General features: G+C 36.9%; 3 protein-coding genes and 1 long non-coding RNA gene across 7 annotated transcripts; 2 read left to right on the top strand and 2 right to left on the bottom strand.

Annotated features, from left to right (window-relative positions):
* The first annotated feature begins 4,220 nt into the window (after window positions 1-4,220).
* Window positions 4,221-65,929, top strand: BOLL (boule RNA binding protein). 3 transcript variants are annotated; one of them, XR_015255413.1, is made up of 13 exons: window positions 4,221-4,366; window positions 7,955-8,098; window positions 10,619-10,710; window positions 12,593-12,647; window positions 14,613-14,688; window positions 17,927-18,054; window positions 24,868-24,939; window positions 27,108-27,155; window positions 28,177-28,305; window positions 30,004-30,102; window positions 45,838-45,973; window positions 62,538-62,621; window positions 65,590-65,929. XR_015255413.1 is itself a non-coding variant. In XM_086719219.1 (11 exons), the coding sequence occupies exons 1-11, from the start codon at window positions 4,346-4,348 to the stop codon at window positions 45,859-45,861; spliced, it is 888 nt and encodes a 295-aa protein (XP_086575345.1). In that variant the 5' UTR covers window positions 4,221-4,345; the 3' UTR covers window positions 45,862-46,166. The 3 variants fall into 3 exon arrangements, 2 of the variants coding, with proteins under 2 accessions (XP_086575345.1, XP_025791119.1); XM_086719219.1 differs by lacking the exons at window positions 62,538-62,621; window positions 65,590-65,929 and having other exon boundaries at window positions 45,838-46,166; XM_025935334.2 differs by lacking the exons at window positions 45,838-45,973; window positions 62,538-62,621; window positions 65,590-65,929 and having other exon boundaries at window positions 30,004-30,120.
* A 110-nt stretch (window positions 65,930-66,039) lies between these two features.
* Window positions 66,040-68,739, bottom strand: MARS2 (methionyl-tRNA synthetase 2, mitochondrial). Its single transcript, XM_025912609.2, has one exon. It carries the CDS (start codon window positions 68,667-68,669, stop codon window positions 66,888-66,890), a length of 1,782 nt encoding a protein of 593 aa, XP_025768394.1. The 5' UTR covers window positions 68,670-68,739; the 3' UTR covers window positions 66,040-66,887.
* Window positions 68,740-77,150: 8,411 nt separating this feature from the next.
* RFTN2 (raftlin family member 2) lies at window positions 77,151-142,972 on the top strand. Of its 2 annotated transcripts, XM_086719217.1 has the most exons (9): window positions 77,159-77,897; window positions 97,526-97,709; window positions 99,190-99,304; window positions 102,914-103,193; window positions 106,062-106,265; window positions 113,913-114,034; window positions 115,291-115,394; window positions 129,789-129,867; window positions 141,423-142,972. In XM_086719217.1, the coding sequence occupies exons 1-9, from the start codon at window positions 77,759-77,761 to the stop codon at window positions 141,693-141,695; spliced, it is 1,500 nt and encodes a 499-aa protein (XP_086575343.1). In that variant the 5' UTR covers window positions 77,159-77,758; the 3' UTR covers window positions 141,696-142,972. The 2 variants fall into 2 exon arrangements, with proteins under 2 accessions (XP_086575344.1, XP_086575343.1); XM_086719218.1 differs by lacking the exon at window positions 129,789-129,867 and having other exon boundaries at window positions 77,151-77,897.
* Window positions 136,657-141,664, bottom strand: LOC147578610 (uncharacterized). Its single transcript, XR_015255414.1, has 3 exons — window positions 141,529-141,664; window positions 141,249-141,308; window positions 136,657-137,291 (listed from the first exon to the last, which is right to left on the bottom strand). It is a non-coding gene; the product is annotated as an uncharacterized LOC147578610 (long non-coding RNA).
* Window positions 142,973-144,179: the final 1,207 nt, after the last annotated feature.

The raw sequence follows: 144,179 nt of genomic DNA, 5'->3' as shown, positions 1-144,179 counted from the left end.
CTTATCTTGAACAGTCAATTCTATATTGTATACTCTTGTATCTAAATAGTTGCTCAAAGTAAACAGCATAACCAAATAAAAGAATTTTATAAAGAATTTTTCAATAAATCAGTTACTGTTTCAGTCTAGACTAGCTCTGTAACACCCTCTCTAAATGTAAGTATTACACTCTGTAAAGGAAAAGAAGATCTGCACTGGACTCTTTGCTTCCTTAAGGCAGATTTTTAAAAATTCTATCTCTAAAAAATAATAATAGTAAAATAAAGTAAAAAATAAATAAATAAATAAACATCCTATCCCTCACCTCTCCCATTTCAAATATCCAATCATCACAGAGAAAAAGAAAACATCTGATCATCCTCCAAAACACAACAACAGGTTAATAGACTTGGGAACTAGAAAGAAATAAAATGGAAGTAGAGACATCTTCTAAACATGACTTTTCATGTTTTTCTACCAAGTCACTCCTGGTCTGGGCTATCTCTGCTCTTGGCAACTCTTCTACTGCTACATTGAATGTATGAACTTTCTATTTACTTAGCTCCTTCTGGCACTAGACCACAGGCTGTTGGAGAGCAAGAACCACATCTTCATCGTAGCCATAGACCCTGCCTTAGGGTAAAGCCTGGTCCACAGGAGGCCCACAAATGGTTATCTAGGCCTATAAGCTAGAGCACACATCCAAAGGGTTATTGAGAAAAGGACTGCCTAAAATAGATATTAGGAGTTAGAATGTGTGGCTAGAAGACTCAAGAGGCAGTAATGGGAAAACTGCCAGTAATGGAAGGCAAGCAAGAGGGAAGGCAGCTTTGGGTAAATCTCTGAAACAGGAACTATACTTTTAGCAGACTGTGTGAAAGAAAAAGATGAGAGATGTTGGGATGCTGGCCGGAAATATAAGCAAATGGGATATTAGGTTTGCAATTTGTTATGTGTTGCACTTTTATATTTATCTTTGTCAATGACATCTCCAGGATTTGAAACTTGAAACTTCTGAACCATCCTCACCAACCCCTCCCCATCATCACCACGTCCAAGTTTCAGTTCTTCTCTGGTTTCTCCTTAACCCTTTGCCAGTATTTTATTCTCAGAGCTGCTACTTTTGTTTAGGTCCCCATTATTTTTCACTAGAGTAGTATGCACCTGACTCAATTCTGTTTCCAGTCTTTTAAAAACTGTTCCTCTAATCTGAGAATATAAATTTTGGCTCTGATTTTGTAACTTCCTGATTCAACAACCTTCAATGGCCCTTTATTTGCAAAGTCTCCAGAATAAAATTCTAAGTCATTACCACGGTATAAATAACATGGCAGAGTACACTATGCATGGGCAAATGGAGTCAAATAGAACCAAGTTTTGAAAACTGTATCTACCAGTTACTAACAATGTAACTACCTGAGTCACTTTTACCTTTCCAAGGCTTAGATTTCCAAAGAGAAAGAGAGAAAGCAAGCAAGAATGGTAACTAAAAAGACTAAAAAAGAATGTGCCTAGCCTACCCTAATGCTGAATAGATGACAGGGATTCAGTATCTTTCCTTTCACCTTCCCACCCAGACCAGAATATCAGTTCTGATGGAGCTTTTACCCAGCCCTGGACATTGTGCTCCACTATATGGTCCTCTATGCTCCCATAGATCTTTGATCACAGTTCATATATCACTTATCCTGTTCTGCTTATGTCTTATTAATTATAAGCACATTTAGGTGTCATTACTATTTTTGAGCAACGTCTTTTCTCCCCTTCTAGATTGAAAAACACACAAGATGAGGATTTGATCTTGTTCATCCTCCTATCTCCCATAACATACAGCCTAATATTAGGTCCTACACACAATAGGAACTCTATAATGTCTACTAGTTGAATTGTATACTTTTACATGATTTATCCAAATTTTAAAACCAAAAATTCCTTTTGCTTTAACAATGAAAAGAGAAGCAGAATAATTATCTACTGTAAATACAGTATATCCCCCTAGTACCTAACAGGGGCCTTGAAATACAGTTAATATCCCCTAAATTGTGTTGATTAATTTGTGTATTACACACTGAACACCTTTTACGGTGAAGACAGTCTTCAAAAGGAAGGGTTTTCAGCCAATTAAAGACTTGGGCAAAAGAGGGGATAGTAATAACTACTCACACCCATCATTACTATTGAAAAAAAAAAAAAAAACCCAAAATCAGTTCTGTTATTGAACAGCAAAACTATTTTGCTCTAGAATATGAGTATTAATTTGAATAGGTTTGTCTTTTCTGTTTCCACAGAAACTAAAACCTAAAATGAGTTTAAATTGCATGCAAAACTAATGACTGAATAACTGTATTCAGTGAAAAAATTATGCTTCCCATTTTATTTTTGGTAAATAATATGAAGAGCTAATCTCTGTACAGATTACAAATTAAGTCATACTGCATATTTTTGAACGTTTATCTTTAAAGTAAAATAACACAAACTTTTATAACAGAGAGTACAAAAGTTATTATTAATGTCATTTTTAATAGTTGTTATGGCTAACTTTGTAAAAACACATGTCAAAATGGTTAAGCTCATGGGGCACCTGGGTGGCTCAGTCAGTCGACCATCGGACTCTGGCTCAGGTCAAGATCTCACTGCTCGTGAGCTGAAGCCCGGAGTTGGGTTCTGTGCTGACAGCTCAGAGCGTTGGAGCCTGCTTCAGATTCTGGGTCTCCCTCCTCTGCTCGCTCTCTCTCTCCTTCAAGAATAAATAAATATTTTTTTAAAAAAAAATTTTAGGGGCGCCTGGGTGGCTCAGTCGGTTGAGCATCCGACTTCGGTTCAGGTCACGATCTTATGGTTCGTGAGTTCGAGCCCCGCGTCGGGCTCTGTGCTGACAGCTCAGAGCCTGGAGCCCGCTTCGGATTCTGTGTCTCCCTCCCTCTCTGATCCTCCCCCTTTCATGCTCTGTCTCTCTCTGTCTCAAAAATAAATAAAACATTAAAAAAATTTTTTTTCATTGTTTTAATGGTTAAGCTCATGAATCGTCAGAGAGATCCCAGTTAAATCTCTTATAGCTTTAGCTCTTAAGAGCTTTAGCTCTTTAGCTCTTATAGTTAAATCTCTTATAGCTTTAGCTCTGTATCTATAGATACAGTAGTATCTATTTGAAGGGTTTCTGTGAGAACAATGAAATGATATTGATTATAAAGCACTGTGACTGGCACAAAATGAATTCTTGATAAATGGTAGGTGCAATAATCATCAGCATTATTACATGTTTACTTAGTTGTAATTATTTACAACTTGATTATATATTATATACCGCTTATATATTATATATTTATATACCATATATGTGTGTATAATATTACATTATGTATTATAGCGGCGATATACAGAACTCTCAGCTACCTTTCACAGATATTTTTTACAAAGTACTCTTTCAAAGGCTATCCCAAGGCCGCCGGAGCCGCTCCAGTCAAGCCGCACAGTGCTCACCCCCTCTGGCGAGCGGGTGGCCTCGTGGCAGACCGGCTCTCAAGGCTGTTGCTGCGGCCGGCCGGGCGGTGCTCAGCCGCGAGGGGCCCGCGGGAGCTGCTCCGGGCGCCAGCCTGTGACGGGCGCCGAGGCCCAGACTGGGCTGCGCGGCGGGTCCCGGCCAAGCCGCCCGCGCCGCCCCGCCCGCTAGCGGGGATGAGTGACGGCGACAACAGGTGCAGCGCGGAGTCCCAGGCTTCTCGGGAGTCCCCGAGTTTGGCGCGTCAGGCCCGGGGGGGTCAGAGTTTGACTCTGGAAACCGTCCTCCTGGCCCTGCACCAGCCTTCCGAAGTCACCCCTCAACCGGCCTCTTGCTGCTTAGTAAAGCCTGAGGTCACGTCAACCTCTCGAAACCCACCAGTCCCAGACGCCGACTTTCCTCCAAAGGGGAGAAGAGAGGAAAGTGTGCGGTGCATGGTGCTTTGCATAACCGTTCGCTCTCTCCTCCCCAGCCGTCCGAAAGCAGGCGACAGTGGCCCCAGAGCCGAGCCCTCGTCTGCACACCACACGTCCGCCCCGACTTGCTGCACGCTCTTCCCTCCCCAGACGGCCCAGCTCCGCGACTACGGGCCACAGCCGAAACCGCCCGCCCGCGCCGCTCGCCGGCTTGCTGCGCCCTCCCGCCCCGCCGCCCGAGGCGACGTCGCCTGCTCCTCCCCACCCCCCCCTACCGGGTGGCAGGTTCAGGTCCCGGGTCCGAGCCTGCGCCCCTGCAGCTGCCACTGCCGCCGTCGCCGCCAGGGGGAGTGTCCGTCGGGAAACGTGGTGTTGCTTCCTTGGTGTGAAGGTGCTTTCAAACTTCAGGTTTCTGATCCTTTCCCCTGGGTTCTGAAGAGCGTAGAGGAAGATGGAGACCGAGTCCGGGGCGGTGAGTACGGCAGTCAGGGCCTCCGGCCCCGGGATAGCAAGGGGAAGGAGCAACGTGGACTCCGTTCCTGAGGGGCTGGAATTGTGAAGTCTAGGGCCCAAATGCCCTCTATTTTTTCGGAAAGAAACGTGGACAGGATGCCCCATCGACCACCGTGAAGAGCGGCCTCCCTCCAGGCCCCGTCGGGTCGGGTCGTGGGGTCGGGAAGGTGGGACCACCAGGCCAGGACCGGGTGTAGGCTGGCTGGGGGACTTCGGAAATGGCCGGAAGGTTTCAGGAGGCGGCGGGTGGCCGGGTCCTGTACAACAGGCGGGGCTGGGCTAGAAAAACAGCTTTCCCGCCGAAACCGGGCTCGGCACCGTCTTTGACGCCTGCTCAGGCCGGACTCCGCCCAGACGCCCACCGCAAGGGATTGCCAGGGCGGCTGACACCGCCTTTCCCTGGCTAGTCAGTGGGGACCGGAAGGCCGGAGAGACCTGGAGGGAGGGGTGGGGCACCGTGGCCCTGGACGGACCCGGACACTTTAATACCCGGTGTGCGCCCGAGACGCTGAGGGCCGGGTGGGGGAAGGGCAGGAGACGAAGCAGGCCTGAGGAGCTGAGGCGCTGAGGTTGAGGTGCCACTGTGCCCCGCCCCCGCCCCTCTGGCAGCCAATCAGCGCGCGCCACGTGAGTGCCGAGTTGTTGCCGACGCTCGAGGCCCCCGTCGCGTCGGTGCAGTTGAGGGTTCCAGCCACTGCTTCTGGCGGGTTTGCGGGTCAAAATTTCTCGCTGGCTAGCCTTCTTTTCCCTCCCGCACTTTGGTGGGGAGGGGGTGGATCCTCGTGTCAGTGCCCAAGTTCACGATGACCCGAGAGAACCCGAGGAAATTGTCGCAGCGGCCATATCCTCCAGCGCCTCAGCTTGCTGGCCTCGGAGGGGAAGGAGCTTCGAGGCCTTGACTGCGACGGTTAGCCTGCCCTCTTCCCGTTGTCTTCGCTGGCAAAGTGGATTATAGATTTCGAGGTTAATTCTCAAGGGATGGAGGCAGTGAGGGCACATTACTCTGAAGGAAATTTTTAATAAACTCTTTAGTGCTAGAAGTTTTGCTAAACTAAGAACCCTTACTTCTAATCTAACAACACCTGCCTAAGTGCTTTTCATACATTTGCAAAATTATTACCGGTGGAATCTGAGGCTTTATTAGCTCAGTGCATCGCCAACCTTCTCTGAGGAATTGAGATATTTCTGCTTAAGCCTTGTCACTACTAACATTAAGATATTTTCTAGGTTCTTTTCATATTGTATTCTTAAACCCTCTGCCTAATGGTTGGGATATCATGAGCAGGGAGAAGTGATTCATTCGTTTGTTCAACAAATTATTTATTGAACACCTGCTATGTACCATCTCCACTTTAAATGATCAGTGAACAAAATAGGCAAAATCCCTTCCCATATGAACATTGCACTACATTGGAAAGTGGTAAGCAATAAACATATGTAAACTATATAGTATGTTGGAAAGTGATAAGTGGTAAGAAGAAAAATAAGGCAGTAGGAACCCACAGTACAGCAGGAGCCTTAGAAATGAGAATGAAATGAACAGGATATAAAAAGTTGATGTTTTTCCTTTCTCGGTATCATCTAACTAGTTTCTCAAGATTGGAAATAAAGCACCTGTTCACTTTTGTTCATGTCCTTTCTCTGTGAAAAATAATGGAATGACTTTTATTTAAACAAATTGGAGAACAAATGAATTCATCTGTCGAACTTGTTTTTCAGAAGAAAATTTCATGAAGACTGATTTTTAAAATTTTACAATCTGTAAACAGACAAGATTGTATCTACTAGAGCTATGCTATTATCTCTAGAAATGCAAATCCACAGTTGAAAAATAAAACTAAGCATCCCAAAATCATCATTCTCTGCACTACATCCTAGAAGTAAAGTGACTGAAGTTACAAATAACCTCCAAATGCCCGGAGAGAATGCTGTTAAGATTGGTTCCCCAATTTCTTTAATTGGAAACTACAACATAGCAGTTATTAAATGTGATGATTTTTCTGTGGGTTAATAGGTGTTTTTATGAACTCCCTTTTTAGGAATTTGTGTTGTTTCTCCTTAACACTAGATGCAGAATGGAACGCAATGAGGTCCAGCCTGTAGCCCTGTAGTCACTACTGGCCTAGTCATTTCTCTGTATATCTTGAAGGATTGACTTAGGGATCATGGTTTTATTGGCCAATTAAGTGAGACAGGAGAGCAACTATGAAAAAGAACAACTCCATTATCTATGTTGGAAATTCATTTTCATGTATTTGTTTCTCAGAGAATTGAAATTCTGAAACCAAGATTTTTGAAGCATACTCATTTAGTACATTAGACTGTCTGAGAAGCCTGTTTAATGTTCCCAGAACGAAAATAATTAGCAAGTGCTTAAATTGGTTTCTCTTCAAAATTCTATTCTCAAGTCTTGTTTTTTTCAGATGCAGGTTAAGAGCTTACCATCTTGCCATTATGCAAAGGCATATATGTTAATATATGTTTATTAGAATCTAAATTAGGCCCCTAACTTAGAATTATGAACATGTATGTACTGAGTTCAATCTTTGGTATAAAAATTTATGCCTATGAGATATAGGTATGTAAATTTCTTTTTTCTTTACAAAATCAGTTCAATCTTCAAATTGACAAGTGCATTTAAAACTTTGACTTTAGAGTTAAAAAACAGTGAACTTGAATGTCAGAATTTATGTCAGTGCCCTTTAGCCAAAGACTACCAGGAACATACTGTAGTTCACTAAAGTTGGGTGTATTGAATTGTTGCCACAAGGAAGAGCATGCACCATGGAGCCTTTTGGTAAGAGGGTGCTAGAAAAGAACTTACTATGGGATTTAGACTTGTGTTAAGCTCTTTTTAGATAGGGTTTAAGGAAGAACGGCTTTACTGTGAGATGCATGTTGTCAGAAAGTGGGAGTAATTCTGCTAATTCTTATCTAGAAGGCAAGAAAAATAGATTGAAGCCAAAGCTGTGATTGATAAAGATGGAGCAGTTATACATATCAGCCAGAATAGAGGGCTGTTTGGTCATTCTTATGGTTTGGACAATGCTTTTGTTTTTGTCAGAGTTCAGACATGGTTATGGAATGGTCTTATTTTTGTTGTGATCCATCACAATCACAGAGTAACTTTGCCTAATGCCTGTTAACAAGAGAACAACCATAGCCTAGCTGTGAGTTCGAGGCCAACTCCTAACAACACCAGAACAAAGCCAGTTCCCAGCTGTCAGGGCTGCTTTTCTCTTTCTGTTTTTTGAGTTTAATATTCCTCAATATTTATAAGATTTAAATTGTATATTTAATAATAATTCACAGAAACATTTTAAGTAATTAAGATTTTCTCTGTAGTGGAGTAGATTCTACATTTCCCATATTTTTATTGCTCCAAAAAAAGTATTAGTTCTAATTATAATCTTCATAATATTAAACTAAAATTAAAGTCTAAAATATTACATTTGTCTAAATGACTCATCTTTTTGAAAGATATTGTTTTCAGCCTGCATCAAACTTCTACCCAATGCTAAAAGTTTAATAGAATTTTATTTTACAGCAAACATCAAATCAGACGCAAACAGATTCATTATCTCCATCCCCTAATCCTGTGTCACCTGTGCCTTTGAATAACCCAACAAGTGCCCCAAGATATGGAACAGTGATCCCTAATCGCATCTTTGTAGGAGGAATTGACTTTAAGGTACCTATTTATGCATGTAACATAGTGTATTTTTTGCATTAGAAGTTATTTTATTTCTCAGAAAATTTTTGTACAACTGCAAAAATAACAATTGCTATTTCCATAATGATTAGTAGGTTTCACATTATCTTACTATAAAGAATCTTTTCAATACCAGTGTTGGTTAAAAAGAATATGTGTAATTTCCCATACAAGGAAATTGAGGCTCACTGATATATCTGTAGGCTCCTAGCTGCTTCGTGACAGAGTGAAGACTAGAATCCCACTATTTTGACTCATAGTTCCATATTCCTTATTTCACCATACCACACTAATTATACTTTATTATGTCATACTCCAAAAAAAAAAGTAATGCATGGTAATAATTTCGAAAAAAACGCAATTTTTTAAAAAAACACAAAATTTAGTCCTATGAATTTGTTTCTTTATCCCAACTTTATTCTCAAGTTCCTATTGAATAACCTCCTAAACTTGCATCAAAATTGCTTTCCACCATCTAATTTAGAATCTGATCACAAAAAAAAAATGTCAGAATAAAACATCTTAACATTAATACACTTTAATAATGTAATCAGTCATTCTACTCTTTCAGAGAAGCTTAGTTTGTGAGATGTTTTAGCACCCCCATTTGGGAGGTAGTAGTAAACACCTATAGGAAAGGTCTGCATGCTATTTTAAGTGGAATATCCTTACTTCTAAGTGGATATGTAGAAAGATTTCCAAGTTTCCATATTATATATTGAAAATTACAGGGATAGTTGTCTTTCTTAATTAAAAAAAATCTTTGTGCCAAAGATGTGTCAAATAAATTTGACATTTATTACTCACTATTTCCCTATAATCAGTCTTTTGCAATTTGGATGAAAATACTTTTTTTCTTCTCAAGAGAAATGATACACATACTGTATTTGTGTATTTGTCAAAATAATGATTTTTAAGCAAGTATGTCATTGGTTCACTAAACATGAATAAAAATGATTTATAATGAAATGCTAATTTTTAAAAAGATTTTCTGTTTCTATGAAAAATATTAACGGCTGACCATAAATATTCGAGTTGAGTATTTTTGTTCAGAATTAATTTATATCATAAACACTTAGTATATTTTTAAATAAATTATCAATAAATGGAAATATTCATATGGTTAGGCTATTCTAGGTTATTGAATTTTATCAGCTACGTTATGAACTTAAGAGGCCATTGTTAGAACACAGTTGTACCTTTAAGGTAATGGCTAGGGTTCCCTCCCTGATACTTATACCGTTTCCAAAACCATAGACAAATGAAAACAAGGAAATGAACATCCAGAGATGGGTTCCTGGATGGGTTTCTGTAGTAGCAAACAGTGTCAAACTTTTTAAAACTCTTCTTTTTGGAAGCTTATAGCCCATCCCTCTTGATACTTAATCATCTTGACTTTGTCTCCTTATTTTTCAACTAGGAAGTAGAGCTGCAAAATTGAACTAGTGATTCTTCTATCAGAGAATAGTTTGAATTGTTTTCAAATCTCTAACAGAAATTCTTCTGGCATTGGTTCCATTTGAGTTTATTGAAATAAGAGGCATTTAGTTATTCTTAAGATTATCTCAGTATTTGTCATCATCCAATTTACCAGGCTGTAGGCTACCAACTAAAACCTGATAATGTATATAAGAGGCATAGCACTGCTGTTGGGCATGCCTTTTTCTGTGTATATAAAGAAATTCTTTTCTAAAGATATTTAAAGTTTTCATGGGGTAGTTATACCTGAACCAGAAAATGAAATTACAATGAATTTAGTGTGAATATTGTAGGAAAAGATAAAATGACTGTATTATGAGACTACTGCAGTTAAAACCATCTTTGTAGATATCTTGTGTATTATAGTCCAATGATGATTCAGATTTTTATTTTGAATATTATGATGTCATTATTTAGCTGAAATGTATGTTGAGTACAGATAAACTATCTAAAAACTCTAAATCTTGTAGCTACTTCATTGACATCACAAATTGAGTTCAAGTACTTTTAGAAATGTATTCCTTTCCTAAGACCTTACTGTTCCTGGAGACTGCTGATTAAAATAGAGGGACTGGTATACACCAACAACTTAGTTCCACTGCCATAACCATGGGCCTCTCTGAGCCACAAAAAAACAATAGTAATATGCCCTTACTATAGTTATAGCCGTGCCTAATTCGTTATTTTTTTAACTAGCCAACAAGAATTCCTTTAAATATGAGTGAACTTTCTTTTTGTTTTTAAAGCAATTCAGCTTAAATTTTTTTCATTGATTATAATAGTTTAACATCATAGTTACTGCATAAAGCAATGTATTTACATTGGTTTTAATAATTTAGTGGTTTTATATACTGTTTTTATGCTGAGAGGCATTCTTACGTTTATATTACTATTTGTTTACAATCTTTTCTGTCTCCAAAACAAGCATAAGACTTGTTTCATTTTTTAGCAATTAGAGGATATTTTAAAAGCCATTAAAAGCTATTAAAAGCAATTTTTTGTGTTTTCATTTTCCTTTAGACAAATGAAAATGATTTAAGAAAATTTTTTTCCCAGTATGGGTCTGTGAAAGAAGTTAAGATTGTAAATGACAGAGCTGGAGTGTCCAAAGGGTTAGTATTGCTATAGATAGTACATAGAATTAATAATTGTATTTTTATTGGTTTACTAGATTTGGTATGCTAACTTATTTTGATTCCATTTTTTAAAAAGAGAATTTCATGCTCTCTTCTTTCTTCTTGCCTTTAATCTGCATTGTGTGTGTGTGTGTGTGTGTGTGTGTGTGTGTGTATGTGTGTGTGTGTATTTTGGCATGGGGGAGGACACTATAATATTCCTTAATTTGTTAGGAAGCTATTCTTGCATTGGCTGAGGAACTATTCAATGTTATGTAGCAAGCATTTAATGTTGGGTAACTAATGTCCAGTAGCTAAGGAACCAGAAGCTAAAGGAATCAGATGCTCTTGGAATTGTGTGCCTGCTTTAGACACAGAGATAAGGAACTAACCTGAGAAATATAACTCTAAAGAGAATGATTTTTAATTGCCAAATCAAAGAGAATAAAAATTGGGAAGAAATCAGGAGGATTTGTCTAGAAATGGCTAATGACCTTAGAGCTATTGCAGTGGACTGGTTTATACAAAAGCCAAATCTCAGAGAAGACGTAGTTTACATAGTGTACTTACTTAAGAAGTTTGATAGCAAAGTTAAAATGGGTAAGACAGAACTTGGTTGTAAATTTTTAAAAATAAAAAATAAAATTTAAAAAAATAAAATAAAATATCCATGGGAAAAAAATGGGTAAGACAGTGGAGATCAGTGAAGGATTATGTCCATTTTCTTGAAAGAGAGGCAGGACATACATAAGAGAAAGGGCTAACAACGTAGATAGAAAATTCTACTAGAGGGAAGCAACTTGTAAGAATGTCAAGTGAGCACTTTGGAAGAGATGGGTTCCTGGAGAGATGTTATTTTTAAACAAATGAGATACTTCTCAGACTGACAAATAGTATTAGGAAGAAGTGAGATTGTAGCTCTTGTATTTGGTTAATAGAATTTGCAATATTTTGGTAATATCCACTTTTTACCACTAAAAACATAGATATGTAAACTGTATTTTATGCCTTTTCCACTGGGTGGTGTATGTGTTCTATCAAAAATTTAGTGTAAAAGTATTTCCTTAATCCTTGTTTAATGTTTGGGCAAATAGAAAAAGAGAAATTCTTTGTTAGAGGAAGAAACTTTTTATATAATACAGTAACTATGAATTGAAGAAAATAGTCAAGATATTTAACACTACTCTAGTTTCCTTAAGTTACCTAAGTAGAAATTATGCTTGGCAGGGGGATATACTGTTTTATCTCTTTCATATCATTTTGTCTATCTGTTTTGGCTTTTTGGACATTGCATTCAAAATATATTTGTATCTTGAATATTATATGAATTGTACTCTGGAGGTAACAATTATCCATGCAAACAGCAGGTAGAAAGTCTGGGATGTACATATTTTTTATTTGTCTTTGGGAAATACTAGTAATTGCATTATCAGTTTAGATATGCTAATAATAATACATCCATATAAATAAACATTTACCAATTTAAAAAAATTTTGTGTTGAAATTTTTTTCCCTACTCTGATTCCTATTTAAGCCAAACATCTATTATTTTAAAAGGTGATTATGTCTCTGTACCAAAATTTATTGCATCCTAATTTGTAAGCCAGAACTTGAATCTTTCATGCTTTCCTGATTTATATACAAGTCAGATATGAAACTGTTTGAAGATCCTGGTTTGTTGTTTTTTTTTTTTTTTTTTTAGTGTCCTGACTCTAAGAGGAGGTGACAGTGTTAAGCTGTGAATGATTCTCTTAAATTTTGCATGCTGGGCACCTTAGAAAACTGCTCACTACTACAGTGACCCATGCTTAAAAGAAAAAAAATTAATCTTAGTATAACTCTAATGTTCTAAAGAAAATAATTAATGCATTTTTTTTAGGTATGGTTTCATCACTTTTGAAACACAAGAAGATGCACAAAAAATTTTACAAGAGGTAAGATCTCTTACTGTATTCAACTTCCTTTTTTGAAACTAATCCTTTAGGATATTTGTTTTAGTATTAGCATTCCAGTACAATGATCAATTGCTAGAAAAAATTTTTAACTTATTTGCATCTTAAGACTAACATTGGTCTCCAAAAAAATTGAATTAAAAAAAGATTAAGGGCACCTAGGTGGCTCAGTCAGTTGAGTGGTCAACTCTCGATTTTGGCTCAGGTCATAATCCCAGGGTCATGGGATCAAGCCCTGTGTCAGGCTCCACACTGAGCGTGAAGCCTGCTTGCCATTCTCTCTCTCTCCTTCTGGCCACTACCCTGCTCACACACTCTTGCTCTCTCTCTCTCTCTCTCTCTCTCTCTCTCTCTCTCTAAAATTAAAAAAAAAAAAGTTGTTGGCTTTTTTTTAAGATTAAACAGGGGTGCCTGGCTGGCTGAATCAGTGGAGCATGTATTTCTTGATCTCAGGTCTATAGGTCTGAGCCCCAGGTTGGGTGTAGAGATTACTTTTAAAAACATATTTTTAAAAATCTTTTTAAAAAAGATTAAGCATAGATTTTTATCAATAGAAAAATTCTAAATCATTGCATGCGTTTGTTTGTCAAGCTGTAATATAATTTTTTACTTTATTTGCTTAAACTAAGAACTTGGGGATATATCTTTTCTCAAGTGTTAGTTGATAGCACTTTGAATTCCTACAAACACTACAACACTAGAGTGAAATTATCTGAGATTACTTCCCTCTTGTGAAAAACGTTATATAAACTAAGAACATTCATAGAAAAAGTCTATAGCCTGCAGTTCAGTGTAATAACTAAATTTGGTAAATGTTAGTTAATTTTTAAGGAAAAAAATAGTTTGAATTATATATTAAATCACATGCAGCTGATCCCCACTATTCATACTAGTTATGTTCTTTAAAGTCACCATGAACACTGAATTGGCAAATATTGGACTGCTGTTCCTAGAAGAAATACAAGACTAGGTTCCCACAAGTTTCTGGTTACATTATTTTCTTCTTTGTTTTTTTTTTTTTTAATGTTTATTTATTTCTGAGAGAGCACAAGCAGGGGAAGGGCAGAAAGAGAGGGAGACAGTGAATCTAAAGCAGGCTCTGAACTGTCAGTGCGGGGCTTAAACTCACGAACTTGTGAGATCTGACCTGAGCTGAAGTTGGACACCTCACCAACTGAGTCACCCAGATGCCCGTACGTTATTTGCATTAACCAATTAATACATAACTTTGTTTTATGTGTGTTTCTGTTTAAAGACTTCATGTTAAATATATATTGTTGATTCATTAACATGGAACTCCTGTTCAACAGCATTATGTAACACGTGCCTGAATTAGATTCATGTAACACATATTTTCTCCATAAGGCAAATGACATTCTTCTTGTGCTTGGGAATACTAGCCTGTACCTCAGCACCACACTTGAGGGCTATTTTAAATAGCAAAATAAAAAAGATAGCAAAATCACCAACATAAAACACAAAGCAAAAAACATGGCACTAACCAGAACATGAAACAGACTCTTGTTTTCACCCTAAGAGCTGAAACAAGAATGGACAGAGTATTCCCTTGTTTGACCTTAGCTGGGACCATATATGTCAGGCAATTAAAAATTTTCACCTCTCTGCTTATGTCCACTAGTAATCACTAAATTGCTACAAGTATTGATTTGGGGGTTACAAATAATTTTAACGAATAGGTGAATTCCCAAATATGGGATCTATGAGTAGAGGCTTGACTGTATTCCCATTAAAGAACTAGGGTCAAAGCATTGGAACCAAGATTCAAACCCATATCTTTAATATTCAAAGACTTTGTCCTTTCCAGTATTCCTTGCTGCTTTCAAAACTATTATAGTCTGAATTTTAAAAATGTTTCTCACTAGTTTTTCACTATTGATTTTATAAAACAGTAGTGCCAAAATAATAAAAAAAATTTTTTTATTCTAGGCTGAAAAACTTAATTATAAAGATAAGAAACTGAACATTGGTCCAGCAATAAGAAAACAACAAGTAGGAATTCCTCGTATGTATTGAGAACTAATGCATTTTCCAGTATTTTTACATGGTTCTTTTTTGAAATATTAGACTTTTTCTAGAATTTAATTAGAAGGTCAGACTTCTTTAATTTAATAAAGTTATTTCAACAAAGTTGGTGATCAAATGAATATTTCTTACAAATTAATGTATGTTAGATTTTCAGGGGGTAGGGAAAATTTTACATAAATAATGGTGCTTACATATATTACATATAATTACATCTTTAAAGGAAAACTCTTCTAAAATAAAAATATAATTTAAAATTACAAAGGTAATTAGAAGTAATTTGGCATTATGAATTGGAAATTTTTATAATTAGAAAAGTAATTTAAAATTAGAAATTTAAATTTAAAATACTGAAAATAAAAATAAAGAACCAACATCAGAAACTTTAGTTGCATGGTAGGTACTATAACCCAACTAGATGTGTCATAATTATCAGAGGGAACAATTCCTAAAGCTTTAATAATTGGCTATATTATGTGCCTTTCTCAAATTTCTGCAAGGTTTTCAACTCTACTCTTCTTTTTTTCTCAATCTTCCTATTTATTGTATTAGGCATCTTTACAGTTTGCTTTTTACCTAAATATTTATTAAACTCTATAACAGTCTTTGGCTAGAAAATTCACAACTGAATTTTCTTATTCTTCCTTAGCTGTGTCCTATGGGATGTGTAAAACATTAGGTGTTTATTGTACATCTGTTAACAAATTAATAGTTGTACTCATTTGGGTGGTCTATTTTAATTTAGAAGTTAATCAGGTTTAATTTTGACTTAGTTATTTGTTAATTTAGAAGATAACTGAAGTGTCCTCAGTAGATTAATACTTCTTTCTTGTTCCAAGAATTAAGCTGTTGACACGTAGTAACCATTTTTTATCACCAGCAGTAGGTATAAGTAGTAATGTTCACATTATGACCCACAAGTTGCTAAAAAAAAAAAAAACAAAAAAAAACATGAATCACTATGCTGAATACTTTCAATCAGGTGGTGAATTTGAAAAGTATAGGGTTAAGTAACTATATAACCAAATAGTGGCATTAACCTTCAAATCCAGGACAGGTTGACTCCAAAGCTCATTATACTTTTCTGCAAATAAATATTAAGTATAAAAGTAGATTCTCAAGATACAGGGGATTCTTATCTCAATTTTTTCTCGGATCTGTTGCTTTTTTTTCCATCTCCATTACCAACATTCTAGTCTGAGCTACCCACTTTCCTTGCCTTGATTACTGGAAAAGCCTCCTAACTGGTCTTTCTGAATCCAGTCTTGGTACCTTCCAACCTATCATACACAAGGAAGCCGGAGTAATCTTTCAAAAGTGCACATCTTAAGTTATTTCCTGCTTATTTTTGAACTGTCCTTTATTTTTCTTCCCATGCTTTAGCCATCTAGCCTCATCTCAGTTCCAGAACATACCGTACTCCTAATATACACTATTTACCTAGAATGCTCTTTGCCATTCCATTAAAATCCCATTCATTCTTTTTTTTTTTTTTTAATTTTTTTTTTCAACGTTTTTATTTATTTTGGGGACAGAGAGAGACAGAGCATGAACGGGGGAGGGGCAGAGAGAGAGGGAGACACAGAATCGGAAACAGGCTCCAGGCTCCGAGCCACCAGCCCAGAGCCCGACGCGGGGCTCAAACTCACGGACCGCGAGATCGTGACCTGGCTGAAGTCGGACGCTTAACCGACTGCGCCACCCAGGCGCCCCAAAATCCCATTCATTCTTTAAAGCTCAGCCCAAACATCATTTCCTCACAAATTAAATACAATTGGAACATTCATACTACCTAGTATAATAGACTATACTACGTCTTAATGTATTTATCAAAATTGTCTTAATTGATTAATTGTCTAGTTACCTAATAACTATCTTTCCCACAAGAGCCTAACTTCAATACGGTATGTCCAATTTTTTTCTTTTTTCTTGTTGGCTGTATCACCAGCCAAGTTCAATGCCCTGTAACTGTACTGACTTAAAATTCATTCATTCATTCATTCATTCATTCATTCATTTAGCAGATAAACCTGTGGTTCCTTGATTATCTTTGGAGGCAAATCCATGAACTTCATGAATTGTGTGCAAAATTTTGTTTCTATATATATCTCTGAGAAAAGACTCCATGACTTTAATCAGATTCTCAAAAGGATGGGATTAAGAATCACTAAAGTAAGCAGTAACAACTCTAGATGAAATACAGTGAAAATATAAAGGCTGAGAAGCAGTAGTGCTGCTTAAAATGGTAGGCCAGTGCTACTCACAGTGTGGTTTGTAGCCAGTAACAGTTCACTTGGAATCTGTCAAAATGCAAATCCTCAGGCCCTATCCCAGACTTACTGAATCTAAATCTCTGCAAATGTGGCCCTGGATAATAAGCTATCTAGGTGATTCTAATGTATGTTAAGTTTTGAGAATCACTGATATACTGGAAGAAGGATTGCCAGTTCCAATAACTTACATAAATTTGCTGGTCAAGTACTTAATCTAACTTGGCTTATATAAATTTTCCAAGTGTTCTCCTGACAAAAACATACATATTTTTTAATTTGGGGGGAGGAGTGTAATAACTTGATCTGAGAAAAGAGATGGGGACCCAGAACTAGCCACATGGAAGATTTGTGGTTATGTTTGCAACAGCAGCAGTTACAGCAAAGGGAAGCTAGAGAATAAGAGTTACAGTGTCAATGAATTCTTGTGAGAGTAGATCCAAAGAATTTGTGGGGTAGAACCAAAATCCCTTCAGGAAAGTATGGAATCTTTTCCAACCTCACTGATTTCATCATCTTTGGCCTTTTACAAATAAAAGGTCTTACTAAGGTCTTAGGAAATTTATTATAGTGTCTATAGTCTTCAGTTAACTTTATAATTTATATTTATAAAAATAATGGCCTTTCTGATAATAATTTAAATTGTTAAGCTTTGTTTCGTTACATTGGTACTAAAATCTAAGTTAATTAATTTTTAGTATTCTTTTTTGAACTTGTTTCTTTTTCTCTTATTCACCTTAAAGTAATAAAAGCTCTAAGATAGTAAGTTGGAAAACATATATTTCAAAGATACTTTAACGTATGGAATTTTTTTTTAATTTGCAACATTCAATTTTTACCATAACTATATAGGTGTGTTAAGATAAACATTTTCAAATGTTCAGAAATTACCATTTTAAAAGAAAATTGAACATTTTAGTTATTGTTATTATTTAATCTTTGCTTTAGGTTCCAGTATAATGCCTGCAGCTGGAACAATGTATCTAACAACTTCAACTGGATATCCTTACACTTATCATAATGGTGTTGCTTATTTTCATACTCCAGAGGTAACTTCTGTTCCACCACCTTGGCCTGTAAGTAATTTTCATCTTAGAAGGTTTTCCATCTATTCTATTGATTTTGTAAAATATTTATTTCTGAGATATTTCAACCACAGAGAAGCACAAATAATAATATAATCGCCATGTAGCTACCACTTAAATTTAACAGATGTTAACATTTTGCCATATTTACTTAAGTTCATTTAATAGGGGGAAATAAAATATGAGAAATTCAGGTAAAGTCTCCTTGCCCCCACATTCTTACTCTCTTTTTCTCCTCAGATATATCCAGAATATATAACCAGAATGTCTTTCCTATCATTTTATGGTTTTTCTACACATGTAGGTGTCCTTAAACAATAGGTAGTATTACTTTGGGTGGTTTTTAAACACTATGTAAATAATCTAGTTTTTCTATTCAACATTATTTTTTAGAGATTAAACCATGCTGATGCTAGTATATCTAATTCACTTTTAATATTTTATAATATTCCATTATATCAGTGTATATTCCCCTATTGATGGACATTTTAAGTTTTTTTCTGTAATCAAGAGTGCAGTGAACATCTAGCTCTTGTATGTATTGTGTGAGAGTTTGTCTAGGAAAGTGGTCTTCAAAGTTTTTTCTTCTACAGCCTCTAAAAATTTTCTGAAAAATTATAAATAGTCTCACTCATTTTTAAGTTGACACCTTAAATTTGTCATAATTTTATTTTTTTAATTTTTTAATGTTTGCTTATTCTTGACAGAAAGAGAGACAGAGTGTGAGTAAGGGATGGGCAGACAGAGAGGGAGACACAGAATCTGAAGCAGGCTGTAGGCTCTGAGTTGTCAGCACAGAGCCTGACACAGGACTCAAACTCACAAACTGTGGGATCATGACCTGAGCCAAAGTCAGACACTTAACCAACTGAACCACCCAGGAGCCCCTGAAATTTTAAATAATGTAGGAATATTATATATTGTGGAGTATTGTAGATTTGTTTTAGATACATTTTTATAAAACTTTGTAGCTGTATATTTCGTTTAAGAAGAAGTGTTGTGGGGTGCTTGGGTGACTCAGTCGAGGGGCTGACTCTTGATTTTGGCTCAGGTCATGATCCCAGGGTCATGGGATCAAGCCTTACTTCTCTCTCTCTCTCTCTCTCTCTCTCTCTCTCTCTCTCTCTCTCGCTCTGCCCCAGGGAGCCCCAGACTGCTCACAGTCTGTGAGTTTGAGCCCCACGTGAGTCTCTGTGCTGACAGCTCAGAGCCTGGCGCCTCCTTCAGATTCTGTGTCTCCCTCTCCCTCTGCCACCCACCCCCACTCACGCTCTGTCTCTCTCTCTCTCTCTCTCTCACGCTCCATCTCTCTCTCTCTCTCTCTCTCAAAAATAAATAAACTTAAAAAAATCTTTTTTAAAAAAAGGATGGAAAATGTCTGCTCTAGAACTCAGTTAACAAAATTAGTCAGCCAAATAAAACTTTGTTTCTATTAGAAAATTCTGACCTTTAGTATTTTTATAATGTTTAAGTTCAAATGAATGAGTTAGTATGTATTCCTGTGACGATCATGTAACTTATTTTGTTCCCTCTATGAAATAAGGGACCATCTCCCCTTTAATATTTCTTTTTTTTTTTTTTTAAGTTTATTTATTTTGAGAGAGACAACAGGGGAGGAGCAGAGAGACAGGAGAGCAAGAATCCCAAGCAGGCTCCGAGCTGTCAGCACAGAGCCTGCCATAGGGCTCAGTCCCACAATCTTGAGATTATGACCCAAGTGAAAATCAAGAGCTGGTTACTTAACCGACCGAGCCACCCAGGCACTCCTCCTCTTTAATATTTCTTATATAAACTCTTTTTGCTTTGCTATCTCCTATTTTTTAAGGGCATTGCCTTCTTGAATTGTTTCATGCCCTGTTGGTATTTATATTCCCGAACAAAGCACTATAACAGATCCAGGATGATTGAGAAGTGTGTCTTTCATTGTGAAGGAGAAGGGTAATTGTGAAAGGAGAGTTATGAAAAGAAGACAGACACATAGTACGCAGACACATTCACAAATCAAATCAGGAAGGAGTACATGTGTTAGAATCTAAAAATTAATACTCTTGGAGCACCTGGATGGCTCAGTTGGTTAAGCATCTGACTCTTGATTTGAGGTCAGATCATAATCTCACAGTTTGTAAGTACAAGCCCCACGTAGGGCTCTGTGTTGACAGCGCGAAGCCTGCTTGGGATTTCTCTCTCACCCTCTCTCTCTCTCCTCCCCTGCTCACGCACTCACATTCTCTCTCCCTCTCTCTCCAAATAAATAAATAAACTTATAAGAAAAAAAATTAATACTCTTAAACTTATTCATGCCTATGTACCACTGGAAAAATTTTGTATTCTCCTGCTGTAGCAGGATTCTCACTCAGAGAGTCATGGCACCGAGGCTTTTTAATTTCCAGAAAGCAATTTTATTCATGCCGGCACCACTCAGTTGGGTTCATACCCAAAAACTGAGCACCAAACATGTAGCATAAGTTTTTTATGCATTTTCTATTTCTTTGTCTCCCATATATGGTAACATACACACACATGTGGTCTGATTAAGTGTTCTCAGTTTACAACGTCATGAGGGATGTTGTCACATAGGCACATAGCCAGGTTACCTTGTTTTTTGTGGGTTTTTTTTTTTTTCCTTTTCTCTCTCTCTCTCTTTTTTTTTTCTCTCCTTAGGGAGGGGTCCCTACCACACTAACTTGGTCTAGGCTACAATATATGCATAGAAGTAAAATTTCACATTATAAAGTATAGACATCTTTGACTAAATGTTGCCAAATGGCTTTCCAAATATACACTTTAGCTACAGTTTATGAAAGCTGCAATTTCTCCATAATCTGCCAACCCTTTAATTTTACATTTTTGCCAATGTTATTATGAAATAGTATGTTGTTTTTTTATTTAATCATTGGTAAGATTTAACATTTCATGTATTTATTTGCCATTCTACTTTCTTCTCTGAGGTGCCTCTTCATATCCTTTGTCCAGTGGGGTTACTTATTTTTTTCCATTGGGGATTATTGTCTTTTTCTTGAGTTCATGTATGAATTTTGTGAGTTCTAGTTTGTGGCTTGTCCATTAACTTTATAAGTTTTGTCTTTGTCACATGCTAGTTCTTTTAATGTTAAAAAATATAGGGGCGCCTGGGTGGCGCAGTCGGTTAAGCGTCCGACTTCAGCTCAGGTCACGATCTCGCGGTCCGTGAGTTCAAGCCCCGCATCGGGCTCTGGGCTGATGGCTCAGAGCCTGGAGCCTGTTTCCGATTCTGTGTCTCCCTCTCTCTCTGCCCCTCCTCCGTTCATGCTCTGTCTCTCTCTGTCCCAAAAATAAATAAAAAACGTTGGAAAAAAAAATTAATAATAAAAAAAATATATTAATGTTTTCCTTTATGGCTTCATCTTTTAGTATCTAGTTTAAAAAAAAAAAAAACACTTCCTGGGGCACCTGGATAGCTCAGTCGGTTGGGCATCTGACTTCAGCTCAGGTCATGATCTCATGGTCTGTGAGTTCGAGCCCCATGTCAGGCTCTGTGCTGACAGCTTCAGATCCTGGAGCCTGCTTGGATTCTGTGTCTTCCCCTCTCTCTGCCCCTCCTCTGCTCATTCTCTTCTCTCTCTCTCTCTGTTTTTCTCTCTCTCTCTTAAAAATAAACATTAACAAAAATTTTTTAATTAAAAAAAAACACTTCCTTATTACTCAAATATAGATATTTTATATTTTATTTGTAAAATACTATAGTGTTGCTGTTTTTCACATCTAGATCTTAAATCTGGAGTTCATATATTGACTAATTCATCATCTTCCACTGTTTTGAAATGAATCCTCTGTGAAATGCCACACTTCTGGGGTGTGGGTGGAGTGGGGTCTTCTTCTGGGTTCTCAGTTCTATTCCACTGGTGTATTTGTTTGCCCTGCCCAATTCTCTTTTAGGTCCTGTTGCTTTAGAACTAGTTAAAATCTGGTAGGGCAACTCTATCACTTTTTTCTTCAGGAGTCTCTCATCTATCCTTAAGTCTTTATTTTTATAAATATAAATGTTATAATCCAGCTTGTTCAATTCTGTGAAAAGCCTTTGTTGGGTGTTTTTTATAATTGCATTAAATATGTAGATTAATTTGTGTATAATACTGAATTTATTTTTTTTTAATTTTTTTAATGTTTATTTATTTTTGAGACAGAGAGAGACAGAGCATGAACAGGGGAGGGTCAGAAAGAGAGAGGGACACAGAATCTGAAACAGGCTCCAGGCTCTGAGCGGTCAGCACAGAGCCCGATGCGAGGCTCGAACTCACAGACTGCGAGATCATGACCTGAGCCAAAGTCGGCCGCTCAACCGACTGAGCCACCCAGGCGCCCCTATAATACTGAATTTTAACGTCCACAAACATTTCGTTAGGTTTTTTATTTCCATCTATCCATAAAATTTTCTTTCTCCAGGAAATAGTTTAGTACATCTTTTGTTGGATTTATTCTTAAGTACTTTATGGTTTTTGTTAATTTTAAGAATGACATTTTTTAAATCACATTTCCTAATAGGTTGAGACTCATAGGTAGTAATGCTTTTGATTTTTAAGTGTTCATATTCTATCAGTAATCCTTCAAAACTCTTATATAGACAATCATTTATTATTCAGTATAGTTATTTTTTTCTGCTCTTTTCTCATTTTTTTTCCCATTGAGTTATTGCACTGGCATTGTCTCTGCTACAGTATTTATATAACAACATGCCCTTGTCCTTGAAAAAGGAAACAAGTTTAGTGATTCACCATTAAGTTTTGTATACATATACTTTAGATTTTGGAAGATAATCTTAGATTTAACGAAGGTTTCTCAACCTCAGCACCAGACATTTGGGGCCAGATGATTCTCTGTTGTTGGAGGCTCTCATGTACATTGGATGTTTAGCGGTGTCCTAGCCTCCTCACATCTATAAAAACCAAAAGTATTGTCAAATGTTCCCTAGAGGGGCAAAGTCACCCTGATCAATTAAGAAAGGTGTTTTACATTCTGTTTGCTAAGAAAGAAAGAGTATTAAATTTATCATGAAAAAGTATTGAATATTTTTCCTTAAACATATCTATTTTTTTTTTATTTTTTTAATGTTTATGTATTTTTGACAGAGAGAGAGAGAGGGAGAGAGAGAGCATGAGTGGGGGAGGGGCAGAGAGCGAGGGAGACACAGAATGCCAAGCAGGCTCCAGGCTCCAAGCTGTCAGCACAGAGCCCGACGAGGGGCTTGAACTCACACACTGCAAGATCATGACCTGAGCTGAAGTCGGACGCTCAACCGACTGAGCCACCCAGGCACCCCAGACATATTTATTTTTTAATTAATTATTTATTTTTTAATTTATATCCAAGTTAGTTAGCATATAGTGCAATAATGATTTCAAGAGTAGGTTTCTTAATGCCTCTGACCCATTTAGCCCATCCCCCCTCCCACCACCCCTCCAGCAACCCTCTGTTTGTTCTCTATATTTAAGAGTCTCTTATGTTGTATCCTCCTTCCTGTTTTTATATTCTTTATGCTTTCCTTACGTTGATCTGTTTTGTATCTTAAATTCCCCATATGAGTGAAGTCATATGTTATTTGTCTTTCTCTGACTAATTTCGCTTAGCATAAGGGGTATTGAATTTTAACAAATGCTTTTTCTATGTCTGCTGAGATTTTTCCCCCTTTGTTATTAGAAATTAAATAAATTAATATAGTAAATTACATTATTATTTTCTAATGTTAATCTCTTTACAATTTTATTAACATATGATAGTCTGAAAATTGTACAATGATACTTTTTCATTTTGTGGGTGGGGTGGTACGGTGAGAATTAAAATAAAACAACATAAGTTAGATCCCATATTGGAAACTGAATTTTAACTGCTATTGTTAAAGCTTATTTTAACTATCTTGTAATACAATTTGCCTGTTTTATTAGTCTGATTTTAAATAACCTAATTTGGGGTTTACTCTATTACTTTGAATAATTAAGTGTTATGTGTACTTTTTCAAACATAGAGAAATCACTTGAAGTTTATTGGATGATTAACTCATTTATTTTTTTTAATGTTTATTAATTGAGAGAGAGAGAGAAAGAGAGCACATGTGCACGTGAAAGCAAGCAGGGAAGGGGCAGAGAGAGAGGGAGAGAGAGAATCCCAAGCAGGCTCCACACTGTCAGCATACAGCTGGACATGGGGCTTGATCCCACGAACTAGGAAATTATAACCTGAGCCAAAATCAAGAGTCGGCCGCTTAACCAACTGAGCTACCTAGGCACCCCGGATGATTAACTCATTTAAGTGTCAAATTAATAAAACAGAATTTGATAAATGCTTCAATAAGAAATGTATTTGCCTTAATTAAATGTATAACAAAGGAATAGGATTTAATTATTTGTAAGTAGTGGGAAATCAGTGGCAAAATTAGATGTGATTATTCATTCAGTTCTGTATGTTAACATTATCTATTGCTGGTCTCATGATGGAAATAGGCATCATCACCTTAAGTCCAGCTGCCATTTTCTTTTAAAAAATTCTCTTAGAACTATATTTTCATAGTCTGGACTAAACAACTTTTCTGGTGGTGGTTTTAGCATTACCATGGAAATGAAACCAAATAAAAGTGGAACTACTGTGATGATTTTAGTAGACTTAAGTGGGGTTGGTAATTCTATCAATAACAGGTGGAAAAATGACATTTCCAATCATAGACCACAGGTTGACTGGGTTTAGGTAACAATTCAAGATAAATTTTGTAAAAACTATTTTAAAGAATTTTGCTTAGGCCTAAAATAATTTTTCACTTTTTTTTTCCTCTTATAGTCACGTTCTGTATCTAGTTCCCCTGTGATGGTAGCTCAGCCAGTTTATCAGCAACCTGCGTATCACTATCAGGTAAACATGAAATTACAATTAAAATTCTCTTTAATACCTTCAGTCCTTTTTGGGTAAATTTCATTGTATTCTTTCTCATGCAATAACTGTAGTAATTAAAATGAGATACTTAAGCCTTGATAACAGTGGGTTTTTTTTTTCTTATGGGGAACTAAACAATATCATACAAGAAGGTAGAATGTTTGCTTCATTTAACCAAATGTAATGAGGTCAGTTTTGCTCCATTTGGCTAACATTTAATCTAAAAAGTCTTTAGAAATTCCCAAAGCAACATATAGATAACACATTCAGGGTCACAGGCTAATTTTTTAATGTTATTGTTAACATTATATTACTTCCTTGCTATTATATTTAACATAATCTATATTAAAATAAGCCTCTTTTAGTTAACCAGCACTCTTCTGTTAATTCTGTGGGAGATTGGTGATAAGTGATCCATAATGCCAGACTATTTTGGTGTTTTGCAAATAAAGATTTGTTAACATATCTTGTATTTGTATTACATATCTTGTATTTGTTTACATACTGTCTCTGGCTGCTTTTGTACTACAATGACAGAGTTTAGTAGTTCTAACAGAGATACTATGGACTGCAAAGCTTAAAATATTTACTCTCTGGCCCTTTACTTGCCAACCTCTGATCTATAGCACTCACAAATAAAATCACATTCTTTCTTACTTCTGGAATATTGGAAGAGAATTTGTTTCTTTTTTTTTTTTTTTAACTTTTAAAATACACCCACATCAAGTGTTAAGTTTACTGGAATTCTTTTTAGTATTAGACTCAGTTTTGGGAGGGAGGGTTATTTTAGATAGAATTTAAAATTCAAATTTATTTAAATTGGTTATATTATCATATGTTAATGTATATTATATTTTTTTTAATGTTTATTTTTGAGACAGAGACAGAGACAGAGTGCAAGCAGGGGAGGGGCAGAAAGAGAGGGAGACCCAGAATCCAAAGCAGGCTCCAGGCTTTGAGCTGTCAGCACAGACCCTGATGTGAGGCTCGAACCCACAAACTGTGAGGTCATGACTTGAGCTGAAGTCTGGCACTTAACCAGTTGAGCCACCCAGGCACTCTAGTGTATATTATATTATTATGCTATATTGCTTATTTTTAAATAAAGTTATCAATTCTATTAGCATGCTAAATATAAAAACTCTAAAGTATTTCCTTCATTTACTAAAGATGAAAATAACTTAATGGCATATATTTAAAATACATATGTGGTATCACTTTTTCTAAGCTGCCTCAAAAGTTTAGCAGAAGCCTCAAAGACAAAACATTAGGTACCGCAGCTTTTAACACGACCAGCCAAATATTGTGAAACCAGTTTGAGGACCCTTAGCTTATTGTCCACCTTGAACACAATGAGGGGAAGCTGAGATTGCTGAGGGAGATTGGTAGCAAGGTTTTCTTGAATAAAAGAATTGTTAGAATGCTATGGCATTTCCCCTTCTTCTCAACCAAGTAAAGAGGACATCAGAGAATGACTAAGAAAGCTTAATGCACCTGACTTTGGACTAAAAAAGTCCAAAGAAGCAGCTGAACTAGTCTCTGGAGGCAGAGCCTGGAGAGAAGGCTACAGTGGGAATGTGTTGAACTTTTACTCACAACAAGAAAGGTTTATATGTCCCAAGAGCAAGATGTGAACCTCACAGAAGAGACCCTTTTCAAAAAACTTTAAGATGACCCCAATAAAGAAAGAATATGTGTGAAGTAGACTTCTAGAATCAAGGGCTAGAAATATAGTTAGAAGTTCTCATCAGGGAGATCACCAAAGAATCCAGTAAACTACCTAACTAGAGAGTCCGCATTTGGAATCTGCCACACCCCAAGAAGTGCTCTGTCCAAATTTTTATCTAGGGTCAAGGAAGAAAAGCTCAACCCAGTGCTTTTAAAGTGTCAGGGGGTGAGAAAGAATGCTACATGTCATATATATTTTTTTTAATTGCCTAATTCGAACCCACAAAGATTTACACATATTTTCTTCTAAGAGTTTTATAGTTTTAGCTCTTACATTTTTAGATCTTTGACCCAACTTGAGTTAATTTTTGTATATAGTTTGAGGTGTAGGGATCCAACGTCATTCTATTTGCATGTAGATATCCAGTTTTGACCCCTGTTTATAATGTGGGTGGGTTTGTTTCTGTTTTTCATTTTAGGCCCCTGCACAGTGCCTACCAGGACAGTGGCAGTGGGGCGTTCCTCAGGTAAATATTAACTTTTTTAATTGTATTTTTATGAAGGCTATATGAATATTAAGGTCAGGAGAACTAGATTTGAGATGTTCCTTTTCTATTTAGTAACCGTGATACCTGTGGCAGTTTGTTTAATTACTATATTTCTTAGCTTCCCCATTTGTAACATGGAAGTAATGATACCATACCTTTGTAAGTTTCTTTACCTGATCTTTGTGAAGATCACATGAGATCGTGTTAGTGAAAGCATTTTGTTAAAAAGTGAGTACTTATATAAACATGCAAAATTACTTTTTATTATTTTTTTTTATTTTTTTTTAACGTTTATTTATTTTTGAGACAGAGAGAGACAGAGCATGAATGGGGGAGGGTCAGAGAGAGCGAGGGAGACACAGAATCTGAAACAGGCTCCAGGCTCTGAGCTGTCAGCACAGAGCCCAACGCGGGGCTTGAACTCACGGACCGGACCGCGAGATCATGACCTGAGCCAAAGTCGGCCGCCTAACCAACTGAGCCACCCAGGCGCCCCTACTTTTTATTATTAATATTATGGGGAAATGTAGCATTTTTCCAGTTTTATTTCAAATTTTTCTTCAGTTTGACTATGCTCCTTAGTAAAATTCCATTTCTTAATTTTTGATACAAACAGTATACCACCAAAAAGACTATTTAATGACATTTTGCATTCCCATGTGAAGTCACAAAGCTGAGAATAGGTATTTATGCCAATTTAAACACTGTTATTACAACCTTCAATAGTGATCTTAATATCATTATTATCTGAATTTATAAATGAGGTTCTGAAGCATTAAGAAACTTTAGTATTTACCAGTGATAAAGTTCTTTGATCACATCTACACAATTGGAATTTATAATAACCAAGAACTCCTTATTTGTTGTTAAGATACTTCTATCCTATTCTTGGAAAAGAACTTCAGCAAATTATGAAACAAATATTTCTGTCATCTGTTGGGTAAGTTATTTGGTTTAACTGGAATCATATTTGATTTGGAAATATGGCTTTGTGTTTTAGTCTCCTGCATCTTCTGCTCCATTCTTATACCTGCAACCTTCTGAGGTTATTTATCAACCGGTGGAAATCGCACAAGATGGTGGATGTGTCCCTCCTCCACTGTCTCTGATGGAAGCCTCAGTTCCAGAGGTATGTATTAGTCTCAAAGTAAATTATCTATAACTACCTCATCGTTATATTTTATTTCTTTTTCTTTTCTAAAGATATTTAAGACCCTCATAGAAGCTGCACATCTTTTTTCTTTGATTTATTCACATCTTTTCCTCTTTAATATCTAAGAATGCTCCAACTTAGACTTCTTCATTAACTAGTTCTGAACCATTTCTGAAATTAGCTGTTCACTGTACTAGGCTAATCCCTGACTTGATCTCCTTGAAAGAGTAAGGTACCAAATACTTCTCTTTCTTTTGGTTTGCCTGTCAATCTGTATTGTTACTAACATTCTGTCAATTAAAAGCATATAAAAATTAAAGAAGAAAATAATCTAAAAAAAATCTTCCTTTAAAATGTAAATCAAAATACTTCATAACTACAAATTGTAAATATCATGTTCAGTGTCTTTAAACTACATTTCCAAATCATTACTTACCTTACCATCTATGGGCCAGGAACTGTACAGGTATGTTTTAAATCAGTGTTATGAAAGATTAGAAAATTAACACCCACCTCCCAATTAGAGTGTATTATATTACTTTTTTATATTACTAATGTTTATAACATTATGATGACATTCTGGAACAATAATTTCCACAATTGGATCTTAATGTTACTATCACTACTTCTACTAGGATTTCTCCATTTTTCATCTTACCCTCCATCACCTGGTTGACTGAATCTTCAAGAACTCATTGTTAAAGAAAGCTTGTGGTTGTTACATTCTCTTAAGAGATTTCTTACATACTTGTTTGTTGAATGTTGTTGTCTATAAATCTGAAAGACAGTTACACTAGCTATAAAATAGCTACATCATACTGCCAGAACAAAGTACAACAAATTATGGCTTAAACAACAGACATTTATTGTCTTAGAGTTCTAGAGACTCAAAGTTGAAGACCAAGATGTTGGCAGGATTGGTTCAGTCTGAGGGCCATGAGGGAAGCATTTGTTTCAGGCTTCTCTTCTTAACTTGTAGATGGCCATCTTTCCCCTGTGTCTTCACATTATCTTTGTCTGTGTCTCTGTGTCCAAATTTCTCGATTCTGTGAGGATAGCAGTCATACCGGATTAGGTTCCACCTTAATGACCATTTAACTTGATTATCTCTATAAATATCCTGTCTACAAATACGGTCACGCTCTGATGTACTAGAGGTTAGGACTTCAAAACAGAAGTTTTGAGGGAACACAATTCAACCCTTAACAACACTATTTAATTATAGAACTTCCGGTGTACTCTTCTCTGGTGTTAAGAAGTTTGAAGCCAGCCTGATTTTCTCCCTGGTACATAATTTGCTTTTTCTTCTTGCATACCTGGAGAAGTGAGGTGTGTTCTTAGTTGTCTTTGTACATACTATTCCCATCTTCTTTCCCTAATTCTTCAAATTCAAGCATCAATTCCACTAGAAAACTTTTCCTGACTACCTCCCTGACTTTCTTAAGCTAAATCAAGTAGTTCTTTTCTTTTCTCCTATACGTTTCATAGGATTTATGGTAATTTTGGCTACTCAGCTATCCCCAATCAGTCTATAAATTAATTAAAGATAGAGAGTGTGTTTTTCATTTGTGTTCCTCTATTAGGTAGCAAAATTCCTGTACATTGTAATGCTGAATAAATATTTTGAATTAATAAATGAAAGGCAATAATTTTTTTTTCTTTTTTTGTTAACAGCCTTATTCTGATCATGGAGTTCAAGCAACATATCACCAGGTTTATGCTCCAAGTGCCATCGCTATGCCTACACCTGTGATGCAGCCTGAGCCAATTAAAGTAAGAAGTTTGTTTTGATTTTTTGGTGTTTTTTCAGTCATTTCAAGTTTTTCAAATTTATTTTCTGAAAAGGAACAACTTTGGATATTTAGATCACATTTGTAATCAGAAGAACAGAATTAATGAACTTTTTCATGTGAAGGATGTACAATTCTAAATTATAATTTTTATTTATTATTTTTGAACACGTTATAAACCATACATGGTCAAAAATGTTTTATTTACTGTAGTAAAATACATATAACTTAAAATTTGCCATTTTAAGTGTACACCTAAGTGTTAATTAATTACATCCACAATGCCGTGCAACCATTACCACTATCTATTTCCACACTTTTTCATTACCCCAAATAGAAAATCTGTACCCATGAAGCAATAACTTCCAATTCTTCTCTCCCTACAAATCCCTGGTAACCTCTAATCTACTTTTTGTCTCACTGAATTTGCCTATATATTTCATATACTCAGATTTTGGTTATGTGTGTTAATGGAATGTGGCATTTATATGGGGAGATAAAAACAGTTAACAATCTATTCAGCTAGTTTGGGAACTGCTCATGCATCCTAAATCAGATGCATGCCAAAGAGTGGGAATCTAGTTAGATGCATGGATATACTCAATATATTTCAACTAAATTCTTCTTATTCCCTTATGACCTTCAATAAAAGTTTCTTATTGAAACTCTTCATCATTACTTGGGGGAATTGGGACTACATCTCTAAGTGAAGAATCACAGATTGATTAACTCTTGTGATGGTAATATGAATCTTGCTTGCAGTGTACTTTGGTAAGGAATGTAGGTATATTCTATGACAAAATGATGGAGATTAGCTATTTCACAGTCATATTTATGCTTCTGAGCCATCCCATGTGTTAGAACTTGGTACCAAGACAGTCTACTTTAAGGAGCCTCCCACTCTGTCATATCCCCTCATCCCATTACCACTCACTGCATCCCTTCACTGCTATTACTACTGTACTGTACACATGAAGTAAAACCATAATGGTGACCTAGTGTCAAAGCCTAGAGTGTTCCTAAACTTTATTTATAGAGTTATTATACTATCAAAATTTTCTAAAACAGATTTCCTCTGGTGTTAACATTTTCTCCTAATATACTTCTCTAGGAATAGCTGAAAGAGCTTTGCCATATTAAGCAAGTACTAATTACTTTCAGTTACTGATCATATACACTATATATATAAACACAAAGGATTGAAGTTTTATTGCTTGAGTGGTACTAGAAGAAATTTCCAAAGAATGTTAATGTTACACATTCTTTTTTTTTTTTAAGTTTGTTTATTTACTTAGAGAGAGAGTGCTAGCTGGGCAGGGGCAGAGAGAGGGGGAGAGAGAGAGAGAATAGAATACCAAGCAGGCTCCACACTGCCAGTGCAGAGCCTGATGTGGGGCTCAAACTCACACACCGTGAGATCATGACCTGAGCCAAAATCTAGAGTCAGACACTTAACCGACTGAGCTACACAGGCACCCCTAATGTTACACATGCTAATTTAAAGTTTAATTCCTCTAGTTTAAGAGTAAACACTTTTCTACATTTTCTTAAATCTATGAATAGGAAATGAAAGAAGTTATACAGAGAAACTAGTATCTTACTCCTTAGTCACATAAAAAGTACATTTATGTTGCATATAAATCATAACAGAGTCATGAAAAGGTAGGTATCTTCTCTTTTTTCATATATAAGCCTAAAACTGGAATCAGTAACCTGTCTCTTCATGTCTAAAGAAATGCTGCTAGAAGGAACTTTCCCCGTTCTATCCTGATGCAGATCTTTGCTTTACTATGCCACAGGCCAAAGGGGAAGAAAACTACTGACTTGTTTCAATTTAATCTGTCTCATTAAGGGTTATAATAATTCTGGTTATCACATGGGATGCATCCTAGAGAATGTTTTAGTCCTATTCAAATTAAGATTTAAGGATTAGGGAAGAATTGAAGAGCTATGAACTATGCTTAACTAGCTTACTCCAAAACCCATCATGTCTCACACAACCTAGTATCAGATTTCATTGAATCTGCAACATCATGGGTTATAAGACACACCATTCTTTATCACCATGAAGGAAAAAAACATTGCCATCAATTGTAAACGTATCCTTACTCAGAGGTGTTGAAGTATGAAATGCTTTAAGGAATGCAATGTCTCAGTATCAGTGGAATTTAACCTTTTATACTTAGAGATACAAAGTTAAGAGGGATGGGGAAGAAACCCAAAAATCCTCTTTTGTTAGAGATGAGGAAAAAAAGAAAGTTTAATTTAATAAACTTTAAAAGTCAAAAGTGAAACACAGGGCTATTGTATACAGTTTTATATTTCCGGTTTTTATTTTTTAAGGTCTAATGTTCTGTATATTTTATACCCAATAATTTTCTTTAGGTGATTTGATGGCCCTCAATAGAAAATGCTACCCCACCTAGGGACAGAAACTCTAAAAACTCCCATAGTTTTCTAAAACTATACAATCCTATAGAAATGCTTTAATATTCAAGTTTTACTGTATGGAAAATTATCTCCTGTTGTTTATAGTACATTTGTATTATAACATAGAAGTCTTAATACACAACTGTTATTAGTTGATGATCTTTTCCTAAAACATATTAAGTACACTAATATTAAAATATTGACATTTGAAACATTAGCCTTCGTTCTTATTATGCAAATTTTCTCTGGTGTACCAAATAGCTTGATGAGTTAAAAGAAAAAGGTAGAAATATTCCTTAGAATAATGTGAGCTCGGGGTGCCTGGGTGGCTCAGTCGGTTGAGCTTCCGGCTTCGGCTCGGGTCATGATCTCACAGTTTGTGGGTTCGAGCCCTGCATCGGGCTCTGTGTGGACGGCTCAGAGCCTGGAGCCTGCTTCAGATTCTCTGTCTCCCTCTCTCTCTGCTCCTCCCCCACTCATGCTCTGTCTCTCTCCTTCAAAAATAAATAAAAACATTACCAAAAAAATTTTTTAAAAAAGAATAATTTGAGCTCTAATGATTATAATTTTAAGGATGTTAACTGGATATATTCCAAAGTAGCAATTTCAGATGTCAAAACTATCTTGAAGCATCAAATCTAATCAATAAAATAGAGACCTTATTCAGGGCTCAGAGCACAGGTCTAACTACTGTAAAAGACTGTTTGCTAGAAATCACTCATTGACTGTAAGGCACACGCTACTACCAATATAGAAATACCAATATAGAAACTACTAGATGAATAAGGTATTAATTAGGGTATCATTTTTTAATTCAGCAGAGCCACATCTTATACATAACTGAGTTTGGAAGTCAATAAAGCAAATCACAGAATGTCAAAATTAGCCCATTGAGCTAGACTACAGGAAAAAACAAAAGGAAAATCTTTGTGTATCTGGGCATTTGAACTATTATGCTTTTAAGATCAGTATCAAATCCCAGGGTAAGAAATGTGTAAGTGGAAAATTATGAAGTGTTTATGTTTTACAGTTTTTCCATTTTTGCATTAATATGTGTCCAATAAATTTGTTATGAGGATTAATTGAAATACTAGAAACTGGGGAAATTATAGTTTTAAGTTCACCTTTAATGTTCATTTTATTTAATTCCAATGTATAATAGCTATTCATGAAAATATTTAATGTTAATAATATTTAACTATTTGCCAGCCTATGAGGAATTTCTTCTTCTTTTTTTAATGGTTATTTATTTTTCCTGGGCCAGTACCATACTGTCTTAATGAGTACAGCTTTGTAGTATAGCTTGAAGTCTGGGATTGTGATGCCTCCTGCTTTGGTTTTCTTTTTCAAGATTGCTTTGGCTAGTCGGGGTCTTTTCTGTTTCCATACAAATTTTAGGATTATTTGTTCTAGCTCTGGGAAGAATGCTGGTGTTAGTTTGATAGGGATTGCATTGAATATGTAGATTGTTTGGGTAGTACCGACATTTTAACAATATTTGTTCTTCTTATCCAGGAGCATGGAATCTTTTTCCATTTTTTTTGTGTGTCTTCTTCAATTTCTCTTATAAGCTTTCTGTAGTTTTCAGTATATAGATTTTTCACCTCTTTGGTGAGATTTATTCCTAGGTATTTTATGGTTTTTGGTGCAACTGTAAATGGGATCAATTCCTTGATTTCTCTTTCTGTCGCTTCATTGTTGGTGTATAGGAATGCAACCGATGTCTGTGTGTTGATTTTATATCCTGCAACTTTGCTGAATTCATGAATCAATTCTAGTTTTTTGGTGGGATCTTTTGGGTATTCCATATAGAGTATCATGTCATCTATGAAGAGTGAAAGTTTGACCTCCTCCTGGCTGATTTGGAGTTGTCTGATTGCAGAGGCTAAGACTTCCAATACTATGTTGAATAACAGTGGCGACAGTGGACATCCCTGTCGCGTTCCTAACCTTAGGGGGAAAGCTCTCAGTTTTTCCCCATTGAGGATGATATTAGCATTGAGTCATTCATATATGGCTTTTATGATCTCGAGGTATGCTCCTTCTATCCCTACTTTCTTGAGGGTTTTTAACAAGAAAGGATGATGTATTTTGTCAAATGCTTTCTCTTTATCTATTGAGAGGATCATGTGGTTCTTGTCCTTTTATTGATGTGATGAATCATGTTAATTGTTTTGCAGATATTGAACCAGCCCTGCATCCCAGGTATAAATCCCACTTGGTTATGGTGAGTAATTTTTTTAATGTGTTGTTGCATCTAGTTGGCTAATATCTTGTTGAGGATATTTGCATCCATTTTCATCAGGGAAATTGGCCTATAGTTCTCCTCTTTAGTGGGGTCTCTGTCTGGTTTCGGAATCAAGGTCATGCTGGCTTCATAGAAAGAATTTGGAAGTTTTCCTTCCATTTCTATTTTTTGGAATAGCTTCAAGAGAATAGGTGTTAACTCTTCCTTAAATGTTTGGTAGAATTCCCCTGGAAAGCCATCTGGCCCTGGACTCTTGTTTTTTGGCAGATTTTTTATTACTAATTCGATTTCCTTCCTGGTTATGGGTCTGTTCAAATTTTTTATTTCTTCTTGTTTCAGTTTTGGTAGTGTATATGTTTCTAGGAATTTGTCCATTTCTTCCAGATTGCCCATTTTATTGGCATATAATTGCTCATAATATTCTCTTATTATTGTTTTTATTTATGCTGTGTTGGTTGTGATCTCTCCTCTTTCATTCTTGATTTTATTATTTGGGTCCTTTCCTTTTTCTTTTTAATCAAACTGGCTAGTGGTTTCTCAATTTTGTTAATTCTTTCAAAGAACCAGCTTCTGGTTTCATTGATCTGTTCTACTGTTTTTTGTTGTTGTTGTTGTTGTTTCAATAGCATTAATTTCTGCTCTAATCTTTGTTATTTCCTGTATTCTGCTGGTTTTGGGTTTTATTTGCTGTTCTTTTTCCAGCTCTTTAAGGCATAAGGTTAGGTTGTGTATCTGAGATCTTTCTTCCTTCTTTAGGAAGGCCTGGATTGCTATATACTTTCCTCTTATGACTGCCTTTGCTGCATCCCTGAGGTTTTGAGTTGTGGTGTTATCATTTTCATTGACTTCCATATACTTTTTCATTTCCTCTTTAACTGCTTGGTTAGCCCATTCATTCTTTAGTAGGATGTTCTTCAGTCTCCAAGTATTTGTTACCTTTCCAAATTTTTTCCTCTGGTTGATTTCGAGTTTCATAGTGTTGTGGTCTGAAAATATGCACGGTATGATCTCAATCTTTTTGTACTTACTTAGGGCTGATTTGTGTCCCAGTATATGGTCTATTCTGGAGAACGTTCCATGTGCACTGGAGAAGAATGTATATTCTGCTGCTTTAGGATGAAATGTTCTGAATATATCTGTTAAGTCCATCTGGTCCAGTGTGTCATTCAAAGCCATTGTTTCCTTGTTGATTTTTTGATTAGATGATCTGTCCATTGCTGTGAGTGGGGTGTTGAAGTTTCCTACTATTATGGTATTACTATCAATGAGTTTCTTTATGTTTGTGATTAACTGATTTATATATTTGGGTGTTTTCACATTTGGTGCATAAATGTTTACAATTGTTAGGTCTTCTTGGTGGATAGACCCCTTGATTATGATATAATGCCCTTCTGCATCTCTTGATACAGTCTTTATTTTAAAGTCTAGATTGTCTGATATAAGTATGGCTACTTCGGCTTTCTTTTGTTGACCGTGAGCATGATAGATGGTTCTCCATCCCCTTATTTTCAATCTGAAGGTGTCTTTAGGTCTAAAGTGGGTCTTCTGTAAACAGCATATCAATGGATCTTGTTTTCTTATCCATTCTGTTACCCTATGTCTTTTGATTGGAGCATTGAGTCCATTGACGTTTAGAGTGACTACTGAAAGATATGAATTTATTGCCATTTTGATGCTTGTAGAGTTGGGGTTTCTGGTGGTGTTCTCTGGTCCTTTCTATATATATATGTAAAATATATATGTTTTCATCTTCTCTCCCCTCAGAGAGTCCCCCTTAAAATTCTTGCAGGGCTGGTTCAGTGGTCACAAACTCCTTTAATTTTTGTTTGTCTGGGAAACTTTTTATCTCTCCTTCTATTTTGAATGACAGCCTTGCTGGATAAAGAATTCTTGGCTGCATATTTTTCTGATTCAGCACACTGAATATATCCTGCCACTCCTTTCTGGCCTGCCAAGTTTCTGTGGATAGGTCTGCTGCAAACCTGATCTGTCTTCCCTTGTAGGTTAGGGACTTTTTTTCCGTTGCTGCTTTCATGATTCTCTCCTTGCCTGAGTATTTTGTGAATTTGACTATGATATGCCTTGTTGATGGTCAGATTTTGTTGAATCTAATGGGGTTCCTCTGTGCTTCCTGGATTTTGATGTCTGTGTCTTTCCCCAAGTTAGGAAAGTTTTCCACTATGATTTGCTCACATAACCCTTCTACCCCTATTTCTCTCTCTTTCTTTTCTGGGACCCCTATGATTCTGATGTTGTTCCTTTTTAATGAGTCACTGATTTCTCTAATTTTTAAATCGTGCTCTTTTGCCTTAATCTCCCTCTTTTTTTTCTGCTTCATTATTCTCTATAAATTTGTCCTCTATATCGCTGAGTCTCTGTTCTGCTTCATCCATCCTTGCCGCCGCTGCATCCATCATGATTGCAGCTCAGTTATAGCATTTTTAATTTCATTCTGGCTATTTTTTACTTCTTTTATCTCTGCAGAAGACTCCAGCTAGTATTCTTATTATTGTGATTCTAAATTCTGGTTCAGACATCTTGCTTATATCTGTGTTGGTTAAATTCCTGGCTGTCATTTCTTCGTGCTCTTTCTCTTGGGGTGAATTCCTCATTTTGTCATTTTGAAGGGAGAATGGTTATTTATTTTTGAGAGAAAGAGAGCACGTACAAGCAGGGGAGGGGCAGAGAAAGAGGGAGAGAGAAAATCCCAAGCAGGCTCCACACTGTCAGTGCAGAGCCCAACACAGGGCTTGATCTCACAAACCGTGAGATCATGACCTGAGCCGAAATCAAGAGTTGGATGTTTAACAGGCTGAGCCACCAGGTACCCCTGAGGAATTTCTTCTAATTAAAGCACCGATTGGACTTGAATGAAAAAAACAGCTATTTATGTATTATATGTTACCTTTTAGAAAGACACTGTGATTCAAAAGTAAATTAGAAAAGGACTTGACCTGTTACCACTGTCTGTTTCTAGCTCAGAGAACCATAACGTACACTTAAACTAAAAATTAGCAACTTACCTTTACTTTACAGAATCATTCCATTACTATCTTCTTCCTAAACATTTCGTCATTTCGGTATCATTAACACTTCTCATAAAGCAATTTAGAGACTAAAATTTCCACATATTCAGCAAGTCCTCAGAGTAGAGGATGACAACTGTAAAGCACTGCATTGTAGAGGGCAGGGACAGGAAAAGTCTGTGCTTTGCAGCTATGAACATACAGGAGGGTATAAATTTTTATGTACTGTACAAAGTCAAACTATACATAGTCTCAGATTCTGCAGAATAAATTATGTTACTCAACAGAGAACTAGGCAGCAGAAGCAAAAAAGATTACCGATCTAGAGGCACTAGAAATTGCATAGGTTGTATGTGTACCAAGCCTCTTTCTTGCTACAAACCTAAGAGATGGGACAGAGGACGGTAAGAGAAACAAGAACTCATGAAATGGATCTTTTAGAATTTTCATGGATAGATCTACATTCAAGGATAAGTTAAACAGAAAAGTATACATTATATGGGTCCCATGAAAATATTTTTGTATATGGCACTACATTGAAGGCAAGGATAAATAGCATATATATGTATATATGCATAAGAACATATATACAAGAGGAAATTAAATAAAGTTATAAAAACATATCCCATGTTCCTAGTAATTACAGACTGAAAAACAGGAAAGATGAAATGGTTGCTAGTCAGTGTAAGAAGACACCATATGAAACTATTGATATGATGGAAAAAATCAAATTTGTCTTGGCTGTAAAGGACCAGTAATTACTACATAAAAATAATTCCTTGATGTAGAAAGAATTTTTTGAAATCTTCCCAGAATACAGAGGAAAATAACATGAAGGATAAAATGATGAAAAATAAAATGCTAGAATAGAGAGAACAGACACAAGTCCAGCCAAAAAAGGAGTAACTCTCAAAAGGAATACAGAAAAAGACAAAAAGAATGAACACACATTTTAATAGTAAAACAAAAATAAAAATACGCTTGATTTGTTTGAATTTAAAAGTCAAAAAGGATTCACCATCCTTCAAGCCTAATTAATGAGAGACAATCCATGTATAAATATGCTGGGAAATATCCATTTCTCTCCTTCAAACATCCTGGTCCTTTTAACTTTTTGTTAACCATTTATTTTTAAATAATTTTAGAGTTAAAGAAAAGTTGCAAAAAATAAGAGTTTATGTATCCCTTCACCCAACTTATCCTAATTTAACAATTTATGTAATCATAGAACAATTAGGAAAAACAAAAATTAGCAATAGTATAATATTATAAACTACAAGCACTATTTAAACTTCACCAGTTTTCCACAAATGTTCTTTTTCTGCTCCAGGATCTAACCCAAGAATCCCACATTACATTAATTTGTCATCTCTCCTACTCTCCTCCAATCTGTGAAATTTACAGTCTTTCCCTGTCTTTCATGACCTTGATACTTTTAAAGACTACTGGTCAGTTATTTTGTTGATAATCCGTCAATATGAGTTTGTCTGGTATTTTCTCTTGATTAAAAAGAAGTTATGCAGGGGTGCCTAGCTGGCTCAGTTGGTACAGCACGTGACTCTTGATCTCATGGTTATAAATTTGAGTCTCACGTTGGATGTAGAAATTACTTTAAAAAAAATAAAACCTAAAAAAAAAAATAGAAGTTATGCATTTGGGGAAAAAATATCACAGAAGTGATGTGCCCTTCTCAGTGTATCATTTCAAGGGATACAAGATGCCAGTATATCTGATTACTGGTACTATTAACCTTGATCACTTTAAGCATGAGAAGTAAATTACCTAAATAAGCAAATCCAGGAGTCTAACAGAAGCATGCTTTCTAACAAGAGAAAAACTTAGCTGGCCCTATGAAATCCCTAACAGTAAAGCTCATTGATAAAACTATCCACACACAAAGAACTTCCCATTAGGATTTTAGTGCTTCTTCCTTAAATATGGATATGCAGTCACGTTAGAAGAAAACCTTCAGAATGAGAGATCATAATAAACAGAAAGAAACATATAATGCAGAGAGCAGAAGAAAATATCAAACTATAATTAATATCCACTTAAAGATAAGAGAAAATAAGAAGTGTTCCATGCATAGACATCCTAGCAAACACTTCATTTTTATCAAACATATTGCTCCTTTTAACTTTTTTTTAACTTTGTATTTTTTTTCAACGTTTTTTATTTGTTTTTGGGACAGAGAGAGACAGAGCATGAACGGGGGAGGGGCAGAGAGAGAGGGAGACACAGAATCGGAAACAGGCTCCAGGCTCTGAGCCATCAGCCCAGAGCCCGATGCGGGGCTCGAAGCCACGGACCGCGAGATCGTGACCTGGCTGAAGTCGGACGCTTAACCGACTGCGCCACCCAGGCGCCCCTTAACTTTGTATTTTGAAGCAATTTCCGATTTACAGAAAAGTTATAGAAATAATAGAGTTTCTGTATATCCTTCACCCTCCTGTTCTTTGACTGGAGGGCATTGGTAGAGAAAATGAACGCTGATATGTCCTCTTAACCTAACTATATACCTTACTCAAATTTTATTAGTTTTTACACTAATGAGGTAGCTGAAATAAATCAAATGTGAAAGGGTTAAACATTACAATCAAAAGCTTTCAGAAAATAGAAAAAGAGGTAAATAATAATAGAGAAAAAGATAAAATTAGATTGATCCAAGAAGTCAAATATTAATTCCAGAAAAAGAAAATGGTTTGAAGGAAATTAGCAAAAAGTTAACACAAGAAAATTCCCTAGGAAGTTAAGGACAAGAATCTCTAGATTAAAAGGCCCTAGGGACGCCTTGGTGGCTCAGTTGTTAAGCATCTGATTTTGGCTCAGGTAATGATATCATGGTTTGTGAGTTTGAGTACCACATCAGGTAAGCCCTGCATCGGGTTCATGAATTCAAGTCCCACATCGGGTAAGCCCTGCATCAGGTGAGCTCGAGCTCCACATCAGATGAACATGAGCCCCCATCAGGTAAAACATGAGCTCTGCTTCAGTTGAGCCCGGCTTTCTGTCTCTCTCTCCCTCTCTCCTCTCTCCCTCTGCCCTTCCTGGGAGTGTCTCTCTCTCTCTCTGCTCCTAGCTCACTTGTGCCCTCTCTAAATAAATAAATAAATAAATAAATAAATAAATAAATAAAAGGGCCTACCAACTACTTCGCACAATTGCTGTAAAAGACTCACAGTTCAGGCACATTATTCTGAATTTTATTTTTATTATTCTGAAATTTCAGAATGGCAGGGATTTAAAAAATAAACCTAAGCGAGAAAACAGATCACAGACTAAGAATCAGCAACACTGAAAGCTAGAAAACAATGGAGCAAAGCTTTAAAAATATTTAATGAAAGTTTTAATCTAGGATTCTATAATAGACAAGTATAAATGAAAAAATATATTTTCATACAGTAGAGTCTCAATTTACCTCACGTGCATCCTTTCTTGGGGTGCTACTAAATGTGTATTTCACCAAAACAAGAGAATAAACTAGGAAAAGACATGGGATAAAAACAAAAAAGCAGAAAATGAAAATGAAACAAACATCTAATGCAAGGCAGAGGCTAAGGATGAAAACAAAAAGAGGTCTTGGGATGATGGCTGTTTAGATGGTTTAAAGAGCAATCAGTCCAGAATTAGATTGTTCTCTGCAGGAAAAATAAGTTTTATTTGTGTAGTAACTTGTATTAAGTATCTTACAGAGCTGTTTAAAGATATGGAGAGACTTGACTTTAGGTCTGAATAAAACTAAATGAATGGGGGAAATGAAGAAATTAGTGAAAACCCAAAAGGTGTTCAAGAAAGAAAATGTAATTATAATGCACCACTTGGCTTATTAGTGAGTAGTATTTACTTAAGCATAATAATTAAAATAATTAACAAATTTGGGGCGCCTGGGTGGCTCAGTCGGTTAAGCATCCAACTTCAGCTCAGGTCACGATCTCGCAGTACGTGAGTTCAAGCCCCGCGTCAGGCTCTGGGATGATGGCTCAGAGCCAGGAGCCTGCTTCCGATTCTGTGTCTCCCTCTCTATCTGCCCCTCCCCCGCTCATGCCCTGTCTCTGTCTCAAAAATAAATAAACGTTAAAAAAAATTTAGAAAAAAAATAATTAACAAATTTAAGCAAAACTTATGATATAAAAAGGATGGGCAAGGCAATAAAAGAGATGTAATAAAAGATATAAAAGAGTTAAAATCCTTATCTACCATAAAGAAGTCGTTAAATAATGAATGAAATTGTTCAGTTAATATAGATAGAAATAGGGAAACAAATACTAGAAGAAACAACTTAAACAAATCAATGTGGCCATCTCTGAAAAAGTGAAGTGGGACAGGAGTGGAGTGGCAGGGGAGGGCTAATGTGTTGAAGCCATTTTTCCCTTTAACCACTATTCGATTTTTAAAACTAAGTATGTAATTACCTTATTATTTATTTATTTATTTATTTATTTATTTATTTAGAGAGCATGAGCATGGAGGGGCAGAGAAAGGGAGAGAGAGAGAATCCCTAGCAGGCTCCACAATGTCAACACAGACCCTGATGCAGGGCTCAAACTCACAACCCATGAGATCATGACCTGAGCCAAAGTCAGACACTTAACTGACTGAGCCACCCAGGCACCCCTATAGTTACTTTAACAAAAATAAAAATTAATTTCAAAAGTGCTATGTACTCCAGATTGTTTCAAGCCAAGATATATCAGGCAAATGTGAACAATAGTAGGAAAAACCCAAGATGATACTAATAAGAAAGTAAATTTCAAAGTAAAAAGCATTAAACAAGACAGGGAAGATTAGTTTGTTGTGATAAAAAGTTAAATCTAAAATGAATAAGTAAGTCTAATAATGTAACATCAAAACTATAAAGTAGGGTTGCCTGCCTGGCTCAGTCAGAAGAGCATGCGACTCTTGATCTCGAGATCATGAATTCAAGCTCATCTTGGGTGTAGAGATTACTTAATAAAAATTTAAAAACTTAAAAAATATATACAAAGTAAAAACTGTTAGAAATACCAAGAGAAAGAAACACAGCTGTGATAGGAAACTTTAATATCATAATCATAACTCATGTTTGGATAAATAAGATCTAAAGACATATATAAATAATACATATTGAATTTTGTGCCTTGCAAAGAGAAAGCTATTTCTTTTCTAACATTTACAAAAGTTGGTAATATTTTGGTCACAACATAAATCTCTATAAATTCAATAAAGTGGTCCTGGACAAATGTCACTGACTATAATGAATTATGTATAAGAAAGGAGAGCATTGTGCAGGGCAGAAGTATTGAGAGACTGACCCCTAATAGGCAGAGTTGCCTACTGAAATGGCAACAAAAGGTTGTTATAGCCTAGATGATGATGCCTAAGGGCTCTCTGTCCTGGGCAAGACAACGCCTACTCCTTCTCAAACCACAGCATGAGCTAAGACCACTCTCTACTCTTCCATTTTTTTTTCCACGCATGTAAATATTACCAAACATCTTAGCTGATGATGATCTCAGGAGAAAATTTTATGAAGGCAAAAACCACAAAACATCTGAGAACAACACAATAAGTAATATGTGACAGAAATAGCAATGAGATATAATTGACATATAACATTATTAGTTTCAGGTGTACAGTGTATGTATATATTATGAAATGGTCATCACAGTAAGTCTAGTTAACATCCACAAAACTTCACATACTTAACAAATTTTTTCCTTGTGGTAAGAAATTTCTTAAGATCTACTTTCTCAGCAGCTTTCCAATATGCAATACAGTATTATTAATTATAGTCACCTACATTATAGTCACAGTATAGTAATGCTGTACATTAGTGGTCCACTTAGAAATGTCTTCTGTAGCTTTGCATTACCAAAGCAGTTATTTTTGCTTACTTTTCCATTACTCAGACTTAAGATAAGTTTCTATCAATTTGAGTTAGTTTTCTCCACACAACTAAATCAGATAAAAATACACTGAAATCTCTTATATATTCACTTAGCCATTCTTTCTTGAATACTTCAGACTTTAGTTATACCTTTCATGAAACAGTATTGTTTAAAAGCATGTAATTGTTGCTGATCTTTAAAACTTCAGAATAAACACATTAGGGACAGAGCTTAAAGTATTTGCAAACTGCTAACCACCTTATCTTCCTTCATTCTTTCTGCAATGAAATGTTCTTAACCTGAACTCTATTAGCTTTTCATTGCAAGATGGAAAAAGCCTCCTGTTTCATGTTGTAAACCTTTAAGGAAAAGACCTTTATGTCATTCTGAAAATTTTAACCAGGATTTATTTAAAACCCTCCTCTCTCAACTTTAAAAATTGGCTAAAACAATTTTTACTTGAAAAATATTTATAGGATATATTTTCTCTTTTATACTGTCAATTTGGTCTTTTTCATATATACCAATTTACATCATTTCCTTGTGCGTATACTACCTGCAGATTACCTCAACTCCTTTATTTTCACTTTCTATCTGTTGGGGTTTTTTTTTTTTCCTTTTTTGAATGCTCTTTAAGAAAGTTTCTTTTTTTTTTCAACGTTTATTTTTTTATTTTTGGGACAGAGAGAGACAGAGCATGAACGGGGGAGGGGCAGAGAGAGAGGGAGACACAGAATTGGAAACAGGCTCCAGGCTCTGAGCCATCAGCCCAGAGCCCGACGCGGGGCTCGAACTCACGGACCGCGAGATCGTGACCTGGCTGAAGTCGGACGCTCAACCGACTGCGCCACCCAGGCGCCCCAAGAAAGTTTCTTTAAAAAGAGTCAAAGTCAAATCAGTTTGTTTACCTTTCTAATCTTGACAAAGATTTAATTGAGATTGAAATAAAAACTATAGCTAAAATAAAACTTTAAATTATTATGGATAAAAACTATACATTACTGTTTTTGCTCATATTTGTAGGTACTGTCAAATCTGGCAGAATCTAAATAAACTATGGGCCATTAGCTAATTAATAAATCACATAAATAAGTTGGCCCTTGCATAAACATGTCATATGGACTCTACCATATGACAAGTTTTAAGTAACATTTTCATTCTCAGTAGTTCATTTCACCAAGCATTTATTGAACATTACACTTGAAAAATAATATTTGAAGTGCTGTATGTATAGTTAGTAAGACCACCCTTAAGATTACATTCAGCTGAGCCTATAGTCTTTTCCTAATCCTAATTTGCTTGTAATGTAATGTTACATTAAAAAAAAAATTTTCTTGTGTGAATACTTGGTGGACTCAAAGCTGTTTTTAAATGTATTAAAATTAGTAATGGGGAACAAGGCAAGAATGTCCATTTCATTTCTCCATTTCAACACTGTACTGGAAGTCCTAGCTAATGCAGAAAGACAAGAAAAGGAAACAAAAGTATACAGATTGGGAAGGCAGAAATAAAACTGCCTTTGTTTGCAGATGACATGATTGTCTATGTAGAAAATCCAAAAGAATTGACCAAGAAACTTCTGGAACTAATAAGCAATTATAGCAAGGCTGTAGGATACACGGTTAATATGCAAAAGTCAATTGCTTTTCTGCTTACCAGCAATAAATTAAAAATGAAATACTTAGGTATAAATCTAACAAAATGTGTACAAGATCTAGATGAGAAAAAGTATAAAACTCTGATAAAAGAAATCAAAGAATTAAATAAATGGAGAAATAGTCCATGTGTATGGATAGGAAGACATCATATTGTCAAGATGTCAATTCTTCCCAACTTTATCTACAGGTTCAACAGAATCCTAGTCAAAATCTCGGCAAGTTATTTCGTGGATATTGACAAACTGATTTTAAAGTTTACACGGAAAGGCAAAAAAACCAGAATAGCCATCACAGTGTTAAAGGGAAAGAACAAAGTTGGAGGACTGATACTATTCAACTTCTCTCACTTCTTAATATTCAATAAAATTAGTACACATGTTCTGCAAGTATTGTGTAAATGTTCATTGATGTCCTACATTCATTTACTCTAATTTGTTTTTTCTTTCCTGTTCATTTCTGATCTACATTTTCTCTCTTTTTACTTAACAGACAGTGTGGAGCATTCATTATTAAGACAACTGGGCAGCTCTAGTCCAGCTCAACTGATTTCTTGTCCAATGATCCTTGTGTGGCCAAGATCCAGCTTCAACGAACCGTCTAGAAGCTGCCCATTGTGACACTTAGGGTTAGTTAATACCTCGCCATACTTATTTATTCCATTATAAGCTGTCTAAATTCGATGAAATTTGCTTTTTCAGCTGTTCTACAAAACTATTTAGGTAGTTGTGGCATGTTGGTTTGTTTATGTGTTAATCTAACTGTAGTGACATTTTCTACATGTTTTATCCATTCCATAAATAATAACCACATTGGGAATAGTGAGGTGTCTTTCATTTTCTCTGCTTTGTGTTATTTCTTTTCCTCTCAATCTTTTAGGAGTAATGTTTAATAGTCATTACTATTTATTTTAGTATTTAGGATAAGAGTCCTCTCTAATGCTAATAGAATTTTTAATACTTTCATGCCTTGTGGTATAAGTACATTTGATCTTAATGATTCAGTTCTAATACTGGCTATTTTGTCATTTAATATGTTTTTGACTGAGTTTTTATTTATTATTGCTATTCCTTATTTAATTTTGCTTCTGCCATGGTTTTCAAAATTTGAGTAATATTTGTACTTTTTTATAACATTTTCCAAATATTAGAAACACTTCAACATGATCAGTTTTCTTAACTTTTCATATGATTAATTTGACTATATTAAATTTTTACTCTAATATTTGTGATAATGCTGAAGCCTTTTATAATATAAGCCATTTGGTACCCAAATTTATATAATACGGTTCACCTAGTAGAATTGTTTTGATAAAAGAAGGGCTCACCTCTGACATCCCATAATACTGACTGATACCCCACTATATTTTGGTATCCTCTACTGCTTTAATATTTTGACTTTTTATTCTTATATGTTACCAATATATTCAATTATATGTTATTAATATTTCAAAAGAGTTATTTTCATAAAAAGCAAAGCTATTTCTTACACCAAAGGAAAACTTTAAATTCTGATTCTAAAGCCAATCTTATTATAAAATTAGAAAATAGGTAGGGAGGAAAAGCCATTGTTCAAAAGTTACAAATTGTTTTCATCACTGTAATTTCTGTAATAGTATAAAAAAATCCACTTTACATTCATTTGCAATTCTTTTACTTGACTTCCTAATTTTAGGTGAGAAGAGGAAAATCCATAAATATTGGCATTACCCTAATTTATCTCTCCTCTCTCCTTTTCTATGCCCAAATGTATAACATGTTCAACAGCATAAGCAGAAATAATAAGACTTAGATCCCAAAGATTTTCCTGATGAGTCAAATAAGGTGTTTCTTTTGAAACCATAATGAACAGTAGGACTATATGATTATATATTAGCCTACAGGTATTCCATGCACATTAATTATTCTGTTTTTAGAAATATAAATAGACTAATAAGTCCCACAATGAAATTTCAAAAGTTTTTGTTCTGTAAGTAAAAATGATTAACCACTGATGTTAGAGATATTTTAATAGCACTCTCCTTGATTTTCAAAATGTTTAACATGATGCTAAACAAATCCTGGACTGTTAATAAAAGTTAATGATTTATTATTGGATAAGGAATTTTGATAATAATTGATACCCAAGTGTGTTTCTTCCACAAAACTATAGAGATCTGCGTACACACATATACTACGTACACACACACACATATAGATTATACACACATACACATTATATATACATACAATTCATATACATACTTTCTTAGAATTTAGCTTCATTTTGTGAAGCTAATTAAAACTGTGGAAATCACTGTCAACCAGAATATATGGAGGACATCATCAACTTTCTTTACGACCTAGTTTGATAGCCCAAACAGGTTATTTCTAAAACCAGATTGAGAGGATAAAAATTCTCCTTATATAACTAAGTAAAAGCCATTTTATTTTTCTCTTTTTTGTAGTATATCATCTATAGATAAATTTGAAAAGTTTCTATTTAGTTCTATTTTGAAAGGCCAATCTGAAGACATCTGAGGAAATTCACTGGGTTAGAGTGAAATGGATAATACAAATATTAGTATCATCACATGTACCAAAATCACAAATAACTTTGCAACCTGTTTTCCCCAAATCTCTAATATAATCAGAGATAGAAAGATGGTAGCATGTCAAAAAATAAAGGATCTTGGAAAATTAAGACTTTAATTTCTTTCCTGTCAGCCAATTTCACAAGAATGGCTTAGAAAAAGAGGTATGATTTAGTTTGTAACAATGCTTTATAAATTTCTGCCAATAATGACAGTACAATATTTTCAAACAAATTTATACGTAAGTCCCAGATGTAGGAGTGTGTTTCATGGGTTTGTGGTGTATTTAAAAAAAATAATGAGGGGCGCCTGGGTGGCGCAGTCGGTTAAGCGTCCGACTTCAGCCAGGTCACGATCTCACAGTCCGTGAGTTCGAGCCCTGCGTCAGGCTCTGGGCTGATGGCTCGAAGCCTGGAGCCTGTTTCCGATTCTGTGTCTCCCTCTCTCTCTGCCCCTCCCCCGTTCATGCTGTGTCTCTGTCTGTCCCATAAATAAAAAAAAAAAAAAAAAAAAAAAAAAAAAACGTTGGAAAAAAAAAATAATGAATTGGGGTCACATACACAAAAAATCTTTGTATCTCTCTCAGAAGTAGTGCTTGGATAGTATTAAAATGTAGAATCAAAGGACTAGAAAAGACTTTACAGGGGCATTCAATCCAACTTTGATATCATGTTTCAACATGCCCTGTTGTTAAAATAGTAAATTGCTGGCCCCTAGACCTATACTTTGACTAAAATTTATTCTGAAATCTCTATAGACTTCAGTAGAAAGAGGCAAATTTTTCAAAAATGGGCATAATAATCATAATTGGTGCTGTTTCTTTCAACTCTATTCAGTGTTTTCATTCCTAGTGCATAAATTCCTAAAAAAATATGATACCAGCTTCTGTTCTTCCATGTTTAGTACCACTCTCTGATTAGCAGCTACAGTTATTGCTGTTTGTTTCACCTGCTCTATGTGTTTTTGTCTCTTTGCTTTTATGTATTGCATAAATTTACTGATACTTTCTGCATTCTCATGATTCCTCTCAAAAATCAAGTGCCATTCAAGACCACTTGTTTTATTTCACATTGTCATTTTTGTCCTTTCCATGTAATATAATCCTTCAGTTTTCTGTTATACTAGTTTCATGGTTACCTTGATACCTACTTTATGACCTGTCAGAATCTAGAAATAAAATAACAGGCATCAATTTTAAATTTGTAAACTAACAGATCAAAGTTTTCCAGTTTTATCATTCTTTTTAGTTATGCTGCTTAAAATAGGATCAACTAATATATTACCAAGCCTGACTGTATTGAAGTTAAGATACACAGTAACAGGCTGAATAGTCATTAAAACATTTTATTTAAGCTAGTAAGTGATACCATATTGGCATCTGACTTGTTTTTAAAACATGTAATTAAAAATTTTTCCATCTACTGATTTGTCAGTTTTACTCATTTGATGCATATTTCTTAGTTAAAAGAAGCCAATACTTGATTATTTACTAATATTTTGGTACATAATTTTAGTGAGGCTAGTATGTGTTAATCTCAGTTTTGCATTTCTGTCAAGGTATATACCCACGAGTCAATGTCATTTAGTATTTCTCTAAAGAGGATATGAATCAAACATCTTGGTGTACTTTTTTCCTTTGGAAAACAAGGCTATGGGAAGCTGCCATTCTATACCTAGGAACTAAATCCCTCCCCTTCCTTACCTGCTAACAGTTTTTTTCCTCACTTCAACCCTTTTACTGACTGGTTTTTGTTTCTCATCAGAGAAAATTTGGAGAGCCCTAGATCCTCACACTTTTGGACGTCCTACAAGATCCCAGTATACCCGTAGGCCTAGAGAGAGGATTTCTAATAAGAATGTCCTTTGATTAGACTCTTTTTTCTTTATGTCTTCCTTTATGAAAAAGAGGATAAAATACATCTCTCAGAATTTTTCTTTCCTGGGGAAAGTAATGCTTTTGAGAAGATGATAATTTTTTGTGTTGCTATTTTGTTTTATAAGAGAGTCAAGATTCTCCTCTAAAGTATAAAGTCTTCAAAGTGTCTCAAAGCTCTTAGCATTTTCTTCCCCTTACTCACCATTATCAAGTTCTGTGGCATTTCCTCTAGATCTTTGTCTTTGACAGGTTTCAATACTTTAAAAAGGAGTTTTCCCTTTGGTAAATTCCAAGCTAAATCTCCAACTATACTCTTCCTGTCCCATGAATTCCCTAAGTCTACCAGTTGTCCTCTTCCAATCTGGAAAGAATTCCTTGTGTATTCATCTGAATATCTACTTTCCAACTTGTTTTCCAAGTACCATGTCCTTGTTGTTTGAATCACTTAAAACAAAAACAAAAACAAAAACCTGAGTGTGCTAACAAAGAGAAAGACCTCCATCTGGTTTTCCCCCATTCTGGCTATTAGCATTCTGAGGGACCTCTATTTTGTATTTTGTATAGAATTTCTCCAGATTTTTAGAGACCCTGACTCTTTTATTATCCACCCAACTCAATTAACTTTCTTGTACTTAAAATGGTAGGGTTTAAGGATATTTACTGTGTAGTCATTATTTATGGTTTCATTTTCACATGTGGCTCTAAACTGAAAGAAAAGAAATGCAATCAGATACACTTAATTTTGGAAGAGTTTTTCCCAGCTTCAACATATTTAATGATGTTTAAATTCACAGCATATTCCTATAACAGCTATCTATACTGGCCTAAATATATAAACCTAGTAATACTAACCTGACTTCTAGATTTGGGGAATAATGGCAAGAGGAAAAAAAAGGATCTTTCCTGGCCTTGACTTGCCTAAGAACAGGAATAAAGAGAATTCCTATTAACCCAAACAATCTGATTTGATAGAATTTCCAACAGTGTAATCTAATATGAAAAAAAATCAGGCAATGTGGAGAAAGATGTTTTGGCTTAAGGAATCCAGCTTACAAGTAGCTAATTCATGCTTAAGAGAGTATAATCCTTAGTTTTCACAGATTCTGTCCTTTTATTTCTGAACTCATTGGTACTCAAAGTTCCACGTTTCTCACAGTGGTTCCCAATAACAGAGTGAGCATTTTGGAAGAGAGCCAAGATAGCTTTTGCTTAACGTGGAATATTACATCCTTTAATCTTCAATTTCTTTTGCTTTAAAATAAAGATTATAAAAGGAAATTTTAAAAGATGATGATCAGGAAAAGAGTTACTTACCTTTGTGTCTAATTCCTAAAGATCAGATGCAACTATAGAGAATGCTACTTAACACACATCTTTTTGTACATCTCTCTATATCTTATTCTTGATTTCAAAAAGGCTATCCTGTTTCCTCAAAGGATTTTATAGGTGCAACCCTAAATAATAATGAAAGATAAACATTCTGTGTTGAACTTCAGCAGGTTTGTATTTTTGAAGTTAAAAATTTATTTTAAAGATTCTCTGATTTCGGATATAAACCTAACACTATACAACTCATCTTAATCATCCACTTGCTTCTTGAAAATTCTTTCTAAATCACTGTCACCTTTTCATAAATGCTGTATACCCAATACAAGAATTTAGCTTTCCTATTTTCTTCTAAATGATAAATTATTTGGGGAAATAACCCAAAATGCATTCTAATGGTCGTTTCTTCATATGAAATCATCCACTTGCTCTTTCTTTATTAAACATCCTTCAAACCAAACATCTTCATACTCTATGTAGGAAAGGTAGCTAACAATAGTTTTCACTGACATGATTTAATCTCAAGTCATGCAGTTCAAAAGAATCTTGTCTCTATCATTAATAATGTACAGTTCATTATATTTTAATAAGACAAAGTTGTAATTAGGGTCTATCTGAATAGAGTCATGTGTAAGAATGCACATTTTTTTTCTCAGAAATAATTACATACTCAGAGATTTGCCAAGTTCCAATATGAATATTAGCTTAACCTTCTCTGAAATACAATTATATGGATTCAGAATTAGAGGAGTCCTTATTCTCCAGCACTTATTTCCTTTGAAATTGCACTCCCAACTTCATTGATAAGCAGCAGACTGACTTGATTTGATTATATTTACAGAAATCAAGCCTGTTTCACTGTGGACAAGGCCCTCTGATGTTTACCAATCATACTAAGTTCTGCTTCACTTCTGTTCCTTATAGGAGTCAGAAAGTTCTTGACTTTGCTAGGGGCTCCAAGTTCTTCTTATATGTGGAAATGATATATTCATAATTAAATCAGTACACTTAAGAGTGAAAAGGGGGGGCGCCTGGGTGGCGCAGTCGGTTAAGCGTCCGACTTCAGCCAGGTCACGATCTCGCGGTCCGTGAGTTCGAGCCCCGCGTCGGGCTCTGGGCTGATGGCTCAGAGCCTGGAGCCTTTCCGATTCTGTGTCTCCCTCTCTCTCTCTGCCCCTCCCCCGTTCATGCTCTGTCTCTCTCTGTCCCAAAAATAAATAAACGTTGAAAAAAAAAAAATTTTTTTTTAAAAATTTAAAAAAAAAGTGAAAAGGGGCACTAAAAATAATTAAAATGATCTAATTTTTGAAGTATATACTTACTAACCAACAAGTTTATCATATTAACAGACCCATAAACCATTCTATTCAAAGACTATTTTTCAAAACCAAAATTCTAATAATACAGTATGCATAAACTAGACTGTCCCAGGGAAATTGGAATGTTGTTAACCCTATTAAAATATTATAAAATGAATGTAACATTACACTGAGATCAAAAAAGTATAGTCTGAAAGGGATTAAGCCATAAGGGATAGGCCTGAATTACTCTATTACTTTAGCCCTTGAAGCTTTATGATATCTGGTTTAGCCGTTGATACAACTATATAAATAAGTTCAATGAATATGTTCAAGGATAAGCCCCTTTCTCAAGTTATAAACACGAAACCACAGAATCATATCAACTTGAAAACTATAACATCTAATAAAACTATGGAATATTCTTAATTATTTTTTTTTAACGTTTATTCACTTTTGAGACAGAGAGAGAGAGAGAGAGAGGATGAACGGGGGAGGGTCAGAGAGAGAGAGGGAGACACAGAATCCGAAACGGGCTCCAGGCTCGGAGCTGTCCGCACAGAGCCCGACGCAGGGCTCGAACTCACGGACCGTGAGATCGTGACCTGAGCCGAAGTCGGACGCTTAACCGACTGAGCCACCCAGGCGCCCCAAAACTATGGAATATTCTTAAGATATTAGTCTTAAAATATTGGTAACTTGAAACTAAATTTGGTATAGAATAATGAGGTAATTCTCAAGAAAATCTTTGGTTTAGTCATTGAAGATTATTTAAAGTCCATGATAATATTCCTTATAAAAACTGTATTAACTCTGTTGATAATTTGCTATAAAATCATGCTTAGTATATCACATTTGTGCTTACTGTATTCTTCCAAGGCAAGAATAACACTTATTTTTATAGCACTTTATAATTTATAAGCACAATACATATATTATCTTATTTTGTCCACTCAATATATTTGAGAAATAATCGACAACTTTTTTATAAGAGAAGTAAGGCTTTGAAAGAGTAAGAGAATTGCCCAAAATGACATTACTATTAAGTGGTAGAACCCAGAGTTTTGATTACTAATAAATTACACCAGTAAGGAAGCAAGTGATTTCTGGGGAGTATGGGAACTAAGAGGGGAAGATCCCTAGAGAACACTTTTCAGAAATAATTTTTGCCCCTTCTAAGAGTTATGGACCATCTTTCATTGAATCACTAAAATTAAATCTTACACAAATTAAATCTTAGACACAAAATGTCTATTCTACTCCCTTAAGCATCTCAGACTCAGAATCAGAAAATATTTCAATTCTAAAGTAAACAAATTCTGATAAACACGAAACTGTTTAATCATGCTTTTATCAAGTAACTGAAGTATGAAGTTTCCTAATAAAAGGGAGAAACAGAATTGCCATAGAATTTAATTTTTAGATGTTAATCAAAAATTTTCTTCAAATGTGCTGTGTAATTCAGCATTCGGAGAAATATAAGAAGGAACACAAGGTAAGAAGAAAGGCCTTTTAAGTTATCCCTGAAAACTTTAATCCCTCTGATAAGCAAAAGATACCTGTAAGTGGAGCCACCTACTCTTTTTATTTTGGGAATGTGACACATTTCCACATGTTTTTGGAAGCATAAAGTCTACCAACAAAAACAAATGAACCTTTGGTTGCTTTGCTTCTGCCTTCCCATTTTCTTGCTAATAACTGCAGTGTAGGCATTTATCAGTGTTTGTATAGACCCTACATGTATTATTTGCTATTTTGAGAAAAGGCTATTCAAGTTTTCTTTTTTTACATCCTAATCCAAGGGGCCAAACTCATGCCACTCTTTATACTGATAAAATGTGTGTGTTTCTAAGATAAATGGATCATAATCATAATTGCCTACTAAAATCAACTTAGCTCAAAAATTGTAACAGTGCCTAAAGTTAAATACAGCCTGATGTCATTACAGGGAATTTTCTCAAACACTGATTTTGATAACTAACATATTTTATAATACTTTATAAATGGTTCTTTTCTGGTTGGAAGACTATTTTGTACCTTCACAAAGTATCCTAAAGTGATACGAATAAACTCTCTCAGTAACCCCACATTTTAAAAACATTTTTAACCCTAGAAGCACCTAGGTTTGATACGCTGTAAAATTATTCATTGTTTTTATGACTTACTCCTAATAATTAACCTATTCTAGCATTGGCAAGTTGTTACATTGTTAGTAGACATGCTCAGAGTCTTGCTAGGTCAGTAGAGTGGCATCTGTGCCCAAATTAGGGAAAACACAATATATAATCAACAGTGCCTCTTTAGAGAAGTTTTGCCCTTTATCTTAGAAGCTTCAGTTCATTTCCCTTAACTACATAGAAGCTGCTATTTAAGTATTTAGAAGAACAACTTCCAAACTTGGCATTAACTTTCTGTTGTCAGTTTCAGGCTGGGCAACTGATTAGCCTTCATGCTACTTCCAAAGTTTTAATCAGCTTTATTAGATAAACTCAGGCTTGATGCATGCATTCTTCTTGAATCACAACATTCAAACTCAGATAATCTGAAGAGGACAGAACAAAAGATGAGATTTTTTAGGCAAAAGGATTTGGCTAAACACTGACACTCTGAAGTAGGCATTTACTCATTATAAAAACACCTTAGCTGAAATCTTCCTATTCTCAACCATCTTGAGCAAAGCAGTATCTTCTAAAAATCATTATATTCAGCAGTGGATCAAATAAAAATCATTTGTTGGAACACAGAGTCTATTCATTGGATATTTTACTTAACAGAATAAAATGTTACTCTATTAATATGAAAGTTTATTAATAATTCCTTGATTTTCTCTGGATAGTGGCTTTCTTAACCATAGGCTTAAGTGCCTTTCTGACTCTAATTTTATATATCACTGAGTACATAAATCTTTCTTTTAAACATATCTTTAGCAAGGTTCAGGAATGACACAAAAGAATATAACCTAATAATTGAGAAAATACCATTAGATATGGCCATTCTCAGATCCTTTGTAGTGAGTCTTTGTTATTGCCCTAGGTTTCCTCCTTGTCCAGCAATAGGTTTTAAGGTAGCCTACATACTCTTAATAGTGCGAATTTCCTAAAGCACACCTCTCCTCAGAATCCAGGCCCAGTTAGTATTATTTTTTAAATCTTTCCCTTACTTACAAGAGCCATTTAAAATGCATTAAAACCCTAGTTTTCTTTAAATCTCTTAATAGGAACCAAGGTTACATTCTGTGAGAAGAAGCTTTTCTCAACCTTCATCTGTAGGTTTGAAACCTTGATATTCTCGAACACCACACTTTCATCCTAGGAAAGATTTCAGAGCATTCAATTCTTACTCCACCTTAATTGATTCTGTTAAGTAGAGTCTTGGATAACTATTTTATCCAATAATAGAAAACAATTAGCCCTATGTGTGGTCTGACAACAAATGTGAGGGGTTTGGATATGCCTAACATTAAATGCTTTTGCTTTTTTAAGGGCATTAAAGAAATCCTAGTAGCCAAAATATTGGAGATGCAGGAGAAAACTATGGTTTCCCTTATGAATTTACACACACTTAAGTAAGATAGACTTATAATTCTAGTAAATAGAACAAATGCTGTATCTATAAAACAACAAATACCTTGGTAAAGTTTGAAAACTTTGGTCATATCTGGCTATATTATCAACATGATAATGTCTAAGCACTTAAAAACACCTTTGATGTTTGGATTTTTCAGATTTGTTCTAGATGTTTCATACCTGTAGACATAGCCATGCCATATACAGAATATACAATAGCAACAGGCCATTTGTTGTAATATGGTAAATTAAAAAAAAACAAAACACTCTCTTGCTAGAGAGATAATGTGTGTAGAAGATTTTAGCTTCTACATTATTTTGACTTTTCTATATATTGGTTAGTGTATATTTTACTGACATTAAATATTTTTTATAAAACATTTCAAACTCTAGATTTACATTAGGAATTTTGACAGATATTAATACATGTAAAGATAATTTATATATATAATATCTGGAAACCTGTCCTATTATGACCACTTATTTTATACCAGTTACTATGACCAGAGTAGACACTATTCTTAAATATACTTAAATGTATCTCTCTATATATTTCTGGCCCTCTTTTGTCATCCATACCAAAAGTATAAGGGTTCTTACAGCATCTTAGCAAGTATAAGCATTCACTGCATATATCATCCCAGATTCAGTACATATTTCTTCCTTTAATACTGTAACACTGTCATTATTCCTTTTTATCTTTCATTCAGGTCTTAGTTTGTGACGTTTCTAGCCTTTCAAAGCATTAACTTTGAATAAAACTTACCCATAACATTATATTTCACCTTTTAAATACAAAGATATTATGACTATCTGCTCTTACAGAATTCAAAGTTTTTTAAAATTTAAAAATGCAACAATAGGTAGACCTTCTTAAAATTAAAAAATGGCCAACTCTTCTTTAAATGCTGCCTATTTAATGTATATCCCAACTTTCTTCTCTAAGAACATTATATTCCTTATATACAAGGCTAGACTAATAATAAAACAATTAAAAATTATATAAATAAGCAACATTTAAATTAACTACATGTAAGTTTATTCTAGCATTTATTGAAATTTGATTGTACAATATTAGAATAAGAGTCTTATTTTTTTCACTATTTTAATTTCACATCTTCTCCAAAAACTAAAGCTAGTTTGTACTTCTGTTGGAAAAGAGTAGGAATTATATATGAAAACCTTCTTATAATGTTAGGTAGATGATAATCCAATTATATCAATTTTTTTTATCCTGCCTCATAAAGGATAATGAACTATCCATTAATGTATCTACTTTTTGTGTATATTGCCAAAATGTTTCTGGGCTAAAATATTCAGGTGGAGGAATAAAATGTAATAATATAGTTATATATTAATTACTCTGGCACATACTAAGGCCACTCCACCTATTGGTAATACTTTTGTTTTGCTACCTTTATTCTGAAAGTAACATGCTATATGTTAAGATCCAGTATTCTACAAATAGAGCCCTCGTCAAAAATAACATGACACATTCTATTTAATATTCCACTTGTCTGGCATTTTCATTTTAATCCTATATTTGTTATTCAGGCTAATTCAGTATATACCAAGGCATTTTTGTTCTAAAACTTTTGTAAATTTCAAGAGTCCAAGGGTAATCGCATTTTCCTTCAAAAACAAATTTCTGTTTGAAGTGTTTTTCTTAGTTAATTTATTTTAGGTAATTGTGCTCTTTACCAAAATGTACTGATGTACTTTCACAGTGCATTCATTCAATTCTATAAAGATTGTATTACTTTATTTTTCTCTCCAGATATAAATTACAGAAAAATGGAGATGGTACAAAAATCATTAATGTACTCCCCCCCAAAAAAATTCTGTTTTGCTTAGGTTGTGATATTTGGCTCTTATTTTATAGAGAATGTAAGATAGCAATAATAGCATAAACAGATTTAATACCATATAAGAGATAAATTTTAGCTCTTAACTATCAAGGTCCTTTTTCCTGCAAGTCAGGATATAAAAATGGACAAAGGTATGGAAACTAAACCCTCTTCCTTAGCCTCATATAATTCTGAAATGACCAATGATAACAAAGAAAGGAAATGCTAATTAACATAAAGTATTGCCGAAAACGTGGATTTTTTTTCCTTTACGTGTTTTGGAGAAAACACCTAAAGGATAAAAATTTTAAAGTACACATCAACAATTTGAGATGATTTTAATATTCTCAATGTGTTTCTAGCTAATCCCATTTAGGATTTTTTTTAACCTGATACCAAAGCAAAGAAATCTATACAATATCCACTTACAGAACATATTTTTCACAACACATAAAAGAAACCTTCTAAAATCCCTATTAGTAGCTGACCTACAATACAAATTATTTTTAAAAGATACTAATACAAGTAAATTCCTCCTGCACTATTCAAATGCTGACTCTACGTTAACCTTAGGATTATTTTATTCAGGCTATATCCAACTGTTTGTGAGAATAGCTTTCAGTTAAAAGAACACATATAATATCCTAATGTCTATGCCAAAGGAAAAATGAAAATGAATTAAGCAACAATCCTATGTTTACCAGTTAGATTTTTATGCCCGTGCCCTAACTATGTGTCTATCTTTAGAGAATGACTTGTTTAAAACTCTTGAGCTCAAACCTAACCTACCTTCACATGTTGAATATTTAAAACATCTACCTCTACAGACTTACCAATGATGGGTTTTGATAACTTGGTTGACTTTGGCTAGTCCCCTTCTCACTACTCTAGATGTTAAACAGTAAGTGTCACTATTTTTCCTTTGCTTTTCTAAGATCAGGTTGATTTACTAATTTTTTTACACTTGGCTACACACAGTTATATATTTATATTGGTTTTTGTGCCCCTGAATGGATAGCTGTACTTTTAGATGGTCTCCATAAATTATGGAAAAAGGAAGAAGTCCTATATATTCTCCTTAGGCTAGAAAACTAATTTTATGGTATCAGCTACATCCAAAATGTTTTATTTAAAATTTGTTTCAAATTAATTACCTTATTTTTATGTAATAAAGGCTGATTTTTATGTGGGCAACATTAAAATTAAAAAAAAATCTTTCTAGTTTGAGGATTATTAATTGAGGATTATTAATTGTCAGATTACTTTTTAATTCTAGGTCAGACAGTGTCATAATGAACGTTAAAATTTTTCCTTTATATTCAGCAAAAAATACTCCTTCCATATTTTAAAATGGTGTAAAAATCCAACCATCAATGTTCACACAATGAACCATACATAGTTTCAGTAATTCATTTTAGTACTTACGGTTTTCTTCTATAATACCAAAATAAGCTTTTTACACATCGTTACTTATTTAATTACATTCCAGTAATGAATTATTAAATGAAACTGAACTCAGGAATAAAAGGTTTGCTTTTTAAAAATGTAGGGAGTTCTCATAAAGTAAGTTTTACAGAAACTTAAATATAAAAGTTAATGCAATAAATTCATTTTACCAGGATTGAAGATTCTTTGCCTTATGAAAGCCTTTATAAATTGCTTTAGTAAGTGATTTTTAAGGATAATCTGAAAAATGCTATATAGGATATTTTTTATAATGTACCAGTCTGATTATGTTAATAAGTCATAAGCTACCATGCAAAAAATACTGAAGTACCCATCATGCCTTGCTATCTTGGGACTTTGTAACTTGAATTTAAACATAGTTTGAAGAAATTATTTAAAACATAGAACAGAGATGTAGGTGTTCATGGCTTCCAAGTTAGCAAGGCCCTTAATACTTTTTTATACGTTTTTAAAAATACAATTTAGATGATAGCTTAAAGACCTATATAAACATGGGTTTCATCACACTTCAAGGTGTAGCCCATGTCCAACATAATAGCTACATTTCATTAAAAATGTAAAATATGACATTTTGTGCAGTTCATAACAAAATCTCTAATTAGGGGAAGTTAGAACATGTCTTAACTGTCATGTATGAGATAATTTACCAGGAATTATTCAATATGTAGCATTTTAGTTAGAGTGGGATTTGCTTTGGTAATAACTGTGGAGTCAGTTAACCTGATTTCTGCAGGCTTGTTAGGAAAGATGTCATAAGAATACAGTAATAAATGTTCAGTAAATTTATAGAACTTAAATTGTTAGTAAATAGATGAGTCTTTTCATAAGTTCATTTATATTAAAACTGTATGTATGAAATGAAAAAGTTTTAGTGTTTGTGAGCTTGAATAAAATTCTCTGGCTTTGTTACTATAATAGTCAAGTCAAATAAAACTTTTGAATATTGATATGTTTTCATGTTTAGAGATAAATGTATTATCTAAAGTATTTGTAAAATGTTATTTCAAAATACTTAGATTCATAAATTTATGACAGCATACTTTCATTTAGAGGAGAACTACTGGATTCAAGAATTTGGAACACTGTTCTGAAAATGAGAAACAAAATAATCTTAAGGAAAAAAAAATACAGACTATAGAGTTATTAAAATTTTTAACAAATTTATACCAGCACACATAAGCAGGCTTAGGATATAAAGGGAACTATTGAAAGCAAGAGAGAAATATTTCATGATAAAGGTAAGTAGTTTTTCTAAGTTTCTATTTTGGCACTCATCTATTTCATAATCTAGTTATCAAGAATAATCCCCCACCTTGAAACACTCATTGCTGTATTTCAATTAAGGGGTCTTTTTTAGACTTTTCATCTTCAAATCTTTGGTTCTGATTATACTACTTCCTCTTCCTCACAATACACTGCCCTCAGTATATACTCAGTGATTGATTGTGGTGTTGGTGCTGAGGCTCTGGCATCAAGATAAATCTGAGTCTAGGCTCTTCTGTTTTACAAACTATAACCTTGGCCAAGTTACTTAATCTCTCTCTGCCTCAACTTCTCATCAGCTAAACAGAGAAACAAAAATACCTCAGAGTTGATGAGAAAAGTAAATGAGAGAACATAATTAAGGAACACAGAACTATTGGTTCTCTCCTTTCACCTTTGCTTATTACCGAACTAACAATGAAAAATTTTGGCAAAATTATAGCCATGGGATTCTCCCCTTTTAATAATCCAAAGAGAGGACTTCCTGAACAGGTATATTTGCTGACATATCTATTCAAAAAGCAAGTCATCATTTTCACAGAGGCATATATGGAAAAAGTCAAGGTTTTAGAGTCACAAAACCTTACCTGCTATAAAATTTTTATTTTTCTACACTTAGCAATGATACATGTGGTAGTGAGCATTAAAGACTGAAGTGCTGATGTGTAGTGTAAGTTTTTACTTTCTCATTGCCTAGTTTCTTTGAACTCATGAATGGCAATTTCGTTTTTTTGCAGACTTGAACATTTCTTGTTAATTTTATCCTTTTATATTTTGAGAATGTTGTTAGATCATACAATTTCCTAATTGTTATAACTTGCTGCTGCATTATTCCTTTTATATTAAGCCTCACTTTATATTCAGTAATGGTTTCCCCTCTCAGTATAGACTGCCTACTATTAATAATACAATACCAGCTTTCTTTTGGTTTATTTATATGCCCAGTATTTCTTCATGTCTCATTTTCTCTTGTAAGTATATGCCTTTTAACTACACATAGCTAACTTTTTATTAAGAATGAACGTTGCTGGGGCACCTGGGTGGCTCAGTCAGTTGGGTATCCGACTTCAGCCCAGGTCATGATCTCACAGTTTGTGGGTTCGAGCCCCACATCAGGCTCTGTGCTGACAGCTCAGAGCCTGGAGCCTGCTTTGAATTCTGTGTCTCCCTCTCTGCCCCTTCCCTACTCACGCTCTGTCTCTCAAAAATAAATAAACATTGAAAAGAAAATTTTTTTAAAGAATGAACATGGCTGTCTTTTGACAGAAGGTTTATCCTTTGATGTTCATTACAATTCTGAGATATTTGTAATTATAATCGTTTCTACTGTCTTATTATGGGTTTTCATTTACCATATTTTTCATTTTTCTTTGCCCCTTTTTCTCCTTCCTGTCTTCTTTTGGATTGAATTTTAACATTTCTTTTCATGTGGTTTGAAAGAAATACATTGTATTTGTATTATTGTACTGATTTAACCTAAAATGTGTAGCATGCTTATTAACTTTATATTTTTAATATTTATAGCTTTTTAACCAGCAGACTCTTCTAGACTAGTTCAAGGAAAGCCAAATTACTGAAACTATCTTAATGTTTTCCAATATAAAAGTTACTACATTTTTAAAAATATTTTGAGAAAAAATGTGCAGTCGGTCATATTTTTATTGAATGTATTAAGAAAACAGAAATTCTAATCTATAAATCAGTCATAAACTACTTTTTGAAAGTACATCTTCATGTTAAATCGCACAAACCAGTGACTATCAACTAATGAGGGGTACATGCACAAGGCATGAATGACGTTAGGAATGGTAGTATAGAGAGGATAGAACCATTTTTCCCATACCATACACTAAGAAAGGTGGTATCATCCATTCCCAGTGAGTCTTCCAGGCCTCTGCAGATGTTTCATCCAAAATATTCTTCATGACTTGAAGGCAGGGCTCATCTCTCCTTGGAGCTATAATTTTCTTCTTGCAGATGGCACACTTGGTTTCCTGAAACATCCTGACATCTCATACCTTCCAGTTCTTAAGTGAGGAGCTGTGGACTTTAAAATCTATGGTGAGTAGTCTGTGCCATAAACCAAATGATATTTAGTTAACAGCCAAGGATGGAACTTCCGTACTTAGCCTTACCTTACTTTGAAGATCCAAGTATGGCTAAAACTCCCAATAGCTATTCATGAAAAGATGCAGTAGAAAGTATATTATTTCTAGTTGTCAATGCCATAGGAAGATCCTCCTGGTGTGTAGCTCTTCCCAATTCCCTTCCCTTGTCATGAAAATATAAGTAGAAACTGATTAATATGATATAATCTTAAGCAGGGTATTTTAAATATGGTCAACTATTCCCTGTTAGATGGTTCCCATAATTCAGAGGATCTATAATACTAGGTAACCCAGGACTACCAAAAAACTAAGAGAAAGCAGCAATTTCCCCTTTAAACTGGTTAGTCCCTTCCCCTCAGCTCAAAGTAGTTCTTGGTGATAGAGGAAAGTAGCTTAGGCTGAGCTTCTCTTATCCTCAGTCTCAAAAAAGAATAAGACATTCTCTAAGAAGGTTAAAATCCCCATTAATTAATCTAAATTAGCTTGGTTGTTACTGTTTGGCCCTTCCAGCAATATTAACCCCCAAATTTGGTGTGCTCCTATTGATAAAAGATGACCAATGTTATCTAAAGCTCCTTCCTGTAAGAGGAAGGGTCAGGACCATCTGAGTTGTGCTGAAATGACATATTTCACACTGGTTTCATTCCGCAAGGGACTCAAAGCCTTTCTTCTAAGACTGATCCCCCTAACCTGTGCTCTTGGTTACCCAAATCTATGCTGGAGCTCCCTCCAAGCTCTCAGAACTCGTAAACCTTTGCTGCAAAAATAGACTTATGGCTGTCAATACATCCACAACCTTTTAGATCCACTGATGTTATTCACTCAGGCAAAAGATGAGGGCAAGGACCCACCAACGTTTACAGCAACCTTGATCTCACCCACCAGAACAGTTGTTCTATATTTGGTAGAACTATGGATAGTGGGGAATTGCCTCCAGGAGACTATTTTAGATCATCATATAGCAGCTTTATGAACCAAGTCTCAGTCAAGAGGCATGGCCTCCCCCATAACTCCGGGTTACACTAATGTAGGCCAACAATGCAACTACATACTTACCAGGGGTGGGGCAGTCAGAGATCTAAGAAACCAGCCCTACATAATGCCCAAGGAGTAATCTGCTAAATGCTTCATACTGCCACTTGCTACTCAAGCTACATCATGATCATAAGGCATCCTAGATGGAGGCCCACCCAACCTAACCAACTACTGGCTTTACTTCAGTTTTGGAACTTCCCATATCTAAAGAGCTATTTCCTGGAGTGCCTGGCTGGCTTAGTCAAAGCATGCAACTCTTGATCTTGGGCTTTTAAGTTCAAACCCCACATTGGTTGTAGAACTTACTTAAAAATTAAAAATAAAGAGCTATGCCCCAACCACAGGTCCAACTGTGCAAAAAAAGACCTGTGTCCATGTTCCAGCCTAGGCCTTCATGAGTACTTTGGCATCAACTTAATATTCAACTTATCCGGCTCTTCTCAGCCCCTATAGGGGTCATATAGGTCGTTAAGAAAAATAATGAGGCCTACTTCCAGAATAACTTTGAGATATCAATGAAATCAGAGATGGTATCTATTTGTTCTTCCTGCCTATTCTTGATCTCCATATATAGCCACAGGTCTTATGACTTCTGAGGTGCCTAAGCTCTAAGTTCACTTGTAGAATGGCTCTCCAATATACAGTGATGCACCTAACATGTACATTGACCACAACTTCTTGCATGACTTCATTGATAGGACTGTAGCCTGCTGAGTTGACAGCTACGTTATTACTTTAACATGATACGTTGTGAACACCTGGTCTATCCCCTTCTGCAACTATGCCCCCAAGAACCCCAAAATGAATATTTAGGAGCCTCAAGGTAGTAGTTTTGGAGAAACCTCTGTTCTGTCAAAGGGTGTATAAGATGCCCTCTCTTCAGTTTTAAGTTTCACCTTTCCTCCACTTGCCATTCCTAAACTGTTGGATCAAATTGAACACATCAACTAAGTACCCAAAGGATACTTGTTTTACATACCTTGCCCCTGACAGAGAATCCAACTGGTTCATCTTCCATATTACCACAGAGTAACTTAGATCCCCACTTCTTCAGAGTATCCTGTATTAATTATGTATCTGTACTAATTATGCCCTCTCCTCTTTCGATTCTCTATTTTCTTGTGCCCTTTGGTACCATAAATATTCTGGTAGCCAGTTAAGTGCCTCTATAAATGACAAGCTGCACAAAAGGAACTCCATTAACACCCAGCAAGTCAAGATCCAGTGTACTGACCAGCACTAGGCCATAGGAAAGATCATTCAAGTGGAAGTGAATGTCCTTTCATAATAGGAACAGAAAGATTGCTATCAAGGCACTTCAACAGCAGAGGTTATCATACCACTGGTTTTCCAAGTCTGTTTTTGTTCATTCATATAAACACATCTCATTTCTTTTACCACTCTGCTCTATCCAGCCCTAGGAGAGATTATACCCCTCCTACACCCCAGTAATCTGCCCTACCAATCCCAGAAGATAGCTAGACTATGTCATGTGGAAAGCCCAGGATTCCATTATGAAAAGGAGGGTCTGAAGGAACATTTGTAGAAATGGTCCTTCCACCTTTAGAATGCCTTCAAGCATTCTTTTCTAAGCAATGTTTCCAAGCAACCAGAAATCTCTCACCATATTGATTAATAAACAGAAACTGGAGCTGAATAGTAGCACCTAGAATAAATCTGGGGGAACTACCAGCACAATAGTTGACTTCATAGTGAGCTCTCTCTGCTTGCTACCATGCTGAGAATGAGTATTTCAAGGCAAGTTCTCATTTTAAACTTTGGCCTAGCTATCCAATCACCTATGAAGTATTACGCTGGCTTACTGTGTTGTAGTCATTGAATAAATTGATACCTTAACATCTTCTCTGTGATATTCTCTTATGGAGCCTTGGAGAGATCCCTAAATCCAGTTTGAGATTCTTGGAGCATTGATCATTTCCTCCCTTCACCATCACCTTCAACAAATTCAACAGAACAGATCTGAATAAGGTACTCACAGACTTTTAAACTTTAATAACTTAAGACAGCAAAAGAAATAATCAGTAAAAAGTACTTGAAAGTATATGTATTAACATTTATAACTATTCCACAATGTCTATGTTGTATTATAGATTCTGATTTGCCAAAAGAGATCACATAAGGTAAATTATGTATGTGGTAACAAAATTATGATTCAGAAATAAAAAGAAAATATAACCATTTTGAGCTGTTTACAAATTTTTTAAATCATACCTGTAAACCTGTTATTAAAGTTTAAAATTTTTAACATAACCAACTCGAGAGCTTTATAATTTATCACAGATAGTCCAAACGCATTTGATACATTTACTTATTACCTTACTAAATGTTTAATAGAGTAAATGTCCTTTTTTAGTTTGAAAAAACAGGATTCTGATCTTTTTTTATTGCTTTATGTAAAACAGCAGTGGTTACAGTCTTCCCTTATTTTAAGAAAAGCAATAAAATTTTTCTTTAAATTCTTCCAAATTAGCAGAAAACAAATTTATCCTAAATATTCTGAACTGTCAATGTTAGGTAATCAAAATACGTGAAACTGTAGAGCCATCTACTGGTTGAAGTGTAATGTTACAAAGCACAACTATTCAGACTATTAACAGAGTAGGTAGGGAGTCATAGTTGTAAGAAATGAAAATATAAACGTGGGCAAAAACCATCTTGTCTAGGACACTGGTTTTTAAAGGCTTAATAAAGAAACCTGTTTATTTTTAATAGGAAACCCAACATATATAACAAAGTAGGACTACTACGTAAAAGCTGAGGTAGGGGGCCTCCAACCCCCAATCTTCACTAATTTGCCCAGCAGAGGCCAGGCCAATGGAAAACAAGCCATAAGAGGTAGTCTGGGCAAATAACATTAACTGTGGTTTGGAAGGAGGCACAATGAGAAGGAACAGTATCAGCAAAGTTGTCTCTCACCCATCTTTGACCCTGGAGACATCTTAGAGACACTGGTGTACAAAGGATAGTGGTTAATGGGCACAGAGAACTGAAGACTAGGAGGGGAGGCACCTGAAAGGCTACAAACCTCTTATCACAGTGACACTGTTTATGTGCTCATATGATGCAACACTTTAGAAAACATTAGCATAATTTTCCTAAAAACGCAAAATAAGAAAATAACACATTTGCTTTTTTACCACAAGCCAATTTAAAAACTAAGTTTCTAGGTCCTATGGGCTTTTACCAGCCAGGCCCTAGACTGGTCTAGTCTTGGAAACAAGAGCCCAGTTTCAGGTCCCAGCCTCCTCCCTTCAAAAGGACATGGATGTCCATAGAATCGAGGCAAGAAACAGAGCTCTCCAAGGCCCCTCTCTGTGGCAGACACCCCCAACCTGGATAGCAGCTTATCAGCTAGGCTTGGGGTGACAGGCTGGAGCAAAGTTCCAAAGACTCGCAAACATTCCAAGGCTACATGAAGCACAGTACCCAGCCAGGGGGCATCCACTGGGCTCTCCCAGTTCAACTTCCACGGTGCATGCCTTTGGACAAAGCCATTAGTTTGCCGGACACAGCTGGACACTGCCTCCAGAGCTTTATAGATCTGAAAGTTATCATAGTGGTCGGCTACCTGCTTGGGCAGAGTGGCCACTGCATTCACCAAAGCATAGTCCTCTGCCTGTGCACGAACTGATGGCCCCACCAACCCTGGCTCACTGGGAAAGCAGGTAGTGCAGAAAACCGGATAGGTCCCAGAAGGATTTATTCTATTGGCAGTACACCGGTTCAAGAGGCCTCCCAAAGCATCTGCCAGCTCGGAATCTAGCAACTTAACCACCTTTTCATCATAGTAATCACAGTCCCAGTTGGGGACGCCCTGCCGAAGAAGAAAGTATCGGAAGCCATCCACAGTATAGCGATCAAGGCAAGTCCTGGGATCCACCACGTTGCCCAAGCTTTTGGACATCTTTTGGCCACAGACCGTCCAGTGTGAGTGGACATAGATGCGGTGTGGTGGGCTCATGCCGGCCCCTAAGAGGAGGGCAGGCCAATAGATAGCGTGGAATTTAAGAATGTCCTTGCCTATGATATGAGAGGTGGTTGGCCACCATGATTTGAACTCAGCATTTGGGTAGCCAATTACAGTAAGGTAGTTGACCAAGGCATCCAGCCATACGTAGATGGTCTGCGAGTCGTCCCCGGGCACAGGAATGCCCCAATGCAAGTGGCTGCTCCTTCGAGAGACTGACAGGTCTGGCAGCTCCTCCTCTAGCCACTGAAGAACGGCGTGATGAAATGGCTCAGGGGTGATTGCCTGAGGGTCGCCCCGCAGCCACTGCTGAAGAGGCTCTCGGAACTGAGAAAGCCTGAAAATGTAGTTTTCTTCCTTGGTCCAGACTACGGGATGCCCACTCTCTAAAGACACAGGACACGAATTCCCCGAGGAACTCGGCTGCCTGGTGACCTTGGCCTCAGGCAGGAAGCACTCTTCGGAGGCGCAATACCAACCTTCATAGAGACCCTTATAGAGCAGACCCCGGGCCTTCAGCAATCCCCAGAAATGCTGCACAGCGATCCGGTGCCGGACTTCGGTGGTGCGGATGAAGTCGGTAGAGGAGATGCCAGCCTCCCGAAAAAGCTGCTGGAACTGGGCAGAGACTCGGTCGCACAGCTCGGTCGGGGCCAGGCCCGCAGCGGCTGCTGCTTGCTGAATCTTCAGGCCATGCTCGTCGGTACCAGTGGAGAATCGCGTGGCGGCGGCGCTGGGAACTCGGAGGCGACGGTGGCGGCACAAGGCGTCTGCCAGTAGCGCCGAGTACAGGTGCCCGATGTGCGGCGCCGCGTTCACGTAGAAAATGGGTGTCGTGAAGAAAGCGCGCGCGTCGCGAGCATCGTCGCGGGCACGGAGAGGGGCCGAACTGTAGTGGCGGGGGGTAGAGTACTCCAGGAGCGAGACTCCTCTCGTCCCTGGCCGTCTTAGCAGCCGCAGGGCAGAAATCTGCACCATGATGCCGGCCTAGCCGCGGCAGCGTAGGGGGCGTTCTGGAAGCACGTGTGAGGAGCGCATGCGCAGCCGATGTGCACCGCCGCTTCCGGCCGGCCGGAAAGCCAATGAGGTGGGGTCTGCAACGCCGGCCCTCTCCCGCCCCGCCCGCGCCTCCTCTTTGCGCCCGCGTAGGACGTTGGGGCTGTGAAAGTGGAAGCGCGTGAGAAAGCTTAAAGGAGCTGGGTTTAGGAGAGGTTCTGAAAGCAGATAAATCTTTCTCTGACGTCCTATGCGCCTTGCTTTGGGTTGTAATTTTATATTTGTGGATCTCTTTTCCTCTCTAGGCTGACTTGCTTGTGAGGCAAGAATTTTATGTTCAGGCATTTCTCAAACCCAGTCAGTGGCCGGCACGTTGCTGGACACAACAGTATGCGCTTTACATATGCCCTGCTCAATGCAGAGATCTGAAATATCTAAATTTTATCTCAGAACCTAGCAGCTAGACACTATAAATCTGGAAGAGGGAGGTAGAAAGTAAGAAAAATAATTACCTAGAGCACTTGAGGGAAGAGTAAGAACATGCAAAATAAGGGAAATGTTTTCTCTAAACACAATCTTAAATCAACCAAGGATGTAGATATCTTATGTGCCAAAGATTATTGAGATCCAGAGAAGTGAAATGCAGGCTGTTGTCACTGATAAGGAAGAGTCAACCTTCAACTTTATTTCTCAAAGTAGTTAGCAACACTTCTAAAGCAGTGTTTTGCCAAGTTTGTGTTTACTGGTAGAACTCTACCTCTTTTTGGGTGAATGCTTCTGGAGCCCAGAACTGGATTAATATTAATCCTTGCTTCATGAAACACTCTCATCTTTGCTTTGGTCTATGACTATCTTTTTTTTTTTTCCATTTAATTTAAATACTACATTCATTTCATAACAAAATGCAGTGCAACACCAGTGAACCCACAACCCAACCTAAGAACTAGGTGTGGTTATCTATGTGTGGTCCCAGAAGAACAGCATTAGCAGCACCTGGGACTTTGTTAGAAACACACGTTTTAGGCCCCACACCCAAACAAACCCTTCCACCGATTCTGGGGGTGGAAACCAGCAGCCTAGGTTTTAATGAGCTCTCCAGGTGATTCTGATGAAGATTCAAGTTTGAGAACCACTGAACTGGAAGATTACCAATGATTTAGATCTATGTGCTCCTTTTCTCTCTGTTTTCCTCCCAGAGGTAATCGTTGTCCTAAGTTCTGTACTTTTCCATTATTGTCATCACAAGTTAATTTTAATTGTATTTAAACAGTCTAAAAAAGGATATCATACGGGGCACCTGGGTGGCGCAGTCGGTTAAGCGTCCGACTTCAGCCAGGTCACGATCTCGCGGTCCGGGAGTTGGAGCCCCGCGTCAGGCTCTGGGCTGATGGCTCAGAGCCTGGAGCCTGTTCCCGATTCTGTGTCTCCCTCTCTCTCTGCCCCTCCCCCGTTCATGCTCTGTCTCTCTCTGTCCAAAAAATAAATAAACGTTGAAAAAAAAATTAAAAAAAAAAAAAAGGATATCATACTACATGTGGTCTTCTTCCACTGGCCATTTTCACTCAACATTTTGTTACTAAGGTTCATCCATGTTTCTTTCTATAACTCTAGTTACTTCATTTTGATTGGTGAATAATTTATGAATGGGAGCGTTTGGTGAGTTGGATCTTATTTATGTGGTGATATGGAAAGTGGATCAATCAAATTCTCTATAGATGTTACAATAGGAACAACAGATAATTCTTTGAGTACTTAGTTGATATGCTCTACTTGATATAGCAGTTTACGAAGGGAAAGTGAAGAATAGGTAAAACCTAAAACTGGAGGGTATATACAGCACCCTCCAGAACTAGGAGGTAAATTCAGACTAAATGTCTGAGAAATCAAGTTTTCAAGTAGTTCTCCACCCCACACCCGTTTTCCATGGCATTAATTCTTTAGCATATGCAATATGTAATTTTTCTCCTGTTTTAATCAGGAAAAAAAACTCTCAACCCACTACTCCTCCATTACTTTCCTTCCCTTTATAGCAGACTCCTTAAAAGAAATGCCTATTGATGCACATCTGAGTGGTTCAAGTTGTTTGCTCTTAAGAATAGTACTACTGTTAACTTTCTTGTATAAATCTTCTGGCACTTACATGCTAAACTTTCTCTAGGTATGTATCTAAGAGTAATATTGCTGGATCATACAGTATGTGAAAGTTCAATTTCACAAGATAATGTCAAGTTGTTTTCCAACATGGTTAAGCAAATTACACCCCCATCAGCAACATACAATTAAAGAGGTCTCTCCAATACTTGATATTAGCTACTTCTTAATTTTTTGCCAGTTAAATAAGTATAAAACATTATCTCACTAATGTTCATAGAAACATTATCCCCAATAGCCAAAAGATAGAAACACCCCAAATGCCTATCATCTGATGAATGGGTAAACAAATGTGGCATATCCATACAATGGAATATTATTCAGCCATAAAAAAGAATGAAGTACTGATAACATGCTATCACATAAGTAAACCTTTAAAACATTATGGTAAATGAAATAATCCAGACACCAAAGACCACATGTTGTAGGTTCCACTTACATGAAATATCCAGAATAGATAAATGCATAAAGATAGAAAGGAGATGAGTGGTTGCCAGGAGCTGGGGGAAAATCGCAGTGGAGAGTGAATGCTTAAAGGATATGGGTTTCCCTCATGGAGTGATGAGAGAAATCTGGAGCTAGATAGTGACGATTATCATACAGTATTGTGAATGTACTTAATGCCACTGAATTGTACACTTTAAAATGGTTAAAATGATCAATTTTATGTGTATTTTACCACAATACAATATAATCTCACTGTGGTCTTAATTTGCAATTTCCCAAATAGAAGGTGAAGTTAAGCATCTCTGTGTGTGTTTATTAACCATATATGTTTCCTTGCCTGTGAAGTGCGTATTTATATTTTGTGTCTGTTTGTCTATTGGGTTTTTTTTTCTTTATTTTCAGGTTTTTATATATTCTTGATGCTGTTCCTTTATTGGTTGATATTTGACAAATATCATTTACCAAATTGTATCTTGTCCTTTCACATTACACTTAATAGAAATTCTTAATTTTAATATAGTAGGATTTATGAAAATTTATCTTATGATTGTTATTTTATTTAAAAATGTTTTTAATGTTTATTTATTTTTGAGAGAGAGAGAGAGAGAGAGACAGAGTATGAGCTGGGGAAGAGGCAGAGAGAGGGAGACACAGAATCCAAAGCAGGCTCCAGGCTCCAAGCTGCCAGCACAGAGCCCAACACAGGGCTCGAACTCACAAGCTGTGAGATCATAACCTGAGTCGAAGTCGGACACTCAACCGACTGAGCCACCCAGGCACCCCATGATTGTTATTTTATGATTAATGATGATTTTCTGATTATCTTCTTGCTTTAAAAATAGTTTTTAGTACTCTTACGTCAGAATAAATATTTATCCATATTTTCATATAAAAATGTAAAGTTTTCTTTTGATGTTCAAATTCTTCATGTAAAATTTAAATTTTTATATACGATATGAGGTAGGGATCCAATTTCATCCCCATATAGATAATCAAATGTCCCAGCTCCACTTTCTCCACTGATCTGCCATGCCACCTCCCTCATATATTAAATTTCCACATATGCAGGTTTCTGTTTCTGGGCTTTTTATTCTGTTGTATTGGTTAATTTGTCTATGCCTTGCTAAAAAACAGATTTAATTACTATAGCTTTATAATAAGTCTTAATATATAGTTTTTATATCTCCTTATTCTCTTTCAGAAGTATCTTAGACATTCTTGGTCTTTTTGTCTTCCACATATATATTAAAATCAACTTGAGGATGCCTGGGTGGCTCAGTCAGTTAAGTGTCTGAGTCTTGATTTTGGTTCAGGTGAAGAGTCTTACAAATTGTGAAATTGAGCCCCACATAAGGCTGTATGCTGACAGTGCAGAGCCTGCTTGGGATTCTCTCTCTCCCTCTCTCTCTGCCCACCCCCCCCCCAAAATAAATAAATAAACTTTAAAAAATCAAATCAAATTAAATCGACCTGAGAGATTCCATGCGAAAAATCTGTTAGGGATAAGGTCACCATTGCATTAAATCTACAGCTCAATGACAGGTGTCAAGGAATAGCTAGAGAGATAATTACAATATTAAGTGTTCCTAAAAATGTCTATGTATATCTCTCCATTTACTTGCCTCTCCTTTCACGCTGTTCAGTAAAGTTGCATAGTTTTACATATACAAGTCTGGCTTATATTCAGTAGATTTATTCCTAGAAACAACATAGTTAATTGATAATGTACCTGTTTTCCTTTTCTGAAAATTATGGGGGTTTGTTTGTTACTGGTATATGAAACTGACAAAATCTACACTATTCTGTTTGAAGAAGAGTGGTGTGATAGACCCAGAGCCCTGCCTGCCTGGCCTCTCCTCATGATCAAAGCCCCCTCTCTTCCAAAACTGACACCTCTTCGGAACCAGGGAGCTCTGCCACACATAGTTTGAAAACTTCTAATCTAGAAGAATGAACAGTTAAGAGTAGTCAACAATTTTTTTAAAGAATAATAATATTGTGAACTGCTGGACAGTGAAAGATTATAGAGGCATTAAAAATTTTTAAATATGTAATATGAAGAAGCCAGACTATTGAGAAAAATAAAAAGTAAAAAAATCTTAGTCTATACAATGATTAAGTATGTGGTGAGTATGGCATTTCTAATCATTAAAGAAAGCCTTTTTTTAGGGTGCCTGGTTGGCTCAGTCAGTTAGGCATCTGACTCTTGATCTCAGCTGAGGTCACAATCTCGCAGTTTGTGAGTTCGAGCCCCACATCAGGCTCTGTGCTAACAACATGGATTCTCCTTGGGATTCGCTCTCCCTGTTTCTCTGCCCCTCCCCCACTTTTTTCTCTCTCTCAAAAATAAGCATTTAAAAATATTTTTAAAAATACCTCTTTCAGGGGCGCCTGGGTGGCGCAGTCGGTTAAGCGTCCGACTTCAGCCAGGTCACGATCTCGCGGTCCGTGAGTTCGAGCCCCGCGTCGGGCTCTGGGCTGATGGCTCAGAGCCTGGAGCCTGTTTCCGATTCTGTGTCTCCCTCTCTCTCTGCCCCTCCCCCGTTCATGCTCTGTCTCTCTCTGTCCCAAAAATAAATAAACGTTGAAAAAAAAAAATTAAAAAAAAAAATACCTCTTTCAATAAGTAGTGCTTTCAATAAGTCATTAATTACTTAGGAAATTTGACTACATTATGAAACTAGCAGTGCATTAGGTTAAAACTCAATGCTAGCCTGCTAGCTTATGATGTCTAAGGACATAAATTGGTATTTTTATCTTTGTGTCTACATGTGCCCTAAATATGTAGTCAGTGCTCCATAAAAACTTGTTGAATTATTTTTGAATTTGCTTCTTTGGATCAGGGCCACATAAAATAAATTGGATTTAAAAGTTACTATTATGGAAAGATTTTGTAAGGCATGGACTGGATAATATGTAATTATCTCTTAGAAGCTTTAAAACTTTAGTGAGCTTAGGTGATCTAAACTCGCATAGTAACTATGAAAATAATTTGCTATCAGTTATGGAGAATATTTTTATAAGGTTCACTCATTAATTCAAGGACTAAGTGAGCCCATTCTAGAACATAGGCAAGAATTGATAATATATCTTCATCATATACAGCCACATAAGAGTCTGCACTTGGAGAAACCCTATTTGCAATACAGAACTGAAAACATATAATTCCATATAGAAAAAAATGACCAATGATAGAAAACATTTGTTCCAAATATTTATCCTAATTACTATAGGTACTCAATATATGACAAGCCTGGGGAAACATGACTGGTTAAAAAAAAAAAAATTATCTATGAAAACAAATGTAGTTGTGACAGTTGAATGTCAGTGTAGGAAAAACTGACTTTGATCCATATTTTACCCTTTATATTACAATTGCCAGATGCATCAGAGTTAAATAAGAAGTAAGGATGGGATGAATAGGAGGAGCACAGATTTTCAGGACAGTGAAACTATTCTGTATTATACTGTAATGGTGGGTCCATGTCATACATTTGTCAAAACCCATAGAATGTACAATACCAGTAGTGAGCCTATGGACTCTAGGTGATAATGATGTGTCAAATAAAATTTTATTTTGTTCAACTTTTGGAGAAAAAAAATAGTGATGGCTCAAATAATGAACTAAAGGAACTATAGGGTTTTTTTACTAAAAGATTTTAAAAAGTATTTAAGGACATAATGATGTCCCATATTCATTCATCTAAGTTGTCAGCACTCAACTGGACTACTGCAATACTCTCCTGACTGGGTCTCCCTCCATTCTTGCTCCCATTAAAACCATTTTCCTCAAAACAGCCATAGTGATCCATTAGAAATACAAAGTGATGTTAGTTGCCTGTTTCAAACTACTCCTTTGATTTTCTACTTGATTATTTAATTCTCCTTTGTTGCCTACAAAATAAAGTCCAAATTCCCTTTGTATGGGACATAAGATCCATTACAACTTAGCTCTTGCCTCTCTTACAGCTTAGTTCTCTTTCAAATTTTATGTTCTAGTAATTTGCAACTGCTTCATGTTCTTTAAAGTTCATGCCATGCTATTTCATGATTTTGTGACATTGCTCAAGCTTTTCCCTTTCCCTGGCACATGCTCCCCACCTTTATCTATCTTATGCATATTCATCCTTCAAGACAGGTCAGATACCATCCTCCAAACTGAGTTAGAGTCCCCTTCTTGGGTTTCTGTAGCATCATATGCATACTTCTATCTCATCAGCTACCAAATCACATTGAAATTATCTGTTTATAAGTCTATCTTCTCCATTAAACCATAAGTTTCTTTAGGAGAAGCCATGTTTAGTCATCTTGTGTACCTAGCCAGCTCCTGGAATATAGCAGGCATTTAGTAAATAGAATGAGTACTTAATAAGTACTTAATAAGCCATCTTCTGGGTACTGCACCAGGGACTAGTGAACTTCATATATTCCATTTCTGCCACCCAATAGCTCACAGCCCACCATACAAAAGAGGACATGAGAAATGACAGGCATGAAAGCACTGTGACTAGTGAAATGAGTCAAACTGGGTGAGAGTCTGCTGTCTTCTTAGCCAAATTGAAATTGCCTACCACCAACCATGCTCATCCATGAGAATGAAGAATGGTAGAATTTTCCTCTGTTAAAATCACTTCTGAGAAGTGACTATTGAAAGACAAGTAGGCAGACTGAAGAGACAAGAGGTCATAGTGATCTACAAACTCATCCATTCCCCCCTTTGAGAGTCTTGATATGCACTCTTCAACGTGATTGAAAAAACCTTTACAGGCTTGTGTTCTCTAAAGTCTGATATGTGATCAGGTTTATTCTGTAAATAATGAGAGTTGTGGCAGAAACACTTCCTTGCTATTACTATTTTCAACACTGTTTTATAATGGAAGCACATTAACAAATTTATTTTGTGCTATTAGCCAAGCATAGTGTTAAGATATGAAATAAGATTATTCCACTCAACCTTCATAACAAGCCTGTGAAGTAAGCACTATTATTAACTGCATTTTGTTAGGGGAGGAAATTGAAACTTGAAGAGATCAAGTAACTTGCCAAGATCACGTCTGTAGTAGGCATTAGAAGCAGGATTTGAAGCCAAGCGGTCTGATTCCAGGGCTCACAGCTTTGGTGAGTGCACCATACTACCTGAGCTGTACATGGTAATATGCAGTGAACACTCATTACAATTGGTCCATTATAAATTGTTCCTGACTTCAGGTAAATGGCAATTTATAAGACTGAATAATCAAGTTGTCAGTTTTGTTGCTTTTTTTTTTTTTAATTAAGGATACTTTGGGACCTGTAAAAGTGTTAACAGTTCCTCTCAGAAGCCTGCTAATAGTGGAGTACTTTAAACTTTAAGGATACTATCCACATAAGAGAAATAAAATCTTATCATTAAAATATCTTTTTTTAATGTTTATTTATTTTTAAGAGAGAGAGAGAGAGAGAGAGAGAGAGAGAGCATAAGCAGGGGAGGGGCAGAGAGAGAGGGAGATATAGAATCCAAAGCAGGATCCAGGCTCTGAGCTGTCAGCACAGAGCCCAACATGGGGCTTGAACCCACAGAAGGAGAGATCATGACCTGAGCCAAAGTGGGACACTCAACCGTCTGAACCACCCAGGCGCCCCTAAAATATCTTAATTTTTTTTATATTTAGCAGTTTTAATTAGTATATGATTAGCATATGGAAAGAGTCTTCCTGTGGAAAGAAATCCACAGTGCTACCTAAAGACTCAAGTGTTTGTTTAAAAAAAAAAAAAAAAGCTTTACTTTTCTCCTTTTAGACTCCAGAAACAGTTTCCTCCTAAAGCTGACTTCCTTTCTGGAAATGATTTTTGTTTCCAACCATGTTGAGAATCCATTTTTTTTTTTTTCATTCCTTCTCTCTCTCTCTCATTCTTTCCTTCCTCCCTCCCTTCCTCCCTCCTTTTGCTTTTCTGGTAGTAGCAGAGAGGAAGGAGGGGGTGGGCACAGCAAAGAGGGAAAAAAGAAAACAGAAAAAGAATTGCATGCCACTATGCCTGAATATATCCTCTACTTGTAGATAATTCCATCCGAGTTGCACTTTTGCCTTTTTATTTCCGTTTTTGGACACCTCCTTTATCATCCAGCCAACTGGGACAGACAAAGCACTGTTGGTGCCCTGAGCGACAGAACTCTGGTAGGGGGCTGGCTGTAAATTGACGTGGCATGGAAATTCTCCGCTAAGTTGTAGCAGCTTGCATGTTTCTCCTAAGATCAAGCCCAGCCTCCCAGAGCTGTGGCTTAATCATCATGGGTTCAACGACTTTACAGAAAAATGGATAGAAAATGTCTTCAGCTCCTTTCTTTGGACTCAAATGTTTTCTTTTTGACTATCTATGGTTTAGCTGAAAAAATCAAAGCAGTTAAGTCTGTAACTTTCTTTTTGCAGCTTAAACAACAGAATTTGCTGCTCTCCCTCCCCTATCCTGCAATTTAATTCCTTACAGATTTTGCCATGGGGTGCGGACTTAGAAAGCTAGAAGACCCTGATGATAGCAGCCCTGGAAAAATATTTTCTACCCTGAAGAGACCGCAAGTGGAAACAAAGACAGAATTTGCTTACGAATATGTATTGCTGGATTTCACTTTACAAGGTAATTTTTGCTTCTATTTTATTTGTTAAATGAAATCTCTCAAAGAGAAGGCACCAGTTTTTTTAAGTGTTGCTTGTGAATTTTTAAACTATTCTTCACAGATTGTGTAAATCTAACAATAATGCTTTGTTTCTTAATTATATTTTGAAAGGTTTTTGTTTCGTTTGCTTCATTTTTTTATAATATGGCTCATATATACTTTATAAAATTAGAAAAACTGCTTGGAATTATTTTTCATTTTTAAATCAAATGCTTATTTGTAGAAGGATAGATAAAAATGTTTGATTTCTCAACCTAATAGCTATAGCCTTAATGACAGTTGGGTCTTGAAAAAGATCTTAAAGTCACAAGAAGGTAGCCTGTAGAGAATATGATTTGCATGGTGTGAAAGAGTATTTGCTAAGATAATTCTGAGGTTTCCAACTATGTAAAATTTTGTGATTGTAATAGTCATTTGATATTTTTAACCAAGCTAAACTTGAAGTTTGAAAATACAGTAAAAAAGAAAAAAAAAAAAAAGATAGTCTTTCTGTAAGACATTTCCTTTGCTTGGTGCCCTGTCCCTAACAGAGAAACTCCCTGTTCCAGAAAGTTGGAAACACAAATAAACAAGCCCAGATGGCAGCCCTGTGGAAAGAACAGAGGCAGCTCAAACTCACAAATACTTTGCCTCACTTCTTTTGGAACTTCAGGGTGTACAACTGCATGGATAAAACTGAGTTTTTAAAAACCAGAGCAATATCTTTAACTATGGGGTACTGAAAATGAAATTTCGAATGTCTTGCTTGCTGTTAGAATTTCCAGATATCAGTATTTTAAGTTCTTATTACAAAGTTACACTTTTAATTCTAATAAGCCACACATTTTATCAGTGAATAGAAAGTTTATACTAAATATATGATCATGTTGGGTATTAAATTCTTTTCAACTTAAACACAAATTCCCCATTTTTTGGTTTCCTCTGTGAACAGTGCATCTTTGTGCGAGAAGCAAGAGCAGCCCATTTTTCTTTGTCAAAAATTAAGCTAGCCAGCAAGCAAACTCCCTTCCAGGGACGTACACAAAATCCTAACATATACTTTCAATATATTCACATTTCTATTTTTATCTAAGGCTAAGGCTACCAAAGGTGAAAATGTCAATATTCTTAATTTTCTTTTTAATTATGAAAGTTAAAAGTGGATTAAGATAATAGTGATAATCAGAGAACTAACCAATCATGTGAATTTTTTTCTATACTTTTTCAAAAACCATCATTTGAGAAAATATTTCTGATGTGGTGCTGTGTTTTCTGCATTGATTGTTCTTGTCAATTATTTTTAGGACTAGTTTCTGTCAATCCATAGGATACAAACACACACTCTCCTTAACCTTAAAACCTTGTCTACTCATAAACTTTAGGCCAGAGCCATTTTGATCCGCACTTTAAGATTTGCTGCACAATCCACCATGGGATCATAAGGCTTAAAGTAACTGGAAATTTTTTTTTCTGATTTATTTCCTTTTAACAATGTTAGCAGTCTCAAACAAATATGCATACATGCAGTCATGCTTGAATCAGAAACATCTACAGCTTTTGTCAGAAGTGATTTTGGTTTTGTTATCAGAAGCACTTCTCTCCATGAAAGTAGTATAATTACTACCTCTACTCTAGGTGTTTGGAGGAGGTAATAGTGTTACACTATGAAGTGTAAGTATGGGCACAGATTACAAATGCTAGCACAGAAAGCAGGCACATATTTTAAAGTTGCATCTGGTTCCTATTTGGATGAGGCGCCTAGTCTCCTGGTGCCCCTTTCTGTCCAATTCTTCCACATTTTTTGTTGTGTTTTGTTTTGTTTTTGTCTTTGCCTTTGCGTCAGAAGCCAAGACTCTGTATCACCCCAAGTGCACAAACCACCTTTCTTTATTCTGTTGTTTCTGACGTCCACCTGCCACTCCAGTGTACAGAGGAGTGAGTCGGGGTGGGGGTGAGGGGGTGGTGGTAGTTAAAACATGCCAGTCTTCTATTTAACACTGGCAATTCTGTCCTGGGATTGCTGTAAGTACTGAATAGTGACACCTCCTATTTCTCAGAAGCCACTGTGAGCAACCGTTCAGGAAATAAAATGGTCTGGTGACAGCTGTGTGTGCTCATGATGAGCCTGTCTCTTACCTTGTTTTCCTCCGTTTTTTCCAAATAGAGGACATGAGACAGAGAGAAAGTCTCAGTGGGCAAAAGGAGACCCTTTGAAATTTCCAGTGCCTTGTGCTAGGATGGCTAATGATCCTGAACAACTTATTTATTTTCATTCTTTTATTTATTTATTCTCTTTCTTTTTCTGTTTCTTTCTTTTCTTCTTTCTTTCTTTCTTCCTTTCTTTCTTTCTTTTCTTCCTTCCTTCCTTCCTTCCTTCCTCCCTTCCTTTCTTTCTCTCTTTGCTTCCCTACACTTTGGGGGGGGGGGGGAGGCTGGCGGTGCAGGGGGACTTTGAGACATTATTTACATCTCTATGGGAGACATAATAGCATAGTCATGAAGAACATAAGACTCTGGAGTCAGAGTTCCTGGATTCTGAATCTAGGCTCTTTCACTCACTATGTCAGGTTTATAAATGTTGCTGTATCTTGGTTTCCCCATCTGAAAAATAAGGATTCTGATGGTACTTACATAATGGAGTTGTTTTGAGGATTAAGGAGGATAATACAAGATAATCCATTTAATAAAAGTTAACTATTATTATCCCTCCTGGCTTTGTGCCAGGTCTACCAACTGCACTAGTGAGATTTTGGTACAATTTTTGTTTTCTGTGAATGTGTATTTATGAGAGTGAGTGTGTATACGACTATGTTACAGAATTTCTTAATAGAATAGAATAGTTAAATTAACTCTGCAAAGTATCCAAAAGTGTTAGTTTCATCCTTAAATCCCAGAAAAGAATCTGAATAATAATAGCCTTAAGGATTTTTAAAGCACATAGAGCTTTATGATTAAAGGAGTTTTACTAAAACCCAATAGAAAGAAGGACAGATGGTAGCTTTGAATTTCTAGTAAAATTATGTAAAATATATTAAGGAAAATTTTTCTGGTCCCTAACTTGCTTCCTTATTATTAAAACAAGAAACTCTCATTGTCTTTTATCACTACTGTTAACAGCAATAAATACATAAGACATATGGATTTTTTAAAAGATACTGATAAGTACTAGAAATACAAAGAGGAATAAGACAGTTTCTGCCCTCAAGTATTTTATGTTCTAAATGGTCAAACTAGAAAAGACCCTAAACTCCTCAGGGTCAGGAACTATTTCTTACCCACCTTTGTATCCCCCTATCTAGTACAGTGTTTGGTCCGTGAACAATGGCCAATAAGCTTTGTTGAATTAATGAATGAAAAATTATAATACAAGATACAAGAGGTAAAATCAATTTTGAGTAGGATCAGTTAGAACTGGAATTAGGACTTTAACTGACCCTGAAGAAAAGTAGGGCTTAGATTATCAGAAAACAATTAAGAGGTTGAAGCATACTCAAAAGCTGTTGACTAGAGCAGTGAGCTAAGGGAGGTTTTGTTGGAGAAAAGGAGAGAATAAGGTTGGAAATAAGTGGAGTATGAAACACTCTGACCTGGCTAAGGAATGACTCCTTGATTCTATGGGAATTAAGCAGCTGTAAAGGCTTTTGAACGAGTAGTTGATAGGTACAGAGAAGTTTTTTTTAGAAGATTAATGTGAGATTGCAGTGCAGAGAGATGAGAATGAGGATATTTATTTAGAAGGCTGCTTGTAGTGGTCAAGGCTACCAGTGGACCATGAGGACCTGCATATTGGGGGACAGCAATAGGATAGAATGCAAGGGGCAAATATAACAGACATTATGAAGGAGGAACTTACTAGCGTGCGCTGGCTGGATTTGAAGGAACAGAAAGAATGAGGAATCCAAGATGCCTTCCCACTTCTGAGTAACTGTGTAACTGAGCCTGAGTAACTGTGGAAATAATGATGCCTCTTACCATGGAAGGGGCAGCCCAAAGAGAGTCAGTGTGTAAAACAGCAGTTCCATCACAGGCATGTTCCATTTGAGGGGGCAGTGGACATCCTGGTAGAGATTCTTACAGATACATAGCTGGAGATGATGATTTCCAGAAGGAACTGAAATAGTTAAAGTCTTAAAGACCATGAACGTGAGCAGAGTATAAGCATCTTGGGCTGAGTTGTCAGGCATATTTAGCCATATTGAAGACAATTTCAGTAAAAATGACTGAGAATGAAGACCGTCAGGACTATATACACCAGAGAACACAGGAAAGGGAGGGTTTCAAAAAGCAAGAAGTGGTCAGTAATTTCAAGTGGTAAAGAACTTGTAAGAAGAATGAAGATGCAGCACTGTAGAGCATTAGAGAATCAACCAGAAGTGAATAAAGGATCAGAAATGAGGGAAGGAAGGGGCACCTGGGTGGTTCAGTTGGTTGAGCTTTCAACGTCGGCTCAGGTCATGATCTCACAGTTTGTGAGTTCGAGCCCTATGTCAGGCTCTGTGCTGACAGCCTGGAGCCTGCTTCGGATTCTGTGTCTCCTTCTCTCTCTGACCCTGCCCCATTCATGCTCTGTCTCTCTCTGTCTCAAAAATAAATAAACATTTAAAAACAATTTTTTTTTAAAGAAATGAGGGAAGGAAGGAAGAGAGAAAGGAAGAGTGGGTCCCACTAAATTTTCTGTATCTGTCTGAATCTAATAAATTCCTGAGCATTTCCCAAACAGTCAAAAGATTTTCAAAGGTAAAGTGCTACATTAAAGGAACTTATAATAAAAGCGACTAAATTTAATCAGGCATCAACATAATCCCTGTTGTAGTGCCTAGCCCAAATTCCTACCAGGTGAATAAACCTATACAACGAGTTCTATTATGTTTGAAATGGTGAGATATTTTGGTCTAGAATAATAATAAAACCTCACAAATACCACTGGGGGAGAAAAATATCCCATTCTAGACTGAAAAAGAGGAGAATCTCTGATAATAGCAGAGGTGATCGACCTAAATATTGATGTTGAAAGAAAATACATATACATTGATATTGACAATCTAAATTATATTTTCTATCCTACATATACTTCTTATATGTGGCTGGACATGTACTCGTTAATTGAGCTAATATTTATTGAGTATCTACTGAGCTAAGAGCTAGGATATAAAGATAATAAAGCCTAGTCCCTGCTGTTATGAACCTGCACTCTAGTGAGCATCCTACTGAGGGACACTGATAAATAAACATTTAGTTATAATGTGTATGTACACTATACACTATGATACAGGCTATGCTAGAAGTTATGAGTTATGAGGGTTATAGGAGAAAAAGAAGAACACCTCTACCTGATTGATGGGATCCAGAAAGATTCCTTAAAAGAAGGGTCAACTCATCTGAGATGAAAAGAATGAGTGGGACTTAGACAAGGGTTTGTATCCAGAATATAGAAAATACAACTGCAAATTGATAAGGAAAAACCAACCAACTCAACAGGGAAATGCACAAGGAATTTGGACATGCAATTCACAAACTAGTTAATCCAATGACCATATCAAATAGACGTATGATGCTGTGCTCAACCTTATCAGTAACCAGGAAAATGCATGTTAAAACCACAGTGAGGGGCGCCTGGGTGGTTCAGTTGGTTAGGCGTCTGACTTCAGCTCAGGTCATGATCTCACAGTTGGTGGGTTCAAGCCCCGCATTGGGCTCTGTGTGTCTGATAGCTCAGAACCTGGATCCTGCTTAGGATTTTGTGTCTCCCTCTCTCTCTGCCCCTCCCCCACTTGTGCTCTGTTTCTCCAAAAATAAACAAGCAAACAAAAACCACACTGAGACGCTACTTCAAAACATCCAAAATGGCGTAAATTTTAAAAGACTGCTAGTATTATGTTTTAGTAAATTGGTACAACCATTTGGAAAAACAAATGCTTTGGCATTATCTAGTTAGCTAAAGATATACCTAATATAAATGTGTGCACGTGTGTACCATGAGGCGCATATAACAATGTTCATAAAAGTGTTATTTATATATTTTTTTAAGTTTTTATTTAAATTCTAGTTAGTTAAGATATAGTATAATGCTGGTTTCAGGAATCGAATTTAGTGATTCATCACTTACATATAACACCTAGAGCTAATCATAACAAGTGTCCTTTTTCTCTCTCTCTCAAAAATAAATAAACATTAAAAAAAATTTTTTTAAAGGGGGGCGCCTGGGTGGCTCAGTGGGTTAAGCGTCCAACGTCAACTCAGGTCATGATCTCACGGTTTGTGAGTTCGAGCCCCACATTGGGCTCTGTGCTGACAGCTCAGAGCCTGGAGCCTGCTTCGGATTCTGTATCTCCCTCTCTCTCTGCTCCTCCCCCGCTCACACTCTGTCTCTCTCTCTCTCTCAAAAATATATAAACATTAAAAAATTTTTTAATAAAAAAAAGTGCCCTTTTTAATACCCATCACTTATTTGACCCATCCCCCACCCACCTCCCCTCTGGTAGCCATCAGTTTATTCTCTATAGTTAAGAGTCTCTTTTTTTGCCCTCCTCTTTTTTCCCCCGTATGTTCATCTGTTTTTTTTTTTCCTAAAGTTCCACATAGGAGTGAAATTATATGGTATTTGTCTTTCTCTGACTAACTTATTTCATTTAGCATAATGCACTCTAGCTCCATCCAGGTCAACGCAAATGGCAGGGTTTCATTTTTTGTAGTTGAGTAATATTCCATTATATATATATATATATATATATATATATATATATATACACACACACACACACACACACACACACACACAACATCTTTTTTACCCATTCATCAATTGATAGACATTTGAGCTCTTCCATAATTTGGCTATTGTTGATAATGCTGTTATAAACATTGGGGTGCATGTGCCCCCTCAAATCAGTATTTTATATCCTTTAGGTAAGTATCTAGTAGTTCAATTGCTGGATCGAAGGGTTGTTCTATTTTTAACTTTTTGAGGACCCTCCATATCCAGAGTGGTTGCACCAGTTTGCATTCCCACCAACAGTATAAGAGGGCTCTCCTTTCTCCACATTCTCACCAACATCTGTCATTTCCTGTGTTGTTAATTTTGGCCATTCTGACAGGTGTGAGGTGGTATCTCATCATGTTTGATTTGTACTTCCCTGATGATCAGTGATGTTGAGCATCTTTTCATGTGTCTGTTAGCCATCTGGATGTCTTCTTTGGAAAAATGTTCATGTCTTCTGCTTATTTCTTAACTGGATTATTTATTTTTTGGTTGTTGAGTTTGATAAGTTCTTTATAGATCTTAATAACCCAAAAGTATGAACAACACAGAAATCCAAGAACAAGAGACTAGAAAAATAAATTGTGGTACACTTGCACAATGGAACACTATACTGCAAAAGTCAGCAAACTTTTTCTGTAAGGGACCAGATAGCAAATATTTTAGGCTTTACAAGCCGTGTGGTCTCCATCATAATTACTCCGCTCTGCCATTGTAGTACCAACTTACCATTCATTATAAAATAGGCCATAGGCAGTACTTTGCCAACTATACTTCGATGAAAATGAATGCACTACAACTACACAAGCTACACAAGGTGAATCTCACAGGCATAATGTTGAATGAAAGAAGGCAGACACAGGGGGTGCCTGGTTGGCTCAGTCAGTAGAGCATATGACTCTTGATCCTGGGGTTGTGAGTTTGAGCCCCATATTGGGTGTAGAGATTACTTTAAAGAAAATAAAAATAAAAACTAAAAAAGAAGACAGACACAAAAGTATATGCCTTATGATTCCATTTATATAAAACTTGAAAAACTGGCAAAATTGAACTATAGTGTTTAAGGCTGCATTCTTGGATAGTAAACTAAAAGAAGAGAAAGGAAATGATGACCGTAAAACTCAAGGTGGTACAGAAGGGAGAGGGAGATTGTGATTGGAAAAGGCAAAATGGGAGACTTCTGGAATGCCCGCCATTGTCTGATTTTTGAACGGATGATGGTTACCCAAGTGTTGATAGTGTTATGTTTTGCTTTGTTTTGTTTGTATGTTGTAGTTCAACCCCTACCCCCAAATTTTTAAAAGATGAAAAAAAAAGACTAAGTAGGGGGCGCCTGGGTGGCTCAGTCAGTTGGATGTCAGACTCAGAATTCCGCTTAGGTCATGATCTCACAGTTCATGGGATCAAACCCCTCGTCAGGCTCTGCACTGACATTGTGGAACCTGCTTGAGTTCGTGATTGGGCTTCTTTTAAAAAAGAAAACTAAGTAGAAAGTGTGGGTAAGGCAAACAAGGCTGAAAGACAAGACATACAGACTTGGAAATGAGAGAAAATTGCATGGTCTGTCTGAGACCCACTAATAAAACAGAACGGATAGAGAGTAGCACATGACGCAGGCAGCAATGAAATTAAGGCTGCAGGAGTGTGAAATGGTCATAATTTGATCTTTCATATATCTGCCTATAATAATGAACCATGTAGTTCAGTAGAATTTTGCCATATTTAAAAGTAGTTATATTACCTCAATTAAGAGTGACTACCAAAATGGAATCTTTCATTGAAAACATAAAAGCTTACATAATTTGGATATTGTTCATCTAGCAGTTCATATTTCTAAATAATTTTAAGCATGTTGATAATTAAACCAAATATCCCTTTAATATCCATACATTAAATTGCTTAACAATTTATTAGAGTTCAAAAACTTTAGCCTAGCTCATGTCTGAATTTTCACAAATTCTGTATTAACATGATCCAAATCAATGAAGTTTTACTTTCCTATAGGCACCAGAGTATATAGCTGTGGAGTCATTCTGTCTGGTTTGATCACAGCCTACCCACTTACTAGCAGTTTGGGCAAGTTACCAAATTTCTCTCTTCCTGAGTTTCCTCATCTGAGAATAATGATAATATCTACCTTATGAAGTTTTTGTAAGGGTTACTCAAGATTAGGCATGTAAAGCATTTCACATAAGTGCCTGGCACAAAATATGCACTTGGTATATGTTACTTATTAATTTTTACTATAATTGCTAGATATCTATGGAGATTGACAGTCTTATTGCCTTTTGAAAATATGATAAAATTACTGCCAGTGTTTGTACATTGTATGTTTATCTGAGGAAACAATGTTTCATAAATATTTCAAAAACACATACCAATCTTCAGAAGTAAATTGGTGGAAAGAACATACACGTCTTGGACAGTTTTCATAGAGTTACATCATCAGAGCAAAGCTTTCAACATTGAGCAATTTCATAGCTTTATACTGGATGGTGAATTTTTCTATTTTTAAAATTTGATCTTTGTCTATGAAGCTTTTAAGCAAATGAGTGTAAAAAAGTCTATTAATGGGGCACCTGGGTGGCTCAGTCAGTTAAGCGTCCAACTTTGTCTCAGGTCATGATCTCACGGTTTCTAAGTTCGAGCCCCGCATCAGGCTCTGTGTTGACAGCTCAGAGCCTGGAACCTGCTTCGGATTCTGTGTCTCCCTCTCTCTCTGCCCCTCCCCCACTCGTGCTCTGTCTCCCTCTCTCTCTCAAAAATAAACATTAAAAGAATTATTTTTTTAAAAGTCTATTAACATTTTATTTTTTAAAACTATAAGTGATAGAATGTTGCTTGACCTTCAGTGTGTTTCAGTTTTAATTATAAAAATCCACTTTGCATTGGTATATAGTTTTCAAAGCAATTACAAACACTTTCATCAGTTATTCACAATAGTCTTGTAAGGTATAATAAATCATTTACAAATTATGTAGCATCAATTTAACAGTAATCAACCACACCCAATAATGCTATGAACAGCACCATTTGCTCCTTCTCCCAAAGAGCTGAAAAAGAATTGATGGTGGCCTGGGAGCTAGGAAGAACAAGATGGATGGCTTGCAGCTGCTGCTAACCACCTGTGCTATTCAAATTCTAGCCAAAACTACCACCACCTCCCCCTGAATTTCCTGGTTTAAAAAGTAATAGAGCCATGGGATATCTGGCTGGCTCAGTCAGTAGAGCATGTGACTCCTCATCTTGGGGTTGTGAGTTCGAGCCCCATGTTAGGTATAGAGGTTACTTAAAAATAAAATATTTTTTTAAAAAAAGTAATTGAACCTCTGATATTACTGCCCCAGTATAAAGACATCAAATCAAAGTCTTGGCCTCAAACATCAAACCTGTTGCGGAAATTTGATTACTCACTCTGGTGAGTACTGATGAAAATTCCTCACTCTGTGTGCCTAGCTCTCCCCTTCCTCACATGTCTCGACTGAATCAGGCTTCTAGTCTCCTTTCAGCACAGCTTAAAACATTAGTAAGAATTGAGGGAATTACATGAAGGGAAGTTCTCAAAAAAATTCCCAGATTTATTTTTCCTCTTTTTGCTCCTGGGTATGATGCTGGCATGTTTAAAGCACGTCTCTATGTCAGATGAGAACAGTTTGTTAAAAAGAGTGAACTCCAGCCTTTCTATCACCATTCTTCTCCTCTTCCCACTAATGAGGAAGAATCAGATCGTTCTTCTGTGTCCTAGGAGGCTGAACACTGTCTAACATGATCTAGGTGGCCTGGCCTGGACCTGAGCAGGCTCCAGTCTGCAGAGTCCCTGGGGTGACCCAGAGCAGAAGTTGCAAGCTAAGGAGACATGGGCCATATTCAGCCCTCAGACAGGTTTCACTTGGTGTGTACAGTGTTAAAATATGAATTAACTGTCGCTTTTTTTTTAATTGGCAAATATTACATAAGAATCTGGATTTGAGGGTCTTCTTAAAAATTAGAAGATCCAATAACAGCCGGGCTCGTCTGCCCATATGGCAGCCCTCAGCCAGGGCTACTGCTGTCTTTGGATGAAGTTCTGAGTTTTTTCCAGGTCCCACAGCCTCCTCCAGAACAGCTCCTTTCTTTGTTTTATCAGCCTAGAGCCTTCAGGCATTTGAGTCCAAAACTCAGTGTAATAGGTCAGTGAGTTAGGAACCCCTGATATGGAGTGTGAGCTAGGGATGCCTAATCCACAGGGTGAGTTACGGACATGAGATCTAGAGCATGTGTTAGGGCCTCTGATCCAGAGTGTGAGTTAGGGACCTCTAGAATTCTACAGGATGGGAGCAGGCCATGTGCTTGGAATAAACCCAAATCTCTAAAACAATCTTTCGGGAGCTTTTTAAAACCAACAATGACGTATCTCTGAAGGCAACTTCATTTGAAGCTCTCTTTTCTGACTGGATCACCAATAGGCACACCTATGAGGGTTTACTTTGTGCTAGGCACTGGGCTCCTGTTTTACAGTTACTATTGAGCAACTCTATGGAGTTACTACTATTATTTATCCTTGTCTCAGAAAGACAAAGTAACTTGTTTCAGATCTAGTAAATGGTATAACCTTGACTTGAACCCAGGTGATTTGCTTCCAAAGCCTAATGCTCTTAGTAAGGATACTGCATTTCCTCTCTTTGCAGAGGAGAGGAGTTTATTTAACAAAGCAACCAACAGTTATATAGCACATACTGCATGCCAGATACTTTCTAGGAACAAACATTACCTTATTTCATCCTTCTGACAATCCTATAGGGTGGATCCTATTATTACTCTCACTTTGCAAATAAGGAAACTAAGGAACATGGGTGCAAAGTACCTAGTAAATGGCAGACCTGGGATTTGCACCCAGGTTCTAGAGTCTGTTTTCTAAACTGATGTTCCATGAGCACCCTGAAGCTCTGTTAATTAAATATGTTAATGTTACACCTAATTTTTCATTTGTTGATCCTTTAATAAATATTTTTAAGCACTTACCATAATTGTTATGTCTCTAATGAGTACTATTTATCAAAAGACACAGACCTTCAGATAGAAGAATGTACACACTTGAGACAGTTGAATAATTAATGTAAGGCACTGAGCCCAAAACAAACATGATCTTCACATAAACTTATGTTAAAATATATTTATACAATTTTTTTCCCTCCCTAACTTTTCTAGATTTCTCAGTTTGTGATTCCTCCCAAAACTACTGTGTGTGTGTGTTTAATGCATTAAACGCTTTGAGACGCAAGACCTTACTTTAGTGAGAGTGCAAGAGGGTGTGGAGTTGACCTGGAAACCCGGATTTATTCCATTGACATCACCAGAGAATGAGGTGTTCCTTAGAAATACATTCTCCACCTGAACAGGAACCCCCTTAAGCACCAATGTTAGTCTGTCATAGCTATCTTCTTGGCGATTGTTTTTAATATGTTACATAACTCTGCCTTTGAAAACCATGTTCTGAAACAAGAGAATGGAGGGAATGAGTTCATTATAATAATCAATTTGGGACAGTGAAGTGTAGAAAGCCTGTTAAGTGACCCCAAACTGTATGTAAAGTTTTAATAGTTCTTTTATCTAGTTTTGTAATTCATTTTATTCCCTCTGATGTCCTCTGTCTCCTTGCTACTATTGTTATGTCCTTGCTCTTTCTTAGTGGCTCTCCAAGCCTCTACAAAATCACTTGGCACTGGATATGAGATGCTTTCAAGTTGTGCATACAGGCACAGAATTAAATAACATTGAGTCTCAGAACGTTGTGCTCTTTTCAATCCTTTTTAAGCCTTCCAATCATCTTGGAGTTAATATATCTTTAACACATCTCTAATGGCTAATTTTACTTTTCAACAAAGAGAGAATAGAGCTGTGGCTCAGAATCTTTGGTAGATAACAGTATCAAGCTAGAATATAATGTGTTTTTGCTGTATTTATTTGTATGACAACTTTCTGCTCATGGTAAGTAATTCTGCTTTTACAGTCCTATGAGAAATATAAATTCCTTTTGAAATTAGTTTAAGTTTAAATATTTTTTAATGTTTATTTATTTTTGAGAGAGGGGGAAGGCGGGGGGGGGCAGATATAGAGGGGGACAGAGGATCCAAAGCAGGCTCTGCACTGACAGCAGCGAGCCTGGTGTGGGACTCAAACTCGCGAACTGTGAGATCAGGACCTGAGCCGAAGTCGGATGCTCAACTGACAGAGCCACCCATGAAACGCCTGAAATAAGTTTAAGATTAAAATGAAAATTCAAAGAGGAACTGTAATGATATGGAAGTACAGATGGTACTCAGATAAGACAAAAACTGAAAGTGTGCTCAATGACTTAAGTTTGGGATATGCTACCCCAGTCCAATATACACATGGTAGTGAGGGGAGCTGAAGGGAGCTCCATGCCTCTCATGAAAAAGTGGATGCTTTGTGAGAACTTTTTTGGTAAGCTGAGGGTTTATTTGAGTACTAGATTTTTGAGGCTGCTGGCAGTCTGTTTTCCAGTTACATGGAGCAAAAGTCTCTTACCTCTAATTTTTTGCCATATGTCTTTACCATACATAGATTTAAACAACTGAGCATGTCAGAGTCCTATTTTTCTTCCCTGCCAGCTGCAGTTTGGGTGAATACTCCTCTGTGTACCTGTCTCCTCCACTGTTCAGTCAGTGTCAAACCTGCCAGCTTCTTTGTGCGATAGCCCTTGACATATATCCAGATGGTATCCTGTCCCTCACTTATTTAGCACATAGTTGAAGAACACCTGTAAGGGTCTTCAGACCCCTTGCTATCCTGAGCACTTTTTTTGAACATAATCCAGCTTCAAACTGTCTGTCTCTAATTTGGCCCTTAAACTGAACACAATCCAATTATTAATTCAACAAATATTAACTAACTATTGATGTGGTAGGTGCTGTTCTAGGTATAAAGAAATAGAGGTGAACAAAATGTGAATATCCCCACCTTCATGAAGCTTTCATTTTGGTGAGGGAGGCAGATATTAAATAAGATAATTAGGTGAATATACTAGTATATTCTGATTATTATTTAGGTGGTGATAAATATGAAAGGGAAGGAAAATAAACAGGAAGTATACCAATGGTGGTCTGCTCAGCACAGAATTCAGTGAGCCAGTTTGGAAACCGTTTTCTTTCAGATGACTATGATCACATTAGGTTAACTACTAACTTATAATTAATTTGTGGGCAGCTAAAGTCTCTAGGGTTTCCTCCTTCCCCCACCAAATGAACATGTGTTAAATCAGATTTCTCTCATTCTGTGTTTTGAACTATGAAAAGAACTAAGAATTTATCCCTGTTCAAATTTGGGTGGGTGGGGGGTGGGAACATATATACTACCAAACAAAGAGTTCTTCAAATCCTCGTTCTCTTTTTTTTATGTTTATTTTTTAATTTATTTTATTTTTTATTTGAGAAAGAGTGAGTGTACAAGTGGGAGAGGAGGGCAGAGGGAGAGAGAGAAAGAATCTCAAGCAGGCTCCACACTCAGTGCATAGCCCAACACGGGCTTAATCCCATGACCCTGGGATCATGACCTAAGCCAAAATCAAGAGTCAGGCTCTCAACTGACTGAACCACCCAGGTGCCCCAAATCCTCATTCTCTTAGCCAATGTATTTGCAACCACTTCTTTGCTATATAATTATCATTCTTCATTGACTCCAAAACATTGTTGGTTGTAAAACACACCATTACTTTATGTACTGCTAAGAGAGAAAAAAATCACAAATTAAACTATGACTTACTACTTTCTCACTTGGTAATTTAATTCTTACCAATGGTAAAAGCTCTTTGAGACATTTTTAAACGTCAATTATTCCTTCTATCTCTCCTCCATACATAAAAAAGGAACACTAAGTGCAATAAAAATATTCCTAAAACTTGTTTACACTCAGGCCTCAATTCTTCTAAATCACTTTCAGATTCAGACCCCTTGTGTCCCCTTTTTTCCACATAACTTTTTCCTCTGGGATGTCAGGAGTATTGGAAATGCCACATTTCTTAAAAGAGTCTTGGGCTTTTCTCTGAAGTACCTGACACCCATTCTGAGATTGGGGCTCTCTTGATATTGCCAGAGGTTAACAATGGCAAGTTTTCAGGCAACAACCAGGAAACCAGAACTCACAGTTATAATTCAAGTGATCCTTGAATGGTTTGTTGACTGAAACCTCAAGCACTCTCTCTAGTCATGCCATATGGAAAAACAACCAACTTCACACAGCTTGTGATACCCACTATAATTACACCTGGCCAGTGGTAGTGGTTAAAATGCCAGGAGAGATTTCCAAGCCAACACACATCCCTCATTCTTATATTGAATTGTATAATTTACAAAGACACGCTTTCATACGATGAAATGCTCATCTCCACTCATATATTATTTTAAGTTATAAACTACAATCTACATTCTTTTGTGTTTCGCTTTTGTCAGGTAAATAGTATTTTTTCAATAAACTTTAAAATTTCTTATACTTTCATGATTTTTATGTATTCATTTTATAACTTACCTTACCTAAAATAATTATGTAAAGCCAATGTGAAAGTATCATAGTTTTTCATTTTTCTGGCATCATTTTGAGAAAGAAGGCATAGCATACCTTTTTAAACCAATAATCTAGGGGCGCCTGGGTGGCTCAGTCGGTTAAGTGTCCGACTTCAGCTCAGGTCATGATCTTGCGGTTCGTGAGTTCAAGCCCCGTCAGGCTCTGTGATGATGGCTCAGAGCCTGGAGCCTGTTTCAGATTCTGGGTCTCCCTCTCTCTCTGACCCTCCCCCGTTCGTGCTCTGTCTCTCTCTGTCTCAAAAATAAATAAATGTTAAAAAAAAAATGTAAACCAATAATCTAGTGCTATTGTACTTTTCAAAAAAAAGTCTTTAAAGATTAGCCTAAGCTATCAAATTCCTAGAAGAAAACATAGGGTAGAACTTTCATTACATTGGATTTGGCAAAGATTTTTTGGATATGACACAAAAAGCAAAGGCAACTAAAGCAAAAATAGGTAATGTGACTACATCAAACCTAAAAACTTCTGTGTATCAAAGGACACAACAGAGCGAAAAGTCAACCTATGAAATGGAAGTAAATATTATATCCAGAATATATAAAGAACTCTTATTGAGAACAAAAATAACCCAATTTAAAAATGGGCAAAGGACTTGAAAAGGCATTTCTCCAAAAATGATACACAAATGGCCAATGAGCATATGATGTTCAACATCACTAATGGGGAAATACAAATCAAAACCACAATGAAATATCATACCCATTAGGATGGCTACTATTTAAAAAAAAAAAGAATAGAAAACAAGTGTTGGCAAGGATGTAGAGAAATTAGAAAACTTGTACACTGTTTATGGGGCTGTAAAATGGTGCATCCACTATAGAAACCAATATGGCCATTCCTCAAATACTTAAAAATAGAATTACCAGGGGCACCTGGGTGGCTCAGTCCATTAAGCATCTGGCTCTTGATTTTGACTCAGGTCATGATCTCACAGTTCGTGTGATAGAGACCTACGTCAGGCTCTGTGCTGACAGCGCAGAGCCCACTTGGAATTCTCTCTCTTCCCCTCTCTCTACCCCTCCCTGTTCACATGTGCGCTCTCTCTCAAAATGAATAAACATTTTTAAAAAATAGAATTACCATATAATTCAGCAATCACACTTCTGGGTATACATCCAAAAGCATTGAAAGCAGTATCTCATACAGATATTAGCGTGTCCACGTTCATAGCAGTACTATTCACAATAACCAAGAAGTGGAACCAACTCAAATATCCATTGATGGATGAATGGATAAACAAAATATGGTATATATATACAATGGAATCTTATTCAGTCTTAAAAAGGAAATCCTGTCATATGCTACAACATGGATGAACCGTGAGGATATTGTATTAAGTGAAATAAGCCAGTCACAAAAAGACAAATAAATAGAGTTGACCCAACAAGAAGGGTTTGAACTGCACAGGTTCACTTACACACAGATTTTTTTAGATAAATACAGTATAGTACTCTAAATTTATTTCTCTTCCTTATGATTTTCTTCATAACATTTTCTTTTTCCTAGCTTACTTTATTATAAGAATACAGTATATAATATATATATGTATATATATATATATATGCGTTAATTGACTGTTTATGTTATTGGTGAGGCTTCCAGTTAACGGTAGGCTATTAGTAATTAAGTTTTTAGGGAGTCAAAAGTTATATGTAGATTTTTGACCATGGGAGTTGGTGCCACAACCCCCATGTTGCTCAAGGGTCAACCGTAATGTATGATTTTACTTGTATGAAGCATCTAAAGTAGTCAACCTCTTCCCAATCCTCAGTTCTTGATTTCTGGGGTTTCCTTCCAAGCAATGGTATGAGAGTAGACTTAGGTAAGACAACGTTGGACCAAACAGTGACTCCAGCCAAGTCAGCAAGGGAAGCAAGCCCAGCGGGATCCTGAAGCTCTCCAAGCCTACAATCTCATTCTTTGTATGTGATAAGGTCTCCCAAATTTCTCTCCAGATTTCACCCCAAGGTGGAGCTAATTACATCCAGTGTAGTTCCACTTCTCATTACTTTTTACCTCATTTTCTTTGTCATTTTCTCATTGCACTATGATTAATTTAAGGAACCTAAAATGGGGCCCGAAGCTAGAACATTCAGAAGTGAATATGACATTTAACTCTACCTGGTTGGATTCTCACTAGGTTCTTGACCACCTTCACTTTTATAATCAAAAGAGTAACAGTTTTGCAACACTTTTTGTGTGTTCTTTCCCTGTTGTGTCTCTCTCCAACAAGTCCTAGATAATGTGTACATTTGTTCCTGAATTTACCAGCTAACCTTGATGGCTTTCCCTCCTTTATGCAATAATTTTACTTCATAGTTCCCCTAATGAACAGTATTTCCAACTTAACATAATAATAACCTAAGGAAAATGCTAGGCATAGAAAGAAAAATAAGGTAAGTTCTTTGCCGTTAAGGAATTCTTAGTCTAACAGCAGAGTTGCATATAAACAAGCAACTATAATAAAGTCTGAAAAGGAACTAGTAGAATGCACACACAGAGGAAGAAGTGATTAACCAGTCTCAGGGAGCAGGAAAGGAAGTGAAGGCCTGGTGGCATGAAATAGCATGTGAGGTTCAGGAACTGCAGTAGTACAGGCCTGCCAAAGCAAGACCTACAAGAAAACAGATGACAACAGTGAAAGCTGAATAAGTAGAAAGAGGCCAGACTATGAAGATTCTTCAGTATCATGCTAAGTAAGGCATTTCCACTTCCTATAATAAACAACAAGATCCATTAAAAAGGCCTCATTTTGAAAAAATTTTGTGGAATTAGTATATAATCCTAAAAATAGGTTTGGGTTATGTATGTATCATTCCTTAGTCTTAACAGTTTATTGTGTTTTTTAGTTTTTCAGTTTCTTTGTTTGGGAATAGGATTGGTAGTTAAAATACTGAAAAAGTAAAACCAAATGAAAAATGGAGTGATTGCCACACAACCATGCAGCACAGGGCCATTGGACGATGAAACCCAGCTGTTTCCTTCCAAGTCCAGGATCATTCTCTTTGGTATTTCTCCCTATACATAATGATGAAGAAAATACACTGTAAATAAATTAGTGTAAATCCAAAAGAGAAAGAGACTTTGAGGAAATGGATTTGTCTTAATTTATATAACTTTTCTATTGAGGGTTTTGTTTTCTTTTGAGACATTGGCATGAATACCCAGTGTTGGTGGATTTTTGTTCCATCATGTGGATACTAATGTAAGAGGAGGCGGGGATTTCCTCTGACCCTTCTTCCTTGTCTGCTTCTTAACCTCCTTCCTGTGTTCAGGCAATTAGCCACAGTTCTTTGCTGGACACCACGGACCAGACTGACAGATGGCCAACAGCCAGCACTGCTCACGCCTGGAATTAAGTTCATATGTTTTGTTACTCAAGAGATAATCAAATTGCAGGTCTATTTCTAGATATTAATTCTTGACTGCTCTCCAGAAAATGAGAAATATTGTTACAGAAAATAAAGTTGTTTTTTAAATTAACTCTGCTTGAACATTAAGAACATTTTCCCAAATAACACACCCTTTTCCTTTTACTAAAAACTGTACACATTGTACTACTCTATAGTTTTTACAGATTTGCCCTGCTTCAAAGGCTAGTTCAATTACATATCACTATTGCATTTAAAATTCCTCTACATTTAGAAATTTTACTTATTAAAAAGAACTTCTGGATACCTTTCCTTTTTCAATTCCTCCGCTCAAGCATTTATATAAGTGCCGTAAGAAATCATGTTTAGTTTCCCAAAGAAACTTAAAACATGATGCTTTTGAAGTGTAATTGGAAATAAGAAAGCACTTGACAATTTTTGCTTAACAAATATCATTACACCCACTTTTAATTTTTAGATTTGTATGAATTTTATTTTTAACAAAGGATGCATCTCAGCTTGTTCAGAATTATAAAAACAATTGGCTCTCCAACTTAATATTGTTTCTCATATGTATGTCTTCCATATCTATTAATGGAATACCGCCACTCAAAATGAAATTCTAAAAAATAAAGCTGCCTTAATTGAAAAAGTAAATATAAGGCATTTCTTACCTTATCAATAAGACATATTGGTACTATTACATATTTACCAGCTTATAAGGTTACTTTTGCTTTTTTCTGAAATTAATTTAGAAAACATATAATACATGTTAGTGTAACTTTGAGATTAAGTCACATGGATATGCTTTCCATTCATTAATTATTGTCACACATAGATAGAAGTAACATATAATTCAATTTTATAAATGTGCGATTTCTCATGGCATTTGGTATTTCAGCCTCGCCAAACCCAGAAGTCATCAAGATAAATTCAATTCCGGATATAGTAACAAAAGTTGAAGACTACTATCTTAAAGGATATATTGTTGGGGCTATTCATCCTGTTATACAACCTGTGGGGCAGCGAAAACACCTACCTGCAAGTTACCTGTACAGGGTAGTGCTATTGCGCTTGAAGTTAAGGTAAGCCTAGTGTTCAAGGAAACAGACTAAGAAGCTGTCGAGACAGTTTTCTTCGGTTAAAAGAAAAGAAAGTTTGAACGTAATGATGGGGAATAAAGGATATTTAGGGGGGTCGGTTGAGAGCACATTTTCTAGTGGTTAAACCTGGAATGAAAGAAGGAAACTTACACCTCCCTCCTTTTTAAAACTCTTCCTTGATTTTAGCCCCTTGCAGACAAATGGGTCCTAGATGAGGATGTCGGTGAACAAAGGAAAAGGAAGATAGACTCAAGAAGCACCTAGAAGCTTCAGCAGATGAGGGAGTAGTTGTCAGCTACAGGTCCTGTCACTGGGCTAAAAGAGATGACTGGACCAATGAAGTCCACTTTCACTGAGTGTTTTTTTTAACTGTCCTATACTATTTTAATAATAGTGGCAACAGAAACTAGCTCTACCTTCTAAGCAGTTTATAGCAGAAAGGCCTACATGCCGAGTTCTCACAAATTGATAGACTTCAGCCTTTTCAAAAAAAAAAAAAAAAGGGGGGGGTGTAAAGACCATCCATTTTAGTTCATTTTTTTCACTTTTTTTGGTAGCTGCTTTCCCAAATAATACTGCAACCATTTTTGCCAGCCTAGCTTGTAAGTTTGATAGTTTTCAAAATACAGTTGCCCTTTCCAGTGAGGAGTGAAAATAACCAAATCAAGTCTTTGATTAACACATTAAATTTTTTCACCCAACTCTTTAACTATATCAATCCATCCCAAATACCAGGGTAAAAACTGTTTTCTCTTTTTAGTGATGGCCTAACAATTGATTGCTTTAACTAAGAAAGGGCTAAGCAAAGAAAGATGCTTTTAAGGGACACTGCCTGCTACTTATCAGTATAAGCCTATTTATACATGTCTGAGAGGGTTTGTACAGGCGTCAGCTTTCACCATTAGATCGAATTTGATCAGATACTCCAAACATTATTAAATAAACATGTCATTTTATCACACAGTAGCAACACTTCTAATTATAAATCTTATAAACCATGTATAAATTATTTTGTCTTTTTTAACATTATTTCAAATGGACTTAGTAGTGCTCTGACAAGGCTAAGAATAAGCAAGGGGTAATAATCAGAAAAGAAAAAAAAGGAAGAAGACAGGACAATATTTATTTGCATTTAAAGAGGACCTTGACTAACGTTTTTGTACAATAATCAAGTGTAACAGTGATCTAAAATCATTTCTTACAATTTTTATTAAAACCACTGATGAATTTTTTCTTCCATATCAAATCAGAAATTATATTAATAGAGGTTTATATTAAGAAAACTCAACCTGTTTTTCTGGTATTTTCACCTAAGAAGACCACCATTATTAAGTTTGAAATAACAACAACAACAAAAAGATTGCCTTGACCTTATTTGTGAGTTGCTCTCTCAATTTTACATAAGCATATTAGCTGAAAATGATCAATTGACTTCCAACCATGGGTATATTCTCTGTTACAGCCTGAAGCATTCGGCAGCATCCAGTGGACAAAGACGCCCAAGGCTCGTGATTGAGGAATGTCCTCTAACTTATGAGACACAAACAAATGACATAGCAAAAGAACTGATAGAAAAGGTACTAAATGTATAGATTTTTTCATGTGATATTGAGAAATATTTGGTATTTCTTCTTCATCAATCTCCTTTCTTACCTTAAAAAGAACAGGGAAATGGTAAGTGACTTATTCTTCCAGAAGTTAAAACATATTGAAGCACACATACTAAATTATACAGAGTTAGAAACAGAAATACAGGTCAATGGAAATGCCAGCAATAAATTTACACACCTATAAGAAGTTTGGAAACAAACCCGATGAAATAAAGTGGGAAAACAACCATCCCAGAAAACAACTGCTGGGGAAATGGACAATTTGCTCTGTGTAAAATAGACTCCACACATTTCAAATAAATAAAGAGGTAAATTTTTTTACCTATAAAAAATACAGAAGAAAACAAAACAATAGACATACTGAATTATGAATAAGTTGAGGAGTTTGAGAATATAAATATAATTTATATATTAGGAAAATTAAGCTTAAAAAAAAGAATCAGTGTGGGGGGGATCTCCAATAAATGTGTCTTAGGGGGGTTTATTTAAAAAATATATAAAATGAATACAAATGCATGAAAGTAATGTCCAGTCTTGAATGGACAGACAGAATCCACAGACAGCAAAATACAAAAGGAAACATAAACTACAGACCTTTGGAAAAAGGTTCAACCTAACTAATAATTTTTAAAATAAAACTGAGATTTAATACCTCACCAATATTAACTGAGAAATTAAATTTAAGGTATTAAATCCAGTGTTGGAAGAGCTTTAAGAAAACATTCATATATCGCAACCGGCATCGTAATAAATTAGTACATTGTAGTAAATTAGGTGTTTCTGGATATCAATCTGGTCAAAAATATCATAAATACCATTTTATTCTTTAGAATTTATTCCAAGAAATTAATTGAAAAGGGGAAAAGTCATTTTTATACAAAGTAGTTTAATCAACAGTGAATAAAGAGGCCAGATTCTCAATAATTGGAAAATTGAGGAGATAGCAATGGTACATCCATACAATGCAATATTTTATGGGGACTAAACGTAACAACTATATTGACTGTTGAAATAGAAAAGTCTATACAAAATAACTTAATTGAAACTTAAACAAAAAATTGAACACTATATGCATATTGATTAAGACCAAGAAAAATTATACATTTATAAGTGTTCTAAATTGATGGGATTTTAAGTGAAAGTTTTTCTTATTTGCATTGATACATTTGTAGGGTTTAGGTTTTATTTAAATGAATATAGCCAAAAACCTAAGGCATTTCCTTTCAAGTAAGAAACTGAGGTTTGCTCACTGTTTCTAGTATTGTTCCCAAGGTTTAAGTGGTCTTGTGTGTCAGAGTGTCTATAATTTGTATATAGCCAGTTAGAGCTGCTAATGATATTTCTTTTTTAGGTATAAAGTCACCATTCAATAAGGTTTTCAGGAACAGTCTTTGAGACTAGATTTTTATAAACAAGCTACGCATACTGTTTACTACTACTAATCTGGGAGATTTCAACTTGTTTTTCTGGGAATAAATCCCCTCCAGAAAATTTCTTTTGAAACAAAAATGTAACTACTAATTTAGTCTTAATAGATCACCATCAGAGCCCTTGTTTTGCATTTGACTTCCTGGACACAGTTAAAGATCTATTTAAACAGGAAAGTACTGTTATTTCAGCAATCAGAGTAATGGATTTATTTCATGAAGAGAAAAGCTTCAGGAAACATAGCACATGAACTATTTGAACATTGCCCCATGTATGAACAAGAGCAGTAGATGAATGCCAAATGTTATTTTGGAACAATTGTCTTACATAAAGAGTTTATTGTTGAATAGCTAGATTTTAAGTCATTTTAACTTTAGATCAATATTTGTTTTATGTTTAAAATTAGATTTATAAGTGTTTTTCTCAGGATTTTAAAGTAAAAATAACATTTAAAAATATCAATCTTCCGATTTAAAAACTGGAAAAAAAAACATTAACACTATATTTGTTACCAAATGTTTCCAGCTAAAACTTTCTAGTAATAGAAAAAGCCTTCTGTACTTTTTCACCCAAATCAACTAACAAGACCTAGAGAAAGAACTGACAATAAATTTACCCATTTCCACCTGCAGAAACGTCATGCCCCCTTACCACTCCCTCTTCTCTCCCAGGACACCTGATATAAAGGACAATTTGTGGTTATTTTTAAGGCTTCATGCATTGTTACAATCTCAACATGTCCATGTATAGGAGTAAATGATACTGCATCAGCACTATCCTCTGTCTTAGCTCCACACACCTATCACCTCTGTCCTGCCCAGAATTTTCCTTGCTGACTAGAGCTGAGTGACCATTGTCCCCTTTGAGTGGGTATTGCTCTCTGGTTTTGCCCCAGTTCTTCCCGGCCCTTTTCATTGCAACCTCCATCATAACTCTTTCTTCCCCTCCCAGGGTAGCATTTAAAACATGTAGTTTAAATGTTTAAAACAGTGGCCAAATTAAAGATGTTGCTATTTCTTCATTTTTACTTATTTAACCAATACTTATAGAGCACCTGTAGGTACAAAATGGCACAATACAAAAATGATTAAGATACAGTCCTTGCCCTCAAAAGAATTGCCAGCTTAACAGAGGAGAAAGACGTGGACACAAAAAGAACAAAGAAATGTAGAAAAAGCAGAGAAAGGGGAAAGTGCTGGGCATGAAAATGACCCTCTTAACGTCTCAAATTATTTCACTGGCATTATGTAATGTTCTTCTGAATCCTATTCTTTAACTTATACGATTGAATCTGATCATGTGCATTTGGCCTGATAGGAGACAATAGCATCAAGATATAAATAGATGGGAAAGCTTCCTAAGAGTGAATTGGGCCTATGCATTACATGCACACATTTGTCAAGAATTAGACTTCTAACATTTTTCTTTACCCACATCAAGCAAGCAATTCTGTATGTTTTTGCTTTTAATGTTTTTGCTTTGTTAATTAAGATGTATTTAGTCATGTTATTTTTGAGGATTTCTTGGAATAGCTTTTAATTTTGCCTCAGTGGGAGAAACCATTGTTAACAGGCCTGCAAAAATCATGTTATAGAATTATTAGTTCTTCTCAAATAGTAACCTTTTGAAGAAAAATGATTCCTGTTTTCATAATTTCTTTTATTTTTATTTTTTAATTTTATTTGAGAGAGAAAAAGAGTACGTGAGAGCAGGGAAAGGGGCAGAGGGAGAGAGAGAAACAGAGAGAGAAAGAGAGGGAGAGAGAGAGAGAGAGAGAGAGAGAGAGAGAGAGAATCTCAAGCAGGCTCCATGCTCAGTGCAGAGCCAACACAGGGCTCAATCTCACGACCCTAGGCTCATGACCTGAGCTGAAATCAAGAGTTAACGCTCAACAGACTGAGCTCCCCAGCAACTGCTTCTTTTCATAACTTCTAAAGTGTATCAGTTCTGTTTGAAGAAGTCACAATAATACTGTGACATAGACTTAGGAGTAGTGCTTTGTTACAGGTTATTAATTTGTTTATGAATGGGTCTTTAGTTAGTGGTCAATTTACTTCATCTTATGAATTTCCTTAATAAACCTACAGGTTAACTGATAAAGTGATCAATGTAAATGAATTTTACATCTTGCTCTACAATCTCTTTTAGATTAATATAGCTGCTAAGAGAGGAATGAAATTTGTTGGATTCATATCACAGCCTTATTCACCACTTAAATTCTGCAACGGAACCAACCATGATGAAGACGTAGAGTCAGTGCTGCCTCTGAGACACACTTCAGATGAAAACTGTAAAAGTTGGAATGAAGGAACATTAAGTGGGCAATCATCTGAGAGTGGAATTGAGGAAGAACTTCATCATGAAAGTGAACAGTGTCAGATGGACCGAGATGGCAGCCCCAGTTATTCTAAATCAAGAAAGGGAGAAGGTAATAGACAAGATGAGTAGAAATAGTATATTAGTTTCAATTTAGTAAAAATAAGTTTTTGAGGGGTTTTTTGGAAATATGAGACAAAGTAAATTTCTGAAACTACAAAAACCGAGTAAACTAATATATTACACTCATCTTGATTTTGTTTTTAATTATTACAGCCAGAAATAAGGTAAGGCAGTTTTTCAAACAGTTGTCCCTGGCATGGTCATACAATACCATCCATATAATGAAACTTGGTTTGAAACTTGGTTTCCATTTAGTCATTCACCAACTCCCCTATAAAATGGAGGCTATGCGTGTATACAGAAAGTGATTCTATAAATATAGAAAGCTGTTCTGATTTATGTTTGTTTTTTGCAAACAGAGTGTGAGAATTTTAGTTTTGGCCTTTCCCATTTCATGGATGGTTTTTGCCCTTGAAGTTAATTGACTTTCTTTGATGATCAATTAGAATATGAAAATGCACACCATGATGAAGCAATTAATATAACAATAGTGCCTGCATCCGAAAATAACTTTAACCATTAGTTTTAGTCTACTTTGCCAACTAGCAACTCTTCCCAAGCAATTGAGACCACTTCCTCATGCATCTTGGCCTGCTCAGAGTTTTCTGATATCTTTGCAAGCATGCTTTTAAAAAGCACTGTTAGAGAAAGTCAAAGACTATGCACACCTTACAGTTAAGAGCTTTGGAGTCAGGCTGCCTCAATTTCTTTATATAAAGGGAGTTGTTGTGAGAAGTAGCTAAAAGATAAGGCACTGTGCCTGCCACAGAATAAATTCTGGAGTAAGTTAGCTGCTATTGGCTGACCTTTTGATCTAAGTTAGTGCTGAAGCTGTACCCACTCGTGTAACACACTGCACATATGCACATTGGCTTTCTGGTTGTAATGAGATGTGCTCAATCTCGTGAGCCTAGCAGAGACCCATCAACCATGGTCAGCACAATCCTTTTATGAACAAGCCAGGAGCACTTCCTAATTCATCGTCTCATCCTTCCTCACTGCCCCCACCACCCTCCTATTTTCTCACTAGCTCCTTAACTAACAATCACCCTGATTTTCTTGCAGTGTAAAAATTTTAAGAACAAGAGTTGTTGAAGATATGGTCAGAGACCTATTTGCTATCTGCTACCCAATGCTGCCTTTAAACTCCCGCTGGTTCCCATCCCAACCTGATTAGATCAAGTGTCTATTTCTAGCCCTTTTAAATTCTAAATCCAAAATGATGCCTACTTAATTTAATTAACAATCTTTATTTTTTTAATTTTATTTTTATATATTTTTAAATTTACATCAGTTAGCATATAGTGCAACAGTGATTTTAGGAGTAGATTCCTTAATGCCCCTTACCCATTTAGCCCACTTCCCCTCCTACAACCCCTCCAGTAACCCTCTGTTTATTCTCCATATTTATGAGTCTCTTCTGTTTTGTCCCCCTCCCTGTTTTTATGTTATTTTTGTTTCCCTTCCCTTATGTTCATCTGCTTTGTCTCTTAAAGTCCTCATATGAGTGAAGTCATATGATTTTTGTCTTTCTTTGACTAATTTCACTTAGCATAATACCCTCCAGTTCCAACCACATAGTTGCAAATGGCAAGATTTCATTCTTTTAGATTGCCGAGTAATACTCCGTTGTATATATATACCACATCTTCTTTATCCATTCATCCATCGATGGACATTTGGGCTCTTTCCATACTTTGGCTATTGTTGATAGTGCTGCTAGAAACATGGGGGTGCTTGTGTCCCTTCAAAACAACACACCTGTATCCCGTGGATAAATGCCTAGTAGTGCAATTGCTAGGTCGTAGGGTAGGTCTATTTTTAGTTTTTTGAGGAAACTCCATACTGTTTTCCAGAGTGGCTGCACCAGCTTGTATTCCCATAATTAACAATCTTTAGATTCCACTTTCTAAATAGTTTAAATCCTATACTTCTTTATAATTTGTCTATGGCAAAAGTTCTTAATTTGGGCTGTCAGGGTGGGGTAGTGGCAGCATGAGGTTGGGGGAGATACACACAAAAGATCTCTTGGAGAATCTGGTGAAATCCACAGAGACTCAATCCAGAAAAATGCACATGTACATACATACCCCCAAATACTTTTGCAATGCAAGTGGGTTTAGACTTCCTAAACACAACCATAGAGGTGGGTCCCTACACCACTCCCCAAGTTAAGAATTTGTCAACTTATGGAAAAGTAGAAGATATGACCTAGCAGTTCCATGTCTACATATGTATGCTAGAAGCTACTCCCACATGTGTGTCTAAGGAAACATGAACAATGTTTATAATGACAAAAATTTGGAAGCAATGTATATGTCCATCAACAGGAGAATAATAAACTAGAATATTATGTAGCAGTTTAACTAAATGAATAAGGTCTACATGTATTAATTCCACTCCAAGCAAAAGAAAATCAATTTATAGATGCATATATACAACACCACTTTTTAAAAGTTTTTTAAACTTCAGAATATTATATATATATATATATATATATATATATATATATATACACATATATATGGGTATATAAAAGTATATTAAAAGAATAAAAGCTTGCATGAGAATAATAAACACCAAATTATTATAATACCTATTTCGGGAGAACTGGATTAGGGAAGACTACATAGTAAGCCTCAACTACATCCATTTCTCATTTTCTGGAAAAATAAATCTGAAGGAAACATGGCACAAGGTCAACATTTAATAAAGCTGAGTGGTGGGTAATTTTATTATTCTCCATGTTTGTCTGTATGCCTGAAATACATGAGTAATAAAAAAATGTTTAGGAATCTTTTCAATAAGTAAATTAATAAATAAATAATCTTTCTTCTTTCCGAATGCCTATCCCTAGAAAACAAGTTGTATACAATATTCAATGTTTTCGATGATGAATCAACCTGCTGGACCTATCAGGAAGGCATCCTGTCAATGAAAGTAACAAGAAAAGGATCTGTCATTAGTACACTTGATGCCGATTGGCTGGAGTTAACTACATTTTATTATAAACAAGGCTTGTCTTTAATTGATTCTTTTGTATGCTGGGAAACATCTAAAGGTATGTTTTATATTATAATATATTGATACCTAAAAAATTTGACCTGTATCAGAGTTGGTGGAAATGTTTTTGCCTCTCAAGATCTATGGCTAAAAGGACAGGAATTATTCATTATTATTCATTATAAAATTCATTAGGAATTAGATTCCAATTATTACACAGCTATGCAACTTTAATTTAAAAGCTTAGGGGCTCCTGGGTGGCTCAGTCGGTTAAGCGTCAGACTTCAGCTCAAGTCATTACCTCACGGTTTGTGAATTTGAGCCCTGTGTTGGGCTCTGTGCTGACAGCCTGAAGCCTGCTTCTGATTCTGTGTCTCCCTCTCTCTGCCCCTCCCTTACTCATGCTCTGTCTCTCTCTCTCTCTCTCTCTCTCTCTCTCAAAAATAAATAAACATTAAAAATTTTTTAATAAATAAAAGCTTAATCATAGTGTGTGGTAGAATTGTAATGTTTGCTGTCGGGTTGTAACTATCAGGTATAGACAAACCACTGTGTGATTGACTAGTAGGATTTTCCAAATAAGATGTATTATAACAGTCCAGTTAAAAGGATTATAGTGGCATTTGATAGTTACTATCCAAACTTATTACACTATCCCAGATTTGGACACTATCTAACCATGTACTCCAATCTATATCTGACTCTAAAATTTGTATAGAAAAAAAATCTTTGGTTTAGAAAATGATATTTACTCTATTTTTTCTGCGTTCCCTTTATCTTTCAACTTCCCCTAGTCTTCCTCTTTTAGTTACGATGGGATATGTAATCACTCATGTCTATCACAAAAACAACAAAACTTTCCAAAAGTTACTTTCTAGGGAAAGTGTTTTAAAAAAGAAATTGGTGCTGGGGCACCTGGGTAGCTCAGTTGGTCAAGCCTCCAACTCTTGATTTCATCTCAGGTAATGATCTCACAGTTGTGAGATTGAGCTCTGCACCAGGCTCTGCCCTGGGCATGGAGATGGCTTAAGATTCTTTCTCTCTCTCCCTCAGTCCCTTCCCCACCCATGTGCACATGCACATACCCACGCTGTCCCTCTCTCTCTCTCAAAAAAAAAATAAAAATAAAAAAGAGATTAGTGCTAAAAGAAAAGAAAAACTCATAGTTAGGAGACTTGAAAATTGCATTAGGAAGGATGAAGGCTATGAAAACCAAGATTAACTAACTTAATGAGGCTAGAGGAAAGAACAAAAAAAGCAAATGAGATATCAGTATTCTTTACTATCATTAAGTCAGCCTATTACATCAGGGATACCTTAACTAATAGAACTAAAGACTTTGGATGATTATTTAAAATTATCAAGAGTCATGGTCCAATAAGTTCTTTTAACTAGCAACCAAGAGTAAGGATCTAGCCTATTGAAGTACCCAGAAATATGGCCCATAGCACACAGCCCATAGCAGGTGCTCAATAGATAGTTCTTAGTATTTTGGTTATTGGAAACTTCCTCCAAGGTGGTCTTTTACGGAAACAGCAAAATCTTTTTTCTTTAAGTTTATTTATTTTCAGTATATGTGCTGCCGAAGCAAGCACAAGTTTATTTATTTTCAGAAAGAGACAGAGAGTGCATGCATATGCACAAACAGGGGAGGGGGAGAGGGGAAGAGAGGGAGAGAGAGAGAGAGAGAGAGAGAGAGAATCCCAAGCAGGCTCCATGCTCAGCACAGAGCTCGACTCCAGGCTTGACGACACGAACTGTGAGATCATGACATGAGTGAAACCGAGAGGCAGACACTCAACCAACTGAGCCACCCAGGCACCCATAAGATTTTTATTTTTAAGTAATCTCTACACCCAACATGGGGCTCAAACTTACACCCCAAGATCAAGAGTCTCATGCCCTTACTGACTGAGCCATCCAGGTGCCCCAGAAACAGCAAAATCTAAGAAGAGCATGGACTTTAGGATGAGATAGACCAGGGTTTGAATCCTATGTTCTCTACTTATTAGCTGGGTGATCTGGGGAAGTGAGGTGAGCTCACTGAGCCACAGTTTCCTATAAGGGGAGTAAAAATACTCCCTACTTTACTGCTATAAAAATTTGATAAGATGCAGTATGTACAAAATGACTCCCACAGCGCCTTACCCACTGTCAGAGCTTATTTTCTGGAGTTAGTTTTCTTTCCTGCAGCTTGTGTGCAGCTAAAGTACTTTTAGTATGGATCAGCTACTTGGAGGTCAGTTTATGCTTCATATATTTCTTTCTCTCTTCTCTTCCTTCCAAAAAGTCTAGTTGGAGACATTTCAAAATTTGGTTTGTTACTAACTGCTGAAGGAAAAACGAGAAATACTCCTTTCAGAATCTCTTTCAGGCGTCCCCGCCTTGGGCCTTGCCTGATGAAAATAAAATTAGCCACAGCAGTTGCCAGCCAGAGACTCTGTAGAGCTTTTGTTCATAAAGCCTCAGAAGCTATTTAGAGAGCTCAGGGGAGAATCTCTCCCTCTCAGCAGCTCTGGAATGTCTCATTAGACATTTTACATTGCAGGCCATGCCAAGCCCCTAATGAGCCACCACGGTCTGTGGGGCCTGGCAATTGGGTGTGTCTCTTGGGACTTCCCTAGGAGTACACAGGGAAGCTGCAGAGGGGAAATTGTGACCCATGCCTGTGTCACTGTGAGAAGCAAGTCGGAGGAAGCAGGGCTGAATTGGTTGCTTTGTTCTGGGACATTTGATGCCTGACAGCTAAAGCACATAGGGGACAATGCGTATTTTGTTTTGTCTTGCTTCCATCCTCTTCCAAAATATTGTCAGAAGTCAGCTCACCATGAGAAATAAAAGCACAAAACCAGACATTGCACAGACATTTAAATACCTTACTCCACAAATCTCATAAAATATCTTCCTCTAGAAAGAGGGAGAGGGGGAACAAAACTTTTACCAAGTTTTCTCCTTTGGTGGGGTCACGGTGGAGAGGTTATAAGGACTGTGAAATTCCTCTTCAGTGCCCTTTCCCACGCACTCTCAAAGCCTTCTGCTTCGAAAAGCCCCACAGGAGAGGTACCCAGCGGCCGTCTTGCTGTTCTTGCAGCCTGAGGGTTCCCACTGCAATGGTTTCCTGTATCTGACATTCTCCAGCATTGTTGGGTCCTCACCAAACCGGTCCTCTGCTGGAATCACTGCACACGCACAGGGGCTTGCACTATAGGGCAAAGAACTCCAACTGGTCCCAATTGAGCCAACAAAGATAAAACACTTTATTTTACCAGAATGTGTAGAATCCAGTGGGCAGTTGGCATGGGTTGAGATGAGCAGCTTTGCCAGCTGATACAAAACACACACACAGACACAGACACAGACACATATACACCCATGAGTCCCCATACTCTACTAGCCTACAAATGCCCCCATTATCCTCAGAGAATAGTCTCTTCCCACCTTTAGTTCACCCACATCTTAAGGCTACATTTTGATTTTTTATGAATTTTTAGACTTAAGTTCATTTCGAACTCTTCACCCCTATAAAAATGCTTATGTGAGCTGACAGGCAAGGTGTATCAGAATGAGGAGTGAGGTAGAGTACTGACAAAGAAAATGTATTTATTCACCACAAATATGTGTATGCCAGGCCCTATGCCAGGCACTGGATTTACAACGATGAGCAAAATGGACATCTTCCCTACTCTCAAAAAGCTGGCCCTGTGGCATCAGGCAGTCAGGCGGTAATGGGTACAGAAACATATGTATCTAATTTCAAACTGGAGAAAAGTGTTGTGACATTACCTAACACCATATTGTAAGGAGGGATAAGGAGGTCCCGCCTGACAAGGCACCAATCACACTGAGACTGGAAAGCCAGCATTCCAGAGCCACAGGCAGACCGTTCTAGGCAGAGGAAACATCCCCAGATGTACAAAAACCCCAGGGCAGGAAAGAGGAACAGGGAAAAGGTCTGTGTGCTGGAGCAGGGTATGAAGAGAGAATGGCTCCATACAAGGTAGAAGTGGTAGGCAGCAGCCAATCTTATAAATAATGCAACAAGAGCTAACATGTATTTGTACTTACTATACACCAGCATTGTTCTAAGCACTTTAAATTTATTAACTCACTTAATCCCACAGCAACCCTGTGGGGTTGGTATGATTATTCCTCTTTTGTAGATGAGGAAGCTGAGGCACAGAAATATTTTAAAATGTGCCCATTTTCATGCAATTAGAAAGTGGGGCAGGGGGCACCTAGGTGGAGTGTGTGCTCCTAAGCAAAAACTTTAAACATCCTGCCAGGATTTTTATTCCAAGTCATTCACTGAAGATTTAAAAAGGGAGTTATGGAGGTGCCTGGGTGGCTCAGTCAGTTAAGTGTCTGACTTGGGCTCAGGTTATGATCTCACATTTCATGAGTTTGAGCCCTGTGTCAGGCTCTGGGCTAACAGCTCAGAGCCTGGAGCCTGCTTCAGATTCTGTGTCTCCCTCTCTCTCTGCCCCTCCCCCACTTAGGTTCACTTTCTCGCTCTCTCTTTCAAAAATAAACATTTTAAAAAATAAATAAATAAATAAATAAATAAATAAATAAATAAATAAAAGAGGGAGTTATGACCTGATACGCATTCTTAAAATAACTTCTTCGGCCTCATTTTGGGAAGTGGATTAGAGAGGGCAAGAGTGGAAGGGGGGGGGGGTGCCATCAAGAGGCTGAGACTTGTTTTGGAGACAGAATGTTCATGAATGAGGTACAAAATGGGAGTCTCCATATTTGCCCTCCAGGCCTACCTCTAGGCAGTTTGATGCCAAAAATGACACATGGACCAAAAATACTAAAATGGAATGTTACCTTTCCTCACATTTACATAAATGCCACTGTCATATGTAGCTGAAATGAATGTGTCAGAGCACATGGCCAGACAAGTAAGCCACTCCCTGAGAATTTGTTAAGCTTGTGCTTCTTAAACCAGGGCCCAAGTACCCTGAGGGTATGCAGCCTTGTGCTAGGGAGTACACAGGTTCAAAGGATAGAATGGCAATATTACTTAATATGGGGAGTTGGAGAACTTTACTTTTTTACATAATATATTTGAAAGGAATGCAAATATTGCATGGATTTTAAGATATAAACATTAAGACGTTAAAGAAACCTTATTCTTGCCACAAATCAATTCAAACTGTACTTGGAGACTATCCTTCAAGGGTACAGGTATACTTTCCTTTGCTACTGATGGTATTTGGCTAAAAAAAATTAAGAAGCAGTGGGTCAGGTCAATGCTTTGTAACATTTTCATATTATGCACACATAGAAAATGATAAGATAATAAGGCACATGGGTACAAGAAGATAAAGCTTCTCTGAGCAGGAGGGGGCATCCCATATCTTGGCACTTCTGGAAGGGGTTCTCAGAACACCAATGGGCCAAGACATACTGGGTGGGAAGCTCTGGAATATGTACTGTTAAGAAGTGACTCAGTTCTATAGGTGCCTGGGTGGCTCAGTAGGTTAAGTGTCAGACTTTGGCTCAGGTCATGATCTCATGGTTCATGGGTTTGAGCCCTGTTTTAGGCTCTGCTGACAGCTCAGCTTTGGATTCTGTGTCTTCCTCTCTCTGTGTCCCTCTTCTGCTCACACTCTTTCTCTGTCTCAAAAATAAATAAAAATTTTAAAAAAAATGACTCAATTCAGGAACAGTTATTAAGTAACCGTTTACAATTATCAACTCATCCATTACCTGGAAGATTTAACACATCAAGCACCCAAACAGCCACTCCCCATGGGACCTTCCCTGACACCCTGCCTCGCCTCCACTTCTGTTAGGGAGAATTTTTCAGGAGATATTAAATACTTTCTCCTGTGTAAGCTTCATTCATCAGTGGCTCTGGGGACTGGCATGGGAGCTAAGAAGGTCAGCCAGGACCTTGGGGGCTCTAAAGTGAGAAGGGAAGGACATAAGTATAATACACGTATAGAAAAGTGCATTAATCTTATGCGTACAGCTGAATAAAAACAAACATTCAAGATATAGAGCATCTCTTTATATATCAGTTATATCTCAATAAAGCTGGGGAGGAAAGAATTCAGAGGGGGAAAAAAAGGTACAGAACATTTCCAACATCCCAGAAGCCACCTCATGACCCTCCCCAGTCAATGTCCTCCCACCCAGAGAAAGCATTATTCTAACGTCCATCCCCATAGATTAATTTTGCCTGTTTTTGAACTTCACATAGGTTGAAGTATACAGTATTTACTCTTTTGTGTCTGGCTTCTTTTCTCAACATAGTTTCTGAAATTCATCCATGTTGCTACATAGCAGTGAGTCTTACTTTTTTATTCGTGTGTGGCATTTTTTGAGTGTACCATGGTTTCATTCTTTTAAACCAAAAGAAATTTAGAAGTACTAGGATACCCCAATATTGAGAATAAGAAAACAGACACAGAGCTACAAAACCACATTGTAATCCCAAAGTAAACAAGAAGCAGATTATAATTAACTACATAATTATCACAGTATATAATTATTTCTAAAATTCATACCCCCTTTCTAAAAAAGGACTTGGGACATACATATTTTTAAAGACGGTCTTGTGAAGCTCTAAACTTACGATAAAAAGATTTGCTTCCACTGGTCACTTTGGTATGACAGTGGACAAGTACATTTAAAGGAAGTGGAACATACACTGTAATTAGAAAACTAACTCTAACTAGTAAATTAAACTTTACTGGGTTTGAGGGAACCAATCTGACCAAGGTAAATTCTTCACGGTATTCTGCCCTAATTGTAAATGATGTAAATAATAATGATGATGATTTTCTCCTAAAGCTTATAGCCTGTTAATAAAAATCAAAACCAAAAATTACATTGAAATTATGTTTGGCTTCTTTATCTTTAAGCTTAATAGATCACTTGAAAATGTTGTAGGCTATAATTTAGATAAATGTCCAGCAGAGAGACTTTGATGCGACATTGTACTGTATAAAAACCAAACTGTTTAGCCAGCACGTGACCATGGGAAAATTGTCTCCTATTGCAAAATAGGAGACAAAAGAACGTCCATAAAATCAGTTTAGTTTTCGCCAGCTGGTTATTGTCAACTATTCAAGAAAATGTCAGAGAGGCCCTCCCTTAAAACTTCCTTCCCAGCAGGAATTCTTTTGACAATGACTTCTGTTTAGGATTTTCCTGTTACCATTCTTTCATTATTTTTTTAAAAGCATCATTGAGGTAAAGAATTGTTTCGTGCTTTATATTTTTTTGAAGTAATCTTACCTCACATTAGTTTGAATATCACGCCTATAGTTTCAAGAATATACATTTTTATGTTTTCTCTCCTAATGGTGTAATTAATGTGCATAAACATATAGGTCAGAAACCAAAATTTGATTTCAGGGTGAAGGTCAGTTCCCAGTGCTTTTTAGACTTAGGAAATCCACTTGTTTCTCACTGTATGATATTATTTTATCTTGTCTTTGTGTTTGTAGTTTTCATATTTACAGTTTGATTTTAATTCAGTGAAGTACAAAATTGTCTTGACCTTCCCCAAAAAGCCCTACAACAATAACAACTCTCAAAGAGGAGGATGTTATTGATTCAGCCAAAACAAGTGCTGATTAATTTATATGCTTTTCTTTCAGCTTCCTAAAAGGGTTACCTAAGGATTTAGATGATCTTAGGAGACACTCAGTATTTGCCACTCTTCTTAATTGCATCCTTTTCCTCACAGGGGACCATTTGCCTAAATCTTTGGAAGGATTCTTTATCTATGAAGAAGAAGGTTCTGGAGTTCCAGGTTCCAGTAGGAAAGGAAATGATGCCATCGTAGTAGAACAATGGACTGTTATTGAGGTAAACTGCAGTTTTCTGACAGTTTAGCTTTACTTTTCTATTTAGTTTTACATGTTAAAGATCTTCATTGCCTAATACCTGCAGTATCCTTCAAACACATGTCTGTGCAGAGTTCAGAATTTTATCACAAATGCATAAACAAACTGTATAGATTTGTGAAAAGGTGATTTCCTTTACTCCATGTTCAACTCCGTGATAAGATAGTAAAATAATTACCTGTACCTAAATAGCAGTAGATTCCCAAGGATTTGGCATTATAATCCTGAATAAAGTTCCCAGGCACTGAGACTCTCTTTACACATGCCATGACAACTGGTTGAAACTGAAAAAAAACTCAGTCAATAACTACTATTTTATCTCCAAGAAACCAATGTGACTGACTTTTATTTATTTATTTATTTATTTTACCTTGTGAATTGACTTTCAAAGGCAAAAATATCCAAAAGGTGTTCTCTCTCTCACCAGGCCAAATATGTACACACAGCATTGTCCTTCCTAATCAGAGATGACATTGCTGCTGATGTTGTGCACTCTGAATTCAGATGTCACCGAATGGACTGCCCTTGAGGTGTACAGACTGAATTCAGGTATATTGTGTTGTGTGTATGAGGCCCTCACTGACAGGCTGTTTCATAGACACATGTGCCTTTCTGGCCTTATAAAGGCATACAGAGAGGCATAGCTCATTTTCAAATAAACTAGAAATCCCAATGAGGGGGGAGAAAAGGATTTGGGGGGAGAGGTAAAGCTCCTAGTAAAAATCAATTCCACATGAATAAAAAGCAGGGAAACAACTCAGCATCTAAGCCCCACTTGCCTTTTACTTCCTGATCTTCACTTCCTACTCTTATCCTCACTTCCCAACCCCTGGTCCAGTGTTTCTAACCAGTATGGTCTGTAAACTACTTGGATCCACGTCACTAGGGAGCTTTTCTAAATGCAGATCCCCTAGCCCCATACCTTAAAGTCTGATGCCTGAACAAGACTGAGGGAACACAAAGGAAGGCAGGCCCAAACTCTGGAGAACCAGATGGAAACCTCTCTCCACTCTGATCCCCAGTGTCTCTACTTTGGTTCAATGGTTAGAACGCAGCAAGTAGCAGAAAATGAAGCCCAGGAAGACTGCAGCTGATGAAACTGTACTTAATGGAGCATGAACTCCCTTTATTGTAACACCCATCACCCTTTATTGTAATCACTTGTGTTGCTGGTCATCTTGCCATTAAGGCTATGAGCTCTTATGCTTATTCATGCAGGGCTGTGAAATCAAAACGGATTATGGCCCTCTGCTGCACACTCTGGCTGAGTTTGGATGGCTCCTGACAAGCGTGTTGCCTACACCTATACTGCGACATGACAGGTAATACCAGAGTAGCCTTACAAACTCTCATTTAATTCAAAATATAGTTCATTTGTTAGATAACTCAATTCAGCAAATGCTTATTTAATGCCTACAAAAAGCATTTCACTGAACTTCTAATCTGATTTCATGGACCTTGGAGATCAGCTAATCTAATCCCCTCAAGTTATAGATGTACAAACTATAACATCTCCTCCCCAAGGGCATGCAGGCAGAGCCAGGCAGGGGCGCAAGACCCACTCCCAGCTCAGGGCAGCTCAAAATGCCTGGAGTCAAGGGGCGCCTGGGTGGTTCAGTCGGTTGAGCATCCAACTCTGGATTTCGGCTCAGGTCATGATCTCACAGTCGGTGAATTTGAGCCCCACATCAGGCTCTCTGCTGAGTGTGGAGCCTTCTTGGAGCTCTGTCTCTCCTTCCCTCTGCCCCTCCCCAGCTCGTGCTGTCTTTCTCTGAAAGTAAATAAATAAGCTTAAAAAAAAAATGTCTAGAGTGAAGACTGAGTTGATGTAACTCTGCAAACAGAACAACTCAGGCCCCTCTGTAGACCTCTTGTCCTCCCCCTCCTCACTGTGCACGCAATCCAAGGGAGGCAGGAGCCCAGGCACTGCTGCCTTCACCTCTCCCCTCTGGTAAGGTGGCTGAGCTCTCCCCTGGAGCAGGAACTCATTAGCTGTTTCCACTAAAATAAACTGCCTACATTAGAACCAAAGTGCCATCACTTCACAAATACCAACCTTTCCTTTTCCCCTTTGTCAATCGTACTTTGTTTTTTTTAGAGACAGAACGAGAGAAACCAATTAACTCTTCTGTATAAAGAGCTTTGCTGTCCCCTGGACACAGAGATGTTCCCTCTACCTTCTTTGGCTTCCAGAAAATGATCGAGTGCCAACGTGGTCCTGCCTGGGCCAGTAACTACCTGCCAAGGACAACACAGTACCACGTGGCCTTACCCTTTAGCAGCGTCAACTGTGGTTCAACACTCTTGAGTAATTGTCAGGTGTAGCTGAAGGAGGCAGCTCCTCCTTTCTCAGTCTCACCCACCCTCCTGCCTCCTCTGGTTCTCCCAGTTTTGCAACCTACCCCTGTCCAGTATCCCAACTTCCCCCCACACTGTAAAAACATTTGATTGGCATGGTTTTATATTAAAGCCGCATCTTCTTCAGGTGGGAAGAGAGACAAAGACTGATACAGAGTAAAGATACTCAAGCTTTAAAAGGAGGGGTTAGAAATAAGCAATTAATCTGCTTTTCTTCTCCGGGATCTATTGGTAACTGTACTCAAGTTGTGAATGACAACATCCTGAAGCATTAGTTCTCAACTGTTTAAATCTGTGACATAGCTGTCAGGTCACAATACAGTGGTAATTCACAAGATTTGGTCTTTAAACGAAGCAATATGAAACACCTGGGGAGCCTATGCACCTACAAATGCTGGAGGGCCACCCCAGTGGAACAGTCAGAAGCTCTGAGGGTGAAACCATGAATCTGCACTTTCACAAGCCTCTGAAACTCGTTAACATTAGAAGAATTGTGCAGGAGGTAGTGAGAAAGGAACTCCTCTTCCCTGCCTTTCTACCCCTCATAGCCATGCCCAAGCATTGGCCTATCCCACTGCCCACTCTCCCTCAGAATAACTTGTGTATTTGGCCTTCTCATCTCTTTTTGATGGTTATCATTGGTGTGTAATTTAGGATATCATCTGGCCCATTACAGTTAGCTCTTCCTAAGAGTACTCTTGAGTTCTGAACCTTTCGTGTTCCTTTTTCCCCGGTGAAAAATATATTCATCATTCCTCCCTCCCATTCACTCAGGGATTCTACTCTCGTGAGTCTAAATTTTTCTTGGGATGCCTGACTGGCTCCATTGGTAGAGTATGTGACTCTTAATCTCAGGGCTGCAAGTTTAAGCCCCACACTGGTCATGGAGCTTATTTAAAATTAAAATGCAAAAAAAAAAAAAATAGTTTTGTCTTGAAGTATGAGTGACTGCTTGGGCACTGATTAGATAGCAAGCCTGCTGGGCTGGGTGCTGAGCCAGAAAACACAAGCTGAAGTTCCTTCAGCATCTCCTGCTTCTGGTTGGTTTAGGATTGAGGACAGGATTGAGACCGAGTATAATGTGAAGGGGGAGGGTTGTGGAAACCAGAGACACACTTGACTGGACCACCTTGTCCTGTATGTCAGACTGTATGAAGTCACAGGCTTCCCTGATGAGGAGAGGGCTCACTGGAACAAGGAGTAGCTGTACATTGTCTTTGAAGCAGAGATAACACCACTGCCTCTCCACTGTTCTAGATTCTCCTGTACCCCTGTTCCCCTTGAGGTGCTGTGGGGTCACAGTAGGCCTTTCACACCCTCCTTGTGAAGGCTTATCTTCATGTGTAATTAAAATAGCAAAAGGGCTAGTTGCTGGACTGCTCATAAAGCGACTGTTTCGAACAGCAAAAAAAAATGGACACAGTATAGATGTCTGTCACTAGGAATGGTGTGTGTTAAGGCTAAAAAGCTACATAGCAAATTCTAGTGAATGATTAGCTCTGGGACTATGGGTAGGAGACAGGGAAAGTGGGCGTTTCTGCTTTGTCTTTATACATTTTCTGCTATTTGACTTTCTACAAAGAATACATATTCTGTGATTTAAAAAAAAAAACTAATTTTAAAGAGTAAAAAAAATCAATCAATTACTAAAAAGATGTGACAGCTGTATCTGCCGTGAAGGAGCCTGTGTCTGGTTAAGCTTAAATTTAGTATATAACCAGGCTTGCACTTGGGTTATGGCAGGTCAAACTTACATACCAGGGCAAGTATAGGTTGTACAGCAGCATTAAAAAGAGGAGTAAAGACTGTCAAAGTTAGACAGAATCTTCACCTGAGTGAAGTTTAAAATGAGTTTAAAAAGCAGCATCACCATTTAGCAGGTCTCCATTTAGAATCTGCTGTTTACCCTGGATGGGAGATAGTACAGGGGCACCTGGGTGGCTCTGTCAGTTAAGTGTCTGACTCTTGATTTCAGCTCAGGTCATGATCTTAGGATTCATGGGGTCAAGCCCTATGTCCAGCTCTGTGCTGCCCATGTCTGACTCTGTGCTGCCCATGTCCGGCTCTGTGCTGGCAGTATGGAGCCTGCTTGGGATTTGCTCTCTCCCTCTCTCTCTGCCCCACCTGGTTGATTTGGGACTGAAGACAGGATTGAGACCAAAGGTGGTAAAGAAGAGGTCTCGAGTATGTGTACGCACGTGCACACTCCCTCTCTAAAAATAAATAAATAGATAAATAAACGAAAATAGTAGAAAAATACTTTTTAGCAGTAATCACCCATTTGTAACAAGGCACACTAGAACAAACAGTGTCTACTGTTCTTTTGTACTCAGGAATATTGTGCAATATTGATGTTTATTTTAATCCTTTACGTCTTGTAACTTGTGTTCTTCCAAGTGCCTGCAAGGTAGATGCTATAGGCTGAAAGTCAAGGTTCATTGTTACTATCCGGTAACAAAGATTGTTGATAAAACCGGTTTATCCTCTGCCTTCTTATTCTTGTCCAAATGTGCTATCTCTGTCAGTCACATGCTTGTCTTAGCTGCTGTAGTACACACAAAGATAGTACTCACTGTCAGTCATGTCATCTTTAAATATAAAGAAAAATACCATTTAAATACAAAAAAAAAAAAAAAAAGAAGATACCACATACAATTCATCTTGGTCCTAGTGGAGGATAGAGCCTAAAAATTTTTAGTATAGAAGAAGAGTCTGGGATGTGAACCAAACTATTTTATAGGAACTAATCCTTTAGCAGAACCAAAATCCTGAAGTTGAAACCAGTTATGCAAGCGTGATCACTCAGCCTGTCATAAATCAGGATATTTCAGAAAATGTAAATACTGTGATTCACTATATACTAAATCAGCACTGATGATTACAAGTCAGTAAAGGAGCAGAAATAAATAACATCACTATAAAGATACATAAGCTTACACATACACTCATACCCAGAAAAACAAATAACTGTCATGACCTTTCTTTTGGGGCCCACATGTCTGAAAACATGAGTTAGAACCATTGTCAGTGAAAACTTTCTTCCTTAAATATTTTCATCTTGTACACAATCATGTCTTCCTTCAGCAATTTCAACTTTTTCCCACTCTTCTATCACCTAAACCATAACTTGAGTGGTCTGTAGATAAGGTATTTTCCCTTCATTTCTTTCATTACTCAAATATGTCATTGGATGACATAAAAATATTTTCCCAATGTGTCCTTACACTGAGGTTGTTGCTTCATCATCCTAGGCAATATCACACCACCAAGGTTGAAAGCCACATTGCCATGGAAACATGATAATGTGGTAATCAGATAACACTACATTATTCCAGGATTATTGCTGTCAGCTGTGAAAACTTGCCAGAATCCCTTCTTAATCGTTATCACTATGTAATTATACAAATGGGCCCAATCCTTTTCTTTTCAAGAAATCAACATGAAAATTGACATTAAACAATTCAGGGAAAATCTGGTAGAGGATCAAATTAGCTGAACTAGCAGCTAATATTGCTGCCCTTAAAATAATCACCAGAATAAAATGGAAGGGGAGCCAAAGTTCCCTCTGTTTGGCTCCCTCAAACCAACAAGGTCATTCCCCTCTCCCTGAATAATCATCTGGAAAGGGATGGGGGAAGGGGGCATCTTAACAGGAACCCACGGTAATTCTGATGTGCTTTCAGAAAAACACTGAAGTATAACCTTGCAGAGGGACCATGAAAGCATTTTAGAATACAATATAGAAGAAAGATATACGCCTTCATTTATATCTCAGAAGACAGAATTGAAAAGCAGGGGTTTGGGGGTACAATGAATCATGTTATACTGTTCTGAGAATATAAAAACATCTGATCCTTAAGAACAAGATCTGAATAACAAAAAGAGAAAATTGTCTTCTCACTGTGATGCTGGGAGTCCTGCTCCCTCTTCCATCTTCTGCAGCCCTTGCAGAAAAGGCTCCACAGCCTTGTGGTCACCACAGCCCAGAAGCATAAGTCTGTGAAGTCACTTGAGACACTTTCATGTACCAATGATTTCCTCTCAATCCTCAAGTGGCAGCCAAAGCAGAGCTGCATATTTACACACAGTCAGGGAAAGGCTAGGGTTTCGTGTTTAGTTCATTCTAATGTGCTTCCCTTCCCTTCCTAATTTAAATTCTGTAGAAACAGTAGGTGTAATTCCTAGTTAAGCTCATAGTAATCTTGCAGTGAGCAGCATTTTGATAAGGCCACTTTTTAAACAAGTTTATTTCTTTATTTTCAGAGACAGAGATAGAGCACGCATGAGCGGGAGGGAGGGGCAGAGAGACGGAGGGAGAGGGAATCCGAGCAGGCTCCACACTATCGGCACAGAGTCCAAGGCAGGGATGAAATCAAGAGTTGGACCCTTAACCGACTGTGCCCCAAGGCCACGTTTTTCAAAATAGTCAATTTGTCTATTGTAGATACTTCCAGTTATCACTTCCTCATCTGAACTTCAATTTTTGACATTTTGCCAGGCAGGGGGGTTGGGAGAAGCTAAACTGTGGGAGTGCTCTTTTTAGTTTTTAATACACTCATATTAATACCTGAAAAACAAATCAGGGTCATAAGCCAAAGGAACTGTGACCAAGCACATAGCTATAAAGGTGCATGCGAAAATTAATTTTATAACTTTGCTTTCAAAATGAATTTTATTTTATATTTTAAAAGCAAGAATTTACTCATTTATTTTTAAGTTGCAACATTAAACATGGCAATTAATTAATTAATTAATTAGATGATACAAAACTGATCAGAAAATACAAATTAACCTAACAATTCTGTTTCCTCTAGTCTAACTCTACAATCATAAATGAAAGCTCTTTATAAAAGTTTTTTTTTTTAAGTTTATTTATTTTAAGAGAGTGTGTGCATGAGTGGGGGGGGTGGGGAGGGGCAGAGAAAGGGAGAGAGAGAATCCCAATCAGGCTCCATGCTGTCAGCACAGAGCCCAATGCGGGCTTGGTCTCGAGATCTGAAATCATGACCTTAACCGAAATCAAGAGTCAGATGCTTAACCAACTGAACCACCCTGGTGCCCCAAGAGTATTTTTATCCCACAAATGACTAAACAGCTACAGATAAGCCACTCATTTAGAACCATTTCAGTTGTATTCAAACTGAATCACATTTTTGCATTTTATTTGAAAATGTTCTTTCAGTTCAACTCAAATATCTACTGAGTGCCTGATATGTACAAGGCAATATTTTACTCACTCTAGGGGCTGACTCTGGCTTCCAGGAAGGAACTCATAGTTGGCTTGGAGACGCAACACCATTGCAAATAACTAATGCAGAACAGCTCATGACAAGTCCTGCAGTGGAGGTCTAGAGCATGTATTCTCAATAGGGGTGATACTGCCCCAAGGGGGTGAAAATTAGTTATAAGGGGCAGTAAAAAAATCTTAAATACTACAGTGGTTTGTGGCCCTCCAAAAGGTCACGGTACATAAACACAAACACAGCATATCTTTAGGATTAAAATTTAATGGGATTGGGGGGAATTTGGGGAGAAATATCTAAAAAGTCTTTTTTGGGGAAGCAATAATGAAGAGTTGAGTATAAAGCAGTTGAATATGCTAGAGGACTTCATTGAAGGAGGAGGGCAGGTCTGCAAAAGCTGTGTGTCTGAGGGGGAACTTCAGGAAAGAACAGATCTTCTGAAAGCAGTTTTAGAGAGGAGAATACTCCCTGTGGCAAATAGGACTAACTATTTACTATTCTGTTTCATCTCATGTAGCAGCACTAGTCTGTTGGTAGTGGCTGCCTGGAACACTATAAAACCAAGGATTCTGACACTAGAACCAGGCTCAGCAAAAAAGAATGCAGTGATCAATCAATTAGTGATGCCTGCTATGTGCATAGAAGGTAGAAAGTTGAAGTATGGGTACCACAAATCATTTCCTTTCTCTGTAAATCTTAAGCAAAAACACAGGAAAATGCAAGATATATTCCAGGGAAAGTTAGTACAGGTGAATGAATTCCTAAAGACCTCTTCTAATCAAACCCAAAGAATTCAAGACTGATTTTTTACCAAAGAATAAATGTGAAAGGGGAGGGATCATTTTTATCATGTGTAAATCTACAACCATCCTCCTTCATGTCACCATTACCTGTACTCATAAAACAATTTTTCTTAAATATACAAGTATAAAGTGCACAAAACACAAATGGGTATAATTGTAAACACTTGTGTAGTTTCTACTGGACAAGAAACAATATCGGAACCTTGAAAGCACTCCACGTATTTCCCCATCACATCTACTCCCTTCACTCAAGAGTTAACATCCCAACTTTTAGGATAATCACTTCCTTGCTTTGCCCAAGAGTTTTATCACTCTTGCATGTGTATCTAAACTGTATGCAGTTCAGTTTTGCCTGTTTTTGAATTTTACACAAATGGAATTTTATGTTTGGCTCCATTGGTTGATTATGACAAGCAGCGCTATCCTGAACATGAGCAGGGATCCTAGTGCACACGGGCATGAGTTTCTCAAGCGAATAGATCTGGAAGTGGTGTTGCTGGGTCATAGGGCATTTCTTTAGCTTTATTAGATAAATGCCAGACTCTTTCCAAATAGAATGTTGCAGTTTACACTCTTAACAGCAGAATATGAAGTTCCCATTGCTCCTACAAAAAATATTGTCAGATTTTTAAATTTTGCCATCCTAGTGCGTATACAGTATGATGTCGGTGTGGTTTTAATTTGTATTTACCTAGTTACTACTGAGATTGAGCACATTTTCATATGTTTATTGGCCATTTGGATGTTTCTTTTGTAAAGCACCTATTTAAATCTTTTGCCCAATGTTGTCCTTATAAATAACTTCCTGCAAAAATAACCTAAAAGCTTAAATACCACTAAAGATGTTATCAAACTGTGATAGAACTGCTTTTTAATTTTGTTTTTGTTGCTTGCTTGTTTTAAGTAGTGCTGTTCACTCTTAACTGAATTCATGGGGAGATTTTTTTTTTTAATGTTTATTTATCTTGAAAGAGAGCACAAGTGGGAGAGGGGCAGAGAGAGAGGGAGAGAGAGAATCCCAAGCAGGCTCCACGCTGTGAGCACAGAGCCCGACATGGGGTTCAATCTCACAAACCATGAGATCATGACCTGAGCCAAAATCAAGAGTCCGACATTTAACCAACTGAGCCAGCCAGGTGCCCCCAAAGGGGGAATTTTTTTAAGGAAAAGCTTTCAATGATCCATCTTATATGTGGTGCTTAAATGCCGAGAGTCAAGAACTTGCCCTCTCTCTCCTTCTCTCACCATGTGAACACCGGGACCTGTGTGGTCTGTTTAAATAATCTAATTGGCCCAGAAGAAAATGAACACTTGTTTTTATTTTCTTCACTATTCTCCACTACAACCCCTGCACATTATAAGCTGAAATTATTCATTTGGGAGAAGCTACATAAAAATCTGAACTTTTGCAAAGTAGTCTATGCTTATCCATTCATTATAAAGTGTTCCAGCAGAATGGAATTAAATTAGGCCACTCTTCTCTGTAGTCAGAGCTTTACTGAATTCATTCTACACTTGTTGTAGAGATAGTATGGTGTTGTGGGAAATAGAGAAGACCCAAGACAAAACTCTTAAAAACTCTGAGTCTCAATTTCCTTATCCATAAAATGGATAAAATAATATCTTCTCTGCCCACCTCAAAGGGCTATCATAAGAGGGGCGTCTGACCAGCTCTGTCGGTGGAGCATGTGACTCTTGATCTCTGGGTTCTAGGTTCAAGCCCCACATTGGGTGTAGAGATTACTTAAAATTCAAGCCTTTTTTTTTTTTTTAATTTTTTTTTTCAACGTTTTTATTTATTTTTGGGACAGAGAGAGACAGAGCATGAACGGGGGAGGGGCAGAGAGAGAGGGAGACACAGAATCGGAAACAGGCTCCAGGCTCCGAGCCATCAGCCCAGAGCCGGACGCGGGGCTCGAACTCACGGACCGCGAGATCGTGACCTGGCTGAAGTCGGACGCTTAACCGACTGCGCCACCCAGGCGCCCCAAATCAAGCCTTTTTAAAAAGGGGGGTGGCTATCATAAGAAGCAAAAGTGCTCATTAACAAGGAAAATAGTGTACCAAAAGCACTACACAAATCCAAGTTACCCTTCTTCTTTTAACCTATATTTATTTTTGAGAGAGAGAGACAGTGTGAGCAGGACAGAGGCAGAGAGAGAGGGAGACACAGAATCCGAAGCAGGCTCCAGGCTCCGAGCTGTCAGCACAGAGCCCAAATTCATGAACCGTGAGACCATGACCTGAGCCAAAGTCAGTCGCTCAACCGACTGAGCCACCCTGGCGCCCCTCCAAGTTACCCTTCTTACTTTAGTCCATGAGATCTTCTGTTGTTGGGAAGCTAGTCTCTTTCTTAGTAGTCTGTTGATGCCATAGCAAACCTCTCTCCTTTAAACAACACCCAAATAGAAAGTCTTCTTTTTGCTTTCATATGAAAGGCATAGAAGAAGGTAGGGAAGAGAGAAGGAAACATTTATAAAGCATCTACTGTGCTCCAGGATCTGTGCTAAGAACTTTACTTCCATCACCTCACAGATATTGTTTGGACCACCTGTTTTACAGAAGAGAAACGGGAGACTCAGAAACTGAGTAACTAGCTCAGCATCACATAGCTAGTAAGCAGCAAAACTCAGATGGAAACCCAGCATTGGTCTGACTCTATATACTCATATACATGCTGTTTCCCCCACACTCAACATCCTCTCCAATAAATATATCACAGAAAAAGGATGTGTCCCCACATTTTGTAGTGTAAAGCTGTAGAGCTGGTCAAAAACTCATTTTCTTCCCCATCTGTGGCCTGATTCCTTACACTTATGCTCACTCCCCAGACCCTATAGTAGTGCATGCCCACATTAAGAGGTGAGCATAATACCAAGACAAAGAGCAAAAGAGCCCATGTCCCAGGACAACAGCAATACTGGTGGCCTCTTCTGCTTCTTCTAGGTCCACACCTGCCCTCTGGTGTTTGTCTGATTCTAGGTGTGAACCTGACACTGACTCAGGCTTTACCCTTTCACTCTACTTCGCCTGGTTCGGTCTGGTGAGATGCGTGGATCTGACACTGGCTTCTCCCACCAACTGCATTTTCCGCTAGGCCTCACAGATCCGACCTTTGTTTTATCTCCTTCAGTTTGGACCAATGCCTCAGGTCGCACATGGACTTTGGCCTCTAGAGTCATGATACTTTCCTGGTCCTTCTGTACTAATGACCCTCCTTTCCCTTCCCCCATCTGGGCCCTTTTATACCTCACCCTGCTCCCCATCATTGCCTGCAGGGAACTTAGCCTCTCCAGGCCTGAAGTGGCTGACCCGTCCCTCATGCTGACAGTGGCACAAGGGATTATTTGCTGCCCTCAGAAAGGAAGAACTAGTGGGTGGTTTTACACCTTTGCAGACTATTTCCTTGGCCAGTTTATCCTTGAAGCTTATGCTCTTGACCAACACAGGTTGTGCCAGAACTCTTTCAGCACTTCTGTGAAAATCTGCCATTTCTCAGAAGCCGTGTTCATTTTCTATGACATCAAAGCATGACTGCCCACTAATAATAGTCTGGAAGAGGATGTGAAGAGTTTTAAATTCCTCTCAGAAAAACACCAAGTTACTCAGTTAACTAACACTTTTTGGATGAAAATTGCTGTAGGGAATAGGAGATGTAGGCCCTGTCCTCTGAGTATCCAGGGCATGCGAACCCTCCCTGGTCAAGTAATGACACCACCAGTCAAATCCTTTCAGAAACTGTGCTACAGGACAAATATCCTATCCCAGCTCAGCAGACAGAATTACCTCCAGAGCCACTGAGGCTGTGAGGCACTCACCCTTTCAGATAGTTGTTGTTCTGTCAGGCTTCTGTCCCTTAGTTCTACCATGCTTAGATTCTCTAAACCAAAAGGAGGTCCATGTCTCACAGATGTTCTGAAAATAGCAGGACCTATTTTCTTTTTTATTTTTCAAGTTTAAATTCTAGTTCATTAACATACAGTGCAATATTAGTTTCAGGAGTAGAATTTAGTGATTCATCATTTACATGCAACACCCAGGGCTTGTCACTAGTGCCCTCCTTAACACCCATCACTCTTATAGCCCATCCCCCACCCACCTCCCTCCATCAACCCTCAGTTTGTTCTCTGTATTTAAGAATCTCTTATCGTTTGTTTCCCTCTCTCTTTTTTTTCCCCCTTTCCCATATGTTCATCTGTTTTGTTTCTTAAATTCTACATATGAGTGAAATCATACATTTGTCTTTCTCTGACTTACTTCGCATAGCATAATATACTTTAGCTCCATCCACGTCATTGCAAATGGCAAGATTTCATTCTTTTTTTTTTTTTAATGCTTATTTATTTTTGAGAGAAAGAGATAGCAGGAGTCAGGGAGGGGCAAAGAGAGAGGGAAGGAGGATCTAAAGCAGGCTCTGCACTGTCAGCGGTTAGCCTGAAGTGGAGCTCCAACTCACAAACTGGGAGATCATGACCTGACCTGAAGTCATCCACTCAACCGACTGAGCCACCCAGGTGTCCCAAGATTTCATTCTTTTTGATGGCTAAGTAATATTCCATCACATATATATATATATATATATATATATATATATATATATATGCATGCCAAACCTTCTTTCCATTTATCAGTCCGTGGACATTTAGGCTCTTTCCACAGTTCCGCTACTGTTGATAATTAGTAGGACATATTTTAAATCAGAATGGCCTTAGGGTGCCTGGCTGGCTCAGTCAGAAGAGCATGCAACTCTTGATCTCTGGGTTGTGAGTTCAAGCCTCATGTTGGGTATAGAGATTTACTCAAATAAATAAACTTAAAAATAATTGAAAAATAAAACTTAACACTGTAAAAAAAAAATCAGAATGGCCCTCAGAAAACTAGGGACATAGCAATCTCAGACATATTTCAAACTGAAGAACTTGTTCTAAGGACCTCCCCAAGAGATGGGAAGATGCTGACCTTCCACAGCCTTATCTGGGCATGTGAAGACTGTCCTATTACAGTCAGCAGAGAAGCTATCTCTGCATTTACTATTTTACCCCATTAGTAAAGGTTGAGAAGCCTGCTCTAAGTCAAACATCACATCCTAGGACATTCAGATTTCATGTATATTCACATCCTATAATGTGTTGGAAAGAACTCACTCCAGGGTCACTCACAATCCCTACCTTGACCTTCTCCTGCTTTCTATTCAAGAAGAGTAATTCTGCCCTGATAGTTTCTCATCTTTCCATAGCTCGAGGCCTGGTCCTCTCATGGGTTTCTCTACCTGAATCACACACTTTGACCATTACCCAGAAATGTCCTCTGTATTCTCGGGTACCCTCTCCCTCCCTTGACTTTTCTCTCTGGAAGGGATTTTTGATTCTGGGACATTTCCCTCCCACTTAACTCCACCCTACATTTCATTAAACAGATAGAAAAAGTAGAAGGAAATCACATTTGTTGTACTTCTTCTAGTGGCAGGCACAGCGAAGGTGTTCATGCACATCAACATATCTATCCTTCACAAAGTCATGATAGGAAATGAAGTGCAGAGAGTCTAAAATTTTGCCAAATTTTACCAGCTATTAGGTGGTCTCATCAGCTATTATGGTAGAGTTGGGATTGAACCCAGGAACTCTTAGGCTCCAAAGCCTCAGCCTTTTCCAGCATATTCTGTACCTCCCAAACAGACAGCCTATTCTGTACACTGCTAGTTCCTTCCCTGTATGCCTGTGTCATAACCCATGTGTCCTAATGATTGTCGCCAAAAGTTACAATATACAGTTGACCCTTGAACTACATGGGTTTGAATTGCACAGGTCCACTTATAAGCAGGTTTGTTTTGATAACTATAGTACAAAACTGTAAATGTATTTTCTCTTCCTTATAATTTTCTTCACGACATTTTCTTTTCTCTAGTTTACTTTATTGTAGGAATACAGTATATGATACACACCACATACAAAATATGTGTTGATTGTTTATATAATCAGTAAGGCTCCTAGTCGACAGCAGGCTATTAGTAGTTAAGTTTTGGGGTAATCAAAAGTTATACATGGATTTTTGACTGTGGCAGGGAGGGGGTTAATGCCCCTAACCCCCTCGTTGTTCAAGGGTCAACTGTACTTCATACCATGTCTTTTCTTCTAATCGAAGATAAGATCAAACTAAAATGAGATTAGACTAGAAGCATTCTTTTAAAAATAAAAATAAAAAAGCAGCAGTCTCTCAGGAACACTCTGGGGGAAATTTTGCGGTTTCTCAAAATTCAACAGTATCAGTAAACTGGGGATTTTCAAATGGTGTGGGGCTGACATATACCACTAGGGCCAGAGTTTCAATGTTGCGTTTGTTTTCCAGAAAAAGAGCTCAGCATAAAATGCAGCTAATAGTGAGGTTTTGTTTGGGTTTTTTGCATAATAAAAGTCGTAACTGAGCAACATTAGCTACAGACACTCCTCCCCATAAATCCATGGAGACTGTGAAAAGCATTTCAGAGAAATACAAACCCCAAGTAGTCTTTGGCAAGGGGTAATTTGCCATGATGATAGTTAAATAAGGAGAATACTGAGTAGCTGACTACAAAGAAGCATCTGAAAATAAAACTAGCTGTGGCTCAAGTCCTTCAATTGAAAATGTATATACAATCTCTCACATGTGGCAGCCCAAATTGGTCTCTTCTTTTTATAAGGCAAATTTGACAATGCATACCAAGAAGCTTAAATCATACCCTTTTGACCTAATAATCCTACTCCTAAGAATTTATCTCAAGGAAATAAGTCATAAGAATAAGGAAGACTATACATATTTTATAGCAACATTATTTAAAAGTAGCAAAAAAACTGCAAACAACCTAATTTTCCAGTCACATAGGAAAGACTTAATACATTTTAGTATCTTAATTCTTTGAGATAATCTGAAGCTATTAAGAATACGATCACCAGTGCACAAACAAGGAAAGGGTGTTCAGTGAAAAGTATAGAACACAGAAATGCAAATATGTAGTGGTTACAGACCTGCAGAAATTCACATGTTGATAAAGAAGATTAGGAGGGGGCAAAAGAAGATAAAATAGTTACGTTAGCACATTGAGATTACAACTTTTAAACAAATTTTTCTTTTGTAATGACTGTATTCATTTTTTAGGCATTTTTTCTTGTTTTTCCTTAGGAATCAAATAGAATCATATTTATATTGAATCATATTTATAATCATTTTTGAATAAGAAAATTATTTTACAAAGAATACAGGTGGAATATTCTAGCCAAGTACGAAATATAGAGGATTACTAATTCGCAAATACTAATGCTATTGTTTTAATTTGCAGTGAAGGGAATTTGGCTACAAAGCAGGTTGTGTTCCTTCAGAGACCAGTTATGTGGAATTCAGCTGCTCAAACACCAGAAGTGAGTAAAACTGATGCTTTTTTTTTTAAGTTTATTTATTTATTTTGAGAGAGAGAGAGTGCACACACTCAAAGTTGGGCTTGAGCGGAAGAGGGGCAGAGAGAGAATCCCAAGCGGTGGTGTGGAGCCCAACACTGGGCTCAGTCCCACGAACGTGAGAGCATGACCTGAGCCAAAATCAAGAATCAGACACTTAACCAACTGAGTCCCAGGTGTCCCAATGCTTTATTAACCAAATGTTCTATGGAAGCATTTAATCCTTAAACTCACGTTGTAATTCTAAATGGTGAATACAGATGAGGAAATGTGGACGCGATATGGAAATAGTCTCCAAAACAACATAACAACAAAGGAAATGTGCCAGTAACAGGTGACATGAGACAGTTCCAAAGGGGATCAAAATATGTTACCCCCAAATTTGCCACTTTGGCAAAGGATTATTTTGAGCTGAAGGTAATTAAGAAACACAGACATAGGAGTAACTTTCTACCCTCTCCCTTTCTCATAAAAACAGGGCATAAATTTCCCTTTTTAAAGTTAACGTAAGGGTACCTGGCTGGCTCAGTCGGTAAAGCAGGTGACTCTTGTATTGTTATTTCAACCCCCACATTGGGTGTAGAGATTACTTAAAATTAAAATCTTTTTTAAAAAAAGGTAACATAAATTTCCATTTGTAAAGTTGTCCTCCTCTCCTATACCAGGAATAGGAGAAGACTCCTAATCACTAGAGATGATTCCTCACTGGAGATAGCACTGACTTGGGTCTACATAAATAAATCTTACTAAAATAACCTTGATCTTCCCTTAGGTTCCCCATATACTTACCTTTCCACAATTTGCTGCCCATAGAAGCTCAAAACCCTGTTCCTTTGTCTAGTCACTTCTCCACAATCTATCATCGTTTGTTGAAATCATGTATAAGCTTTCAGTCTAACTGTCTCTTTGGGTTTTCACTTTTTCTCTGTGAAGCCCCATGTACATCCAAAATAAATCTTTTCTCCTGTTAATCTATCTTTTGTTAGTTTAATTTGTAGGCCTCAGGTACTGAAATAAGAGGGAAAAGGAAAAGTTTTTTGGAAGTGGGTGTGCCTAATATTGCAACACACCTGTGCAATCTTCTCTGTCTTGACCTCTGAAGCTACTTTTTTTCATTCTTAATTTTAGCTTTTATTTATTATTTTATTTTTAATATTGACGTATAGTTGACATAGGTTATATTAGTTTCAGGTGCACAACTTAGCGATTCAGCAATTCTATACGTTATGCAGTGATTACCACCGTAAGTGTAGTTACCATCTGTCACGAGACAACATTATTACAATGTTATTGACTCTCTTTCCTATGTTGTACTTTTCATCTTTATGACTTACTTACTTTATAGCTGGAGTTTATACCTTAATCGCCTTCACCTATTTTGCCCGTCCTTCCACCCCTTTCTCACTGTCAACCACCAATTTGCTTTCTGTATTTATTATTCTCTGTGTTTTAAATTTTTTGTTTGTTTTGTTTTTTAGATTCCACATATAAGTGAAATCATATGATATTGTCTTTGACTTATCTTACTTAGCATTATACTCTCTACATCTATCCATGTTGTTGCTAATGGCAAGACTTTGTTCTTTTTTATGGCCAAGCAAGATTCCATTGTGTGTGTATACCACACCTTCCTTATCTATTCATTTATCAGTGGACGCTTGGGTTGCTTCCATACCTTGGCTATTGTAAATAATGCTGCAATCGACATAGGGGTACATATCTCTTTTTGAATTAGTGTTTTTGTATTTGTGGGGTAAATGCCCAGAAGTGGAATTACTGGATCATAATGGTATTTCTATTTTTAATTTTTTGAAGAACCTCCATACAGTCTTCCACAGTGGCTACACCAATTTACACTCCTACCAACAATGCACAAGGATTCCTTATTCTCCACATCCTTGCCAATTTGACTCATGTGTGGCTTTGAGTTCTACTTCCCTGATGGTGAATGTTGAGCCATCTTTTTATGTGTGTGTTAGACATCTATATGTCTTCTTTGGAGAAATGTCTGTTCAGGTCCTCTGCCCATTTTTTAATCACACTTTTATTATTATTATTTTTTTTTTTTGGTGTTGAGTTGTATGCATTCTTTATATATTTTAGATGTTAACTTCTTATCCTATATATCATTTGTAAATATCTTCTCCCTCTAAGTAGGTTGCCTTTGCATTTTGTCGATGATTTCCTTTGCTGTGCTAAAGCTTTCTAGTTTGATGTAATCCCAATAGTTTATTATTGCTTTTGTTATCCTTGCTTGATGAGACATATCCAGGAAAATGTTGTTAAGATCAACGTCCAAGAGATGATTGCCTATGTTTTCTTTTAGAAGTTTGTATGGTTTCAGGTCCTACATTTAGGTCTTTAATCCATTTTGAGTTTAAGACCTTTACTTTTAGAATCTGGTTTTTTATTTCACAGATATGTTTTAATCAATTTTCCAGATAGCTTGAGAATTTTTTTAAGAAAGTGAAAAGGCAAACCATGGATTAGGAGGAAAAAAACCTTGAAATCACATATATGACAGAGAACTTGTATCTTGAATGTACCAAGAACTCTAAAAACTGAACAAACAACTCTAAAAAATAGCATAGAGACTTGGACACCTCACCAACAAGGATGTAGATGAGAAATAAGCATTTAAAAAGTCATTTAAATCATTAGCCATTAGGGAAATGCAATGAAACCCATAATGAGATACTACTCTGCACCATTGAGAATGACTAAAATAAAAAATACTGACCATACCAAGAACTAGCAAAGGAGAAGGGCAATTGGAACATTCAAACAAAGCTAGTAGGAATGCAGAATGATACAACCACTCTGGAAAAACAATTGGCAACTTCTTTTGAGGTTAAACACACACTTACAATATGACCCAGCAAAACCACTCTTGGGTATTCACCCTAGAGAAATAGAAATTGAAATATAAATGGAACAGAAATGTTTATGTCAGTTCTATTCATAACCTCCAAAAACTGGAAACAATTCAAGTGTCTTCAACAGGTGAATGGCTAAACAACTATGGTACATTCATACAATAAAATACCACTCAGAAATAAAAATGAATGAAATAATTATATACACAAGGAGTTGAATTAATTGCAAAAGCATGCTGATTAAAAGAAGTCAGTTTCAAAAGGTTACAGACTGAAAAATTTACCAAAAAAAAAAAAAAAGGTAACCTACTGAATTGGAGGAGATATTTGCAAAAGACATATCTGATAAAAGGTTACTATCCAAAATATATATAAAGAACCTACACAACTTAACACACACACAAAAACAAATAATCCAATTAAAAATGGGCAGAAGACTGACATTTCTCCAAAGAAGCATACAGATGTCCCACACACACATGGAAAGATGCTCAACATCACTCATCATCAGGGAAATGCAATCAAAGCCACAGTGAGAGATCGCCTCATACCAGTCAGAATAGCTAATATAAAAAAGATAAGAAATAACAAGTATTGGCAAGGATGTGAAGAATAAGGAATCCTTGTGCACTATTGGTGGGAGTATAAATTGGTGCAGCCTCTGTGGAAAACTGTATGGAAGTTCCTCAAAAACTTAAAAATAGAAATACCATTATGATCCAGTAATTCCACTTCTGGGCATTTACCCCACAAATATGAAAACACTAATTCAAAAAGAGATATGTGCCCCTATATCTATTGCAGCATTGTTTACAATAGCCAAGATATGGAAGCAACCTAAGTTTCCATCAATAGATGAATAGAGAGAGAAGGTGTGGTATATACATACAATGGAGTATTACTCAGCCATAAAAAAGAACAAAGTCTTGCCATTAGCAACAACATGGATAGATCTTGACAGTATGATGCTAAGTGAAATAAGTCTGAGAAAGACAAATGCTGTATGATTTCACTCATAAGTAGAATTTAAGAAACAAAACAAATGAACAAAGAAAAAAAGAGACAAACAAAAAAACAGGCTCCTATATATAGAGAACAAACCGGTGGTTAGCGGAAGAGAGGCTGGGGGAAGGGGGATGGATGAAATAGATGATGGGGGTTAAGAGTACGCTTATCAAGGGAGGCGAGGGTGGGTGGTGGGTGTTGGGGAGGGCACCTGTTGGGATGAGCACTGGGTGTTGTATGGAAACCAATTTGACAATAAATTTCATATTTAAAAAAAGAGTACACTTATCATGATGAGCACTGAGTAATGTATACAATTGTTGAATCACTGTTTGTACACCTGAAATTAATATAGCTCTGTATGTTAATCATATTGCAATTTAGAAATAATAAAAAATATTCCATTTATATGATAGTCTCAAAGAGATAATGATATAATGTGGAGAACAGGTCAGTGGTTGCTAGGAATTAGGGATTTGGGGAAGGGAAGTGATAAAGGGATCACACAGGGAGTTTGCAGGAGGTAATGAAACTGTTACATGTCCTATTATAGTTACACAAAACTATACATAAGTGTTGAAATTTATAGAACTATATACTTTTAGTATATAATAATTTTTTTTTATTTTTTTAACGTTTATTTATTTTTGAGACAGAGAGAGACAGAGCATGAATGGAGGGAGGATCAGAGAGACAGGGAGACATAGAATCAGAAGCAGGCTTCAGGTTCTGAGCTGTCAGCACAGAGCCCAACGCGGGGCTTGAACTCACGGACCACGAGATCACGACCTGAGCCGAAGTCGGATGCTTAAGCGACTGAGCCACCCAGGCACCCCTAGTATATAATAACTTAAAAATTAAAAGATTGCTTTATAAATCACACAGACTAAATTTTTTTATGTCTTTGTCCTTCATTAAAGACTGTCCTTGGGTAATGAAATTCTTATGAAGTAAGGCTACACAGGATGATAAACCAAGGTCTTTCTGTCTTGTTCCTTTCATCTATTTGTATTTTTCTTTATTTTGGAGAGAGGCCTCTAAATAAATTCAATTATTTTACATTCAGTAGAATAAAAGACTCCAACCAGGATTTTACCTCCATCTATTAAAATGTTCCCAACTTTTCTTCCAAAATATTTTTCTTAACTTTTTTGTTTCTTTTGAATACTCAAAATTCATTGATTTTTTTTTACCTAAAAGTCTCTATTTCAGTTAAATTCTTCAGCCCACTTCCCTTTGATAATTATTTAAAAGAAACAAAGGTCATTTAAAAGTATTTAGTTTCCACTAATTCAGAATAGAGTTTCCATTCTGTGGTGTTCTTAGGAGTAGAAAACAAAACATGAAAAGGATGCCAGGGGATAGTGTGTGTGTGTGTGTGTGTGTGTGTGTGTGTCACAATCTGCAAGCCTCCGTGTCCTCATCTGTAAAAGATGGACAACATTGATATTTACCACAGGATCATGAGGAGGATTCAGTGAGAAAACATGTAGTGGCCTTGCCACATTGCCTTGTCATGAGAAGTGAAATGTTGCTTTTGTTTTCAGTAGGAATGTTTTTCTTTCAATACTAGATGATTAATCACTACTAACTCTATGGAGAAATTGAAGAAGAATCTAGAAATGCCTAACGACCCTCCATTTTCTCCAGCTAAAAATTGCTTTCAGCTAGTATGCAGGAATTCTTTTCTTTAATTTGTTTTAACTTTTTTTTTTTTTTTTTTTAGAGAGAGAGAGGGAGGGGCAGAGGGAGAGAGAGGAGAATCTTTTTATTTTTTTTTAATGTTTTTATTTATTTTTGAGACAGAAAGAGACAGAGCATGAGCAGGGGAGGGGCAGAGAGAGAGGGAGACACAGAATCTGAAGCAGGCTCCCTGAGCTGTCAGCACAGAGTCCAACGCGGGGCTTGAACTCACGGACTGTGAAATCATGACCTGAGCCGAAGTCAGACGCTTAACCGACTGAACCACCCAGGCGCCGAGAGAGAGAGAGAGAGAGAGAGAGAGAGAGAGAGAGAGAGAGAGTCTTAAGAAGGGTCCACACTTAGCATAGAGCCCAATGAGCGGCTTGATCCCACAACCCTGGGATCATGACCTGAGCACAAATCAAGAGTAGGACGCTCAACCAACTGAGCCATCTAGGTACCCCGGGAATGTTTTTTGATGTTCTAAAAAACATATGTATATATGAGAAATATAGCACAATTATCAACAAGTTTAGAATTAGGTAGTGAGTATATGGTGTTTGTTGTACTGTCCTTTAAACTTTCTGTATACTTGAAATTTTTCTTAATATGAAAGTTGAGGAAAATTAAGCTGAAAAGCATTAGTTACCCAACAGCTTATTCATTCATTATTAATTGGTAACTAGTTACTAAGATGCTATACCAAAAAAAGACCCATAAGGAATGATTTAAACACAACAGAAGGGTCTCTCTGTCATCATAGTCTGAAGCTGAGCAGGTCCTCTAGGGTGGGGCGAGGCTCTGCTTCATGACAGGTCACCTCTGCCGCCCTCCACATTTGGCTTCTGCCTCTGGACCCAGGGCTGCTGCCATAGTTGTTGCTGTGTTCAGCCTGCAAGAAGCAGGAAAGAGGAGTCCCAGGCATGCTTCTAAGGCACTGACCCCCAAGTCATGTATTTCTTCTCACATCCTTTTGACCTGAACTTATTTATGTCACCAGAGGTATCTGCAAGGGAGACTGGGAAATGTAATCCGGGAAACCGGGAGTTGGTAACATGGTGAAATAGCACATGGCCAGCTCAAAACTGCAAGGCACTGCCAAGAGGAGTTCTGTTATTAAAAGAAAAACGGAGAGAATAGATCCTGGGGAAACAGGAGTTTAATTTTAATGGTTTCCATTTTAATTTATTTTTCTTCTTGAGAGCAAAATAATATTCAAATAATATTCTTATCTTTAAATATATCTCAAAATGAATGATTTCAAGAGGTAAAGACTTCTTGGACACATCTGTTGAATCAGTTCTCTAACACAAACCAAGAAGTGAAGGAGCAGCAGCCAGAAAAATGTTCTAAATCAGATCTTTTCCAAGGTAGCTACAATAAAATCATATATGAATACTAAGAAATATTAATGTACACATTAACTTCTTTTTTTACCTTACAGTGAGACAATTATTAAACTTAGTTCTTACTTTTTCAGTCATTAGAAGTTGATTTGAAATTATTTGAAAACCATAAGGGTCATACTTAATTCATTAGCTGTCAGTATCCTTGATTGAAATCCATGTGAAATCAAATCAAGTGCTAGTGTAAATAGAGGGTATCGAGTATCTCAAAGAAAATTATGCAAAAATCAAGATGAAAGCATTTTGCTTTTATCATTAACGAGGTTCTTCATCTAGGGAATGCTTTCCACTTAAAGTAAATGGGTTTTTTTCCTGGTGTGAGCAGAAGAGAAAGAGTGGTCCCTGTTGCCACAGGACAATGTTCAGGCTGGAGAACAGCTCTCTTCTGGGCCACCTGTGTTCTTATCCATTGGTGTCCCTGGGAATGTAAGGGACAGAAACCCTGCTCAGATTAGCCTGTGTGTATATAAGGGAATTTACTAGCTTCTAGGTGGAAAGGATACCAGCATAGCTTACAACATCAATAAAGAGCTATAAGAACCAAGCCCTCAGGCACTGACACCAGAGATTCCACATTACCAGGGTGTTCTTTTTCATCTGTTTATTTCAGCTTCTAAGTGCATATGTGCAGAGGGCTTCTAATGAGATGAGTGTGGCCACTTCAACAAAAAGAAAGAGCTTCTTTATCCTAGAGTCCATATAGCAATCCCAGAGAAGGACTCTGATCGGATCTGATTGGGTCATGTGCCCACACTACGGCAGAGAAGAAGGTGGATAGGAAAACTGACTGGAAAGGTAGTTGTCCACTACCCCTTTCCTTACCAGTTTTGAATGATTCTGACAACCTCAAGCTGGAATGACCCAGGAACAAATTCTGTGAGCAAGCTGGGGTAGTGTCTCTGCATGTTTCTCTAACTCTTCCAAATGGTACTAGAGCTACACTTCAGCTTGAGACATACAGAGACAAGGTATGGGAGATCTTCTCCCAAGCCTGAGATATACAAGGAAGAGAAGTCCTGAATGTCCACGCCTTGTTTTTATTTCTAAACCATATCTTTTAGCTCTTCTTCTACCCTGTTCATCACAACACTGACCATGTCTTATGATCACTGGTGTAATTCTGACTTCATTCTTTTGTTTTTGTTTTTGTTTTTAAGACACTGACAGTGAAAAATGGAAGCCAGAATGGTAGGATACTCTAAAATCAACTGACTTGTCACTGGGTCTCATATATTTGAAATGAATCACCCATTTTTAGCAAATGAGAATGATTCTCAAAAGTTAATGGATTTTATCAAGGATGACATTATCAAGGATGACATTTGCATCCAGATCTTGGTATAATTTCCTCCAATTTTATAGTGAAAATATCAGAGAAAAGTGAGAAGATATATGAATAAGCCTGGCAATGTAGCGTGGAAAATTTCTCCTTATTGATTTAGAGAAATATTCAAAATACAGTGCTAAGTAGAAAAGTGAGCTGTATACATTTATGTGGACATAAGCAAATACATACATATTTAGAGAAAGAAATAGTAATACACCAGATTTTAACAGTGGTATCTCTGCAAGATAGGATTGTGGGTAGGTTGTACTTTTTTCTTTGTTTTTGCCAAGTTTTGTACACTGAACATGTATTATTTTTGTAACTGAAGGAAAATTTTATTTGGAAAACACACAAATCTTTGACCATTAAGTCTACTCATAAATTTGTAGCTGTGGATAATGTAGTGTGAAGGGAATGAAATAGGATCCTTGGGCTCCAGTTCAAGGCCAGAAACTCCCTAACCTTGGACAAATCCTATCTTCCTTCTTGGCCTGGGTCCTACCTCCATAGAATGAGGGGTTAAAGCAGATGACCTCTCAGGACTGGTTGAGCTTCAGACTCCTACACTCTACGTTAGAAGAACATTGCAATTTGATCTGCTGTAAAATCTATTCCTTCATGTGGAGTGAGAGTAGAGTAGGGGAGGCAATATCATTGCCGAAGATGTATTTATTAAGAGTCATGTGGTAAAAAAAGAAAATAAAAGTGTTTGTTCTGAAATCTTTTTTAGAGTTACCTAGCAACCTAGAGTTGCTAGGTATTGTGTTATCTTTTAATATGTGAAATTTACATTTGGTGGCTGTTTACTTATTAATACTTATCTATAAGTGAATTACTAAGAATATCTTATTATTCTGAATAATACCCACATTTTATTAGGAAAATTCTCACTGTGGGGCACCTGGGTGGCTCAGTCGCTTGGGTGTCCCACTTTGGCTCCGGTCATGATCTCACGGTTCATGATTCCGAGCCCCGTGTCAGGCTCTGTGCTGACAGCTTGGAGCCTTGAGCCTGCTTTGGATTCTGTGTCTCCCTTTGTCTCTGTTGCTTCCCTGCTCATGCTCTGTCTGTCTGTCTGTCTCTCTCTCTCAAAAATAAATAAACATTAAAAAAAATTTTTTTTAAAGTAAATTCTCACTGAGTATGTGAGAGTTGGCCTCTATTGGCTGGCATGCAATAAGGAATTTATTGCAAAATTTACTTTTGGCCCTGGCATTGGTGAAGAAGGAAAGATCCAGGCAGCCAAGTGCTCCCAGGCACCTCTGCCTTCCTATTTTCTTTCAGTCAGCATTGAGAGGTCATTCAAGAATGAATGAATTCTTTATACATGTGGGAAAGAGCCAGTAGCCAGGCTTGAGAAAGGAGCCCAGTCTGGCAGTACCCGTCAGCCCTTCTTGCAGCCAAAAGGCTATCTCCTCACTGATGAGTGTCCCAATGCCAGAGAAAATGTGCCATTCTCAAATCCAGTACCTGAAGAGTAGATCTGTCAGGTTCCAATGCTTGTATTAAATTTAATACTACTGGGGCGCCTGGGTGGCTCAGTCGGTTATGCGTCTGACTTCAGCTCAGGTCATGATCTCGCAGTTCATGGGTTGGAACCCCACTTCGGGCTCCGTGCTGACAGTTCAGAGCCTAGAGCCTGCTTTAGATTCTTTGTCTCCCTCGTTCTCTGCCCCTCCCCCACTCATGCTCTCTCTCTCTCTCTCTCTCTCTCTCAAAAATAAATAAATGTTAAAAAATAAAAAATAAATTTAATGCTTCTAGCGAATAACAATAAAAAGAAAAGGATTTGAGATCTGATATTTGCATCTGATGAATACAAGGGGGCCAATGGAAATGTCACCACCACAACTATCTCTGACTTGGGACCATGAAAGCTCTTGTTGAGGCAGGACCCATAAACTTAAACTTGCCCAAGGACTCCAGTAACTCAGCCAAGAAAAAGAGCTGCCAACATACGCCTTTCTATGCAACATGCTGAGGACTGCAATGTTCCTATACAAACAATGTCATAGACCGTGGTTGCATTCCATGGTAGCACATTAAATCTGATTTAGTAAACCTGTTTGTTTGCTTTGTATATTTGCCATGAAAGTCAGTAGAATATACCTCTGTATTTTATATATTACAGTTCAACTAACTTCTGAGTTAATAAACTTTTATAAGACTAGCCTGGGCATGGGCATCTGACTTCTATATTTTTTCCCTAAGTTTTATAATTATAGCTGTTGCATTTAGGGAAATGAAGTCCTAATTTCCATCTAACATATAAATGAACTTCCAAATAATAAACTCTGTATAAATTGGGAAATTAGTGTGCTTTTTTATCTTTTTAAATTTTATCTCTTTTTTGTTTATCCTTGTTCAGATTTTTGTTCCTAAGAGTAAATGATCACATTCTAATATGTCATGTTATCAGTATTAAAGACATCCTGGTAAGGAAATCTCATCAGGAGTCTGAACATCTACCTGTTGAGTTGCTACAGTTTTCTTCTTGAGATTTCCTTTTATTGGCTTAGATATCTTATTTTGACTTATTACCTTGGCAAAGACCATGTCCTCTTTACTCTGAACTGCACCAAGGACATTGTCAGCCCTCAGTAAATATTTCACAGCAGAAGCATCTGCAGCTTAAGGTGGTCTGGTTGCTGAGCATTCCTACCATGTCAGGCAGAAGTAGTTTGAACCAGGACAGAGAGAGTGGTCTGCTTGACCTAGGAAGATGCTCCAGGCATTCTTTCAGTATAAGCATGATCAGAATTATTTGTGACTCTTCTGTGCAGACTATTCCTGTGTGAAATGGGTATGAGGTGGCCAGTGAAGCACTTTTCCTGCTGTCTGTATCGCAACTAACACCAAGAAGAAAAATAGAACCTTCAGTGTATTTCTACCCTACTTTGTTCCCCCAAAGTATGATCTCAACAGGTTTCTCTCTCCCAGAGATATCATTGAGGGCCCAGATATGTACACAACCAATCTGTCAGTGAGGAGAAGGACGTGCCAAGAAGCTACTAAAGATTGTGAAAGAGAGAGGCAGCTCATTCTTACCTGGGAGGAGGAGAGACTGTGAAGGGTGGCTCTCAGTTGGTCCTTAAAGATGAGCAGGATCTGGAAGAGAAGCAAGGAAGAGACGTTTCAGGCCGAGTACAGTATGTGCTAGATCAAAAGGACAGGAAAGCACCCCTCTTTTTAATTCCTGGTTGCCAATCTCTTGTGTTCCAGAGGAAAGCCAGCCGGCATACAAAAGGTGAAGACAGGAACAAAGTCACCAGCAGGAGCATCGGTTTGGACACAGCCACATCACAACCAACGGACAGCAGAAACCCACCTGCAGAGTGCCTCCTCTCTCCTTCTGGAGAGTGTTGGACAAGAGAGAGGAGGCCGACACAGTACAGCAGCTTCTCCGGCTTCAGCAGCAATGACAGTGTCCTACGGGAATTAGACGACTGTCAGTTTGACCAGGAAGATGGAGTAACTCAGGTCACTTGTATGTGAGCAATGAAGTAAAGCAATGGAAGGCCCTGTAAATAACTATTAAAATAATTGCCAACTGACTTTATTGTATTACTTTATCTGCATTTATGTAATACTTTGAATTTTTCCAGATTCTGGCTTTCCTCTAATCTGCATAAACTTTGGCTCAACCTCCCAGACAAGGAAGAATAACCAACGTATTTGTAAATTTAGAATCATGTTTACACTTCTCTCAACTAAAACATCTGTTTAAACAGATGTCTCATTAGGTTATTAACCAATAATCTACTTCAGTTTCTCATGAATGTACAAGATGTACTTTTCATTCATTTCCTGGTAAGAAGACTAAATATATTAGCCAGTATTTCACCTAATTAGAAAGTTCTCAGGAAGTCAAAATTTTACTTAAGCTGAAAAGCAATCTCTCTCTCTTTCAATCCCCCTCTCTTTCACATACATGTAAAGGGCTAATTAATGAAATACCTATTTCCTGAATATAACAATAATCCAAATTTTGTTTTTAACTATAACATGTATATACAAAGCAAGCCCCTGTTTGTGAAAATATTCTTCCAAAAAAAATCCTTTTTGTTTGTCTTTTTTTTGGGAGAGAGAGAGAGCAAGAGCATATAAAAAGGGCAGAGGGGCAGAGGGGCAGAGGGAGAGAGAAAAAGTTTAAACAGGCTCCACAGTTAGCATGGAGCCCTACATGGGGCTCGATCCCAAGACTCTGGGATTGTGACCTGAGCCGAAATCAAGAGTTGGACATTCAACCAACTGAGCTACCCAGGTGCCCCTGTATGTCTTTGCTTTTAAAGAAAGGGTCACCATGTTACCAACTCCATACTGATTCACTGAGCTTAAACTTTATTGCTTCCAATAGCTTAGAAATAGAGCAAAGCAGCATCCCTTAAAATTCAATATGAAAAGAACCCACAATCTCAACATTTAGAAACCTTGGTAGAAAGAAAGAATTTCTTTATTTTAAATTGCAGATAATATGAAGAGCAGAAAGGTACTTACAGCTCCATGTGTATGGAGACCCATCTGTTCCATCTCTGCTTTTCTTGCTCTCCTAATAGGGATGGCTTTGCCTTTCCCAGCCTTTAACAGTTAAAGATGAAAATTCTACATAATAGAGGATCTTCATTTATCTGTGAAAAGCTTACTTGGAAATGTGGGAATCTTCGAGGGAATTACAATGACTTTGCCATTGATGAATTTAGCATATTATATATTTTTATTAGCATTGGTGTTGACATTATAAGATCATTTGAATAATAAAATGTCATTTGTTATTGGGTTATCATTTTTTTGAACACAAATGCTCATTATACATTTTATACATATGACAGGTACATATTACATGTATAACTAAACTAGGACAATCTCCATGAATTGTTGATAAGATTAACATGGAATTATCCCACTTCTACCATGCAGAAGCATTATCTTGATAAGTATAAAGGAACTTAAGAAGATTTTGCTTAGTAGTATTCTTTGGAAATGGCTATTAACAATACTTGCAGAAATGTTTTCTTTGTTTTAATTTTCAGATGAACCTGAGTCCCATATTCAAGGGTTGGTAAGTTTTTGGTAGAAACAAGCATTACTTCTGCAGCCCACACAATGTCATGAGTTATGAAACAGGGAGTGTTCTCAGAAATGTCAGTTTTCACAATGCCAGGGTCTACAAGAGGTGGACACTCCTATGTCATTCTGTCAGTATATAGAGGGGATTTGAAGTATTAAACACAGATAGAAATTTATAGTTCTAATTTAAAGGAAAAGTCAGGAATTTATCAATCACTTGTAAGTTTTTTAATTTGTGTTAATCATCTTTTTTTTTTACAGTTTGCTTTTAATCTGTATTATAATGAAATAATGACCAAGGTTTTAGAGCATTTAAAATATATATAAGTAGCTTTGAGTCTATTCTTTAAAAACAAAAAAAAAGTAACAAAACTTGGACTCTATATGACTAAGGAGTTAGATGCGACCAATCATTATCTGTCAACTATATATTTGGTTCTTTTCATAATACTATGTAATTCTAGAGGCCTGGCATATGAATTTGTAATACCTATAAGTTATAATGATAAAACATCAAGATCATAGATGTGGGTGTGAAGTTCTGCCATTTTCCTTGGTGCAGTATCTCCTGTCTTAGGTCTCAATAACCACCTGTTAGGGCTTTCCCATTTGGATTGAATGCCACCCTGTTATCTTTCATGGCAATATTTAACACCTACTCACCAGAAAAATCACCACTGAGCTGATGAGCAGCTCTATCAATACCACAACAATTCCCTTCAGTATAAAATAAATGGAAAAATTAACAGGCTTTCAAGAATCTTCAGACACCCATAAAAGCAGGAGGTAGAGCTATAGTCAATCCAGATCACAGCTAACTCCAAATCTTTTATCAGGAGCGGTTGTTTATATATTTGAATATAAATGTACCAGATGTGTTTTCATTTCTTTCATTCTGGACGAGCTGAGGAC

This window comes from Puma concolor, chromosome C1 (genome assembly GCF_028749965.1).
Source record: "Puma concolor isolate L17-30 chromosome C1, mPumCon1.1.hap2, whole genome shotgun sequence".
Lineage (NCBI taxonomy): Eukaryota > Metazoa > Chordata > Mammalia > Carnivora > Felidae > Puma > Puma concolor.
The sequence above is the reverse complement of the archived record's forward strand: the minus strand, read 5'-3'. Positions and strand labels throughout refer to the sequence as shown.

Excerpts from the sequence above, each read along its gene's own strand:
- BOLL (XM_086719219.1), top strand. The coding sequence starts at position 4,346 with ATGGAGACCGAGTCCGGGGCG. Across the intron at positions 12,648-14,612 it reads CACAAAAAATTTTACAAGAG|GCTGAAAAACTTAATTATAA; the intron begins GTAAGATCTCTT and ends TTTTTATTCTAG. Across the intron at positions 28,306-30,003 it reads TGGAAGCCTCAGTTCCAGAG|CCTTATTCTGATCATGGAGT; the intron begins GTATGTATTAGT and ends TTTTGTTAACAG.
- RFTN2 (XM_086719217.1), top strand. The coding sequence starts at position 77,759 with ATGGGGTGCGGACTTAGAAAGCTAGAAGACCCTGATGATAGCAGCCCT. Across the intron at positions 77,898-97,525 it reads GCTGGATTTCACTTTACAAG|CCTCGCCAAACCCAGAAGTC; the intron begins GTAATTTTTGCT and ends TTGGTATTTCAG. Across the intron at positions 106,266-113,912 it reads ATGCTGGGAAACATCTAAAG|GGGACCATTTGCCTAAATCT; the intron begins GTATGTTTTATA and ends TTTTCCTCACAG.
- MARS2 (XM_025912609.2), bottom strand. The coding sequence starts at position 68,669 with ATGGTGCAGATTTCTGCCCTGCGGCTGCTAAGACGGCCAGGGACGAGA.